The sequence below is a fragment of the Pantherophis guttatus genome, chromosome 9 (genome assembly GCF_059756535.1).
Source record: "Pantherophis guttatus breed Tessera chromosome 9, ASM5975653v1, whole genome shotgun sequence".
Lineage (NCBI taxonomy): Eukaryota > Metazoa > Chordata > Lepidosauria > Squamata > Colubridae > Pantherophis > Pantherophis guttatus.
In genome coordinates this window covers 6603792-6740000 of record NC_142071.1, presented here as the reverse complement: position 1 = coordinate 6740000, position 136209 = coordinate 6603792, and the positions used below count along the sequence as shown (strand labels likewise).

Below are 136209 nucleotides of genomic sequence, written 5' to 3'. Positions count from 1 at the left end.
TGAACAGCCAAAATTTAAAAAACGTGCAATATAAACATTAAAATAGTCTAAAACAAAATTAAATTTATCTTTGGCTTATTTTAAATTGCTTTTAAATTTTGTATTTTGTGTTTTTTACCTGGGCTGTTCACCGCCCTGACTCCTTCGGGAGAAAACCAAATAAAAAGATGATCCTAAAAGATTTGAAACAAATCGTGTACCAAAGAAATACAATAGAGTTACAACAAAACTTCAAAAAATATCGTTATATAAGGTGAGATGTGGGAATATATACTGAGAGATACAAGTTACCGATGTATTTTCTTAAGAAATAAGATATTATGTTTAAGTTTGTTTATTTGTTTATATATATATATATTTCTTTGGTACACGATTTGTTTCAAATCTTTTAGGATCATCTTTTTATTTGGTTTTCCTTTTCTCTAGTCATTGATACCACTTTTGCCAAACTCAGTGGCTCCCTTAAAGCCACTGAGATTTTAAAACCTTTTTTTAAAATTTTTTTATTGAATTAAAAACTCACACACACAGAAAACAAAAAGAAAAAAGAACACAAACGAGTACAAAATAAAACAATACACAACATATACAACATTCAGCCTAATTTTTTCAATTTTTAAACTGTTTAATTTTAATCCGAATTTTAATGGGGTATTTAAACTGTTGGGCCAAATTATTTAATTTATTTAAATGGCTTTTAAAAGTTTGTATTTTGTGTATTTTACCTTGGCTGTTTACTGCCCTGAGTCCTTCGGGAGAAGGGCAGTATATAAATTTAAAAATAAATAAACAAACATTTAAACATTTAAACGTAATATCTTATTTCTTAAGAAAATACATCGGTAATTTGTATCTCTCAGTATATATTCCCACATCTCACCTTAATATAACGATATTTTTTGAAGTTTTGTTGTAACTCTATTGTATTTCTTTGGTACACGATTTGTTTCAAATCTGTTAGGATCATCTTTTTATTTGGTTTTCCTTTTCTCTAGCCATTGATACCACTTTTGCCAAACTCAGTGGCTCCCTTAAAGCCACTGAGATTTTAAAATCTTGAGCGCGCCCAGGGGCTACACAGATCCTGGCTTTTTCCAGGTGGTCCTTGACTTAACAACTGTAAGCAAGAAAGGTCGTAAAATGGGGGCAAAACTCACTTCCCAACTGCCTTTCTTGGCTACAGAAATTGTGAAGCCACAGGTGTCAATGACTCCAGTTATTCAGTTAGTGACATGGTTGTTAATTGAATCTGGCTTCCGCATTTATTTATTTATTTATTTATTATTTAAATTTCTATACCGCCCTTCTCCTTTCGGACTCAGGGCGGTGAACAGTCAAAAATAAAACATTTGTACACAAAAGTTAAAATAATTTTAAAATAATTAAATAAAGTTTGGCCCATAATTTAAAACATTTCAATTAAAATCAGTATCAATTTTAATTTTAAATCAATTTTAAAAACCAATATCAAATCTTGACTTTACTTTCTTGGAAGGTCGCAAATCAGTGGCCACATTTACAGATATTTACAGATGAACAGAGTTGGAAGGGACCTTGTAGGTCATCTAGTCCAACCCCCCACCCTCACCCCCCGAGCAGGAGACCCTACACCAGGGTTGAAATGCTCCCAGTTCGGACCGGATCACCTGATCCGGTAGCGATGGTGGCGGGTGGTTCGGAGAACCGGTAGCAAAAATCCCTGCGCTCCCCCACCATGCCCAGCCGAGCCGCGCGATCATCAGAGGCTTTTTTTTTTTTTAATTTTAAAAGCATTTTTTCTACAACCTCTTCCGAAGAAAAAATGCTTTTAAAAGTAAAAAAAAAAAAAAAAGCCTCTGATGATCGCGCGGCTCAAGTGGGATCGTCAGAGGCTTTTCAAAGCATTTTTTCTGCAACCTCTTTGGCCGAAGAGGTGGTAAAAAAAAATGCTTTGAAAAGTCTCTGACGATCCCAGCTGAGTTGCCTGATCGGCAGAGGCTTTTCAAAGCATTAGAAAAAATGCTTTGAAAAGTTAAAAAAAAAAAAGTTAGCCACGCCCACCCAGTCACATTTAACCCCCCCCACCACCAAACCACGCCAACAGAACCGGTAGTAACAAATTTTACATTTCACCCCTGCCCTACACCCGTGATGGTGAACCTATGGCACGTGTGCCACAGATGGCACATAGAGCCCTTTCTGCAGGCACGCCACTCATTTCCCCAGCCCAGCTCCACTGCGCATGTGTGCATGCCTCCCACCGGCCAGCTTATCTTTGGGTCTCTAATGCACATGCACGGGGGGCAGGAGTAGGACGCATATGCCGGGGACACTCACATTGCATTTGTGGACTCCTTACGCACGGTCACTCATGCCCTTGTCACCTCCCGCCTGGACTATTGTAATGCTCTCTACATGGGGCTCCCCTTGAGGAGCATCTGGAGGCTCCAACTGGCGCAGAGTGCAGCCGCGTGGGTGGTAATGGGAACAACATGGCGTTCCCATGTAACACCCCTCCTACGCGAGCTGCACTGGCTCCCGGTGGTCTTCCGGGTGCGCTTCAAGGTTTTGGTTACCACCTTTAGAGCGCTCCATGGCTCAGGACCTGGGTACTTGCGGGACTGCCTACTACCACCAATAGCCTCCCACCGGCCGGTACACTCTCATAGAGAGGGGCTCCTCCGGGTGCCGTCGGCCAAACAATGTCGGCGGCCCCCAGGGGGAGAGCCTTCTCTGTGGGGGCACCTACTATCTGGAACGAGCTCCCCCCAGAGATACGGAGGATCCCGGATCTGCGCACCTTCCGCCACGCTCTAAAGACCTTTTTATTTCACCAGGCGGGCCTGGCCTAACTTTCTCCCTCTTTTTAAACAATTTTAATATTTTAATATTTTTAATATCTTTTAATTTTCAAAGTTTAAATCTGTTTTAAATTGATTGGGGCTTTAATCTGTCTGGGCCAAATTATTTAATTCGATTTTATTTCTGTTTTTAAAATTTTGTATGTATGTATTTTATTGTTGGCTGTTCACTGCCCTGAGTCCTTCGGGGGAAGGGCGGTAAACAAATGAAATAAAAGTAAAGTAAAAGTAAAGTTTGCGCATCCCCCATGCCCCGTTTTGGGCCTGAAAGACCTCCTGCACCAAGCTGGATGCCAAAATGGGGCACAGCGGGATGTGTACGCATTTGTGGGGCGGGGCGCATGTATGTGGGGGCACACACATTGCATTTTGGGGGTTCGGGCACGTGCGAGTGCATTCGTGCACGCATGCACATGCTTCGGGCATCAAAAAGGTTAACCATCATTGCCCCTACGCCATTTCTGACAAATAGCAGTCCATCCTCTTGAAAAGAGTGATGAAGCTCCCACAACTTCCTCTCCCACATGACCCCAGCACATTGCAGCCATCACAAAATTACATTCCAGTTGCTAAGCGTCTGAATTTTGATCGTGGGATCGCCGGGCGTAAGTGTGAAAAACAGGCCTAAGTTGGGGTTTGGTTTTTTTCCCAGTGCCATTGGAGCTTTAAACAGTCCCAAAAACAAATGGTTATAAGTCGAGGACTATATCTGTAACATGCAGTGCCAGCGTGTGGCTTTTTTTATTTATTTATTTATTTATTTATATGCCGCCCTTCTCCGGAGACTCAGGGCGGCTTACAATGCGTTAAGCAATAGCCTTCATCCTTTTGTATATTCTTACAAAGTCAGCTTATTGCCCCCACAATCTGGGTCCTCAATTTACCTACCTTAGAAAGGATGGAAGGCTGAGTCAACCTTGAGCCTGGCGAGATTCGAACCTGCAGTAATTGCAGGCAGCTGGTCTTAATAACAGGGTGCTTTAGACCACTGTACTACCAAGGCTTAATGAGATGATCCAGTTTAGACAACAAACTGAGACTCAATTAGGTTTGTTTTGTTTTCACTGAGCTGTTGTGACTTGTAAAATGTTTTTTTTTAATAGGATGGGAGTTGTGTAAACATTGCTTTTGACTTAAGAGCCTGTGAGGTCCCGATATTGGGGTGTAGGACTAAGCCTGCAGAGACCTAGTTCAAGTTCCCTTTTAGAAAGTTTCCTATCCCCATAAATGCTTGGAAAATTTGCCCAGAATTTCCCGACACGTCATATTTCTTAACATAGAATTTCCAGGAAGTATTTGCTGGAAAAACTAAAATCTATAGGTACTTTTGCATTGTGGGGATATGTAAAAATGGGATGACTATGCTGTTAAAAGCAATATTTATGTACTTGCTTACTTATTTACTACTTTGTAAATCTACACAGTGACAGAAGTATCTTGGGCAGATTGTGCCTTGAATCTACTAATTCGTAGTGGTCTTTGGCAGTAGGTGACCTCTTTTCAATAGCAATCTGACAGATAGCTAAGTAAGTAAACTCGATAGGAAATTAAAAAGCTGGCAGGAAAATGGAGACGCCCCTTGAAATATATTAAGGTAGAAGAACTAATGCTTTATTTAAGTTTGAATTATGCCATCAATGCAAACCACCCTTCCTAGCATTAAAAGTCTCCGTGTGCCTTGTATACGGTGAGATTTATGTCACTTGTTGCAATGAGATGGCAATACGTGTGACGTCATTGTGACTTGAACTGAATGCCTATGGAATTTATATGAATTCCATAGGCATTCAGTTCAAGTCACAATGATGTCACACGTATTGCCATCTCATTGCAATATATATACATATATATGAGAAATTTTTGGAACACATTAAGGTCCATTCAGTTTTTGTTTTTTGTTGTTTTTTTTTTTGCTTTAATTTATATGCCGCCCTTCTCCGGAGACTCAGGCGGCTTACAATGCGTTAAGCAATAGCCTTCATACTTTTGTATATTTATACAAAGTCAGCTTACTGCCCCCACAATCTGGGTCCTCATTTCCCCCAACTTTGAAAGGATGGAAGGCTGAGTCAACCTTGAGCCTGGTGAGATTTGAACTTGCAGTAATTGCAAGTAGCAGATGTTAATCTGTTAATAACAGTGCTTTAGTCCACTGTACTACAGGCTCTTCCTGTAGTTTTATTTGTCAATACATCTTTCCTGCCAGGCATTATTTATTTATCAAAATCAATGGCATAACATTATGCATCTAGCTAGCTCGACCCATTGTGGCTATTAGCAAATTTAGTTTTGAATTGAGATGCTGGAAGAGTCATCCCTAGGCAAAGTTTGGCCTCTGAAGCTATCCAGCAGGAGACTGTCTTCCTGATGGCACGTCCCAAACAGGGCAATATGCCATGAAGACTCAGCAAAATTAAGAAGAAAAAAGGCCTGGAAAATCTATTTTTCCTGCTGGAGGATGATAACTTCCAGGGCAAACAAATATGCATGAAAAATATATCCCGCTTCTTGGAATCTTTGCCTTTAGAGACAGATTGCAAAAATGAGTTCATTCTCTGCACACACACCCAAAAATGTACAGAATGTGAGCCCTGAGTGACAACTATTGTACCTCTGGATTTTGGCAGTCGGTCCCAATAACTCCTAGGCAACCAACAGAAGAAATTACGCTGTTGGTGGAGGTTGGTATTATCAACACTCTGAAAACTTATCATTTGTGTTGCGTTGTTCATTATTTTTTTGCAATAGCGTTGAAATGTACGCCTGCATATCTTGGGACAGGATAGATGGATCATAAGCTACATGGGTGAGATAACTTAGGCCGTAAGTTGCAAGTACTACTTGTTGTAAGAACTATTTTGGATGCTGCTCTATTTCCCTGCCGATCTCTGGTTCTTAGGTGGTTTACATTAGTTTATATCCTAGTTTTCTTTCAAGATCAGTTTCTTAGCTGACTGAGTATTAGCTAATGGCAGTGAATAGGGATTCCATTCAGGACGCCGGAATTTCAGCCTGGATTCACGCATCAGTGAATCGGTTATTAAACCATGGTTTTATTAAATGAACTAAAAAACCTTTTATGTTTGTGAAACTGCAATGTCAGAACTTGCAGGGACTTTTTTTCCCCTCTTTTGTTTCTTCTGGTAAAGAACCGCCCTCCCCTTTCGGAGAAGACGCAGCTTCCTCACTTAAGTTTTAGTTCTTTAGGATTCTCTTTTGAATTTCTTTTCTTTCTTTCTTTTTTTCCTTTTTCAGAAATCACTTCCTGCTTCCTCCCTAGCAACCGTCATGTTCCATACTTTCAAAATCTAAAGGCGGGGGCTGCCTTTTGCAGATCTTGTGACTGCCTGAGATCTACATTTAAAAAGATATATTTTTTTTTTACTTGCAAACATCACACATTATGCTGCAGAACTATTTATAGAGCTTGGAAAGTTAGTTGCTCCTTACCACATGCAGCCTCTTTGCTTGAAGCGCCGCTCGCCACCTTTCCGTTGTGCCAGAGTTTGGCGCATCGAACGCCTGCCTGTGAAGACGGCTGAAAAAAAAAAAATATGAAAAGAAGAAAAGAAGGCTGTGCGGGTTTGGGGATTTTGACTATTCATGCTTCTGAACACAGCACTTTCTGCTCATCTTTGCATAAGTCTCTTTTGTGGCTTGAGCATGTGATCCAATTTGCTAAGTTGCTATGCAACCATCAGTCCTCTTTGGCTTGGATCTAACAGAATTGGTCAGGCAGAAGTCAAGGTCATTCATGCCTAGAAGATTTGAAGTGGGACTGGAATTCCGGAAGAGGAAGGAAGGAAGGAAGGAAGGAAGGAAAGATTATTGTGATTTTTTTCAGCCGGTTGGACTGAAGGAAGAAGGGAAGGGAGGGAGGAAGATAGGAAGGAAGGAAGGAAGGAAAGTATCATGATTTTTTTCAGCAGGTTGGACTGAAGGAAGAAGGGAAGGGAGGGAGGGAGGGAGGGAGGGAGGAAGGAAGGAAGGAAGGAAAGATTATTATGATTTTTTTCAGCAGGTTGGACTGAAGGAAGAAGGGAAGGGAGGGAGGAAGATAGGAAGGAAGGAAGGAAGGAAGGAAAGTATCATGATTTTTTTCAACAGGTTGGACTGAAGGAAGAAGGGAAAGGAGGGAGGAATATAGGAAGGAAAGGAAAGATTATCATGATTTTTTTTTCAGCAGGTTGGACTGAAGGAAGAAGGGAAGGGAGGGAGGGAGGAAGGAAGGAAAGGAAAGATTATCATGATTTTTTTCAGCAGGTTGAACTGAAGGAAGAAGGGAAGGGAGGGAGGAAGATAGGAAGGAAGGAAAGGAAAGATTATCATGATTTTTTTCAGCAGGTTGGACTGAAGGAAGAAGGGAAGGGAGGAAGGAAGGAAGGAAAGGAAAGATCATGATTTTTTTCAGCAGGTTGGACTGAAGGAAGAAGGGGAGGGAGGGAGGGCGGAAGATAGGAAGGAAGGAAGGAAAGATTATCATTATTTTTTTCAGCAGGTTGGACTGAAGGAAGAAGGGAAGGGAGGGAGGGAGGAAAGAAGGAAAGGAAAGATTATCATTATTTTTTTCAGCAGGTTGGACTGAAGGAAGAAGGGAAGGGAGGGAGGGAGGGAGGAAGGAAAGGAAAGATTATCATGATTTTTTTTCAGCAGGTTGGACTGAAGGAAGAAGGGGAGGGAGGGACGGAGGAAGATAGGAAGGAAGGAAGGAAAGATTATCATGATTTTTTTCAGCAGGTTGGACTGAAGGAAGAAGGGAAGGGAGGGAGGGAGGAAGGAAGGAAGGAAAGATTATTATGATTTTTTTCAGCAGGTTGGACTGAAGGAAGAAGGGGAGGGAGGGAGGAAGGAGAGAATCATTGTGATTTTTATCAGCATGATTCTAAAGATCTAAGTGGATGGATTTCCACAACATAGTTTCTTACTAACTTAATATTCTATGTATTTTAAAGACATAGGATTGTTCTTTAGGCCCCCGTCAACATTTTTTTTTTAAAAAAAAGACACTTTATTGTAAACATAGTCACTTTAGTTCTTCAAAATAATAGTAAAAGCCAGAATATAAATCAGAGTGCTGGGAATCCACATAACTGAAAGCTGTTAAATTTGCAAACCCATGGTACAGATACAGAAAAGTGAAATATTGAAACACAGCATGTGTACGCACAAACACACACTCACCATAAAGAGGAACTTTTAGTAGCTCATTTCCCGTCCCCTTTCTTTTTTCCCTAGCTAGTAAGCTCTGATCAACTTTACTGTTAGGTCAAGCTTTTCTCCCCGAGCTATAACTGCAGAAAAAACAATTACTACCAACCTGCCTTCCATGGAGGACCTGTCTAATGCACGAGTCAAAAAGAGGGCTGTGAAAATATTTGTTTCAGCAGGTTCTGACCAGTTCTGGAGAACCGTTAGCAGAAATTTTGAGTAGTTCGGAGAACCAGTAGTAAAAATTCTGACTGGCCCCGCCCCCATCTATTCTCTGCTTCCCGAGTCCCAGCTGATCGGGAGGAAATGGGGATTTTGCAGTAACCTTCCCCTGGATTGGGGAGGGAATGGAGATTTTGCAGTATTCCTTCCCCTGGAGTGGAGTGGGAATGGAGATTTTGCAGTAGCCTTCCCCTGCCCCACCCACCATGCCCCGCCCACAGAACCGGTAGTAAACGTTTTTGAAACCCACCACTATTACAGACCCCTCGCATTCTGGACGTAAATTGTTTCAACTCCTACCATCAAAACGATGCTATAGAGCACTGCACACCAGTGGAGGTGGTGGGTCTGTGACTTTGGGCCAGTCGCTCTCAGTCCAAGTCACTTCACAGGGTTATTTGTGAGGAAGAGCAGGAGAAAAGCGTAGTAGGTATATTTGCCACCTTGAGTTATTTATAAAAATAATATTGCTTAACGCATTGTAAGCCGCCCTGAGTCTCCGGAGAAGGGCAGCATATAAATCAAATTAAATATATATATATATATATATATATATATATATATATATATATATATATATATATATATATATATATATATATAAAGACGGGATATAAATTAAATAAATAGATGCGTATCTCAGCAGCTGGTGCTAGGATTTTAACCCATTCAGTTGTGGTCGTAACAGCTCTATTTTAACTTCAACAAGCCATGGATCAAAGTCAGAGTGGAGGAACAGGCCATTGGTATCAGATCATCTAGGCCAGGGTGTTATGATGCACATTAACATAATGGACATTATTTGACGTGATGTCCTATGATGTCACTTGCTGCTTCTCTGAGCTTTATTGCTCATTTTACGTGTCGCCCCCTAGAGAAGGGGTCTGCACTCAAAAGAGCCATTTCGACCTGTTTCCCACCCAAAAGAAAACACCGGGAGCCACAAAACCCTTCTGACTATTTCTTGAGCAGCCGCAAAACTGGCATATGTAAATTTAATTTTAATTTAATTAATAAAATTTATATTTATATTTATTTATTTATTTACGTATTAAATTTCTATACCGCCCTACTCCCGAAGGACTCAGGGCGGTGAACAGCCACAGGATAAAACACATAAATTTAAAATAGAATAAAAACGAATTAAATAATTTGGCTGAACAAATTTAAAATACCCCATAATTTAAAAACAAATTAAAATTTACATTTAAAAAGGGGAGAAGATTTAGGCCCGGCCAGCTTGATGAAATAAAAAAGTCTTAAGCGCGCGACGGAAGGTGCGCAGATCCGGGATCCTCCGTATCTCCGGGGGGGAGCTCATTCCAGATCGTAGGTGCCCCCACAGAGAAGGCTCTCCCCCTAGAGGCTGCCAGTCGACATTGTTAAACCGACGGCACCCGGAGGAGCCCCTCTCTATGGGAGCGTACTGGCCGGTGGGAGGCTATTGGTGGTAGCAGGCGGTCCCGTAGATAACCAGGTCCTAAGCCATATGAATTAAATGTTCTGTTTTCTTCTGAAACTTTTCTTTTTTTGGATTGATCCATGGTTGGCCTACCGGGGGTTGAAAAGCTCAATAAATTGCGTGCCGGCGGGTGTCGCACATTGGCGGTTGTGACGCATATTTTGAGTGACAGGGAGCTGCAGCAGAGAGGTGAAAGAGCCACATGCGGCTCCAGAGCTGCAGGTTGCTGACTCCTGACCTAGAACCATGTTGGGGTTGGAAATGGGACAAGAAAAATGGAGAAGGGATGGTAGGAAGTAAGGAGGTAGATCCGGATGAGAGAGAGGGTGCAGTCCAGAGGCAACTCAGCCCATTCCTCCGGAGAGGAATGCTAGATGGGTCTCCAAGGTACCTTAAATCGAACACTTCAACAAGAGCTGTGGTGGCGCAGTGGTTAGAATGCAGTATTGCAGGCTAGTTCTGCTGACTGTCAACAGTTTGAATCTCACCCGGCTCAAGGTTGACTCAGCCTTCCATTCTTTTGAGGTTGGTAAAACGAGGACTCAGAGTGTTGGGGGCAAGAGGCTGACTCTGTAAACTGCTTAGAGTAAAGGACTGTGAAGTGGCATATAAATCTAAGTGCTAGGAAGGAAGGAAGGAAGGAAGGAAGGAAGGAAGGAAGGAAGGAAGGAAGGAAGGAAGGAAGGAAGGGAAGGAAGGAAGGGAAGGAAGGAAAGGAAGGAAGGAAGGAAGGAGAAAGAAGGAAATAAGGAAAACAAGGAGGAAGGAAGGAAGGAAGCCGTGTTGATGCAGTTGTTAAAGTGCTGTATTGCAGGCTAACTCTGCCCACAGCCAGGAAGTTTGATCCTGACTGGCTCAAGGTTGACTCAGCCTTCCATCCTTCCGAGGTTGGTAAAATGAGGACCCAAGTTGTTGGGGGCAATTGGCTGACTCTGTAAACCGCTTAGAGAGGGCTGTAAAAACCCTGTGAAGCGGTATCTAAGTCTAAGTGCTATGTCCCACAGTATACTTCTATTAGCCTCCCTACCTAGTAATCTTTCAAAGCCAGAGAAGTCTTGAAATCTTGCAAAATATTGGGAATGCTGTATAGGAGAGCTGTGTCCAGCCTATGGAGTTGGTAGCCTCAGGGCCATCTGGCAACACTTTCTCCAGGCTGCAGCTCACAACAACTTTTAATAAAATGTGTGAATTGGAAAATGGCACCAGACTCCCTGTTTTATATGAGTAACCATAAATGGGACCTGGATAATGACATCCTTCTGCCTGGGTTTTGCTGCTGAGAGATTAACAAACTGATGGCATCTCTTTATCCTACAAAGAGAGATGGGATTTTTTTTTTTTTAAATTTGATTTATATGCCGCCCTTCTCCGGAGACTCAGGGCGGCTTACAATGCGCTAAGCAATCGCCTTCATCCTTTTGTATATTTATACAAAGTCAGCTTATTGCCCCCACAAACTGGGTCCTCAATTTACCTACCTTAGAAAGGATGGAAGGCTGAGTCAACCTTGAGCCTGGCGAGATTCGAACCTGCAGTAATTGCAGGCAGCTGGTCTTAATAACAGGGTGCTTTAGACCACTGTACTACCAAGGCTCCAAGGATTGGAGCCTGACAGCCAGGTCTGGTTTCCGTATCGTTTCCCCTGCCCTGTGGAATGTGCTTGCCTGTTCTTTCTCGACTAGAGAGAGACCTCACGTGGTTGCTCAGCTGACTCCCTAGTTGGTCTCTCCCTTTCCTTGAAAAGAGCCGCCAGAGATGTTTGGCATCTGCAAATTTATACTTGGCTTACGCCGAGTTACGGAGGGAGGAGGTTAACGTCCCCAGGGAGAAGCGAACATGGCAGAGAGCTTCATAATGGTAAACGTTCTGAATTTTTTTAGACGGGCAAAATGTTTTCCTTGGCACAACGTGTCTTTTTATCCCGAAGATGCGGTACAAGGTAATCCTCGACTTAACAATCGCCATCAAGTCCCAACATGTCCATTGCTATGGAAGGCAGTGGCCATCGTCCCGTTTTACAATCTTTTTTTTGCTACCGGTATTAAGTGGATCATATGGTCACTCAGTGAATTTTACTTCCCCCCCTTCGGAAGTGAGTTGGGAAGGTTACGAATGGAGGTCGCACGACTCCAGGGCAGTGCAATGGTCATAAATCCCTGACAGTGGCCAAGGGCCCGGATTTTGATCATGTGACCAATGGGGAGGCTGCAATGGACGTTGGAAAGCCGGTCATTAACTCGCTTTTTTTCAGTGCCGTTTTGTATCTTCGCGTCACTAAATGAATGGTTGTAAGTCAAGGACTTACCTGTATTTGGCTGATAAGTTTCTTGCCATGTTTTACCATTTTAGTGTCCAACAAGTATAGAATTGTGGAACAAGACCTCTACCCAAAGGGATTGAATTTTTTTATTTATTTTTTAATTTGATTTATATGCCGCCCTTCTCCGAAGACACAGGGCGGCTTACAATTTGTTAAGCAATAGCCTTCATCCTTTTGTATATTTATACAAAGTCAGCTTATTGCCCCCACAACTGGGTCCTCAATTTACCTACCTTAGAAAGGATGGAAGGCTGAGTCGACCTTGAGCCTGGCGAGATTCGAACCTGCAGTATTTGCAGGCAGCTGGTCTTAATAACCAGCTTAATAACAGGGTGCCTTAGACCACTGTACTACCAAGGCTCTTTCAAGAATTTCAAGAATCAGCAGAGACGGAGAGTTAAGTTTTGCGCAGATCTTGTATCATTTGCAGTCCTTAAAACTTATGCCGCTTGAAAATTCACCCTTCGATTTTAAATGGAGGATGCCATACCCTGGTCATTATTCTTAATGCTTAAACGGGGGAGGGGGTTTCATTCATCATTTATTTATTTATTATTCGTATTTCTATGCCGCCCACTCTCCGAGGACTCTGGGCGGCTTACACCAAAGACAGTATACTAAATAGCATATTGCCCCCTAACAATCTGGGTCCTCATTTTACCCACCTTGGAAGGATGGAAGGCTGAGTCAACCTTGAGCCGGTGAGATTTGATCCGCTGATCTGCTGATCTAGCAGTCAGCTGAAGTAGCTGCAGTGCTGCACTGTAACCACTGCGCCACCTCGGCTCTTTCAATGCTTAATGGTGACTAGAAAGGTGATTGGGCTTGGGTAACACCCTAAGTCTGTGATGGCAAACCTATGGCATGCGTGCCAGAGGTGGCACACATAGCTCTCTCTGTGGGCATGTATGCCGTCGCCAGCTTCTCTTCTGGTTTCCAGCGCCAGCCAGCTGGTTTTCGGGGGTGCCGGAGCACCAGAAAGCAGCCCCAAAACATTGGGCCATTTTCAGGCCATTTTTGGCCCAAAAAGCAGCCTGAAAATGGCCCCAAAACAGCCAGAAAATGGCCTCAAATGGCCAAAAAACAGGCATGTACATGCCAGCCAGCCGGTCCTCAGGTTTCTGGTGCTCCAGCAAGCACACATGCATGCATGTTCCGGTTTGGCCACTCGGTGCAGAAAAGGTTCGCCATCACTGCCCTCAGTCATAAATCATGGTTTAGAAAACATAAGAGCCGAATCCATTTTGGCATAGTATAAGAGACCTGCCCAGGATCACTAAAGATCTTCTCCTTTACAAAGACATCTACAGATGGAGCCTATTAATAGGAAGTCAGGATTCTTTTGAAATACTCTTCATAGTTCCCGGATTTGAACATTATTAATCTCTGGAGATCTCAACAATAAAATGTACAAAAGGAGATCCCAGGATATTTTTTGAGCAGAAGAGGTTCTGCAAGGAAGAGTGGGGAAAAGAATTCCAAAAGCAAGAGTAGATAGATTTATAAATGCAAGCACTTAACTCAAAGGATATTCGCATTTCTGCGTCTGCCATATGCACTTTAAACAGCCACACATCAATTTTAAGTACGCATTCAACCTTGCGGAGAGGTGTACTATAATGTTTTAAGCTTGTTTCATGTAGATGTTGTTGTTATGCTTTTGCAGTTTTAAGTTAGTTATATACCGGTATCAAAATCTGCACTACTATTAATCTTCTCATCGTTCCTATCACCCATCTCCTCCCACTTATGATTGTATGACTGTAACCTTGTTGCTGGTATCCTTACGGTTTATATTGACTGTTTCCTAATATGATTTGATTGCTTATTTGTACCCTATGACTATCATTCAGTGTTGACGAATGTATCTTTTCTTTTATGTACATTGAGAGCATATGCACCAAAGACAAATTCCTTGTATGTCCAATCACACTTGGCCAATAAAGAATTCAATTCAATTCCATTATTCTATTCTATTCTATTATTCTATTCTATTCCATTCCATTATTCTATTCTATTCTATTCCATTCCATTATTCCATTCCATTATTCTATTCTATTCCATTCCATTATTCCATTCCATTATTCTATTCTATTCTATTCTATTCTATTCTATTCTATTCTATTCTATTCTATTCTATTCTATTCCATTCCATTATTCTATTCTATTCTATTCTATTCTATTCTATTCTATTCTATTCTATTCTATTCTATTCCATTCCATTCCATTCCATTCCATTCGTAGATGTCTGTCTGGATTAGAAATAAGCAACAGACAAATTATATATCGTAGCCAAGTTGAAAGAACATTGGTTTTATTCAGGCAGTGGGGAGGATGGGGAAAAATATATTAACAATCAATTTATCTTATTGGAGGGAGTATAACTCTTACAAATATTTACTTGACTTAGAAAAGGGATATTATCATATACTGTATATATATATTTATATATCAAATATGTAAAGCTGGCAAGTCAGGTATGCCTTCTGTACAAAGGACCTCCCACCTCCCTCCATGAAAGTTTGCAGAGTGCCTTAGATCAGATACTAGAGAGCTTTTTGCTAGATGATAATATGGAAACCAAAGAAATCTTTGGGCACAGGTAACGCTCTCAGCGTCTTTACCCAGGCGGATAGCAGTCACTTGCTTCATAGGGGTAGGCAAACTCCTTTGTGCAAAAGGGGATTGCAAGAAAAAAGAGAGAAAGGAAGAGATGCTTAGAGCCAGAAAGAAATAGACCTCAATTCACTGTGATCTGAAATTAAAGTGGACCCCCTAACCACAATCAGCTGTCAAGAAATAATACATGAAATTTGTTTTTGTTTTTTTTTCTTCTTCCCTAAGCTAGGGTTGATCCTTGATATATGACTGATTCGGTAATGTCATTGACTCACATATCCTTGTGATACCACCTGCCCTGTAGGTTTATGGTGGATTATTTTGGGGAATGTTCTACCTTCCGCAAATTCTTTTCCATGTAGAAACAGATTTTAACACTTGCCTTCGGTCAATACCAACAACCCTTCAGAAATGCTGGGCTGCAAAACTTAGAAGGCTTAGAACAGGGGTCTCCAACCTCGGCAACTTTAAGACTTGTGGACTTCAACTCCCAGAGTTCCTCAGGTTGAGGAACTCTGGGAGTTGAAGTCCACAAGTCTTAAAAGTTGCCGAGGTTGGAGATCCCTGCTTTAGAAGGCTGTGTAATTCTGGGAGTCCCAAGAAACATAGAAGAAGCCAAGTTGGCAAAAACAAGCCATCAAAACTTCTCCCTTTCACATCTGAACTTTAGAGTTCCAGGTAGACATAAGCAACCTCTTCTATCAGCACTTTCACTGAGGAGATAATCTTAAACCTATAATCTCTCTTGCAAGTTACGGGGCTGCAGCTGTGTGCTTTTAAGTGGCCGAAGCTCTTTAAAGGTGTTTTGAGACAGCTCAAAAACAAGAACAGGGTAAGGTGGGGTGACTCCAGTCAAGGTGAACGATTATGGGACGAATTGAGTGTTCGCTTGCACAAACCCTGCAGCTTCTTTCTGGCTGAGAAGTGATCGTGTGGGACACCTACGTGGGACGAGCGATCAAACCGAGAGCTCTTCTTTCAAACGGTTTTGGAAACGTTACAGATTGGTGGAAGGTACAGCTGTAGACGGAGGGGATTTGACAGAATTAGCACCCGGTCCGAGTAGCATTTCGAGTAGCACACAATGCTATATGAGGTGCAACAGTTCTACAGACTTCAATCACACACCCACACCCCAGCACTATATAGAACTATATCATTATATATATATATATATTATACACATACACACCCCATGCACGCGCACACAATTTTCATATCCGAACAAACTATAATAACCATATTATAGTTAATAATATCATTCCTTAGGAATCTTCTTTACCCACCCTTTTTAGTGGCATGCTTGAGGCACAAAACAAGAGAGCATTTGGCACAGGGTGCATGTGAAGACACATGCCCCCCCCCTGCACAAAACACACCAGAGACAAAAGTGCAACCACTGGACATCCAGCCAACAGCTGGAGGATGGCGTTAAAACCACAGAGCTCTGGAAGAAGACACAGGATTTTGCTTGCAGGACAAACTTTGCGTTTTCTACTTCCTCCTTTTCTTTAGTCAAAGGTGGACAAACTGCAGCCAAGAAGTGCATGCAGTTCCCAGACCAGTTGAGGTTGATGCCAACTCCATTGAAGCTCTTGAAGGCCACAAGATCTCCATCCCTGACTCAGCTGAAGGAGGCCGCTAATACAGCTGCTATAAAGCGAGCAACACCATAAAACAATGATCACTTGCAAGATCATCGTTTTATCGACACTGAAAAACAAGCCTTCCCAAAATTAGCGCAAAAGAGCTCTTCCAAATGCTATTCCACAGGCCAGAATCTATTGCTTGGCGATGCCAACAAAAGCTCCTAGATCCAGATCCGAAATGCAATTTAAGCCCATGCTGTCCCCGGTAGCGCCAGATTCCATAACACTCCGTAGCATGATTTTCCACCAGATGCCGTGAGCTCAAGAGCTCTGGATCTAAGGAATTTGGCCTGGCATAAACCTTTGATGGTATCTCAGCTCTGTTCAATGATAGCATCTCAGTGGACCAATGATGTGGCAAAGGGCAGAGGGTGAGTTTCAGTGGAAAGATAACCTCATGAGACATCGTAAGAGAGAAAGGTTTCGGGCAAGCTTGAAAGTGGAGTTCCTACTCAAAATGGCACCACTTCTTCAGAAATAGAGGGGTTTATATTATTGGTCAAATGTATTTCATTCTTTATCTCTGAAGACTAGAAGCTTCTTACTGGGTGCTCTGTAGATGTGCTGGACTACAATTCCAAATATTTCCAGCCAGTACTAGAAATTGTGGAAATTGTCACACAACACTAGGGAAGAGTAACAGCTGGGCAAAAGTAGCCCGAAGCTCTCGCAACATGTTTGGGAGTTGCAAGATGGAGATATGGACCGTTTTGGTAAGACCCCAGAAATGGAGCTCTTCTCCCCGGCTTTGGATAGCTCCCTAGTGCGGCTTGTCTCCGTGTGTGACTAAGACAACAACCCACAAATGGGCTGATCTCTGGAACTCCCTTTCTACAGCAAAACTCCATGCAGAATTTGGATGGAGGATCTGTGTGCTACGAATTTCAGCATCTGGTCACCTTTGAACCCGCAGGCAGAGAAAAAAAAAAACAACTCCACTGTTTACTTGAGTATGTAAGAAGCCAACACCAACGTGAAACAACTAAATGTTCACACCAGCCATTCCCGAACAGCACCTTGCAGATGTATTGCAATCCTGGGACTGATGGCTCCAACATCTGGACTGGGACAACTCGGGGCCTATTTGAGTATCGATTTTGCGAGTTCCTTAATGCACTTGTCACTGTGGCTTCCACCCAAAAAACGAAGAACGTGAAAAGATCTCAAGCCTGAAGGCAAGAACCCAGCTGATAAAACGTTTGTGGTCATCGCAAAACTTGCAGGGCAATTGCAGTTCCTGGACAGATCTCCATTTTAATGACCTCAACTGAGAGGAGTGGGGGGATGTTCTTTGCAAATCATTTTAGATTTTGAAATGGTATCAAATTCTCAGGGAACCTTGGGGAGGCTCGGGAAGGAGTTTAATCATCAGCAGTTGGCACAAAGAGGTTGGACTTGTATTTCTTCAGTTGCTCTCCATCGTGTTCCTATTCCTTGCCCTTTGTCTGGACAGAGAAAAACTGCTAGCGCAAGGAATGGTTGGCGGGTGTTCGTGCTGCGTCTGTGTGTGGATCTCTGTGTGTGTTTGTGTGTGTGTATTTAGGGATTTCTAACAGTTGCTCTTCTTCACTCAAGTTCACTCTGTGCGTGTTCTCTTCGGGTGAGTTGTGGACCACTACACTCGTGCTATTGCCTTAAAGTGCATTAAGACAGGGGCCTCCAACCTTGGCAACTTTTTAAGACTTGTGGGCTTCAACTCCCAGAATTCCTCAGCCAGCTTAAAGCTGCCCAAGGTTAGAGACCCCTGCATTAAGACAAATCCCAATCCAGCTGGCTATACCTCTTTAAGAGACTTATGGCACCTTATATTAATTTCCCCGTCCCAAGTGCTTTTCCGATTGGCAGATTCCAGCCTCCCAAACACCCGAAGCTGGTGGCACCACATCTGGAATAACCGCTAAACTCAAAATCCTCACATCTTGTGGCCCCGCAGGGCTATGAAGGCTGCCTTTAGGGCTTATGGATTTCTCGTGGCCCGTATTTTCAGATCTACAAAAGCTCACAACGCTTTTGTAGAATCAAGGGGCCTTCAAGCTCCTTGCCGTTGACGAGTTCCTTCTTCTACGTAGCTGACTAAAAATTTGCAAAGACGCCACGCTGCCAGGAATGCCAATCCATTTTCATCTGGGCATTTTCCCTTGACGAACAGTGGCACCTGCCTTGTGATTGCCCCCTTGTGCTTTTAGAGGCCGTCGTACTCCACTTGTGTCCTTGCCGGGATGGTATTAATGCATGCAGGGGAACATGTATTCAATTAAGCTGCATTCTTGGCCTTCAGACTGAAGCATCTGCAAAAAAACCCTCTCTTCCATAAGTAGCTGTCCTTGAGGCACTGATACAGCAGCTTCTGTGGGCCAAAGCCTCAACCCAAGTGCAGAAACCCTTTCGTGCAAAGATATCGCCATCTCTAATGCGTGTCCCTGCTTCTATTCATTGGCTTCGTGCAGTCAGGAGAGCTTGCAAAATACTCAATAGGCAAGAGAGGTCTACAAGGGCAGGAAATGAGTACGAACAGGGCAATCATCGCTCCTCTTGCAGATGGCAGACCTTTGATACAAAAGCATGTGCTTTTTTCTTGCTGCCGTGAAACGGGAAAAAGATTATTTCTGGGACAAAAAAAAAATAAGGCAAGATGCTTGCTGGAAGATAACAGACGGATAGCAGGGAGAAAACCCGAGAATGGTGCTCCAGATGATAAGAACGTCATCAATCGGTCTTTCCTAACTTGGCAATCAGCTCATCACAAATCTTGGTCAACTCTTCAATTTCCTGGTTCTGGAAAATAAAATGAATGGATAAATAAAGCCCAGAAGTGAAATGCTGATTACCCACAATTTTCTCTGATAATACTGTGTTTCCCTGAAAATAAGATCCTGTCTTATATTTTTTTGAACCCCGAAATAAGCTCTTGGCCTTATTTTCGAGGAGGTCTTATTATTTTGGGGTGCATGGAGCAAGATGGGGCTCCTCTTTTTTTAAAATTTGATTTATATGCCGCCCTTCTCCGGAGACTCAGGGCGGTTTACAATGCGTTAAGCAATAGCCTTCATACTTTTGTATATTTATACAAAGTCAGCTTATTGCCCCCACAAACTGGGTCCTCAATTTATCTACCTTAGAAAGGATGGAAGGCTGAGTCGACCTTGAGCCTGGTGAGATTCGAACCTGCAGTAATTGCAGGCAGCTGGTCTTAATAACAGGGTGCTTTAGACCACTGTACTACCAAGGCTCTTGCCATCTTACCTTATTTCCAGCTCTGTCTTCCTAACCCTAACCCTAACCCTAACCAGAGGAATTGGAGGGAATATTTAACTGCTGTGCATGCAGTTAAATATTTTTGGAGGGGAGCTTATTTTAGCACATGCGCTCAAAAGCCCGATTGGGCTTATTATCCGGGGAGGTCTTATTTTCAGGGAAACAGGATAGCAATAACACTTATAGACTTATATACTGCTTCACAGTGCTTTACAGCTCTCTCTAAGCAGTTTACAGAGTCAGCCTCTTGCCCCCAACAATCTGGGTCCTCATTTTACCCACCTCGGAAGGATGGAAGGCTGAGTCAACCTTGAGCCTGGTGAGATTTGATCTGCCAAACGGCTGGCAGCCGGTGATCAGGAGAAGTAGCCTGCGGTACTGCAGTCTAACCACTGCCCCACCGCGGCTCTTTGATGCTGCAAAATTAGTAACCTCCCCATAACGCACGGACATCCCCAACCTATTCTCCTGATGTTAAGAGTTCTCCTTCATGTACAAAATGCAACCAGATTATACACGTCCGAAGGTTAGCGCTATTATACATGGTGGGAGTGTTCTCAAAGCTCAGAACTGGTTCTTCAACCTGCCATCACCTTTGAATGAGACAGAAAGAAGAACCTTGTAAGATAAAGCCTGGCAAGGTGGCTCAGTGGCTAAGACACTGAGCTTGTCAATCAGAAAGGTCGGCAGTTCGAATGCCTAGTACAGGTCTCTTGCCTGAGCAAGGGGTTGGACTAGATGACCTCCAAGATCCCTTCCAACTCTGTTACTGTTATAAAAATCTATGACGGTCCAGTCCCTGCCCCCCCCTTTGAGAATTGGGTGGTGGAGTGGGGAGAGGGGTTAGTCTAATTTGCAAAAAAAAAAAAAAAAAAATGGAGTTCAGTCTTCAGTATGAATTGACATAGCTGCCAGGATGAGAACAATCTCCTGTTTTTGAATTTAAATTTCATTTCTGTTTGATATAAATATTTTCTTTAAAGCCTTCCTTTAGGCAGACGGTTGTGTGACTTCTGCAGCTCAGTTCCAGGAATATGACTTTTTCAAATGCCTCTTTTGCTGCCGTTAGTAAGACTGTGCACTGATGTAGGTTGGTTGCAGTTGAAAGACGGCTTGTCGTTGCTCTGTATTTACCGTATTTTTTGGAGTATAAGACGCACTTTTTTCCCTCCTAAAAGAGGCTGAAAATTTGGGTGTGTCTTATAATCCGAATGTAACCCCGCGCGGTGCCCAAAATGGCTACCTGGAACAGCTGCTGCCTTCTCTTACCCCTTCCACGCTTTGCCTGCTTTAGTCACTGGAGCGCCCTCCAAGGATCAGCTGTGCTTTTGAAGCTGTTTTTCAGCCCAACGCGAGTGCAGTGATCTTCCGTGCTTTGCCTGCTTTTCTAATTGCTGCTCCCTCTGACAATCAGCTGTGCTTTAGAAGCACAGCCCCAACCTCAAAACCAGTGAGTGAACTTAACGTGCTGCGACTAGCCAGATGAATACCTGGTAGGCAGAATTCCCGCCCCCCCATTTTCCTCCCCAAAAACTAAGGTGCATCTTATACTCCGAATAATACGGTATTCATGTGATACATTAAAACAGGAAGTGTAGATGAAAAATCCAGCAATCCAGCAGTGATTTAGAAACTAAAGCAGCTCCCATCTAAAGTTTCAAATGAATGCAACTGCATTCCTCAGTAAGTGAGTTATAGGGCAAGTTTCTTAATCTTTAAGTAAATAATGATAACCTATGCCTCCTTAGGTCACTGTTTCAGAGATATTTCCTTAGTTAAATAGAGAAATTGACTGATCGAGAGTAGCCAAAAATCAGTGTTTCTGATTCTGAATCTGATTCAGATTCAGTGAAAGCAGGAACAACTTTTGACTTCCTGCTGGCTTCCCCATTGAGTTTCTTCATGGGAATCTGCCGGGAAGCAATGGAAATCTCCCTCTTTTGAGCGTCAATTTGTTTAACGGACACAACAATGCACATGCACATACACAAAAGCTAACAAGAAGAAAAAATGTAAGCGATTCAACCCTTTTAGGTGTGTGTGAGGTGGTCCTGTCCCGTCAAGGCTAAATGTTCTGAACTACAATAGTTATTGGAACAGAAGTTGCCTTCGGAAGTTGTGGGAGCTTCATCATTGGAGGGTTTCAAGAAGAGACTGGACTGCCATTTGTCAGAAATGGTGTAGGGTCTCCTGCTTGGGGAGGGAGTTGGACTAGATGACCTACAAGGTTCCTTCCAACTCTGTTAATCTGTTTTCACTCAATTCCTGGAGAAACGTAGAGTGAATTTCAAACAATCTTCTCCAGGGGGAAAAGCAAGTGAAAGGGATGAAAAGGGATTGTTGTGGTCCACCAGCAGCCTGCGGAGCTGGCAGCAGAGTCGGACAGTGAGGCGGCTGGGAAGGACCATGGGCCAGTCCTAGAGTCAGGGGAAGGCCCAGACGAGGGCTCTGTGTCGGAGGCAGAGATGAGGCCAGGGCATCTGGGAGCGATGCACGGACTCAGGAGCCTCCAGAGGCGGATAGCAAAGAGGCAGAGGAACAGGAGGAGCCTGTTCCTAGTGCACGCATGCAAAGAGCTGCCAGAAGGCAAGAGCAGCTAAAGCAAAAAGGACGACTCGGGAGTAAGGCCAGGAGATGATTGGCCCCTCCCAGAAGGCTTAAAAGAGCAGCAACAGCTCTTGGGCTCTTTGTAGGAAAGCAATGTTGCTACATTTGTTTCTTGTCAGTGTTTCTTTCTTCTGAACTTTTGCCAAGAAAAACCTTTGGCAGGGTGTCAAAGAAGACAAAGGTTGGTGATCAGGCTGAAGGACTGTTTATGAAGAATTTGTTTTGGACTTAATTTGGACTAAGCGGAGAATGAAATAATTCTCAGCTGTTCTAATAAAATATGTTTAAGACTGATTGTGTCTGGTAATAACTACTTGGGCCTAGGTCAAAACAGGGATGGGGAAAAATCACCTTCTGCTGGAGGGTCCTTTCAAGAGATTCGACCTTCATTTGTTCTTTTCGAAGTCCGGCATGGAGAGCTGCACTCTCAGCTTTGGCCTTAGTACGGACCTGAGCAATTTCTTCATTGGCTCTGGAACAAAGAAGAAGGGGCACAGGAGTACAAAAAAGAAAGAGACAGAGAGAGAGACACACACACACACACAGAGAATGGGTATAAAAATAAATTCCATAATTTAGCAGACAGAAAAGCTCTACAGAGAATTATTAAAACTGCCCAGAATACATCGGGCTCCAGCTACCAGCCATGGACGACATCTTTGAATCTCACTGTTTGAGGAAGTTGCATAACATTCTCAGAGACTCTTCCCATCCTGCTTACAATCTTTTTGGACTGTTGCCTTCCGCCAGAAGATACAAAACAATTAAAACTCGGACGCCACGTTTTCTGAATAGTTTTTATCCCAGAGATATAATTGCACTCAACAATGAACTAAAGGGCCACCATCAGTGAGCTGTTGGACAGCATTACTTGGTCTGTTGTGTGGATGTTTGGGTGGTTTAGGGGCGGGGAATTTGTGGTGGGTGGGAGTGTGTTTGGGGATTGTTATGTGTGTTGGACCTGGTCTTTGGGTGTTAAGTGAATTGAGTTGTATGGGTATAGTGTGTATACCCATACAATGACAATAAAGTTGTTGTTGTTGTTATTATTATTGTTGTTGTTGTTGTTGTTGAATGCAGTGGTACCTTAGTACTCAACTGCTTTGAAATTCCTTGAATTTGGTACTCAACATATTTTGATATCAACATTTTTGTCTTGGTACTCATTGTTTGTTTGGTACTCAATGCACAAGCTAGAATTTGTGTCGGCTGCTTGTGACTCAGTGCATTATTCCTTATGGGAAAATTTGTTTGATACTCATTGTTTTTGGTACTCATCGTGCCTCCTGAAATCAATTAACGATAAGTACCAAGGTGCCATGGTACAGGAAATCCTCAACTTACGACCATTTGTTTGGAAATGTTTGAAGTTACAACAGTGTTGAAAAAAGTGACTTAAAACTGGTTCTCGCGCCTACAACTTTTGCAGTGTTTCCATGGTCAAGTGGCTAAAATTTGGGCCCTTGCCAACCAGTATGGACTTACAAAAACTGCAGCATCCTGAAGATCACCTGATCACCATTTATGACCTTACCAGTTGGCTTCCAACAAGCAAAGTCAATGGGGGAAGTCAAATTCATTTACTGACCACAGTAAAAAAGGTTGTAAAATTGGGTGCGACTCACTTAAGGACAGCAACAGAAGTTCTGATTCCAATTATGGTCTTAAGTCAAGGATTACTTGTATCCCATCCCCAGTTCACATGTAACATCAAGCCACTGGCCTTCTTTGGGTCATGGGAGAGGAATTAAGGGGAAAGCATGCAAACCTGAAATTACTAATAAAGGAGAATAGAGTCGGAGTCAAAAAGAGGGCTGTGAAAATATCTACAGACCCCTCGCATATTGGACATAAACTGTTTCAACTCCTACCCTCAAAACGACGTTATAGAGCACTGCACACCAGAACAACTAGACACAAGGACAGTTTTTTCCTGAACGCCATCACTCTGCTAAACAACTAATTCCCTCAACACTGTCAAACTATTTACTAAATCTGCACTACTATTAATCTTCTCATCATTCCTATCACCCATCTCCTCCCACTTATGACTGTATGACTATAACCTTGTTGCTGGTATCCTTACAATTTATATTGATATTGTTTCCCTAGGACTATCATTAAGTGTTGTACCTTATGATTCTTGACTAATGTATCTTATCTTTTTATGTATGTTTTATGGAGCGTATGTACCAAAGACAAATTCCTTGTGTGTCCAATCACACTTGGCTAATAAAAAATTCTATTCTATTCTATTCTATTCTATTCTATTCTATTCTATTCTATTCTATTCTATTCTATTCTATTCTATTCTATTCTATTATCTTTATTCTATTCTATTCTTTATTGTTCTATTCTATTCTTTATTCTGTTCTATTCTTTGTTTTAGTATATATTAGTCTTTTAGTATATAAGAATACAGTTTTTTCCCCAAACGCCATCACTCTGCTAAACAAATAATTCCCTCAACACTGTCAAACTAGTTACTAAGTCTGCACTACTATTAATCTTCTCATCGTTCCTATCACCCATCTCCTCCCACTTATGACTGTATGACTGTAACCTTGTTGCTGGTAGCCTTAATATTTATATTGACTGTTTCCCTAGGACTATCATTAAGTGTTGTACCTTATGATTCTTGACGAATGTATCTTGTCTTTTTATGTACACTGAGAGCGTATCCACCAAAGACAAATTCCTTGTGTGTCCAATCACACTTGGCCAATAAAGAATTCTATTCTATTCTATTCTATTCTATTCTATTCTATTCTATTCTATTCTATTCTATTCTATTCTATTCTATTCCATTCCATTCCATTCCATTCCATTCCATTCCATTCCATTCCATTCCATTCCATTCCATTCCTATCCTATCCTATATAGTTCAGGGTTGACATGAGGGCTCCTTGGTGCTCTCTGAACTTGCTCATTTTCTTGCAAACGTTTCCTTACCCAGCTAGGTAACGTCATCCGTGCTATGCCACAGCTCCTTTTCTTTTGTATGAGGCATTCAATTACAGGGAAAGTGCCTTTATTGGCCTTACTTGTCTAATTTCTCCTCCGCATGGATTTTCAAGGCCTGATAGCGCTGCTCCTCTTGCTTGACTCGGTTGAGATAATCCTGAGCACACTTCTTCAAGGCCTCTTCATTCTGGAAGAAAAAACAAAAGAAAAGCTCAACTTGGCTATGAAACGTGCAGTGGTGGTATTCAGCAGGTTCGGTCTGGTTCGGGCGAATTGGTAGCGGCGACCACGGTTAGGCCCGCTCACCCTTTCTGGCTCTATGCCATCCTATTTAGCTACATTTTCGAGGCTGGGCACATGCGCGGAAGGTGTGCACACGAGCAAAATGCATTCGCGGAAGGCCGGGCACCGGTGTGGAAGGCGCGTGCGCGCACGAAGCATGTGCTTGCGTGGCGAACCGGTGGTAAAAATATGTGAAACCCACCTTTGGAAGCGTGGCTTAGAAACCACAGTGTTTACGTTCACCCACTACAAAAAGCCATCAAATCACATTCTGGAGTTGGGACAGAATTGCCCCTTGCAAGTTCTACTTCAAGACCTTCAACCTTCAATTCAGGAAACAGAAAATCCAGTGGTGGGTTTCAGCAGGTTCTGACCAGTTCTGGAGAACCGGCAGCGGAAATTTTTGAGTAATTCGGAGAACCGGTAGTAAAAATTCTGACTGGCCCCAGCCCCACCTATTCTCTGCCTCCTGAGTCCCAGCTGATCAGGAGGAAATGGAGATTTTGCAGTATCGTTCTCCTGGAGTGGGGAGGGAATGGAGATTTTACAGTATCCTTCCCTAGGAGTGGGGTGGGAATTGAGATTTTACAATATCCTTCCCTTGGAGTGGGGAGGGAATGGAGATTTTACAGTATTGTTCCACTGGAGTGGGGAGGGAATGGAGATTTTACAATATCCTTTCCTTGGAGTAGGGTGGGAATGGAGATTTTACAGTATCCTTCCCCTGCCACGCCCACCATGCCACGCCCACCGGTTTGCTCTCATATCAAGATTTCCACTACCGGCTCTCCGGGGAGAACCGGTAGCAACCCACAACTGGCATGTACGTGCTGGGAAGGTGATCTTCCGGTTCCTGGAGCGTGCATGTGCACTGGCCACCCGGGCTTCCAGTTTTTGGCACGCATGCATGTGCGAAGACCAGCTGGCCGGTGCACATGCGTGCGCTGGAAACCGGAAAATCATCTTCCTGGTGTGCGCATGTGCACCGGGGCCGCTGCTCTTCTGGTTTCCGGCATCCGTGTGCACACGTGCACTCCCGTTTCGGCACTCGGTGTTGAAAAGGTTTGTCAACACTGTCCTAATAGATAGAAGTTCTGTGGTAGAGTTGTCTCTCATTGCCCATCACCTGGTTGATCCAGCAGAAGAAGCAACGATGCAAAGCTAACTTTTTAGCACTGAGCCACAATTCCTCTCCATCAGCTTGATAACTTTAGACAGCAGTGTTCGTAAGGACAGTCTCCAGAAGGTATAAAAAGACCAGGATAAAACAGGAAGGGGATTGGTACAAAACCCATATTTAACCTCCTGCAATTAAAACTTAGTTCAAATTCAATTAAATTCATCAAGAACGCCTAATGCCTAATCAATTGCCTCCAGAGATAAGGAGAATCCAAGACCTCGATGCCTTCCGCCGTGCCCTTAAAACCTTCCTTTTCCAGCAAGCCGGGCTGGCCTAATTTTTTAAAGTGTTTTAAAGTGTTTTGTTTATTGTTTTTAATTAATGGGGCCAAATTTATATATGTATATTTTAACTGTATTTTAATATTTGTATTTGATGTTTTTACTTGGCTGTTCACCGCCCTGAGTCCTCAGGGAGAAGGGCGGTATACAAATTCAAAATAAAATAAAAAAAATAAAAAATAAATAATGCGACTACTCCCCATATTTTTGTCATTTCAAAAACAATATTTTTGACTGGGGGTTTAGAAGAGTGCGTGGGGGGTTTTAAATTGTGCGTCCCTGGTCTTCCGTGAAGGAAAACCCGTAAGGAAAAAAAAGAGACTTTTTTTCAAATAAAGAAAGGACCTTTTTGAAACCTTCCAGGACTCCTTTGAGGTTCTCATATCTCCTGAACAGATCGGACAGGGATCTCTCCACCGAATTCAGGTCAGACAAGGCTTGCTCCTTCTCCATCGTCAGCTGCTGGAGACTCTTCTGGGACGTCATGTTGCTTCTCTGCTCGTCCTCTGTGAATTCAAAGGCAAAGGGGAATGGTAACTCTGCTTCAACAGGCCTTTAGCCAAGAGACACCAAGCAGAGCAGAAGACGGCAATCTTGGTCATCTGCCGGAGGTGTTTTCCTTTATGGGTTGCAGGGAACATGCTGCCACTAGAAGGGGTAGAATCAATGTTTTTATTTCTATTTCCCTATTGAGAGCTTTTGGGTTTTTTAAGAGGCGAAATATCGGTTTAAAGCTAGCCTTACAAAATGGAGGTATTCTCCAAGAGTGTGAACTTCGACTTCCCGTTTGTAGATGTACAGTATATGGTCATTGCTGAGAATTCTGAAAGGGGAAATCCATCATATCTGGTGGCTGTGCTGGAAAAGAGAAGGGTTTTACCTTCTCCCTTTTAACAACCCTGTAATCCCTTAATTTGAGGTAGAGTCAGGGGTGGATGGATGGAGCGGAGTGTTTACTAGCTGGACACCCTTCCTGACGCCATGCGGAGTTTGCAGTAGATATTTTTTTTTCTTTGTGCCCTAAGAGAGAAATATCTGCCACTACCTAGAATTGAACTCTGGATCTTCCAGGTAGGAGTGGAGCATTTCCGCCATTAGGCCACCACGCTGCTCCACCCATCAAACCACTCTCAAAACAGAATATATATATATATACAGCCAAGCTCCCACCCAATCAGTTCACACCCCCACTGGCAGTTAAAAGGAAGAAACAGCTGCGATCACACACATTGCTCCTAGAAGCACGAAGCCAAAGACACCAGCCTGAAGATGACGAATGAGACTTCGTCAAAACGTTGCCAAGACACCTCCAATTTTACGCGGGAGAAAACTATATATATATATAGTTAAGTCCTGGTTTTGTCCATTAACTAACACACACATATACACACACACATGAGAAAAGGATGCAAAATATTCAGCCCCATCTGGTGCAATGGTGATGCTAGAGGTACAGATTGCCCAGCCGCAAGCTAGGAATTTCTTCCACTTTAATTCCACAATCTGAGAGGAACATATAAAGAGCAGTGGATAAAGATAAGTTTTTTTAAAAAAAAAATATTTATTTTTATATACCGCCCTTCTCCGGAGACTCAGGGCGGCTTACAATGCATTAAGCAATTTTTAATGGAGTTCCTCAAAAACATCTGTCCAAACGATGGGATCTCTTTGGACTCTACGTTTAGTACTTCACCTGTATTACTAGTAACAGACCGACAGAGCACAGGATATGTTTTCTGTTGCAAATATGAGCAATCCAAGAACATACCACCTGAAATATGCGGTTTGAGTCATGCGCTCAAAATCATAGGCAAGGTTCTTAAATGATACTTAAGGGGGAAAAAAACCCTCTATCTTTGATTGGAGCAGATTGTTTTTCTCCACCCCATCATTTGCTGGCTGGGGAATTGTGGGAGTTGAAGTCCGTGCATCTTAAAAAGAAGAGGGAGTCAAGCTATTCTCCAAAGCACCGGAAGGCAGGATAAGAAGCAATGGGTGGAAACGAATCAAGGAGAGAAGCAACTTAGAACAAAGGAGAAATTTCCTGACAGTTAGAACAATGAATCAGTGGAACAACTTGCCTCTAGAAGTTGTGAATGCTCCAACACTGGAAGTTTTTAAGAAGAGATTGGATAACCATTTGTCTGAAATGGTGTAGGGTTTCCTGCCTAAGCAGGAGGTTGGACTAGAAGACCTCCAAGGTCCCTTCCAACTCTGTTATTCTATTCTATTCTATTCTATTCTATTCTATTCTATTCTATTCTATTCTATTCTATTCTATTCTATTCTATTCTATCCTATCCTATCCTATCCTATCCTTATTCTTATTCTATTTGTTACTCTTGGCTCTGTCTTCTATTTATAGTCCACCTATAGAATCTACAGCCAAGGAATCACAAATATAAATAGTTCCTGAACTCTCTCTTTCTGCACATTATGGAAACTAGAGAAGACACTCTACAAGCACAAGAAGAAACTCTAAAAACTACTATTGGGCTGAACGTTTGCAGGCTGGCATGAACTGGAACATGTTGGCCTCTTTATTTGTTCTTTCCAGTAATTTGCAAGTGAATACCTGGCATTGATCAGTGGCTTACCTATCATCTGTGCAATTGTCTTCTCATATTCAGCCACAATCTTCCTAAGGAGGAAACAGAAGGAAAGATATCAGTCACAGAAATGCCATTAATTTTCTCCTCCTATAAACCCAAATGCATTTGATATTCTATCCTTTCTAACCATTTTTTCCAATACATTCCCACTTAGGCAAGCTATTTCACCCTGGTATTAAATCACTGGACATGGCAGTTCAGAATACTAGAAAGTTTTGACCAGGCTGTCAGCTTTTGTAGCCTGAAGTACTGCACTCTAACCACTGTGGCACCGCAGCTCTTAATATGGTGAATAGTCTCTATTAACTCAGTTAATAAATCTGTCTTCCAATCTACATGAGGTTTCCATAGTGATCTGTGGCTGCACACTTGTAAACAATCTGAAACTATATGGAATTATGGTTGTTTCTGTAAAACAAGCTGAGTTGTTTTACCTCATTTCCAAAACTTCCTGTCGACTTCCTTCATATTTTCTCTTCCACTCATTGGCTTCAATTTCCTTAGATATAATCTAAAAAAAAAAATATGAATACAAAATGCAACTATTAGTTTTGAGAAGGCAGCCCTCTCACCGCTGAAAGAAATTGTGGTGAAACTATTGGGAGGAGAGGTGGAGGAAGGAGGAGATATCACACTATGCTGCAGTGATGCTGTGTTATTTCAGTTCTGTCACCTGCAAATACACCTGTGGATTCTGCCTGGTGTTTAGTTGGACGTTCTTAAGAGATGCATTCTTTGCAAAAAAATAAAATAAAATGCCAGGCTACCATTTTTTAAAAATCTTTCCAGAATATCTAGATACGATGTAAGTTATGGGCAGACACACCTGTTTAGGGAAGGTCTGCCAGATGATAAGATGTCTCCTCTGGTTACCAGAGGACCAGTGGTGAAATCCAAATTTTTTTATTACCGGTTCTGTGGGTGTGGCTTGGTGGGCATGGTGTGGTTTGGTGGGCGTGCAGGGGAAGGATACTGCAAAATCCCCATTCCCTCCCTACTCCTGGGGGAAGGATACTGCAAAATCTACATTCCCTCCCTACTCCTGGGGGAAGGATATTGCAAAATCTACATTCCCACCCCACTCCAGGGGAAGGATACTGCAAAATCCCCATTCCCTCCCTCCTATTGTTAATAATTTAACAATATTTAATGAGCTGATTGAAATCGATTAGGTGAAACCCATTTCCATTTTTGTCCCAACCTGCCAATTAAAGGCCACTTGTGATTCTTTGGCCAGTGAAGCAGAGCAAGGATGCTATGCATTCATAGATGCACCCAGAATGCGTGAGACAACCTTCAAAAAAGCCATGTTAGTCTCTGAAAAATGCAGGAGTTTTTCCTTTCTAAAAAGGGAGCACTTTGCTTGTCCCAATGCCTGTTGACCAAGCGCCTCTTAAAACCTTCGCACAATCTAGAGAAGAGCTCCCAAATTTCAAACATCAAATCATCCGGCTGTTACCTCTTCTCTGATCAGAGTCAGAACTGCTGTCTTATCAGATTCACTGAGGCAAATGGCATCCAGGGGACTTTCAGCCCCTCCTTTCGTGTTGCCTGGTGCACTTCCAGGAGCCTTTTCCATAGAACATAGTTCAAGATTACTCTGCGGAAAGAAAGACAGAGTCAGAATACAATCAGCCCTTTCTAACTTCCACCTGGCTTCTCCTGCCAGACCACCAGTTAAACCAGGGGTGCCTGTTTTCCCCCTCGCCTGAGGTATGCAACGGGGGAGAATGGACTTTTCTTTCATGCAAGATATTTGATTTTTACCTGTCTTCTCTTTTGGTAACTGGTAACTGCTATCATGTTGTTTTTTGACTGTATGTGAATTAACCTCACAGGTCCTACCTGAATTAGTGATGCCCAAACCAGGAACCCAAAATAAAAACCTCAGCAGTTTTGAATATTGTGTTGGGTTGGTCCAAATTTGCCACTAGGGCAAATCTAACACTCAGTATTGATCTATCTATTGGGGGTATTTTTTTGCAGGTGTGAAAGGATATGAATGTTATTTGGAATTATACCTGGATAGACATATATGTATATATGTATAAATTAAAAGACGCTTGCTCCTGGGGAGGAAAACTATGGCAAAGTTAGACAGCAAACTAAAAAGCAGAGACATCATCCTGCCAACAAAAGTGCGTATGGTCACGTTTTCCCAGTTGCAATGTATGGCTGTAAAAGTTGGACGATAAGGAAGGCTGAGCGCCAAAGAATTGAGGCCTTTGAACTCTGGTGCTGGAGAAGACTCCTGCGAGTCCCTTGGACTGCAAGGCGATCCAACTGATCAGTCCTAGAGGAGATCAACCCTGACTGCTCTTGAGAAGGCCAGATCCTGAAGATGAAACTCAAATACTTTGGCCACCTAATGAGGAGGAAGGACTCACTGGAGAAGAGCCTAATGCTGGGAACGATGGAGGGCAAAAGAAGAAGGGGACGGTAGAGAACAAAGTGGCTGGATGGAGTCACTGAAGCAGTCGGCATGAGCTTAAATGGACTCCGGGGTATGGTAGAGGACAGGAAGGCCTGGAGGAACATTGTCCATGGGGTCGCGATGGGTCGGACACGACTTCATAACTAACAACAGATATATATGTAACATAATTATCCCAGAGCAGTAACTATATTGAATTCTACTGTATAGTGCAGTATTAATGCAGTATCAGGGGTTTTCAATTCAATTTTATAGAATGTGACGGAAGTGTGTTTTTTTTTGTCTTATTTTTATAGTTTTCTTATGTATGATGTACACTGAATTTAATTTCGTTGTACGAGCTGCAATGGCAATAAAGTAAACGAATTAGTTAATTCCAAATTTAGAATTCTGGATCTGAACAAATTCAGGATCTGAATCTTCGTGCAGGATAAACATCAGGAAGGGCAGCCAAGACTGGGACTGGGAAAGGATTGTTGCTCTTTTGTGAAATGAATGGAACATATCGCTTTACAGGACCATATTATGTGCAAAAATAAAATTCTGTTATTTTTTTTCAAATGATTCTCAAATAGCACGTAAAATAAACACTGTACACCTCACTGTCCATTTATACATAATACAAAATAAAAGCCTACCGTCCTTGTCCTAATGTTTCTTCTATTTGTACCTATTTTATGTATCCAATCCATGCTTATACTTATTGCCAAATACATTCTTGACAAATAAAATAAAATAAATAAAAATAAATAAATAACAGAGTTGGAAGGGACCTTGGAGGTCTTCTAGTCCAACCCCCTGCTTAGGCAGGAAACCTTACACCATTTCAGACAAATGGTTATCCAACATCTTCTTAAAAACTTCCAGTGTTGGAGCATTCACAACTTCTGGAGGCAAGTTGTTCCACTGATTAATTGTTCTTAACTGTCAGGAAATTTCTCCTTAGTTCTAAATTGCTTCTCTTCTGGATTAGTTTCCACCCATTGCTTCTTGTCCTGCCCTCAGGTGCTTTGGAGAATAGCTTGACTCCCTCTTCTTTGGGGCAGCCCCTGAGATATTGGAAGACTGCTATCATGTCTCCCCTAGTCCTTCTTTTCATTAGACTAGACATACCCAGTTCCAGCAAGTTCTTCATATGTTTTAGCCTCCAGTCCCCTAATCATCTTTGTTGCTCTTCTCTGCACTCTTTCTAGAGTCTCAACATCTTTTTTTGTATTTGTATTTAACATTTATCTTAAGAACAAACCTGCAATGTTTTGTTGGATATTTTGGAGAAATGGGCTGGGACAAAAGAAGCAATATTGGGATCAGAGTAATAACGACGCTGCTATTCTGAGATCAATTTTGCTCCATGCTGCTTTCCAGAGGTAGGAATCAGCTAATAAACTATTCTATTCTATTCTAGCTGCAGCGCAGCTCAGCTGTCAGCAGAGGTCTCTGTAAAGGTAGTACATTTTCTCTTTATTTTAGTTCATATCTCGAGCCTTGTTAGTATTTTGCAAATGAAAGCACTTTTGATTTTTAAACATTTTAGGAATATTGGATGTAATTAATACCCCTCTGAAAAGAGTTCCAACTTTCTGCTCTCATTTATTTTATTTTTTTGCAAAATACTGCATTGGTATCATTTTACTATGATATTATAATTTTATTATATAGGGAACTCTTCAGTTTTCCAGAACTCGACTGTTCTCCACCAACTTGGCACGCAGCAGATCAGAGTCTATTGTGATCTACATCATTTTCATAAGGACGAACATTATACAGCTAATATAACTACGTCATTTACACCAGCGGTAAAATCCAGTTCTGTAAGTCTGCTACTGAATATGCGCTTGCGCAGTGCTAAAAATGAACATTTTGAAGCCTTCCAAGTCTGCAAAGGTAAGTAGAACAGTGAGGGGGGAGGGAATCCGCTGTGCCACGTGATTTAGATTAGCTAGAAAGCAGAAAATCCGACGATTCTAGCTAATCTAAATCACGTGTCACAGCCATTCATTGCCCAGCTGATCATCGAAAATACCGGTTCGCCGGAACTGGTAGCAATTTTACTACCGGTTCAGGAGAACCGGTCCGAACCGGTAGCATTTCACCCCTGATTTACACCATTACCACAACATTATTTGATTTAAGGTGAAGGCAATGATTTCAACTACAATATAATCTTCTGTTCCATGCAAAGATAGTAAGTTAGTAGTAAGATAGTAGTAAAAATAGATCTTCGGCATGGAATTTTAGCAGAAAGAGTGGTCCACGATTTTGGACACGGAGGGGTAAGAACAATACTTGCGCTTACTGAGATATCACTGGAGTTATTCTTCTCTTCCAGTCTGCACAAAGATTCTTTCTCGGAGCCTACAACCAAAGGACATGAGGCGATTATACATTATGACAACAAGGTTCTTCCTGGTGAAATAACTGGATTAAGAAAGAGGCATGCAACGCGCAACTCTATGACAGTACTTGAAAGAGAGGAATATGAAACTCAAAGAGGATTTTCACTGAATGACGACCAGGATGCCCTAAAGTGACAATCAGTATAGTTTTGGGCAGATATCTTCTTAAACCATGAGATGCAGGTGGGAGACAGTAGAAAATCACTGTATTTCAGACATCAATCCATTAGAGACGGTCCAGAGATATTTTACTAGAAGAGTACTCAAATCCTTTGCTCGAAATATAATTCCCTATCCCACCAGGCTTGAAATTTTAGGCCTGGATAGCCTCGAACTACACCATCTACGTTCCGACCTATGCTTAGTTCATAAGATTATTGACCAAAATGTTCTACCTGTAAATGAGTACTTTAATTTCAACCGTAATAATACAAGGGCTATCAATAAGATTCCAACTCAATGTAATACGCTCTAATCTTGATTGTAGGAAATATGACTTCTGCAATAGAGTAGTAAATGTCTGGAACACTCTACCTGATCCTGTTGTTAGTCTCTCTAACCCCCACACCTTTTATCTTAAAACTGTCTACCGTGGACCTTTCATGTTTCTTAAGAGGTCCCTAAGGGGGCGTGCATAAGCGCACCAGCGTCCCTACCGTCCCTGTCCTACTGTCCCCATTTATATGTAATCATTTTAATGTGTTTATGGCTATGTTTTGCTTATTTATTTCCTTTTATTTTGTGCCAATTTTTTTTCATGCGTCCATGTCTATGTCTATACCGTTACTTGTCTCCTTGTACTTGTTGACAAATAAATAATTAAACAAACAAACAAACAAACAAACAAACAATAAAATTGTTAGGATATGGTTTGAGCCTAACAGGTTGTCCAGGCAATATATGTGTTCTGTGAGTTTAACATGATATGTATTGTGTGACTTTAAAGTTTTACTGCTGATTCATTGTAATGCTGAGTCATGCTGTAATTAGATAATCACTGGCTGTAAACGTATTTAAGAAAGGTACCGTAACCTATTCAGTTGATGATATGCTACCATTGTGTGCGGAGTTGCTACCATTGTGCTATCATCGGTTGGATGGATCTGCTACCATCGTGGTTTGTTACCAGAGTGAACTTGTTATTCTAACCAACTACTGTTTGTATGGTAAGAAGATTTTTGTATCACTGGACTGATTTAACTGGCAAAGACTTAGATTGTTTAAAGACTATGAGATTGTTTTTTTCACTATAAAGTAAACTTTTGATAAACCAGTTTGCACATCTCTTATTCATTGCTCTCAGCAACGTTTCTCTGTGTTCTACACTCTGCTGGTTGGTAACACAACAATATCATTAACAAAAATGATCCAAATTCTGAGACCTAAGAGACATCCCCGCTACAGAGGTATACCCAGAAAACCTATCTAGACCAGGGGTGTCAAACTCAAGGCCCAGGGCTGGATCCGGCCTGAAGGGTGTTTCGATCTGGCCTGTGGGGCCACCCTGGAAACAGAGAAAGACTGGTACACGGTGCCCCTGCCAGCAAAAACAGAGCTCCATTTTCACTGGCAGAGGGTTGCAGGAGGCCGTCGCAGCCGAAAACGGAGCTTGGGGGCCCGTTTTCACTGGCAGAGCGCTCGGGCCTCCACAAGCGCCCCCGACATGAGTGACGTCGAGCTGGCCACGCCCACCCTGGTCATGCTCACTCTGCCCCACCCCCCGAGGTTAAACACAACCCTCAATGAAATCGAGTTTGACATCCCTGATCTAGACAGATCATTATCATTATGAGCCAAGGTGGCGCAGTGGTTAGAGTGCAGTACTGCAGCTACTTCAGCTGACTGCTAGTTCAGCAGATCAGCGGATCAAATCTCACCGGCTCAAGGTTGACTCAGCCTTCCGTCCTTCCGAGGTGGGTGAAATGAGGACCCAGATTGTTGGGGGCAATATGCTATTTAGTATACTGTCTTTGGTGTAAGCCGCCCAGAGTCCTCGGAGAGTGGGCGGCATAGAAATATGAATAATAAAATAAAATAAATAAATAAATCACAACCGATGGGACAAAAAAACAGCACGACACCACTGTTTGATGCCTGTGCTTCAAGCAACAACAGCAGCTCAATATGAACGTGAATCAGGTTTTCTGCAAATTTCACATGTAGAGGAAAAAAAGAGGAAAGATTGAAAATGAGCATCCTCATCACTCCTTGGCACAACTGAATGCCATCCTGCCAGACTGTTCCTACAGGAAAACTCACTGTCATGTTGTCCGTTCTCCCAGCTGCTCCATCGACCGAGGTGCCCCACCCTGCCGATTTTTGTCCTCCGCAGCTGTTTGCTCCCCTTGATTGACAAGAATGCCAGCCTCACCCTAGGCAAGGTTGACTGAGCAGAGCTGCCCCACATAACTCCTTTTATTCTTATCAGCTGGACAAACAGGGGGAATGCACCCTTTGAAATGCAAGACGGGAAGCTGCCGGGAAGCAGCCAAAGAATGTTCCTCAATTATCTTTGATTGATCTCCTTTTTTCAGAAGTCTTTTACTTCCAAGGAAGCTTGGCCCACAATGTTGACCATTGCTTAGAAATGTGAAACAACTGGGGGAAGAGGAGTGGGGATTATCCCAGTCTTTGAACTGAACTGAACAAAAAACAGGTGATATTCCAATACAATGCAAAACGTTCTCATGTTCCAAAAGGCTACAAACAGAGTACGGGTCATACTCGCACTTACGACCAACACACCACATACCCCCATATTTTTTATCTAGGTTATCCACGCATGCGAGGGGCAAATAGAATTATGGGTATGGGCACGTGTGCGTGCGAACCTCCCCTGCCCCCCCCTTCCTGGCATGTGATGGCAAAAAGCTTAGCCATCACTGCTCTAGACTGACTGCCTTCTCTTGGGAATGCTCAGATAAAGGCTGCGGGGATTTGGGGGGAGACAATCAGAAATCGGGGGATGCGGTGGCTCTGTGGCTATGACGCTGAGCTTGTTGATCAGAAAGGTCGGCAGTTCGGCGGTTCGAATCCCTAGTGCCGCGTAACGGGGTGAGCTCCCGTAACTTGTCCCAGCTTCTGCCAACCTAGCAGTTCGAAAGCACGTAAAAAATGCAAGTAGAAAAATAGGGACCACCTTTGGTGGGAAGGGAACAGCATTCTGTGCGCCTTTAGCATTGAGTCATGCCGGCCACATGACCACGGAGACATCTTCAGACAGCGCTGGCTCTTCGGCTTTGAAACGGAGATGAGCACCGCCCCCTAGAGTCGGGAACGACTAGGACATATGTGCGAGGGGAACTTTTGCCTTTACCTTTAATCAGAAATAAAGCTGAGAAAAATTAAATATTAAACTCTCCTTGACTCATTTTTGAAGTCTCTTTTATCGGTGTCGATGGAGTTTCTCCGTCATCCAGGTCCTGGTTGTCCCAAAGGTGCTTTTTTCAAGAGGCAACTGGACTTTCTGGGTTTTCTTTGAAGACGTTTCTCTTCTCATCCAAGAAGCTTCTTCAGCTCTGACTGGGATGGTGAAGAAAGGGAGGATTTATGTTCCTTGCAGGCAGCTGGCCATTTGCATTCTTTTTAACCAGCTGTCTGCAAGGAGTATAAATCCTCCCTTTCTCCACCATCCAGTCAGAGCCGAAGAAGCTTCTTGGATGAGAAGAGAAACGTCTTCAAAGAATGACAAGAAAGTCCATCTGCCTCTTGGAAAAAGCACCTTTGGGTATTTTTTATAGGTCTTACAGCTATATTCATATTGATGCAGGTTTTCCAGATCTCAAAAAGGTGTATATGCCTGATGCTGAAATGCCAATATCTCACAATTAGGGAATCTATATCAGGGGTGAAATCCAGCAGGTTCTGACAGGTTCTGGAGAACCGGTAGCAGAAATTTTGAGTAGTTCAGAGAACCGGCAAATACCACCTCTGACTGGCCCCAGAGTGGGGAGGGAATGAGGATTTTGCAGTATCCTTCCCCTGGAGTGTGGAGGGAATGAGGATTTTGCAGTATCTTTCCCCTGGAGTGGGGAGGGAATGGGGATTTTGCAGTATCTTTCCCCCAGGAGTGGGGAGGGAATGGGGATTTTGCAGTATCCTTCCCCTGGAGTGGGGAGGGAATGGAGATTTTGCAATATCCTTCCCCCAGGAGTGGGGAGGGAATGGAGATTTTGCAATATCCTTCCCCTGGAGTGGGGAGGGAATGGGGATTTTGCAATATCCTTCCCCCAGGAGTGGGGAGAGAATGGGGATTTTGCAGTATCCTTCCCCTGGAGTGGGGTGAGAATGGAGATTTTGCAATATACTTCCCCTGGAGTGGGGAGAGAATGGGGATTTTGCAGTATCCTTCCCCCTGGAGTGGGGAGGGAATGGGGATTTTGCAGTATCCTTCCCCTGGAGTGGGGAGGGAATGGGGACTTTGCAGTATCCTTCCCCTAGAGTGGGGAGGGAATGGAGATTTTGCAATATCCTTCCTCTGGAGTGGGGAGGGAATGGGGATTTTGCAGTATCCTTCCCCTGCCACGCCCACAGAACCGGTAGTAAATTTGGATTTCACCACTGACCTATACCCACTCAGAGGTATTGGAAATAAACCCATTTAGTAAATCCAACTTGTACATTTGTTTTATTAAAAAAGGCAGATGATGACTCAGGAAAAAAAAAAAAATCACTCAGCAACTGATACCCTTCCCAGAACGCAACCATTATCGAAATACAGTAGCCTCCTGCAGCATCTGTCCTCCAGATGTGCTGGACTAGAATTTGCAGCCTTTCCTTGCTGACAGCTAATGACTCTGCTACCAGCAATGGGAGTCATGGCTCATCAAGACTGGAAGGCAGATAAAGAGGAAAAACTACATTATTAAAGCAAGAGAGAGAGAGAGAGAGATAAAATAAGGAGAGGAGCTTCCGTACCTTCTACCGGGGATGAAAACGTATGATTTATGGTAGACACCGTCACATTGGAACACTCAAAATACTCCAGTTCTTCCTCGGGCTCACCTTTTACCTCCAACTCAGCTGGCTTTTGACCGGTGGAAGCCAACTTCTCTTCATCGGTAGCATGCCCGTCTCGACTGGGAAGATCTGGGATTTTGGAAATAAGAGCTGCCTCCTCTTCACTCTACATAAAGACGAAGGCGGTTAAACTGAGAATGATCAAATCTGAACTATGTACCCATCACCATGACAGCAGTCTTCCAATCTCTCAGGGGCTGCCCCAAAGAAGAGGGAGTCAAGCTATTCTCCAAAGCACCTGAGGGCAGGACAAGAAGCAACGGGTGGAAACTCATCGAGGAGAGAAGCAACCTAGAACTAAGAAGTTTCCTGACAGTTAGAACAAGGAATCCGTGCTTCAGATGTTTTCAATGCTCCAACACTGGAAGTTTTAAAGAAGAGGTGGTCCAATTGGTGGTCCATAGTCCACTGGTGGTCCGCGAGAAAATTTTGGTGGTCCGCAGAAAAATTATTTCCATTTTTAACATTGCACTAAATCAGGGGTCCTCAAACTACAGCTCCTGGGATGGATATGTGCAATGAACGTTTATGTTGCTGCAGAGAGTCTTCCTCTTTGAGGTCTTTTTCTGTGGGTCGGAGGGGGGGCAGAAATTCCGACTTGGGGGCTGCTTCAGCCTCCTGGTGTGGGGCTTTGGGGAAGGCTGGAGGGAAGTGCTGCTGGTGGCGAAGAGCCGGAGGATCTTGTTCCAGTGGGACTGCATCACGGCCTGGAACTGGCTGACCATCTCAGCCCGCTGAGCCTCCAGGCGCCGGTACCTGGCCTTGCACTCCCGCAGGTCTTCCCTCTGTTTGGAAAGCCTATGCTCCTAGTCCTCAGTGAGGTGCTTCTGCTGAGCCTCCTTCTCGGTCAGATCCAATTTGAACTGAGCTGTTTTGCCAACTCTTTCTCGTGGTGGCTGCTTAGCTCCAACAACTGCTTTCTGTTGGGGCCCTAAGGAGCCCAGGCGGGGAGGTGAGGAGCTGGCCACACCCACCCAGTCACATGATCACCTAGCCACACCCACCCAGCTGGTCATCAGACAGATCATGTTAGTGGTCCACGGGATTTAAAATTATGAATTTAGTGGTCCCTGAGGTCCGAAAGGTTGGTGACCCCTGTTGTTTTTTTTTAAATTCGATTTATATGCCGCCCTTCTCCGGAGACTCAGGGTGGCTTACAATGCATTAAGCAATAACCTTCATATTTTTTTATATTTATACAAAGTCAGCTTATTGCCCCCACAAACTGGGTCCTCAATTTACCCACCTTAGAAAGGATGGAAGGCTGAGTCAACCTTGAGCCTGGCGAGATTCGAACCTGCAGTAATTGCAGGCAGCTGAATGTTAATAACAGGTTATTAGTCTGCTGCACCACCAGGATCTTGACTGGAGTCGTGTAGGGTTTCCTGCCTAAGCAGGGGGTTGGACTAGAAGACCTCCAAGGTCCCGTCCAACTCTGTTATTCTATTCTGTAAGTTAATAAGAACCTAATAACATAGACCAGGGGTGTCACCCGCAAGGCCTGGGGGCCGGAACCGGCCCATGGGGTGCTTAGATCTGGTCCGTGAGGCTGGCCTGGAAACAGCCAAGGACTGCCCTGCGGCGCCTCTGCCAGTGAAAAAGGAGTTTCCGTTTTGACTGGCAAAAGAGGGCAAGCAAAACAAACTGAAAACAAAACAAAAGGAGAAATGTTTCCCCTTTTGCATTTCTGCATGCAAGAAGGGACAGGAAAGGAGAAAGGGAAAAAGGAAAGACAAAGATGGGAAGAGAGGAAGGAAGGAAGGAAGGAAGGAAGGAAGGAAGGAAGGAAGGAAGGAAGGAAGGAAGGTTATAATGAGAGTGAGGGAGGGTCTCACTCAGGGAAGTCCTTCTGTCAAGTTTCCGAAAGATGCTCTAATTAATTCATGAGCCATGCTCCAAACTTCAAAGGAAATATATTCATTTATTAGGAGCACCATTCCGGCAATACTCGGATGCAGTTAGGACTGATCCCACGTAGATTTACGTTCCCCTATGATCCTGTCTCTCCCCTCCTCTCTGGCCATGTCACAAATCACATTCTCCAATTAACCACTTTGGCTGGCTGTGAAACCTAACACCCTCCTTCTGATTGCGGTCAGGAAGAATGTATGGAATTCACTTCAGTTCTCCCTCCCTCCTGCTCATGGCAACTTGAAAGCTTTGCAAGTTGACACCTGCCTTAGTACCACAAGTGCCCCCGACACGAGTTCCATTCCATGTCACACCCACCATGGCCATGTCCCCAACCACCATACCCACAACCAGCCACCATTGGTTCTTCGCCTCTGAGACAAGGGCAACCAACTCTTTACCTGAGAGCAACCATCCAGCGCCATGGAATGAGTTTCATACTTCCTCACTTTGCAGCCACTCCTGTAAAAAAAAAAAAAGAACGGGTATAGTGGTTAGGGTCAGATTTTCTGGTTTTCCCATGGAAAGAGGAGAGCAAGCAAGGGAGAAGAGACGCACACATACACAGCCAGAGAGGGAGGAACTGAAGCAAAACAAGGGGCAAATCCTGAATTTGCTGACGTTCAGCAGGGAAGGAAAGTCACCAGCCATTTCCCCCCCAATGTTTCCTGAATGTTATTTCTTGACCTGAAATAACCAACAAGGCTTTTGAGCAGGGGTGAAATGCTCCCGGTTCAGACCGGATCGCCTGATCCGGTAGCGATGGAGGCGGGTGGTTCAGAGAACCGGTAGCAAAAATCCCTGCCCCCCTCCCATGCCCAGCTGAGCTGCACAATCATCAGAGCCCCCACCCCTTTTTTTTGCTTTTAAAAGCATTTTTTCTACAACCTCTTCGGCCAAAAAAATGCTTTTAAAAGTAAAAAAAAAAGCCTCTGATGATCACATGGCTCAGCTGGGATCATCAGAGGCATTTAAAAGAAAAAAACCCTTTTTTTCTTTTAAATGCCTCTGATGATCCAAGCTGAGTTGTCTGATCGGCAGAGGCTTTTTTAAAAACTCACTTGGATCGTCAGAGGCATTTAAAAGAAAAAAACCCTTTTTTTCTTTTAAATGCCTCTGATGATCCAAGCTGAGTTGTCTGATCGGCAGAGGCTTTTTAAAAAACTCACTTGGATCGTCAGAGGCATTTAAAAGAAAAAAACCCCTTTTTTTCTTTTAAATGCCTCTGATGATCCAAGCTGAGTTGTCTGATCGGCAGAGGCTTTTTTAAAAACTCACTTGGATCGTCAGAGGCATTTAAAAGAAAAAAACCCTTTTTTTCTTTTAAATGCCTCTGATGATCCAAGCTGAGTTGTCTGATCGGCAGAGGCTTTTTTAAAAACTCACTTGGATCGTCAGAGGCATTTAAAAGAAAAAAAACCCTTTTTTTTCTTTTAAATGCCTCTGACGATCCCAGCTGAGTTGCCTGATCGGCAGAGGCTTTTTAAAAAAGCCTCTGCCGATCAGGCAACTCAGCTGGGATCGTCAGAGTCTTTTGAAAGTATTTTTTAACAACCTCTTCACCGAAGAGGTTGTAGAAAAAATGGTTTTAAAAGTAAAAAAATAAATAAATTGGCCATGCCCACCCAGTCACATTACACCCCTCCCCGCCACCAAGCCATGCCCACAGAACCGATAGTAACAAATTTTAGATTTCACCACTGCTTTTGAGCAAGGCAAAAGACACAACGCCGATAGAGGTGATCCAGACCCGTTTCCCACACAGAATAGATGTGGGTGCAAGTGCTGAATAGAGACATGCACAATTCTCATTTTTGAAAGAAGAATGAATGTACGTTCAGGATAAACGTGAAGAGGGAACCTACTTGGGTGCAACACTAAGCCAGATTCTTCCTTCATCCCCTCTTGAAAAGAAGAACCAAAACATCTGCTTCCTGTTTCAAACTAATCACCGTGTGCTTCAACCCGTCCCAGAGGTGGTATCCAGCAGGTTCTGACCAGTTCTGGAGAACTGGTAGCAGAAATTTTGAGTAGTTCGGAGAACCGGTAGTAAAAATTCTCACTGGTTCCACCCCCATCTATTCTCTGCCTCCCAAGTCCCAGCTGATCGGGAGGAAATGGGGATTTTGCAGTAACCTTCCCCTGGATTGGAGAGGGAATGGAGATTTCTTAGTATCCTTCCCCTGGTGTGGGGTGGGAATGGAGATTTTACAGTATCCTTCCCCTGCCACTCCCACCAAGCCACACCACGCCACGTCCAGAGAACCGGTAGTAAAAAAAATTCGAAATTCACCACTGACCTGCCCCTATTTTAAAATAAGGATTTTGGAAAGATCAAGCCGTGATTTATATACCATTTAGGTTTTGTTCCTAAATGGTGGTTCAAACTAAACAGACTTTCCCCTGTTTGGGACACAGCCCACCTAGGTTTAAAAGAAGAACGACATTGTCCATCCCCAGTGGACAAATACATGTTTAGGCAGAAAAGGGGAATCGTTTTTGTTCCCTGCACTATCTCTTTTCCTACTAAATGCCAGACGGGTTGATGGATCCTACAGGAGAGGGATCTAGAATGGGTGGCAGTTAGCAAACTATAAATATTCCTCGAATTACAACACTTTATTTAATGACCAAAGTTGCAAGAGCATTGAAAAAAGTGACTTATGACCATTTTTTTTTACACTTACAACTAGAATAGAATAGAATAACAGAGTTGGAAGGGACCTTGGAGGTCATCTAGTCCAACCCCCTGCCCAGGCAGGAAACCTTACACCACTTCAGACAAATAGTTATCCAGCATCTTCTTAAAAACTTCCAGTGTTGGAGCATTCACAACTTCTGGTGGCAGGTTGTTCCACTGATTAAAATTAGTATCCCCAAGATCATTTGATCAAAATTCAGACGGTTGGCATCTGACTCATATTTATGACGGTTACAGTGTCCTAGGGACATGCAATCCCTTTTTTTTTTAACCTTCTGACAAGCCAAGTCAATGGGACAGCCAGATTCATTTAACAACTGTGTTGCTAACCTAACAACGGCAGTGATTCACTTAACAACGGTGGTAAAATGGAGCAAAAAGTCACTTAACAAAGGTCTCACTTAGCAACAGAAATGTTGGGCTTTTCAATTGTGGCCGTAAGCCGAGGACCACCTGTGATAAGTTGATGGTTTGCAACTGGTTGTATTCCCTTACAACAGCCCTGTTGTCAACGGACTATCCCAGCAGCCATTTTGAGCCTGTGCCCACATCCTCCAAATTCACAATTTGCCAAAGCTCCGGACTGGCATAGTCCAATTATTCCATCTCTTTCACCTAAACAAAGAAAAGTACTAAGATTTGCAAGACTCAGCCTGCCTCCAGCCCTACTTTCTTCCCCCACTGCCACTGCAGATCAAAGACCAGCAAACTCTGAATAAATAGAACAATTATTCCAGCTGCCATCCTTCGTCTCCCATCAAATTAATTGGCAGGGATGAAAGTAGTTAAAAGCAAAATGAAGCCTTTAGCTGCTGGCTAGCTTTTATCCTGATAGCCTGCGCTGGTTTGGGTTATTGTCATCTATAGTTAAGTAGTACTTACTTACTTACTACGGTCATCTAAGGAACGCAGCCTGTGCAGGTACAGAGTGCAAGCAAAACGACCTTGTAATCACAATTCCATCTGCAAAGGGGCCCTTAAGGATTAATCGCTTGTGTGATTCCTTGCAATCCAAGCACTGCATCCTAGACTCACTAATAAAGCCATCACACCCCCTTTGAGCTGAATGGGAATCCTTTCACAAGCAAATGTGCTCTGGACTCCACGGGAGAAGCAGCCAATTAAGACGAAGCAGTGAATAAACTGCCAAAACAAGAGTTGATCCTTCGGCCACACATTTCGAGGGTCTTTAAAGAGAAACAAGTTCCTGGCTTCCCTCTGATAATGCCTCTGAGCAACAAAATGATGGTTAACTTAATTAAAAAGCAGGGGGCAAAGCAGGCATGGAAATTGGAATTCTTGCTTACACGGCAAAGTCTAAACCCAAGAAAATAACAACCTGGAGTTTAGGATGATTTTACACACGCGTGCATCCAGACATGCGTCGCCAAAAGGAAAATTAAGGCAAATGTGTTTGCTTCTATTGCCATGTTCTCAGAAAACCTAAGACAGCCTACTTATTTTAAAAAAGAATGAGAGCGAGAGAGAGAAACAGAGAGAAACAGAAAGAGAGAAACAGAGAGAGAAAGAAAGAGAGAGAGAGAAAAAGAGAAAGAAAGAAAGAAAAAGAGAAAGGGAGAAAGAGAAAAAGAAAGAAACAGAAAGGGAGCGAAAGAAAGAGGGTGAGAGAGAAAAAAAGAAAAAGAGAGGAAGAGAGTGAAAGAGTGAAAGAGAAAGAAAAAAGAGATAGAGAGAAAAAAGAAAGAAAAACAGAGAAAGAAAGAAAGAGAGAGGGGGAGAGACAGAAAGAAAAAGAGAGGAAGAAAAAGTGAAAGAGAAAGAAAAAAGAGATAGAGAGAAAGAGAAAGAGAGAGAAAGAGAAAGAAAGAAAGAGGGAGAAAGAGAAAGAAAAAGAGAGTGAAAGGGTGAAAGAGAAAGAGAAAAGAGATAGAAAGAGAAAAAGAAAGAAAAAGAGAAAGAAAGAAAGAGAAGGAAAGAGAAACAGAAAAAGAGAGAAACTGAAAGAGGGAGAAACAAAGAGCGAAACAGAGAGAGAGAGAGGGAGAGAAAGAGAGAAAGAAAAACAGAGAGAGAGAAAGAAAAAGAGAGTGAAAGAGTGATAGAGAAAGAAAAAAGAGATAGAAAGAGAAAAAGAAAGAGAAAGAAAGAGAAAGAAAGAAAGAGAAACAGAAAAAGAGAGAAACTGAAAGAGAGAAACAAAGAGCGAGAGAAACAGAGAGAGAGAGAGGGGGGGGAGGGAAAGAGAGAAAGAGAAACAGAGAGAGAGAGAGGGAGAGAAAGAGAGAAAGAGAAACAGAGAGAGAGAAAGAAAAAGAGAGTGAAAGAGTGATAGAGAAAGAAAAAAGAGAGAGAAAGAGAAAAAGAAAGAGAAAGAAAGAGAAAAAAAGAAAGAGAAACAGAAAAAGAGAGAAACTGAAAGAGGAAAAAGAGCGAGAGAAACAGAGAGAGAGAGAGAGGGAGGGAAAGAGAGAAAGAGAAACAGAGAGAGAGAGGGATGGAAAGAGAAAGAGAGAGAGAGAGAGAGAGAGAGAGAGAGAGATCTTTTAATTTAGCAATCCCTCCCCCACAACATACACAGTTCCCGTTTAAGCCCACAGCATTGTTCTCATTTCAGTTGTCACAATTTGCAGAGGCTGCTTTTTCTCACCAGCCCTGCATTTTCAATTTCTTTTTTTTTATTATTATTATTATTATTTTTAACATTTTATATTTTAAATTACTGCATTTTCAATTTCAAGACCAGCAGCAGCCCTCCCCTTGCCCTGCCCTGATGCAACGAGATGCTATAAAAGCAAGAAGCCCGAAAGGCAGTTTTTATCCTGGCTCTAAAAAAAAAACCAAAAACCTGCTCTCTGTTTCTCACAACACAAGTACATTAAGCCAACCAGCTTGATTTATTTATTTAAAACATTTAGACAGCTGCCCGTCTTTTTAACCAGCTCTGGCCAGCTCTCAATCAAACACGAGAACCCCAAGCTGAATTTCCTCATTCTTCTCTTGGGAGACAAGCCAGACAGTGGTGGGTTTCTATTAGTTCCTCCCGGTTCGGGTGAATTGGTAGCGGCGGTGGGAAGCTCCGCCCACCCGCCCAGACGTCATCAAAAACGCTCTGAGCACGCGCAGAAACGCCATGCGCACACCTGCGTGCTACTGATAGTGAACTGGTAGCGCCGGGATTTGAACCCCGCTACTGAAACCAAAGCAGAAACAGGTAGAGCAGTGACTCTAGAAAAGCCTTTTTATTGTGGTTCTGTGGATGTGTGGAGGTGGCACGCAAGAGCGCACGCACTCCCATTTGCGAACCGGTAGTGAAGGTAAGTCAACACTACCCCTGCTACAGACCCCTCACATCTGGACATAAACTGTTTCAACTTCTACGCTCAGGACAACCCTATAGTATATTGCATGCAGTAACAACTAGGTGGAAAGATAGTTTGTTCCCCCCTGTTCCATCCCTCTGCTGAACACCTAATTCCCACAGCACCGTCTCAGTGCTATTTTACCCATGTAGTAGGCTTTATTGCTATTATCCTTCTCATCTTTCCTACTATCTTCTCCTATTGGTGTCTTATGATTTATCACTTGTCGTTTTGTATCTTATGGTTGAAGATTGTAACTATGATTTATGATCTATGACCCATCACTTTTTTGTGTGTTTTTGTACATTGAGAGTTTATGCACCAGAGACAAATTCCTTGTGTGTCCAATAAAAAAATATTTTCTGTTCTGTTGTGTCCTATTCCATTCCATTCTATTTCCTATTCTATTCTATTCTATTCTATTCTATTCTATTCTATTCTATTCTATTCTATTCTATTCTATTCTATTCTGTTCTTCTTACTTTTATTCTAATACTAATTTTATTCTAATTCTAGTTCATTCTAATTCTAATTCTATTCTATTACTAATTTATCTTAATACTAATTCTATTCTAATTCTAATTTATTCTAATACTAATTCTATTCTAATTAATTCTAATTCTATTCTATTACTAATTTTATTCTAATTCTAATTTATTCTAATACTAATTCTTTTCTAATTCTAATTAATTCTAATTCTAATTCTAATTTATTCTAATACTAATTCTATTCTAATTCTAATTAATTCTAATTCTATTCTAATTCTAATTAATTCTAATTCTTATTCTATTACTAATTTATCCTAATACTAATTCTATTCTAATTTATTCTAATACTAATTTTATTCTAATTCTAATTAATTCTAATTCTATTCTAATTCTAATTTATTCTAATACTAATTCTATTCTAATTCTAATTAATTCTAATTCTAATTAATTCTAATTCTAATTCTATTACTAATTTATCCTAATACTAATTCTATTCTAATTCTAATTTATTCTAATACTAATTCTATTCTAATTTATTCTATTACTAATTCTATTCTAAAATTCTAATTCTATTCTTCTCACCACCCATTCTGAAACAGCTACTGCAAATTCTTTTTGTCAACTGAGCTCGATCTCACCAACGCATCCATATAATTTTCTTGACAGCCATCTGAAATTGGGTTACCAGAGATGAACCCTCATTTGGGAGACTTGCAAGGACACACAAGCCAGGATCATTTTGCAGGCACAGACATCCACTGCAAATAAGCATGCCATCCACAGCGGATCAAATCAGATCAAATCAAACGTTATTACTGCTATCAAAGATCGCAAATGCCATCAACAGCAAGCAGAGTCATCATCTCTCCCTCCTTGTTCCGCTGGGAAGCAAAGCTGCCAGATAAAATCGTGCCTTTTAAATGGAGGCCAAGGACAACACACTCATTTTTTTTTAAAAAAAAAAAGGCAGGAGGGAAAAAAAAAAGCAACATGCAACAGAGAGAAAACCAGAGAAGGAGAAACAGAGAGAACTCCCAAAACCTTCCAGAAAAGGAATAAAATGAAAAGAAAAGAAAAGGAGGGGGAGAGAAGAGTACTTACAACAGAAAACAGAGAAATTTCACTTGTTCTGTAGTCCTGAGGCACCAGAAATAAACAGACAAGAAAGACAAGCAGAAGGAGAGAGATGGAAGGGAAGGAGAAAATATACATGAAAGATCCAGATATATATATTTCCTATTGAATAAATGCAAGATATCCTCTGAAAAGGACCAGTAAGCTAGGAAAAGCTGTAGAACTTGACATATTTAGGACTAAGAGGAGACCTCAAAAGAAGTGTCAGGGTTTATTATAAGAACCGTATCTAAATGTCGCAGTTTCTGCATGAACATCAGATGGAATTAAAATCTCTGAAGAGTCTCAGCTTTCATTGTAAATCGCATAAAGCCACTTGTTAATAGCTTGTGAAACTCTTGGATCAAAGGTTGATGAGATCTCAGAAACTAGAAATGGGGACGAAGGAGACTGCCAGGGCTAGCTGACTGGAAATTTTAGGATTTTGGTATGGTACCTGGGCCCACAAGCTTATTTAAAGGTAAAGGTTCCCTTCGCACATATGTGCTAGTCGTTCCCGACTCTAGGGGGCAGTGCTCATCTCCGTTTCAAAGCCGAAGAGCCAGCGCTGTCCGAAGACGTCTCTGTGGTCATGTGGCTGGCATGACTCAATGCCAAAGGCGCACAGAACGCTGTTACCTTCCCACCAAAGGTGGTCCCTATTTTTCTACTTGCATTTTTTACCTGCTTTCGAACTGCTAGGTTCGCATTTAAGCTGGGACAAGTAACGGGAACTCACCCCGTTATGCGGCACTAGGGATTCGAACCGCCGACCTTTCGATCGACATGCTCAGCGTCTTAGCCACTGAGCCACCGCGTCCCTTACAAGCTGATTAGCAACCCCTAAATTGCAAGCATGCAAAACTGAATGTAGTGTAATCTGCATAATTGATCCAAATCTTAGAATCAGGCTTAGCAGCTGGGGGCATAGAGTTTCAATTATAGAGGCAGGAGATGGGCCTAATCCTACGGCTTTCCATACTCTATATGTAGCAGATATCCAATTGTATCCATAAACTCTTATCCCTGGAAAGCAACAGCCAATGTGGGCCAGGTGAAAGCAAACTGAAACCTTCCAGATGTTCTGAACTGGCCATCAATTCCAGACAGCATAATCAATAAGCAGGGATGTTGGGAACTGTAGTTTAGCCATGCTCGGAGCATTACAGGTTTCCTACTGGATCAGTGATGCAACTCCTTAGACCTTCTCATGACCTTTCAGATGTTAATGTGATGTCATATCTTACAAATGTGTCATGCTAGTATTTGCTCATTTCCAAAGGACCTCAACAATTCCCTGTTGCTTATTAACCTTTCCCCCCACTTCTGGATTCCTGCCGAATATTTATTAGCACATTTAAGAATTACAGTTCCAACCTGCTTATCTTCCATGGGGTACCTTGCTGATTTCAAAAGCTTTTTAATACCAAGAAGTCGATGGCATCATCTCTCTATCCAGATCAATCCAGAATCTGGGAACACATTGACTTTGTATCTTTCATAGATAGTGTTAGGATATGGTTTGAGCCTAACAAGTTGTCCAGGCAATATATGTGTTCTGTGACTTTAATATGAATATGTATTATGTGACTTTAAAGTTTTACTGCTGATTCATTGTAATGCTGAGTCATGCTGTAATTAGATAATCACTAGTTGTAAACGTATTTAAGAAAGGTACTGTAACGTATTCAGTTGATGATATGCTACCATTGTGTGTGGAGTTGCTACCATTGTGCTATAATCGGTGGATGGATCTGCTACCATCGTGGTTTGTTACCAGAGTGAACTTGTTATTCTAACCAACTACTGTTCGTATGGTAAGAAGATTTTTATATCACTGGACTGATTTAACTGGCAAAGACTTGGATTGATTTTTTTTTTTATTTGATTTATATGCCGCCCTTCTCCAGAGACTCAGGGCGGCTTACAATGTGCTCAGCAATAGCCTTCATCCTTTTGTATATTTATACAAAGTCAGCTTATTGCCCCCACAAACTGGGTCCTCATTTCACCTACCTTAGAAAGGATGGAAGGCTGAGTCAACCTTGAGCCTTGGCGAGATTCGAACCTGCAGTAATTTCAGGCAGCTGGTCTTAATAACCAGCTTAATAACAGAGTGCCTTAGACCACTGTACTACCAAGGCTCTTAAAGACTATGTGATTGTTTTTTCCCTATAAAGTAAAGTTTTGATAAACCAGTTTGCACATCTCTTATTCATTGCTCTCAGCAACGTTTCTCTGTGCTCTACACTCTGCTGGTTGGTAACACAACAACAATATCCTTAACAGATAGGGTTAATAAAGTGGAGCTGCAAAAATCCAGATGACCATTAATCATCTGGCTCGGTGACCTGTCTCATTAAGCCTCATGTTATGCCCACAAAATCTCAATGGAGCAGAAGAGACCATCTTAGGAAGGTTGGCTGATTCAGTCTGCAAATCCTTTGTGAAAAGAACTTCTCCCTAAAATGTCACAGTGCTTTTTCTGTTTCACATGTATTTTGCACACGCAATGAGGCTGCGGCTCATCCTGCTTTCCCACCGATGCATGACTACACTAATGAGTTACGACCGAGATGGAAACCCTTGGCAAGTTATACTTTTGTTAGAACTTGAAATAGCTTTGGAGGCAGCTACACAAATTGTCCTCCTGTTGTGGCTCTGTTGCCTGAGCCTGGGCTATCAACAGATGCAGACTCTGAGAGTGAGGGAGAGGAGCTGGCACGGCCTCCCTCTCCAGGACCCTCCTCTCTGGCAATGCCTCTGGAGGACACCGAAGGCGAAACGATAGGCTCAGAGCCAAGCACGTCCCCACAGCCACAGGTGGACAGCGATGAAGAAGATAAGTGCTGGCTGGACCCGCGACAGAGGCGCAGGGAGAAGCGTGCACAGCAGAGGGGAAGGCGTGCCAGAGATTAGCTGAGTCACTGGACCACACCCCACAGGGTATAAATGTGGGTGTGGTGGCCGGTTCAGTTTGTGACAAGCAAAAACTGGAAATACTCCATGATCTCTGCGTTACTGGACTTTGCCTGCTTTATCGGACTGCATTTGGATTAATCCTTGTATTGTTGACATTCTGCCTGTTTTATCGGAATGCTTGCAGTCTAATCTTTGTATTGAGTGAGTAAAGTCTGAATTGGCAGCTAGCCACTGGGTTGCTGCCAGCTTTATCTTCAAAGAGTTTTGTCGTGTGGCTTATTAACTCCGGGCCGTCTGTGGGGGTGCGTGTGGGGTACGGGGACAGAACACCTCCTGACTTGGCGGGCATTAAGGGAGATGGCAACGAATGGGCCACCCCTCAGTTAGGGGACAGTAACATTTCTGTTGACTTTAAGACAAGACACCAGGAAAGCAGGATTGGCCCGCCCCACTCATGCTGACACAGGGGGTGTACTGCAATTCCCATCAGCCAAGGAATTTCGGCTGGTGGGATCCAGGAGAACATTAAATTCTAGAACAGACTTTTCTGCCTCAGCATCTGCTCTTTGGGACATCTTACCACAAGAGGTAAGATCCACCCTCTCTCTTTTAATCTTCGGGAAAGTTCTTAAAACCTGGCATGGGGCCCTGAAGGAGACGTTGTGGCTGGAAGTAGCTGGTGCACCAACAGAAAAGGCACCTCCATCTGTCCCCTCCGAACCTTTCCTTTTTAGTTTGTTTTGATTTTTGCAAATTTAATCTGTTTTTATATTTATAACTGTTGGGTGTTTGCAGGGGTGGGATTCAGCCGGTTCGGATTGGTTTGGGCGAACCGGTAGCTCCGACGATCAGCTGAGAGCAAACTGGTTCGTTCCGATGATCAGCTGGGCCCCTGCACTATACTGACCTATATTTCCTTTGCTTGAAGCCCAGCTGATTGCCGCGCATCAGCTGTTTTACTCACCAGGACTGCAGTAGAAGTTTTAGAGCTGTTTTCAAATGCACTGCGCACACTGGTTGTTACACCAGTTGTATCCCACTACTGGGTGTTTGTGTGTTTTATCTTGGTGTAAGCCGCTCAGAGTCGCCTTGAACCATGAGGTGGGGGGGGCAAATAATTTGGATAAATAAAATATATGAAGCGTGGGTGACAAAAGTAATAAAACTTTTCCAGGTTTTTACTGCTTTCTCTCCCAGACAGGAAGAGTTAAAAAAAAAAAAGCTCAGCATCTCAGGATGAAGGAATTATTGAACCATTTCTTTTCGAACCTGCATATAGATAGGTCTCAATTGGTGCAGGTTTGAATACTTCCAAATTTGATTTGAGTGTGATTTATACGCTGAGACCAAGGCAACGTGAAATTCAGTTATTGCAGGTTTGCCACCTGGGTTTTAGATGATTAATGTGCGCAAAATGAAGAAAAAGGAAGTTACGTTGGAGGAAATCTCAAAAACAAGTAGAGGTGTAGTGGTGTAGTGGTTAAGAGTACAGTACTGCAGGCTGCTTCTACTGACTGCCGGCTGCTGACACCTGCTGATTGGGGAATACACATATACAGTATCTAGCAGGGGATGGATCACAAGGGCACAAAGTGGGCAAGGCTGTTGCCCCACATGTGACTTTGGCCATGTGCACAATAATAATCTTAAACTCAGAGCAAGCCCCATAGGTTGCAACGGTTGAGTTCCTGGCAGCCTGGAGGACATAGAATCCTCCTTAGAACTTCCTCAGCTTTAGACATCCCTCTTTCCTCCCCTGCTGAGACCCCCCCTGTCACTCACGTTATCAGCCGTGATCTGGAGCTCTGTGGGGCCAAGCTTGTCTTCAAATCATCCCCCGTGGCCTCTCGGGCTTGCGACTCCAAGATCTCGTTGAGGCTGTTCTCCGCGGAAGGACAAGAATCGGCTGCTACGCTGGACAAGGTCTTGCTGCTCGGCTTGAAAGGGTCACCCACGTCCAAATGATACGAACGTTTTGTGAGTGTCGGAGAATCCTGCAAAGAGGAGCCGCCCACAAAGGGGTTAAAGGCGGGATCATCCCACTGGTTGGTGTCCAGCGCGTGGGTAACCTTGGATAGAGGTGCCACCGATGCCTCAGGAGCTATCATCTTCTCTCCATCCTCGGGACCTACAACAGGCCGGGTGGTCGGTCCTCTTTGTCTCTTAGGAGACAATTTACTGCTAGGCCTCTTTCCCATTTTTCTTGCCGAAAGCTTCTTGGGCTCGGCATTTTCCGCTCCTTCGGCAAAATCGAACTCTAGTTTCACGGCCCGGGTCTTGCAATCTCCAGCTCCTGCCGAGCTGGGATGCTTGGGGTCACTATTGGGAAGATCAGCACCTGGTTGAGATGCAGGGGGCGAGTTTGAACATTTGGAGCCTCCCATCGTAAATGGGTTCACAGTCTCATTGTATTCCTCTGGATCAAAGCGGTAGGTAGCTTTGGGAATAGGGGGGCTTTCCGTGGCCACTTCAGTCTCAGAGTTCTCTCCCCCCATTTTCTTTTGAAGAGCGATTGGTTTCGCCCTCGGGAGCTTGCTCTTGCTGCTAGCAATGTTCTCAACACTTGGCTTGACTTCTGAAGGTTCTTGAATGGGAATCTCTCGGCTTTCCTTCAAAATGTCCTTTTGCTCTTCTTGGGATAGCGGGCCCGAAGTGTGATCTGGATTGAGCCTCGCTGGAACCGTATTCTCCTCCGTAGCCTCCAATGCAGAAGAAGACACGGACGAACCCTGCTCAATTCCAAGGTGGGCTTTTGATATAAACAGGTCACTGGCTTGCACAATTGCAGGGTCAGTCTGTAATTCATCCTCTGCAGGAGCTGATGTCTCCTCCAACACTTTGGAGACAAATTGGTCTTCCAGAGACGCTGCATGGAGGAGAGAGAAACAGAGAGGTGAATACAGAACATGTTTCCTATAGGAAAAAAAATCAGATTAATAGTATTTATTTATTTGGCATATGATATATAATACATGGATAGCAGCAGTATGGAAAGAACACATCACAATAACTCACACGTAAGATGGAGATGTGTGGTTAACTGTGTAAGGTATAAGAGATTCAAGAATATATTAAGTTAAACATTACTGTTGTGACCTAGGCCCAAGTAGTTATTACCAGACACAATCAGTCCTTAAACAAACATATTTTATTAGAACAGCCGAGAATTACTTCATTCTCAGCTTAGTCCAAATTAATTCCAAAACAAGTCCTTCAGAAAAAGTCCTTTGGCCTTATCACAAACCTTTGTCTTCTTTGGCACCCTGCCAAAAGCTTTTCTTGGCAAAGCCCCACGAAGTTCAGAAACAAGAGATGCTGACAAGAAATAAATGTAGCAATGTTGCTTTCCTACAAAGAGCCCAAGAGCCTTTGCTGCTCTTTTAAGCTTTATGGGAGGGGCCAATCATCTCCTGGCCTTACTCCCGAGTCGTCCTTTTTGCTTTAGCTGCTCTTGCCTTCTGGCAGCTCTGCGCATGCGTGCACTAGGAACAGGCTCCTCCTGTTCCTCTACCTCTCTGCTATCCGCCTCTGGAGGCTCTGGAGTCTGTGCATCACTCCCAGATGACCCTGGTCCCATCTCTCTGCCTCCGACGCAGAGCCTTTGTCTGGGCTTTCCCCTGACTCAAAGACTGGCCCATTGTCCTCCCCAGCCTCCTCACTGTCCAACTCCGCTGCCAGCTCCGCAGGCTGCTGGCGGACCACAACAATTACATTTTAAAATACGTTGGTTCATAAGAAAGAAATAAGTGTTCTGTATATTAATATCTAGACCCAAAAGTACTTTTTTCAAAGGGAAACTGGACTTTGTTTTTCCTTAAAGACACTTCTCATCCAAGAAGCATCTTCAATTTTAAAGAAGTTTCTTCATCCAAGAACTGAAGAAGCTTCTTGGATGAGGAGCAAAACATCTTCAAGGAAAAACAAAGTCCAGTTGCCTTTTGAAAAAGCACCTTTGGGACAACCATGACCTGGATGACAGAAAATCTCCATAGACATTTAATATCTAGGACATTTATCTAATTAAGCATAGTATTTGATAGCTGGAGAAAATTTGCATTTCCTCCTATATCAATTCTCACATAGCAGCTAGCCACTATATATGATCCAATGTCTGACGAGGAGCACAGCAGTCACATTCAGGGGAAGATCCTCTGCCCCATTTAAACAGGATTTCTTGGCAGATGCCACTTAAGGTGCCAATCCTATTCAAAGTTTTTCAACCCTGGCAGGTAACATTGAAACCCACTAATTTTCATATCAGGTCAGTTATGCTTTTTCCAGAGTCTGGACTCTGACACAGAATCCCTTTTCATCCAACTCTGAATTGGAGATGCAGCAATCCGTAATTTTGTTGTCACGCTTTAAAATATAGAGAAAATTTGTGTAGAAAAGATTACCGTATTTTTCGGAGTATAAGACGCACCTACCTTTTTTGGTGAGGAAAAGAAGAAAAAGAAATTTCCCTCTGCCTCTGAGCAATTTTGCCTTGTTGCAGCAAACAGCAAATAGCCTGCTTTACTTTCAGTTTTGTTTTCAGCATAGCTTGATTAGCACAAGGAAAAAAAAAATCTGCTCCAGCAATTTACCTCTTTGCAGCAAGCAGCAGAGCCCTGCGCAAAACAGCTGAGAGCAAATCAGCTGAGAGTCGGGAGGCTGATCCAATCAACTTGTGATAATTAGGCTGTGCTGAAGCTGAAAGGAGCTGTTTTTTCTTGCTTTTTGCTTGCAAGGAGGTAACTGCTGCGAGGCAGAGGCCAAAGGGTGAGGGCCAGGGTAGGGTAGGAAGGGCTACATTCGGTGTATAAGACGCACCTAAATTTTCACCCCCTTTTAGGGGAGAAAAAGGTGCGTTTTATACTCCAAAAAAATATGGTATATAAATCCATCTACTAAGAAAATTACCAAGCCAGAGAGAAAGATACCAGCCCTATCTGCTTCTTGATTCTGCAGATTTTCTATGTCCCTCAAGGGATGGAATAATTTTTTTAAAAAAAGGAATGGAAAATTGGGTTTATATACTTAAGTAAATTGTAGTATTGTATTATTTGGTTAATCTGATCAAAAAAGAAATGGAGAAGAGGGAAGGAAATGGGCTATATATGTATAATTGTGTGAATATTAAATATTTATAATTGGAATAATGGAAATTAGGGAAAATATTTGAAATTATATTATGGTTAAATTGGAAAAATAGAAATGGAAAAGAGGGAAGGAAATGAATTATATATGTAAGTCTATGAAAATTAAGATTCATAATTGGAATAATGGAATCTAGGGAAAATATGTGGAAACTGATAAAAAAAGAAATGGAAAAAAGGGATAATTGTAAAACTGCTGAATAGTAAATATGATTGGAATGATGGAATATAGGGAAAATATTTGAAATTATATTGTATCGTGAAAAGGGAGTAATGGGAGAATATTTGAATAAGATAATTTAGAGTTAGCTTTAGATTTTAGAAAAATGATTGATTTCAATTTAAAGGGTTTCAATTTGAAAAAAGTAAAGAGAGGAGTGGAAAAAGAAAAAAATGATTAAGATTACAGATTAGGGCGAATGATAATATTGTTTATATATTTGAAGAAATAGAAGGAAAATAAAATAAAAAATTAGAGAGAAAGAATTCTATGGAGAGAAGTGAAATATATAAAATGGTGTTTGAGAAACGAAAAGCGGTACAAACTGTGACTCGGCCAATACTCTGTTCAGAAATAATGCATTGTTTGTTTGTTTGTATGTGTGTTTGAAAAAAATAAAAAACTTTCATTAAAAAAAAGAGATGGTTATTATTATGAAGAATTATTAGTCTTTTATAAGAGAGGCATTAAATCGTGGAAGTCAAAGTAGTATAGTTTGTATAGATAGAAAGATGCCATCATAGAAAGTGCGTTTTTCTAACCTACAATAATCTCTTTATATCCACACCTTTCTACTCTTTTACCTCATCCCGAAGATCGCACTTAGCTCCCGAATGGCATGTTGAGAACTTATTTCTTCCTTGTTGATCGTTGGCTGAGATCTCACAGGCGTGGAAAAATAAAACCGCCCTGCCTTACAATTCTCAGAGAGGATGGAAACAGAATTTAGAGCAAAAATCTAGAATGATCTGTGAGACAGAACAATAGTCTCGTAACCAACTGCCAAGCTCTTGCAGTGCCTCATATCCAAGTTAGTGACATCCCCAAAGATTCAAAGTTTACTGCAATGACAAAAGGGTTAGAGCAGTGATGGCTAACCTTTTTGCCGTCGTGTGCCAAAAGTGGGGGGGAGTGGGGGTGGTCGCGCCCACGCATACCCACACCCATAATTCAGTGCGCCCCCCCGCGCATGTATGCGTGACACCCCTGCGCTCCCCCCGCTTTTGGCACATGATGGTATGGTGGGCCCAGTAGGCCCGTTTTTCGCCATCCCCAGGCTCCAGAGGCTTTCTTGGAACCTGGGGAGGGCGAAAACAGCCTTCCCCATTCCCTGGGAGGCCTTCCAGAGGCCGGGAAAGGCCCATTTGCCAACTTCCAGTGGGACTGGAAGGCCCATTCTTTGCTCTCCCCAGGCTCCAGAGCCTTTCTAGGAGCCTGAGGAGAGCGAAAACGGCCTTCTCCACACACACACACACACCGGAGGCCAGAAATAGCCTGTTTCCTGACTTCCGGTAGGCCCAGAAGGCCCCAAAATCAGCTGAGCTAGGGCAACACTCGCGTGCCCACCGATATGGCTCCACGTGTCACCCGTGGCATGCGTGCCATAGGTTTGCCATCACGGGGTTAGAGTATACAATTTTAGAAACAAGGATACCATATGGATACAGATGTTCCTTTGATTTATGGTCCCAACAACTGGGACCATAATTTCCATTGCTAAGCAAAGTAGTTGTTCAGTGAGTTGCGTCTGATTTTATGACCCTTTTGGCCATGGTTGTTAAGCGAATCATTTGCGATTGCTAAATAATCATTGCGGTCATTAAGCGAATGCAGCTTCCCCCATTAACCTTGCTTGTCGGAAGCCAGTTTAGGAAGGTTACGAACGGTGATCATGCATGATCCTGGGATCCTGCAACACTCATAAATACATGGTGGCTCCTGACTACCCAAATTTTGATCCCGTGACCATGGGGATTGTGCAAAGGTCATAAGTTCAAGGATTAGTCATAAGTCACTTTTTCCAGTGCCGCTGTAACCTCGAACAGATGCTAAGCAAATGGTTATAAGTCAAGGACTATCTGTACTTTGGCCCTCATTTGTTGTTGTTAGTTGCAAAGTCGTGTCCGACCCATCGCAACCCCATGGACAACGTTCCTCTAGGCCTTCCTGTCCTCTACCATCCCCTGGAGTCCATTTAAGCTCATGCTTACTGCTTCGGTGACTCCATCCAGCCACCTCGTTCTCTGACGTCCCCTTCTTCTCCTCTTGCCCTCAATCGTTCCCAGCATTCGGCTCTTCTTCAGGGAGTCCTTCCTCCTCATTAGGTGGCCAAAGTATTTGAGTTTCATCTTCAGGATCTGGCCTTCTAAAGAGCAGTCAGGGTTGATCTCTTCTAGGACTGACAGGTTTGATCGCCTTGCAGTCCAAGGGACTCGCAGGAGTCTTCTCCAGCACCAAAGTTCAAAGGCCTCAATTCTTTGGCGCTCAGCCTTTCTTAGGGTCCAACTTTCACAGCCGTACATTGCAACTGGGAAAACCATAGCCTTGACTATATGCACTTTTGTTGGCAGGGTGATGTCTCTGCTTTTTAGAATGCTATCTAGATTTGCCATAGCTTTCCTCCCCAGGAGCAAGCGTCTTTTAATTTCTTGGCTGCAGTCCCCATCTGCGGTGATCTTGGAACCCAGGAAAATAAAATCTGTCACTACCTCCATTTCTTCCCCATCCCCATCTATTGGCCCTCATTTAGCAATGTGTAAGGTGGGGTTTTCCTACTGACTTTGATTTTTTTTTTTAATTGATCCATAGTTTATTGGAGAAGATGCAAATCACACTTATTTGTTACTACAAAAATCTCTGCTCCTGTTCTGCAATATTTTAGAAACAGTGATCCTCGTTCCCAGAAAATTCCATACATTAAATCCCAGGGCTGACACATGCTTCAGATTTACAGGGGGAAATATAGTTCTAGACAAGTGGAAAATTCACATAGCTCCTCTCGACAGTTCTTTAAACCAAGCCAATCTTCCTGGATTTGGGGGCTTGAGGCTAAAACATACGAAGAACGGTTGCAGGAACTGGGTATGTCTAGTTTAATGAAAAGAAGAACTAGGGGAGACATGATAGCAGTCTTCCAATATATGAGGAGCTGCCACAAAGAAGAGGGGGTCAAACTATTTTTCCAAAGCCCCTGAAGGCAGAACGAGAAACAATGGATAGAAACGAATCAAAGAGAGAAGCAACCTAAAACTACGAGAAAGTTCCTAACCGTGAGAACAATTAACCAGTGGAATGCCTTGCCTTCAGAACTTGTAGATCTGCTGCCCTGGGAAACAGCAAAGGACTGGCCCGTGGTGCCACTGCCAGCAAAAATAGAGCTCAGGAGGGCTGCGCGCGGCCCTCGCGAGCTCTATTTTCACTGGAAGAGTGTTGCAGGATGCCGTCCCAGCTGAAAACAGAGCTTGGAAGGGCCACAAATGCCCCTCGCCGAGCTCCGTTTTTGCTGGCAGAGGGTTGTAGGAGGCTGTCGCAGCTGAAAATGGAGCTTGGGAATCTGTTTTCGCTGGCAGAGCACTTGAGATACCACAGGCACCTCCGACATGAGTGACGTCATGTTGTCCACAACCCCCCTGTCCACACTCTCCCTGCCCCCCCTCCCCCGAGATTAAACTGTCAGGTTTCGAGGTCGTCTCAAATAAATTGCATTTCAAACAAAGTCTTTGAAGAAAACTCCCATTTATTAAGCACGACATTCTAAATCGACTCCATCGTAGCCAACACTGACTTCCAGACCCAAAACCTTCCCTTTCCGTTCCCCACTCCCCTGCACTCATTGGCCATCTTCCAAGTCACTCTACCCATAATCTACTGCTCCAGCTCAAATAAATTTCCCCCCTCCCATCCCATCTCCTAGGGGATATTATCTCCAGGGAAAATAAGTAGGTGAAAAGTCAAACGTCCCTTTCCAGACGCCTCCGCTTCTCCTTCTTATGTCAGCACTAGAGGAAATGCAGCTTGAAGTGCTGACATCAACACAACCCTGATGCGGCCCTCAATGAAATCGAGTTTGACATCCCAGGTCTAGGGCAGAGGTCTCCAACCTTGGCAACTTTAAGACTTGTGGACTTCAACTCCCATAATTCCAGGAATTCTGGGAGTTGGAAGTCCACAAGTCTTAAAGTTGCCAAGGTTGGAGACCCTTGGTCTAGGGTATTCTGCTTGAGCAGAGGGCTGGACCAGAAGACCTCTAAGGTTCCTTCCAACTCTTAATATTCTATGTTCTATGGATTCTCTGCTGCCCTATGGGGCTGCAGAGCAATCTCTGGAAAAGCTTTCTGGATTTTAAGATGTTCCTCACGCCTTTTTCCATCTGAATCCAAAAATGCTACACAGTCCCAATCCTATCCACATTCAATCAAAATGTCACAAAGATTTTACATCATCCCTTTACTGAATCTATGCTTCTCCCCTTGTGTGAGGCAGTGACTTCCCTCCTACACAAGGTGCACAAACTCATATGAACACAAAAAGACCGAAAGTGAGACTATAGCATATCATCTAAGGAGTCTCGTGAAAACTGGTGTGGTGAAGAAACTGTGTCGGATAAAAACTTGATTCTTTTTTTTATTATTATTAAAAAGTTTTATCAAGTAAAAACTTAATTCTTACGTGCTTTTCGAATTGTCAATCAGCACTGAGCAACTTATTATAGTACGTAAACAAAATTAAAACAGCAAAAATAGCCAACAATAAATGATATTCATCATAAAATACTCTATTCCTATGTCAAGGAATCATAATCCCATATAATTATATATATTCTGATGCAAGGAAAATCCCTCTCAAAAACCTGTTGAGATAACCGGGTTTTAAGTGCTTTCTTTAATCCCAATAATATTGCAGCAAGTCAAATCTTGAATTCTCCTTGTTTCAATTATCTCTGCATAGCAGGATGTTAAGAAATAGATGCTTAAACCCACAGGTTCAACTTTCATAACATTGAAATGTTATGAAATGTTCTGGATTGTGTCAAGGAAAACCAGTTCAATGTTTCACTGCAGATTTATTTTTTTTTAAAAAAAAATACATTTTAAAATCAACCATTAAAAACAATGTTTTCCTTTTGAAGTTCACCTTCATTTGCTACAGCGTTTCCCTTAACCTCGCTTTCAACTCTTATTTAATTTTAATTTGCTATCAGGGAAAAGAAGATGAGTTTGGTTTCTCAGATTTGGGTTTAAAAAACGTGTGAGAGCATATTAGTACAGCCAATGGAGCTCTTTCAAAGTATCTACAGAAGCAATTCTTCAACCTGGTGAAAATATGAATTATTGTATGACAGTCAAAGTCCATCCTACCTTGAAGGTACCAGATGAAAGAATTCTGAGCCAGAATTCCTAAAATAAAGTAGCAGTTCAAAACTTCTGATAAAAACCTTTTTTGGGGGGGGTTGAAGACTCCATACCAGCGGTCACCAACTGGTTCTCCATGGACCACTGGTGGTCCGTGAGAAACTTTTGGTGGTCCACAGAAAAATTATTTGCGTTTTTTTATATTGCACTAAATCAGGAGGTCCTCAAACTACGGCCCCTGAGACAGATACGTGCAATGAACGTTTGTGTTGCTGCAGAAAGTCTCCCCCTTTGGGGTCTTTTTGTGTGGGTCGGAGGGGGGCAGAAATTCCGACTTGGGTTCTGCTTCAGCCTCCTGGTGTGGGGCTTTGGAGAAGGCTGGAGGGAAGTGCTACTGGTGGCAAAGAGTCGGAGGGCTTTGTTCCAGTGGGACTGCATCATGGCCTGGAATTCTCGGACCATCTCAGCCAGCTGAGCCTCCAAGTGCTGGTACCTGGCCTTGCACTCCCGCAGGTCTTCTCTCTGTTTGGAAAGCCTATGCTCCTAGTCCTCAGCAAGGTGCTTCTACTGAGTCTCCTTCTCAGCCAGCTCCAATTTGAACAACTGTTGTGCCAACTCTTTCTTGTGGTGGCTGCCAACTGCTTCCTGTTGGGCCCCCAAGGAGCCTGGGCGGGGAGGCGAGGAGTGGCTGGGAGGGGAGGGGCGAGGAGAGGCTGGCAAGGGACCCCTTGACGTGAGTGACATTGAGTTGGCCACGCCCACCCAGTCACATGATCACCTAGCCACGCCCACCCAGCCAGTCATAAGGCAGATCATATGAGTAGTCCGTGGGATTTAAAATGATGAATTTAGTGGTCCCTGAAGTCCGAAAGGTTGGGGACCCGTACTCCATACATACTATGTTTAAGATGGATCAGCTTTTATGCTATTGTGATCACAAAGGAGTGGTTTCCTGCACCAAGGAAAGCATGACAACTTCTGGATTACAGCCTGTTTTTAGAACCTGCTTGGACCGCTTCCAATCCTCACTATTTTTTCCCAAGCTTTTTTTTTTTAATTTATTTTTAGATTTAAGGCTGGGGCGAGGAGGCAAAGAAGATGTCCTGTGTGATTATGAAGGGTGTGTCGAAGTTCTGGAATGCTGAGCCCCTTTCAGAGCTACAGGAAAACACCTGTCAACCCCAGCAAGCTGTTCTGCCTCTTCCATTCCTCTCCCGGGGCGTGTAGCATCCAAGCAGGTGCCCAAATAAATCTGTCAAGGGCAAGCTGACAGGCCCTTGGCAACACCCAAAGGCCGAGCAACTCCAACCATCTCGTCTCACAAATGACAAGTAGTTACGTAACCCATTTTAGCGAGGTACCCTGCAGCATGACTATTGCAAGGGTCCACAACAGGATCGTCGCGCCTCCAGGTTCCACGCATCAACTCTGGGATGGAGCTCCCAAAGGCCTTCAGAGGTTCCTAGCAAACTGTGCCATGATTAGACAGCACACAAACATGGATGGGAGCCATCCTAGCTACAACCTTTCAGATTTAACAGATTGACAGTTGGAAAGAACCCTGTAGGTCATTTAGTCCAACTTCCCCGCCCAAGCAGGAGATCCTCACCATTTCTGACAAAAGGCAGTCCAGTCTCTTTCTTGAAAGCCTCCAGGGATGAAGCTCCCACAACTTCTGAAGGCAACTTCTGTTCCATGGGTTGATTGTTCTCACTGTCTGAAAATGTCTCCTTTATTTCTAGGTTGAATCTCTCCTTGATCCGTTTCCATCCATTATTCTTTGTCTGGCCTTCGGGTGCTTTGGAAAATAGCTTGACCCCCTTCCTCCTCTCTGTGGCAGCCCCTCAAATATTGGAAGACTGCGATCATGTCTCCCCTGGTCCTTCTCTTCACTAGAATCATTTTAATGCAATTTAAATAGTAATGGAATCCAATCCCATGTACTTTCCATCTTACTTCACCCATCCCTTTGGAAATATATCTCCAACATGCCATTGAAATGGCAGCTGTGAAGCTCATCTTGGGAAAACTAGCACACTCTTGCCATATTTCTCTTCCTGTTTTGATGGGGTAAGGCAAAACAGGATCCCTTGAGTAAAACTGGAGAAAGGACGACTGTTAGCAGCAGAACTATAGTTCTACTAAGTGCAAGAGAAACTACACAGTCTGTACACACCAATATCTTCAAGGGCATCTCCTCAAGGCCTTCCACACTCCCTGGCCCATCTAACTTTGTAGTTTCTAAGATGGTTCTTCATTGAGTGAAAAGTGAAGCTGACATCAGAGGCAAAGAATCAGACCCATTCGTGCAGATTGCAGCATAAATGATTTATTGAAGCCTACACACAAGAATCTGGCCAACTAACAGTCTGCACAAAATTAGCGCTAGGTGAGGGTCAACGGAATTCAAGGGAGGCTGGATTTGGGTCTCTTGTGGCAATGCAAGGACTCTAAACTGATGACATGTTTAACTCCACCCCACCGGTTCTGCCTGCTCTTCTTCTGCAGATCCCAGCCTGTAAACAATCAACATCTAGTTTCATTCTCATTTCAAAAGATGCCTTATTTATTTATATCCTGCCTTTTTTGACAATTAACTCAAGGTGGTGGACATGCCCAGCACTTCTTCCTCCTACTATGTTCTCCACCACAGCAACTCTGGGAGTAGGGTTGGGCTGAGAGAGAATGACATGAGCCAAGGTTACTCAGCTGACTTTCATGGCTAAAGCAAGACTAGAACTCACAGTCTTTTGCTTTCCAGCCTGGTGCAATAATGTCCTATAACATCACCCTTATGTGAAAGTATTCCTCTGCGCAAAAAGGGATGTGGTGGCACAGTGGCTAAGACGCTGAGCTTCTCGATCAGAAAGGTCGGCAGTTCAGCGGTTCGAATCCCCAGCGCCGCATAACGGGGTAAGCTCCCGTTACTTGTCCCAGCTTCTGCCAACCTAGGAATTCGAAAGCACGTAAGAAATGCAAGTAGAAAAATAGGGATCACCTTTGGTGGGAAGGGAACAGCGTTCCGGGCACCTTTGGCGTTTAGTCATGTTGGCCACATGACCACGGAGACGCCTTCAGACAGCGCTGGCTCTTCGGCTTTGAAACGGAGATGAGCACCGCCCCCTAGAGTCAGGAACGACTAGCACATATCTGCGAGGGGAACCTTTATCTTTACTTTTATTCCTCTGCGCACCACTCTTACGTCCATAGCTGCCGAGAGGATACCACCCGGTAGTTAGAAGGTGAAAGAAATAACAGAAACAGAATTGTAGATATGGAAAAACCCACCATCCAGTTCCACGATGTACTTCTAACTTCTCCAGTATGAAAGACTATTAAACCATTCATGAGGAGCCTCTCTAGAGGCTCAAAAGATGCTCCACAAATGGAAAACCTACAAAATCTGTAGGTAGACAGAGATTGTAGATTCGTGGTTGTGTTCTTTTTCCTTATATTGCACAACATTGGAAAGGTGTGGAGATCTCTACAGATGAGAAGATAATAAAAAAAAAATACTAGAATGTGCAGAAGTGGATAGATTAAACACTTGAAATTAAAGAGAAGGAAGATAATACAGAATATTTTGAAACATGGGATTCGTTTTATCAATGGTTAAATAACAGAAACAGAAATCAGAACATTTATAAGAGAATTTTATCTATGTGGTGGATGTGCCCCAAGATAAAACAATATTGGAGTAAAGTAAGAATATATTTAGAAGAGATAACCATACAACATATAGAGATGAAGCCAGAAATATTTTTGTTAGGAATACTTCCAGGGATATATGACCAAATAAATAAATAAATAAATACAATATTTAATTATACATATTACAACAGTGGCAAGAATAATATATTATTATTTAATAATAATCCTTGGGGTGCCGTCGGTCAAACAATGTCGACTGGCGGCCCCCAGGGGGAGAGCCTTCTCTGTGGGAGCACCTGCCCTCTGGAACGAGCTCCCCCCGGAGATACGGACGATTCCGGATCTACGTACTTTCCGTCGGGCCCCCAAGACTTTTTTATTTCAACAAGCCAAGCTGGCCTAACTTTTCTAACTGTTTAATTTTAATTTTAAATGGGGGTATTTAAATTGTTGGGCCAAATTGTTTAATATATTTTAAATTGCTTTTAAATTTTTGTATTTTTATGTTTTTTACCTTTGGCTGTTCACCGCCCTGAGTCCTTCGGGAGAAGGGCGGTATATAAATTTAAATATAAATAAATAAATAAATATATGCACAAAATTGGAAAAATAATAATCCACCAACGGAAGAAAATCTGATTAGAAAAGTGCACAGAGATGGACAAGCTCACAAAAGAGCCTGGATAGTACAGTGGTCTACGCACCCTGTTATTAACACAGCTGCCTGCAATTTCTGCAAGTTCGAATCTCGCCAAGGCTCAAGGTTGACTCAGCCTTCCATCCTTTCTAAGGTAGGTAAATTGAGGACCCAGTTTGTGGGGGCAATAAGCTGACTTTGTATAAATATACAAAAAGTATGAAGGCTATTGCTTAGCGCATTGTAAGCCGCCCTGAGTCTCCGGAGAAGGGCGGCATATAAATCAAATTAAAAAAAAAAAAAAGAAGTACAAGAAAAGGAGGAAACAGAATACTATATGATATGGTATGAATGGTTAGAGGAGAGGTATAAAAGGCAAGGAAAGAGTAAATGAGGAAGATATAGGAGTTGAAATATAGTAACAAACAAGTGGAAATGGAATGGACACAGAATGTATGATTGAAATTGAGTACATTGTTATCTTTATGTATGTAAATCAATATTAGAATCAAATCATATGTATCCATGGTAAATTGAAGTAAGGGAGAAAAATGGATACGTAAGAAATGTTTACTGATGCAAAAATGTTGAAAAGAAGAAAATTGTAAAAATTTTTGTTTTTTTTTAAAAAAAACTGTTTAATAAAAATTATTTAAAAAAAGAAATTATAAGAGAAGGATTAATTTTACCATAAGGGTTTATTCTATGTTTATTATCAATACGATTTAGTATTAACAATTAAGTATTATTGTTATGTTGAGAAAATGTTATTATATGATCACTACTAATGAACATGATAATGATGACTATTGCTCAAACTAACTGTAACCGGACAACACACTGTTTATATAGACATTGAAACTGTTGCTCTTTCTTTATATAGTAAAAATAAAAATATATATATTTTTTTTTTGAAAAAAAGAAGAAGGAGGGGCAGAAAAGATCCTTGGGGGGCTAGAAAAAAAATCGCAACAAACACCACCACACTGGCTTGCCATCCAGAGTGCACTGATGTGCTGTGACAGCATTTGGAAATGGGCATGTCCAGTATGGATAAATTATTGTCTGGAATTATCTGCAACCAGTGGTGGGTTCCTCCCGGTTTGGTCCGGTTCGGCCGAGCCGGTAGCGGTGACGATATGACGTCACCGAACCGGTCCTCCCCCCCGCCCTCCCACCCCCCCACCGCCCCCATGTTATTCTTACCTTTTATTTGGTCCCACCCCCAATCTATTGCTGCCTCCTGAGTCCCAGCTGATGACTAGAGGGAAAAAAAACTGTTTAAACTCTTGCCGGGGGGCTTCAAAGGGCCGCCCTACAGCGGATCAGTGTTAAAAGCAAACAAATGAGTCGGGTCGTAAGTGCGAGGACTGGTCGTAAGTGTGAGGACCTTCCAGAAATGACTCTGACCAGCTAGCCACGCCCACCTAGTCACATGACCTCCAAGCCACACCCACAAAATAAGCCATGCCCACAGAACCGGCAGTAAAAAAATTTAGAACCCACCCCTGTCTGCAACATATGCTCAGCATCCCAGATCTGTCCTAAAAAGTTGCCCTGTTATTGTTTGAGGACCTATAGAGCTTTGACTTCATGCCTAGCTTTGCCAACCTCCAAAAACTTCATCTCCCTTATTAGAAAAAAGGAAGAGGAAAAAAAAAAAAAACACCTCCTAGGACAGCAGACTCAGAAATGCAGGGAGTTGGCTGCATACTTTAAATTCCCATGCAGTCTTATAACCCTCTCTTCCCCAGAGAGAGAGAGAGAGAAGGAGAGATCTTCTACGGGGAATTAGCAAGGCGCAAGAGGAGGAGGGGCCATTCCTGAAATCTTCTGGCATTTAGCTTTTGAAAGACCAGAAAAACTTGTTCATGACACAGCAATAAAGCAGAAATATTTCGTGCGAGGTTTCCTTAATCCCACTCCTGCAGGCAACAAAAGATTTTGGAATAAAAACAAATGTAAACCTCGACTGACAACAATTCATTCGTGAGTATTCAATGTTATGAAAGCCCTGGACAAAGAGAGACTTCTGGCCATTTTCACACTTATTGCAGCATTCCCTACAGACATGTGAACAAACTTCAGACGCTTGGCAACTGACTCTATTTATGACAGCTGTAATGTCCCAGGGTCATGTGATCCCCGTTTGTAACCTGACGAGCAAAATCAATGAGAAAGCCGGTTTCACTTAACAACCGTGTAACTAACTCCACAACTGCAGTGTTTTGCTTCACAAATGTGGCAAGAAAGGTTATAGAATGGGGCAAAACTCACTTAACAAATGTCTCGCTTAGCAACAGAAATTCTAGGCTCAATTGTGGCCATTAAGAGGACTACCTATACTGTTCTTCCTTCCCAAAATCTAATAGCTGGTTCATGATAATGGCTTCACCCTTAATCCTTGCCTTGCACACCAAAACAAGTGTCCATATTATTTGCTTTTATCTAATGCATGGTTTTCCCAGTTGCAATGTCTGGCTGTAAAAGCTGGACCATAAGGCTGAGCGCCAAAGAATGGAGGCCTTGGTGCTGGAGAAGACTCCTGCGAGTCCCTTGGACTGCAAGGCGATCCAACCGGTCAGTCCTAGAGGAGATCAACCCTGACTGCTCTTTAGAAGGCCAGATCCTGAAGATGAAACTCAAATATTTTGGCCACTTAATGAGAAGGAAGGACTCCCTGGAGAAGAGCCTAATGCTGGGAAAGATTGAGAACAAAAGAAGAAGGGGACGACAGAGAACGAGGTGGCTGGATGGAGTCACCGAAGCAGTAAGCATGAGCTTAAATGGACTCCAGGGGATGGTAGAGGACAGGAAGGCCTAGAGAAAAGTTGTCCATGGGGTTGCGATGGGTCAGACATGACTTTGCAACTAACAACAACAAATGAGGGCCAAAGTACAGATAGTCCTTGACTTATAACCATTTGCTTAGCATGGGTCGGACACGACTTTGCAAACTAGCAACAAAATGCATTTCATCTAATGTTGCATTAATACAGTGTCATCCACCTTCTGTTTCAATCCATCCATAAAAGTCAGTCTGGAAGTATTGAATGGAGTTCTACCGAGAACAGACAAATACAGGACTGTTACTGCAGCAAACTCAATTCTACTGGTCATCTGATACAGAATAATGGATTTGCATTCACGCCAAAAACAAAGGAAGGCAGAAAAAGAGATTTTCTCCCTCCGAATAGGAAAAGTTGGCATTGTATAGCATTTCAGATCATCCAACTTTCAACAGACAGCTCTTCTGGATGCGTGGTATCGCTCTTTATTTTGTTCAAAGCAGAGGAGCAAATTCAAACGTAAAGAACTAGTCTGCGGGCATTCACTATTATGATTTTTAAGGACACCTACGGGGCCATTCTTAGAAATAAAAAGAATGCTTTTTCGCCACTTAGCTGAGCTTGTAAAAAAATAAATAAAAGTAATCTTAAAAACATAGCGAGGTAGGAAGGCTGGTAGCTACCAAGAGAGAGACCAGCAGTCATGATGGCAATGAATTGAATGTTATGTGCAGAGAATAGATTGTGAATGTACACATGGAAATGTATGAAAACAATTGCAAATTGGTTATTAAAAAGTAGAAATCACCTCGGTTGTCCACTTCTGCTACTCCAGTATACACTAGCATCTCACGATCAGTTCCTACCATACCTATGGAATTATTTCAATCTGGAAAATTTGATTTTATGAACTTTTCTTTGTCTCTGGTTCCCTAGATTTGCATGAAGCAATGCCGGAATAGCTGAATCTGGATATACAATTATGAGGCCACTGCCATAATCTGTAGAAATTTTGTACAGTATAATTATGTGGATTGTGTGTATATGTTTACTTCTTTTCTGCTGCGTTCTCACCATACTCTGAATGATAATAATCCAGAAAATAATTCCTGTTCATTTCTAAACCTTTTGCCTTTTCCCACATCAGTTGCTTCCCACCCACCCCCAATGAATGTTTGAGACAGGAAGATTCAATTCAAATCTTTATTGTCAGGGCACAACATATGTACAATGAGATTGGTTGAGCTCCCTCAGTGCACACACACCCCAACACAATACAACTCACCGTGAAGACAGAGAATCCCTAACCCAATAAACCATATTAACAAAACATCCAGTCCTATTGCACCAGTGTGAACACGTTACACATTGCGCCGGCCCTGCAGTCCATCATACTACGTAGTTATGATGTTATTTCTCATTCAGGAGTCTGGCAGCCCACGGATAAAAACTGTCCTTCAGCCTGTTTGTGCGGCTATGCTTCTATATCTCCTTCCCGATGGTAGGAGGGTAAAGAAGTGATGACCAGGCTGAGAATCATCCCTGATAGTGAAAATAGATGAGTTTTCACAATTCCTCCCTTGATGTCTTTTGCAAAAGTCCCTGGTCATCGGTAAGCAAGTCTGAGCAACTGGATAGTAAAACCCACCTCTGGAAAAATTCTTAGTTAAGTGTTTATGCAACCATATCAAGATTATTCTTTTTAATGGCCGAACATCCTTCTTGCATTCAGCACCAGAATCAGCTGCATTCAAATTGCATAACTAATCCATGAAAAAAAAAAAAATTAAAAATCAAAGGGACATGCCACTCTTTAAATGGCTGGTAGGAAACGTTCCTTAAAGGAAATGGCTGTTAGGAAATGGCTACTGTACATATAAATACTGCCAAATAAATAAATAAATAAATAAATAAATAAATAAATAAATAAATAAATAAATAAATAAATAAATAAATAAATAGTCTAACTAGTTGGTCAGACAATATATAAACTATCAATATATGTCTGCAGTCAAAAGGTATTATATTGCTTTAAGACTGTATTGCATCATCCTGTATCCTGATTGGCTCTGTAGCCAATGTACTTAAGGGGAAGCCTAAATCATGGCTTGTGAACACTACACCGTTTTATCTGCTTATTTGCTGTTACTCTCTACCTGTTCTCTCTGCATGACCACTGTTTGATCATTGCTACTTGTTGCTTTCTACTATTTATTGAATGTTTTAATATTGAACTTGTTTCTGTTTGAAACTCAAGAAGCACTGTTTTATTGTGTAATGACTACAACAACTGGTAAGAAGACTTTGTACTTGGAATATCCCTGGATTGATATTTTAACTATCGCCTTATCTGTGTATGACCTGGATTGTTATTGGACTTTGCTTTACTTTTTCCTAAAAGTAAAAGACTACCACAACTCAGTGTGTCTGTATGTTAACTGTGATTATTCATAAACACTCTCAGCTGTTTTCATGTGCATACTCAAGGGGTACTCTGCTCAATAACCCATAACATCGGTTATGAGCCAAGAATATCCTTAACAGATTCAGAGGCAATTTATCAAATCCCTACGGAGTGGCATTTTCTCTTGTTTTATTTGTCTATTTTGTTTTATACAGCCACCTCACCCACCTTACTTTTACGTGGCTCTGCTTGGCTTGCAATCAAATAAACTTCGAGAAAACCTAACCAGCGAGAGGTATTCGTTCAATGAAAGCATGTCCTAGTTAGTGCTTTTGCATTGGCAGCAGGCAACTCGCATAAAATGGTGTGTTTTTGTCTGCACGAAATGCATTCCTTTGCATTCTGGGAACTGAGCAAGTTTGTTTAGAACTGAACTGAACTTCAATCAATCAGAATAGAGCTGATAGGAACCTTGGAGGTCTCTTAATCCAACCTCCTGCTCAAGTAGGTGTCCCTATCTCATTTCAGACCGTCTCTTCTTAAAAACCTCCAGCGATGAAGCACCCACAACTTCTGAAGGCAACACATTCCACTGATTAATTGTTGTCACTGTTAGGAAGTTTCTCCTTAATTCCAGGTTGCTTCTCTCCTTGATTAATTTCCATCCGTTGTTTCTTGTCCTGCCTTCTGGTGCTTTGGAGAATAGCTTGACTCCCTCTTCTTTGTGGCAGCCCCTCAAATCCTGGAACACTGTTATCATGTCATCCCTAGTCCTTCTTTTCTCTAGACTAGCCATACCCAATTCCTGCAACCGTTCTTCATATGTTTTAGTCTCCAGGCCTTTAATCATCTTAATAGTTGTTCTTTGCACTTTGACTTCCAAACTCAAAGTTATTTTTTCCAAACTTCAGTAGGTGCTGGTTCCATTGGTGGCGTTTGCTCACTAATCTTCATAGCTGTGCCACTTGTTTACCGACTTACCATGTTGTATCTGGATACATGCAGAACCCAGGATAAAGCCAAGACGTTTTGATATCCAGGGAGTGGTGGGTTTCAATTTTTTTTTACTACCGGTTCTGTGGGTGTGGCTTGGTGGGTGTGGCATGGCTTGGTGGGCCTGGCAGGGGAAGGATACTGTAAAATCTCCATTCCCAACCCACTCCAGGGGGAGGATACTGCAAAATCCCCATTTCCTCTCAATCAGCTGGGACTCGGGAGGCAGAGAATAGATGGGGGTGGGGCCAGTCAGAATTTTTACTACCGGTTTACTACTGGTTTACTACCGGTCTCCGAACTACTCAAAATTTCCGCTACCGGTTCTCCAGAACGGGTCAGAACCTGCTGAAACCCACCTTTATCATCCAGGGCATGATAATGAGAAATAAGCCACCAGAAAGTTCTCCCACGTAAGCCCCCCCTTGGAATGAGCCATCAGCATCGAATGAGCGAAATAAATACGGATCTCGTTTGGCCTCTTTTAAATAAATGGCTATTTCTCCCGCAGTTGCCAAGAAATTCGAAATTCAAGCAGGTGGTTGCAGCTGCCGAACGTTGAGGGGAAAAAAACCGAGTGAGTCTTCGGCACTTGGCAGCATTTCTGTTCAGCCTCCTGGCTTCCTCTGCAGATCTATCGTCCAATCTATGACTTTCCCAGACTTGCTGCAATAGTGTGAATCAACCTAGCCAAAATTGCTTACACGGTGCAAGCAAATTGCTTTGGCATCATTTTTCTGAGCAGGGACAATTGGGGGAGGAGAGAGAGAGAGAGAGAGAGAGAGAGAGAGAGAGAGAGAGAGAGAGAGAGAGAGAGAGAGAGAGAGAGAGAGAGAGAGAGAAAGAATTTGGAGAGGAGCCCACATCATTATTGGCAGTCCAGCTTGAAAGGCTACCGCATGGAGAGTATGTTCTTGGCACAGGTTGCCCGAGGGAATCTAAAATAATCAATCTTCTGTAATATTCAACCCAGCACGCTTAGTTCACCTCCTGCGGTCAAAGAGGATGCTACAGCCTTTAGCAGTGATGGCTAAGCTTTTCCAGACCGAGTGCCCAAAGCGCGGGCGTGGGGGAATGCACACGCGTGCGCGAAACCCCAAAATGCAATGCATATATGGCCCCTGCGCATGCACTCCCGCATGTGTGCCCCCCGCACACACCCTACTCTCCCATGTGCACACAGCCCCACACACACACCCTGCCCCCCATGCATGCGTACCCCCTGCCCCCCCTGCCCCCCGTACATGTAGTTTTCCGCCAGCAGCCTGCGGAGCTGGCAGCGGAGTCGGACAGTGAGGAGGCTGGGGAGGACAATGGGCCAGTCCTAGAGTCAGGGGAAGGCCCAGACAAGGGCTCTGCGTCGGTGGCAGAGACGGGTCCAGGGCCATCTGGGAGCGATGTGCAGACTCCGGAGCCTCCAGAGGCTGACAGCAAAGAGGAAGAGGAACAGGAGGAGCCTGTTCATATGGTCATGTGCCTTAGAAGCCAAAAATGAAAACAAAGACTACAGAGGAAGTGCCAAATTGTTAAAAACAATCTCATCTGGTTTTCCCGTAAATATTCTGCCTTGAAAATTCTGAGAGTGAGAGAGAAGCTGGAATAATATTCGAATCTCGCCAGGCTCAAGGTTGACTCAGCCTTCCATCCTTTCTAAGGTGGGTAAATTGAGGACCCAGTTTGTGGGGGCAATAAGCTGACTTTGTATAAATATACAAAAGGATGAAGGCTATTGCTTAGCGCATTGTAAGCCGCCCTGAGTCTCCGGAGAAGGGCGGCATATAAATCAAATTAAAAAAAAAAGAAAAAAAGAATAGCACCGTTTGAGAGCAGAACATTCTGGAAAGCTTCCGTCGGTTGAGACAAACTATAGGCCGAATTGATTTAGAGACAACCAAATCTGACTCACCAGAAAACCACTCCAAAGTGTTCCAAAGCTAAACCGAAGCTCCATTTGCAGAAGTTTATTTTTAAACATCAAGTGATCGTGAAAGAGTTAGAAGAGGCCTCCTGTGAATGTCTTCAAAGCTATATTTGATTGATTTTGTCTAAAATTGTAAGAATTCTAGACCTACCTACTATATGCCCGAAAGGGAAAAGCCTGAGTAATACAGATAACTCTGGCTAAAGGCTGCCTTGTTTAGCAACTGTTCACAGTTACAATGTGCTGGGGAAAAAAAATAACTTTATGACTGGTCCTCACACCTACGACCATTGCAGCACCCAGCGGCCACACTTCACAGTCAGCTTTCAACAAGCAGAGTCACTGGAAAAGTCGGCAGTAAGTTTGCAGGTTGTGATGTCTTGCTTAATGACCATGGATGATTTGCTTAACGACTGCAGCGGAAGTGAGGTCCTAAGTCTGCTGCAGTCATGCGATAACTCACTTAACAACCACAGTGCGTAACCACAGAGTTGCTGGTTCCAATTGTTGGTTGTTAGGCAAGGACTACCTATATACGTAGAATTTGTATAAGGCAGGGATCTGCAACCTTAAACACTCAAAGAACCAGTTGGAGCCGTTTCCCACAGAAAAGAAAACACCGGGAGCCACAAAACCCTTCCCGTGCCTGACTATTTCTTGAGTGGTCACAAAACTAGCATATATAGTTTTCTTTTTAATTTTTTAATTTTATTTTAAATTTATATACCGCCCTTCTCCCTGAGGACTCAAGGCGGTGTACAGCCAGAATTAAAAAACATAAAATACAAATATTAAAAACAATTAAAATATATATAAATTTGGCCCAAAATTAAAAATACAAACCAATTAAAACATTTAAAATTTCTTCTTAAGCCAGCCCGGCTTGCTGGAAAAAGTGGGTTTTAAGGGCACGGCGGAAGGCGCTGAGGTCTTGGATTCTCCTTATCTCTGGGGGCAACTGATTCCAGAGGGTAGGTGCCCCCACAGAGAAGGCCCTCCCCCAGGGGGTCACCAGCCTGCATTGATTGGCTGATGGCACCCTGAGGAGGCCCTCTCTGTGGGAGCGCACGGGTCGATGGGAGGCCGTCGGTAGCAGCAGGCGGTCTCGAAGATAGCTAGGCCCGATGCCATGGAGCGCTTTAAAGGTGATAACCAGCACCTTGAAGCGCGCCTGGAAGACCACTTGTTTGTTTGTTTGTTTGTTTGTTTGTTTGTTTGTTATTCATTCATTCATTCATTCTTCATTCATTCATTCATTCATTCATTGGTTCGATTTAAATGCCGCCCTTCTCCGGAGACTCAGGGCGGCTTACAATGCGTTTAGCAATAGCCTTCATACTTTTGTATATACCTGTTTAGTAGGGCTTTCGGGGCCCCCCCCCAAGCGGTGTTCCTTTTTATACAAAGTCAGCTTATTGCCCCCACAAACCGGGTCCTCATTTTACCTGCCTCAAAAGGATGGAAGGCTGAGTCAACCTTGAGCCTGGTGAGATTTGAACTTGCAGTAATTGCAGGCAGCTGGTGTTACTTAACAGTGCTTTAGTCTGCTGCGCCACCAAGGCTCTTGTGTGCACTGGTGTGCAGTGCTCTATAGCGTCATTTTGAGGGTAGGAGTTGAAACAAGTTACATCCAGGATGCGAGGGGTCTGTAAATATTTTCCCAGCCCTCTTTTTCACTCGTGCAGTATACAGGTCCTCCATGGAAGGCAGGTTGGTAGCCATTGTTTTTTCTGCAATTCTAATTATCCTCTGAAGTCCGTGTCTGTCTAAAAGGATGCAATTGTCCAGCTGTCTGCAAGGAGTATAAATCCTTCCATTCCCCACCATCCGGTCCGAGCTGAAGAAGCTTCTTGGATGAGAAGTGAAACGTCTTCAAAAGAAAAAACCAAGAAAGTCCAACTGCCTCTTGAAAAAAAGCACCTTTTGGGTTATTCCTGAATAAACTGTCTTGCAAAATAAAGGACAGATTCGGGAAGCTCCCGTCTCTTCTGACAGTGTCAGCACTTTGTCCCTTCTTTTTTAGCCTCCAACTGCCTGCTGAGATGACAATGAAGCAGAAAAGGAGCCTTTCCTGGGGCTGCCTTCACTGATCAGCCTCTCCCTCAGGCTCAAAGCCTCACCATTAGAATTTCAAGCAAGAGTCAGATTAAATCACCCATTAAACTGCTTTCTCTCAGCGTGAGCCACCTAAAGGTTTATCCCCAAAGCAAGAATGCAATTGAGGCACTCCAGGAAAAGTGCTGCGTTCCCAGGCTTGTAAGGACAAGGTAGTCCTCGACTTACGACCACAACTCATCTTCTTTTAACGACCGCATAATCCCTTGCGGGGTGGAGTCTGGGCAACGGAACGGAGCTGAATGTTTACTGGCCGGATGCCTTTCCTGTTGCCAAGGCGGATTTTTGTTCAGCAGATATATTCTCATCGTGTCCAGAGAGAGAAATATTTGCCTCTACCTAGGATCGAACTCACAGCCTCCTGAAACCCCAAATTTCCATTGCTAAGCGAGACATTTGTTAAGTGAGTTTCGCCCCATTTTACGACCTTTCTTGCCGCAGTTGTTAAATAAATCCGTACAGATGTTCAGCTAGCGGCAACGGTTGTTCAGTGAATCTGTCTTCCCCCTTGACTTTGCTCCTCAGGAGGTCGCAAAAGGGGATCACGTGACCCCGGGACACTGCAACCGTCATAAATATGAGTTGGTTGCCAAGCCTCTGAATTTTGATCCTGTGGCCACGGCGATACCGCAATGGCGGTAAGTGTAAAAAATGATCATAAGTCACTTTTTTTTCAATGCCACTGTAACTTAGGTCACTAAATGAATTGTTGTATCTTGAGGACTACCTGTATTGTTTTTAAGAAGTGGCTGTTTTTCCAGGAAAAATGAACGCTGCGGAGAATCAATCCCAGGCTTGCCATAGAATTCTGCAGGCATCAGATAACAGAAAATAAACAGCTTTTCCAAGAAGCAGCTGCTAGAAATGTGGAAGATTGCAAGCTACAGCATGAAGGATGCCAATTATATATATAAAAAATAATTAACTGAATACCTCCAAGCTGAAAGCTATTTTTCCCCTACATCTTCCATTGAGGACCTGTCTGCTGCACGAGTCAAAACGAGGGCTGTGAAAATATTTACAGACCCCTCGCATCCTGGACGTAAATTGTTTCAACTCCTACCCTCAAAACGACACTATAGAGCACTGCACACCAGAACAACTAGACACAAGAACAGTTTTTTCCCAAATGCCATCACTCTGCTAAACAAATAATTCCCTCAACACTGTCAAACTAGTTACTAAGTCTGCATTACTATTACTATTAGTCTTCTCATCGTTCCCATCACCCATCTTCTCTCACTTATGACTGTATGACTGTAACCTTGTTGCTGGTATCCTTAAGATTTAAATTGACTGTTTCCCTATGACTATCACTAAGTGCTGTACCTTATGATTCTTGATGAACGTATCTTTTATGTATACTCCGACCCACATAAAAAGACCTCAAAGGGGGAGACTCTCTGCAGCGACACAAACGTTCATTGCACGTATCCGTCCCAGGGGCCGTAGTTTGAGGACCCCTGATTTAGTGCAATATAAAAAATGCAAATAATTTTTCTGCGGGCCACCAAAATTTTCTCGCGGACCACCAGTGGTCCACGGACCATCAGTTGGTGACCGCTGGACTAGAAGACCTCCAAGGTCCCTTCCAGCTATAATCTGATTCTTTGGCAAGCTTCTTCTTAATCTTTGCTACTTGCATTGCAAAGCTTTTGTTCAGTCCCTTAGACTGTGACGGATTCACATGGCAGGATTTTGCACTCAAAATGCCCTTGATCTTTTCAGAAGACTGATCAGGAGATGGCCTGGCACACATTAAAAAAGGGGAAGCACCCCCCTCCTTTCCCTTTTTACAAAATACAGAGGTTTACTGCATCTTGTAGTGGCAAAAAAAATAATAAAATAAAATAGGGAAATGGCTTGCCTTTTGATTCTGCCAGAATTTTTTTTTTCAACTCCACAGTCTTAATTTATAGCTCTGCAGAGCCTCAAATTCAGCAGTGAGATCCCCGCTGTTTTTCTCTTTGTAATACAAATTTCACGCTTACAAAGGCAAGAGGACGGAGGAGGGGAGGGGGAGAGAGGAGGATTTAGGGGCGCGAAAGGAGAATTCCATAAGATGCAAAATTGTAGCAGGGCGATACTGGAACCCCCGGCAAGGGCCTGGATGTTGTAACCCTCCTGCAGCAACTGTAGGAGCTAAATAAAGATCTCCCCAGAACCGCCTGGTTGTTTTGCTTAAGCGCGAAAAGCCGCAAAGATCCGCTTCCTCCACAATGACAAAGGGAGCTGTCACGTTCGAGACACGCACAATCCTCTCTCCCCAGCTCGCCTAGACTGCGCGAGGTGTGTTTATCCCGATGAAAACCAGTCTGCCGCACGTGACCTGCATTGAAACGAAGGGCGACTTTGTCGGCAGAATGCAAAGGAATGTCAGTCTTTCCTAGCTCCGTTTTTCTGATCTTATATATACACCCAGAGCAGGGGTGAAATGCTCCCGGCTTGGACCGGATCGCCCGATCCGGTAGCGATGGAGGCGGGTGGTTCAGAGAACTGGTAGCAAAAATTCCTGCCCACCCCCCATGCCCAGCTGAGCTGCACAATCATCAGAGGCTCTTTTTTTATTTCTTTTAAAAGCATTTTTTCTACAACCTCTTCAGCCGAAAAAATGCTTTTAAAAGTAAAAAAAAAAAAGCCTCTGATGATTGCGGGGCTCATCTGGGATCGTCAAAGGCTTTTAAAAGAAAAAAACCCTTTTTTTCTTTTAAATGCCTCTGACGATCCAAGATGAGTTGCCTGATCGGCAGAGGCTTTTTAAAAAACTCAGCTGGGATCGTCAGAGGCATTTAAAAGAAAAAAACCCTTTTTTTCTTTTAAATGCCTCTGACAATCCAAGATGAGTTGCCTGATCGGCAGAGGCTTTTTAAAAAACTCAGCTGGGATCGTCAGAGCCTTTTGAAAGCCTTTTTTTACAACCTCTTCGCCGAAGAGGTTGTAGAAAAAATGCTTTTAAAAGTAAAAAAAAAAAAATTGGCCACACCCACCCAGTCACATTACTCCCCCACCAAGCCACGCCCACAGAACCAGTAGTAACGAATTTTAGATTTCACCACTGACCCAGAGGAATAACATCTGTGTGCACCCCGAAGTTTCCCTAGGAATAAAGCTGGTTGGGGAATTCTGGGAGTTGAAGTCCGCCAGGCTTAAAGTTGCCGAGGTTGGCAACTCCTGCTATAGAAGGGAGAACCCAAAGGCCTGAATATATAAACACAACTCAAACCGCCATTGATCTGGAATCTGAAAATCCAACATAACATAATAAACACTTGAGATTCCAAGCTTTGTAAAAAGCTACGGTCTGTTTATCAAAGGTTTCTAGCTCTGAAGGGCGAGCAATTTGCTTTCGACCTTTCTTGTTTTTATTATTAATAGAAACTGCAATTTTCAGCGAACTGGACTTAACTCCGCCTCCAACGGCATTTCACACTTCTGCAAGGACATTCCCTCAACCTAAGTCCGTCTGGTTACCTAGCTTTCTTTCGCGGAGCACATCCACAGCAAAATATGATAGGAAAGAAAAAAAAAACAGATCTATGCTCCACTCGAATTACCAGAAGGTTGTGCTAAAATATGATGAACACACAGCTTCGTCCCTATTAGACCATGCACAGAGCCAAATGATGAGCCACACACACACAAAAAAAAGTACTAGCAAGAGAAACAGGATGCACTGTGCATTTTCAACGAAGGAAGGAAAAGTAAGCCTCAGCAGTGGCTTTACCTTGGGGCCCAACTTCCAGTTCCAGATCCAGCTCTTCCAATTCTTTCCCCAAGGAGTGGATTGGCGTCTCTGCCTCTGGAGTCCCAAAATTGCCTTCCGAATCCGAACTGCCAAGGGAGGAAGGAGAGGAGAGGGAAGAAAACAAAACAAAACATTATTTCCTTCAACCAATCAAACAACTTTTCAAGCTTGTTATCAAGAACCGTTTTTTGCAAGAGGGGTTTCAAAAAATAAAATGCACCCATACTTGTGATGCATATAAAAAAGGTTTGATTGCACAATGTCCACAATTGTGGACAACTGTTATGCCTTCCTCCAATGACACCGCCTTTCAGGTATTAGCTATCACCTTAACATACCTGTCCCTTTTTTCCCCCGGGCACCCTTTCAAACAGAGCACTGAACTGGAGTGACCCAACTTTAAATATGCCCCTGAGATACCCTGTTTCCCTGAAAATAAGACACCCCCGAGAATAAACCCAATCGGGCTTTTGAGCGCATGCACTAAAATAAGCCTCCCCCCCAAAAGTAAGCCCTCCCCGAAAATATTTAAACGCAGAACTGGAAATCAGGTAAGACTACAAGAGGAGCCTCATCTTGCTCCATGCACTCGAAAATGAGTCTTGATAGTACAGTGGTTTAGTGCACCCTGTCATTAACACAGCTGCCTGCAATTTCTGCTGGTTCGAATCTCTCCAAGGCTCAAGGTTGACTCAGCCTTCCATCCTTTCTAAGGTAGGTGAAATGAGGACCCAGTTTGTGGGGGCAATAAGCTGACTTTGTATAAATATACAAAATAATGAAGGCTATTGCTTAATGCATTGTAAGCCGCCCTGAGTCTCCGGAGAAGGGCGGCATATAAATCAAATTAAAAAAAATAATAATAATAAGACCTCCCCGAAAATAAGGCCAAGCACTTATTTCGGGGTTCAAAAAAATTATTTTCGGGAAAACACGGTATTAACATGGGTTCATTGGCACTTGTAGGAAATTCAGATAATGCCGAAGGTGGGTGTTTTGCTCCAGAATATGCATGCGTCTTTCTATTGGTTTTAATTTTAAATAATCTAATAAATCCAAATGCGGGAAGGTTGGAAACAAGGGAAATATCAGGCACATGATTTCTCACGGGCTCTGTGTTGGAAAACAAGGAATAACCAAGAGCAATCTAAGAGCAACAGAGATGATGAGGGGACTGGAGGCTAAAACATACGATGAACGGTTGCAGGAACTGGGCATGGCTAGCCTAGTGAAGAGAAGGACCAGGGGAGACATGATAGCAGTCTTCCAATATTTTTTTTATATATAAAAAGTTTTTTTTTTAATTTTTTAGACAAACACACATACAAACATACAATGTATTTTCTTTGAACAGAGAGTATTTGGCCGGTTTACAAATTTAAACAATGTTTAGTCATTTCAATTGAGTTTCATCTATTATTTTTAAAAGACCATTAAAGTCAAATACAGTAAGAAATTAAAGGTAACAAATATACACCGTCATTAAGAAATTAAGGTTAATGTATATATATATATATTCATATGTTTAAATATTATAGAGAGATAATCCTGTTTATTAGTTTTAGTATATATGTAATTTAGAAGTGTATTTTCTTTTTTAGAGTTAAGAACATTTTGTATAATTTTTTATCTTTTTATATTGAATAAAGTTTGTTTTTAAAAGCAAAAAAAATAAAAAAATAAAAGACCAGTGAAGGACCAGGGGAGACAGGATAGCAGTCTTCCAATATTTGAGGGGCTGCCACAGAGAGGAAGGGGTCAAGCTATTTTCCAAAGCACCCGAAGGCCAGACAAGGAACAATGGATGGAAACTGAACAAGGAGAGATTCAACCTGGAAATAAGGAGAAATTTTCTGACAGTGAGAACAATCAACCCATGGAACAGAAGTTGCCTTCAGAAGTTGTGGGAACTTCATCCATGGAAGCTTTCGAGAAGAGACTGGACTGCCATCTGTCAGAAATGGTGTAGGGTCTGCTTAGTTGGACTAGATGACCTACAAGGTCCCTTCCAACTCTGTTAATCAATTAAAGGGTGTGAGCAAATTTGTGGCTTTTTGTATTTTGCCTGTTTGAACAGCAGAATTGTAGCAGCATTCACAGCTGTGTGTTTCCTTCGCTGTGGTTGTTCCAAGGAAGTTCTTTTGGCTCCTTCAGAAAGCTAATTTTCTCAGGACCAGAGCAGCAAAAAGCAATTAAATCCCCCCCACCTCCAGTGCATGCTACATCCCATTATTAACCATCGTCCTCCCTGTGGATGCTACTGGAGGCCGTGAACTTCATTTATAATAGCTCACCAGAAGCACATTCCACTGGCTTCTAATTAATTCCCAGGTGCAGTTCAAAAGGCCGCTATGAACCATTACAGCCCAGTCGGACTTGGCACTGAGCTATACACAGAATCACATTCTTCGACTTGAATCAAAGAGGGATGCGGTGGCTCAGTGGCTAAGACGCTGAGCTTGTCGATCGAAAGGTCGGCAGTTCAGCGGTTCGAATCCCTAGTGCCGCGTAACAGAGTGAGCTCCCGTTACTTGTCCCGGCTTCTGCCAACCTAGCAGTTCGAAAGCACGTAAAAAATGCAAGTAGAAAAATAGGGACCACCTTTGGTGGGAAGGTCACAGCGTTCCGTGCGCCTTTGGCATTGAGTCATGCCGGCCACATGACCACGGAGACGTCTTCAGACAGCGCTGGCTCTTCGGCTTTGAAACAGAGATGAGCACCGCCCCCTAGAGTTGGGAACGATTAGCATGTATGTGCAAGGGGAACTTTTACTTTTACCCAGGGTGGATTTGATTTAAATCGAGTTGATTTAAATCACAATTTAAATCATGATTTAAATCACTAGTAAAAAGACTTTATTTAAATCAACTCGATTTATATCATAATTTTTAAAGAGCAACTGTCATCTCTGCTACTCCTTTGACCCACTGTTGACTCACCGATAGTCCCAGTGTTGCAGAATATACAGCCTCATGCTACATAACTAAGCTCCATTTCATGCTGAATAAACTAAATTATTTATGTATCTTAAATAGAAAACTATCTTACGATAGATTTTTACCCCAAAAGTTTTTTATTAAAATAAATGCGATAAAAATCAAAAAAATCCGATTTAAATTTAAAAAAATCCAATTTAAATCAAAAAAATCTGATTTTTTTAAAAAAAATCATTGATTTTTATCCATCCTGCCTTTACCTTTTTACTTGAATCAAGACAACCAACTTAATTGTCCCAGGAGAAACTATCAGACGTATCCCACTGATAGGAGTAAAAGTAACAGTAACGGAGTTGGAAGCGACCTTAGAGGACATCTAGTCCAACCCCCTGCTCACGCAGGAGACCTGTACTAGGGATTCAAACGACCGAACTGCCGACCTTTCTGACCGACAAGCTCAGTGTCTTAGCCACTGAGCCACCTAGTCAGAGTCACTAGTCACTTCCAAAAAGCTAGGAGGTCAAAACAAGGAGGTTGCTTCTTCTCTGGGACAAAATCTGCTCTTTGAAATAACCGTTCAGCCGAGATCAAAATGCCACCCTAAAAAAAAAAAAAGTATTTATTTGGAAAGATGCCGAAGATGGAGTTCTTCACTACTATAGTGATACTATGAGCGCTTGCCATCTGGGTTTCATTTTGACGCTGGTTTGGGGTTTCGGTTTTGAACTTATATTTTACTTATAATATCTACTGTGGACATTCTATATAGTATATTATATTTGCTAGCTATCAGGAGTCCTAGAAGATCCCGCTGAGTTGTAAGCAGTGGTCGGTTTCAAAAACTTTTACTACGGGTTCTGTGGGCGTGGCTTGGTGGGCGTGGCAGGGGAAGGATACTGTAAAATCTCCATTCCCTCCCCACTCCAGGGGAAGTTACTGCAAAATCCCCATTTCCTCCCGATCAGCTGGGACTTGGGAGGCAGAGAATAGATGGGGGCGGGGCCACTCAGAATTTTTACTACCGGTTCTCCGAACTACTCAAAATTTCCGCTACCGGTTCTCCAGAACTGGTCAGAACCTGCTGAAACCCACCTCTGCCTATAAGATAAATAAATCCACCCCCCCTCAAAAAAAACCCCCACATTTGATTCGACTCTGGATTCAGCTTTCCATCTCTCAGGATCTAGTTACGCATGAACACGCTATTCCAATGGACATTAACTAAGCCAGGGCCGTCTTAACAGCATTATGGGCCCTGGGCAAAGCAGTGTACTGGGGCCTCTATGACAACTACTCACAGGAATAAAAACGTAAATGGTCGCTAAAATTAAACACATATTTATTTTATTGGCACTTCCAACAAAATCGGTGAATCAACAATGAATCAACCTGATAAACATTTGAACAATACACGAATCTTGAAACACACAATAATACTAGTAAGCCATACCAGTTGCTGTATTTATATGATACAAGGCGCATTAAAGGGTTAACATACACAGATTAGTAAGTGGCCCCTATGCTCATTTACAAAAAAATTTTTATAAAAAAAATTGCTATTAAAAGCCTCTGACGATCCCAGCTGAGTTGCCTGATCGTCAGAGGCTTTTTTTTTTTTTACTTTTAAAAGCATTTTTTTCGGCAGAAGAGGTTAAAAATTAAAAAAAAGCCTGATGATTGCGCGGCTCAGCTGGGCATGGGGGGGAGGGGAGGGGCAGGGATGTTTGCTACCGGTTCTCCGAACCACCCGCCGCCATCGTTACCGGATCGGGCGATCCGGTCCGAACCGGGAGCATTTCACCCCTGCTCTTGACGCTAATTGCATCGTGTTCTAGATGACCAGAGACGGTTAATGACGGATCGAGGAATCAACTCTCTGGGTCACAATCCCCAAAACGACGATGTCGAAAAGGCAAAAAGTTTGGCTCCGACCCGTTGGCAGATCGAAGGAGCAGAGGGCACGCGGGAGACAAACAGTCACTTCTCTCTAGAATTTACTTCTGGACTCAATTAAAGCCGTTTCGGAGATTACGTGGCAGCCTGGATGCACCAATGTGTGTGTATAGTGTGTGTTTGTGTCCCATCATCTAGAACTGCCGAGGCAGCTGTTCTGGTTAGGGCAAGGAAGGTTGAGGGAAAACACCCACCACCCACCAAGTCCCACTCCGGCTTCAGCCTCTGGGTCAGCTACTGAACCTCAAGATAAAACAGACCAGGAAAATGTCAAGGCTGTAGGAGGGTCCCAGGATGAGGACCCAGATTGTGGGGGACAATAAGCTGACTTTGTATAAAAAAGAACACCGCTTGGGGGGGCCGAAAGCCCTACTAAGCAGGTATATACAAAAGTATGAAGGCTATTGCTTAACCCATTGTAAGCCGCCCTGAGTCTCCGGAGAAGGGCGGCCTATAAATCGAACCAATAAATAAATTAAATAAATAAATTAAATATTTGGGGGATGCCCAGAGCCACATTTGGTAACCCTGATGCGCTTCAATCCCAGCAGAGGGTCATTTGGTGACACGTTCGCGGCCCCAACAAGGCTTGGAGGCCGATATCCAGATGTGGCAAGAGTTAAAATAAAGGCAGTCCCTGAATCAATGGCCAACCCATAAATCATGATTAGCGGCTAAAGCTGGAAACGGCCAACCCCTAAATCATGATTAGCGGCTAAGCGAAAGCAAACACAGACAGCATTCGGGGAGGAACAGGCCATCCTTATTGCGCCATAACCGTGACTTGCTTCTTTTGGGGTTTCCCCCATCCTGATGGCTTATTAAACCACGATTGGTGGTTTAGCCTGTTGTACACCCACAACAACGGCTAGCGTTAGAAAAAGCCAGGCAGGCCAAACGGCCTCTCTCCCCATCTCCCTCTGGAATGAGACAAGAGGCGAGACGCCCCAGACACGCGTGTCATTTGCCCCACGCGTGTCACCCCGCTGCCAGTCGGTTGTTCACCGTTTTTTTTCTCTCTTTTACCGGACACGTAAACTGAACCCCCCTCCCGCTGAAAAAGAGGGGCTTGGCACCGAGGACCCCCCCCCAAAAAATCCCCAGGTGCAGCCCGGAGGTGCAAAACCCGCCTCTCCCCTTGCAAAGCGTCCCCAGCCCCATCCAGCGACCCCCCTCTCGACTGACACGTGTCTGCCTTGGCGGAACGTGTGAAAAGACCCCCCCAAGGGCAGCGCCTCTCCGCTTGCAAAGCGTCCCCAGCCCCATCCAGCGACCCCCCTCTCGACTGACACGTGTCTGCCTTGGCGGAACGTGTGAAAAGACCCCCTCCCCTCCCCAAGGGCAGCTGCTCCGACTTGCCTGAGACTCAGCGACTTGGTCTCCGCCTGCGCCGCCGTGTTGTCTTCGTCCTCCTCCTCCTCTTCTTCTTCCTCGGCCGGGCCCCTCTCCCCGTCGGCGTCCAAGGCATCCCGCTCGGGGTCCGGGGGTCCTCCGCCTCGCACGGCCGACCAGGTCCACTTGGCCCACTGGACGGGCGAGAGCAGCTGCCAGGAGGTGCTGAACGCCATCGGGCGGGGGAAGCGCTTCCAAGATGGAGAGGCCGGGCGGGTGGGCGAGCAAACGAGCTATTCGGAGCCGAGCCGGCGCGGATGCGGTCAGCCGTGAGCCATCGCTTCTCTCCCCGCCTTCCTCCGCCCCGCCTTGCCTTGCCTCGCCTCGCCTGGCCGCTGCCTCCGCCGCTGCTGCTTTCTCCCTCGGAGCTTCACTTGCTGCCTCTCCACGGAGGCGCGCCGGTAGGTTGCTCTCAGCTCGCTCTGCCCCCGGACACGCAAATCACCCCTCCCACGGGTGGTGGTGGGGGGAACTCCGGTTGGCTTGCCTGGTTAAAGGCGTGGGGAGGGGGATGGAGAAGAGGAGGAGGAGGAAGAGGAGGAGGAGGAGATCGTCCCCGCCCGGTCACTCCGTTCCCACGTTCGCGGCTCCTCCGGGCTGATTGCGCAAGGCGTGCGCGCTTCCTTTTCGCGTTTTTGCTGCCTTGCGAGTAGGTTAAACCACCCACCCCCCTCTTCCCCCACCAAACGCAGCTCCTTTTTGGAGTAAACCCGAATTAAGGGCTGACGAGGAGGAGAGGGGAACTGCAGGCAGAGTGGGTTACCCCGAGTTCTGGCGCACGAAGCCCCCCCCTTTTTTTTATTTATATGCCGCCCTTCTCCGGAGACTCAGGGCGGTTTACAGTGCGTTAAGCAATAGCCTTCATACTTTTGTATATTTATACAAAGTCAGTTTATTGCCCCCATAATCTGGGTCCTCATTTTAACTACCTTAGAAAGGATGGAAGGCTGAGTCGACCTTGAAAGGATGGAAGGCTGAGTCAACCCCTTCACATGTTACATTCAGGCGCAGGCTTAAAACGCATCCTTTCCCCACCCCTCCCTCTCCAAAGTACAGTAACCCCTACTGGGTGCCCCTAAAGGATGCCCCACACCAGCCGTCACCAATCGGTAGTCCCTGGACCACTGGTGGCCCTCGAGAAAATTTTGGTGGTCCTCAGAAAAATTCTTTGCATTTTTTTTTTTATATTGCAGCTAAATACTATTTATCTTTTTAAAAAAATTCATATGGTATCCTTACGGTTTATATTGATTGCTTCCTAATACGATTTGATTGCTTATTTGTACCCTATGACTATCATTAAGTGTTGTACCTTATGATTCTTGATGAACATATCTTTTCTTTTATGTACACTGAGACCATATGCACCGAAGACAAATTCCTTGTGTGTCCAATCACACTTGGCCAATAAAGAATTCTATTCTATTCTATTCTATTCTATTCTATTCTATTCTATTCTATTCTATTCTACTCTACTCTACTCTACTCTACTCTACTCTACTCTATTATTCTATTTTACTCTATTCTATCCTATTATTCTGTTTTATTATTCTATTTTATTCTATTTTATTCTATTCTATTCTATTCTACTCTATTATTTTATTCTATTCTGCTCTACTCTACTCTACTCTACTCTACTCTACTCTACTCTATTATTCTATTTTACTCTATTCTATCCTATTATTCTGTTTTATTATTCTATTTTATTCTATTTTATTTATTTTATTCTATTCTATTCTATTCTATTCTATTCTATTCTATTCTATTCTATTCTATTCTATTCTATTCTATTCTATTCTATTCTACTCTATTCTACTCTACTCTATTATTTTATTCTATTCTGCTCTACTCTACTCTACTCTACTCACCTCTACCCTACCCTACCCTACCCTACCCTACCCTACCCTACATTAATGGTGCACGGGATTTAAAATCATGAATTTAGTGGTCCCTGCAGTCCGAAAGATTGGTGACCCCTGCCCCAGACGAATGAAGTTGCTGTCGTCTTAGGGATGGGTGGCGAAATGCCCTTTATAGGAACGCTCTGGGGGGCTTGAAATCTGCCTGGATTTGGGCAATAGGTCAAGTAGTAAAAGTCGCAGGGAAGTAAAAGAGCCTTGGTAGTACAGTGGTCTAAGGCACCCTGTTATTAAGCTGGTTATTAAGACCAGCTGCCTGCAATTACTGCTGGTTCGAATCTCCCCAGGCTCAAGGTCGACTCAGCCTTCCATCCTTTCTAAGGTAGGTAAATTGAGGACCCAGATTGTGGGGGCAATAAACTGACTTTGTATAAATATACAAAAGGATAAAGGCTATTGCTGAGCACACTGTAAGCCGCCCTGAGTTTCCGGAGAAGGGTGGCATATAAATAAATAAATAAAAAAAGTATTGGGAAGACATGAAGGGAACAGCCAACCTACGAAGATTTTGAAATGCCTTTTTCTTCTGCAAATTCTGTTACAAATGGCAACTTTTATTCCAGGCCCGATTCTTGTTTTTTTTTTTAAAGTTGTGGGTAGGTTCCCTCAAACAGGAGGCGTCATCAATCATCTTTGGAGGTGCAGCAGTTGTGCAAAATCTGGCCACTTGGAAACTGCCTTTTTTAAAATCATGGTTCTTGGCCGACGCAGAAAGCAGCAACTGAACAGAAACTGCCTTTCCAACCCATCAAGAGCTTCTTTGGAAACCCTTGATTTTTCTGTATATTTAGTTCGGTTGCTACTTCCGTTGTGTCACTTCCTTCTGACATCACACCGCGTACTTCAGCCTCCTTGAGTAGCGAAGCGGATGCAAAGAACACACTCACCACCAACAGCTTAAAAACTCACAATTCAACTTCATGAGCTGAATTCAGTGTAGTTCAGAGGTCTCCAACCTTGGCAACTTTAAGCCTGGCGGACTTTAACTCCCAGAATTCCCCAGCCAGCTGGCTGGGGAATTCTGGGAGTTAAAGTCCTCTAGGCTTAAAGTTGCCAAGGTTGGAGACCCCTGATCTAGTTCACAAACCCTCATTTGATTCTATGCTGGCAGGATGTGGTTTCCTAACAGGACACACTGATGGATAAGATAACCACAAGGGCTCCGGGCACATCATCCGTTCTATCGAGAGGCATCAAGATTGTTGGTGGGGCTCAAATGTCTTGGGTAAGCTACATATCTCTGGAGCAATGTTGTCGTTGTTGTTGTGTTGTTTAAGTTTTTTTGTGTCCCTTGAAGGCTATCCTTCTAAACTGAACTTGGTGAACCTGAAGCTCTCTTGGCTTCGTTGCATTCAGGGTGGATTTGATTTAAATCGAGTTGATTTAAATCACAATTTAAATCATGATTTAAATCACTAGTAAAAAGGCTCGATTTAAATCAACTCGATTTAAATCATAATTTTTAAAGAGCAACTGTCAACTCTGCTACTCCTTTGACCCACTGTTGACTCACCGATAGTCCCAGTGTTGCAGAATATACAGCTTCATGCTATATAACTAAGCTCCATTTCATGCTGAATAAACTAAATTATTTATGTATCTTAAATAGAAAAACTATCTTACGATAGATTTTTACCCCAAAAGTTTTTTATTAAAATAAATTCGATAAAAATAAAAAAAAATCCGATTTAAATCAAAAAAATCCGATTTAAATCAAAAAAATCTGATTTTTTTGATTTTTTTAAAAAAAACCATTGATTTTTATCCACCCTGGTTGCATTCCAATGTTCAGAGCTTTACGCCTAGCAAGATCAGTTGACGGGAAGTGACAAAAAGAACTATAAAGGAGCCGCCATGATCCAGTGGTTAGAATGCAGTATTGCAGGCTAATTCTGCCGACTGCCAGCAGTTCAATCCTGACTGACTCAAGGTTGACTCAGCCGTCCATCCTTCCGAGGTGGGTAAAATGAGGACCCAGATTGTTGGGGGACAATAGGCTGACTCTGTAAACTGCTTAGAGAGGGCTGTAAAACACTGTGAAGCGGTATATAAGTCTAAGGGCTATTGCTATCCTTCCTTCCTCCCTCCCTCCCTCTCTTATTCCCTTTGTCATTCTTCTTTCTGGTGGCACAGTGGTTAAAATGCAATATTGCAGGCTAACTCTGCCCACTGCCAGGAGTTCGATCCTGACTGGCTCAAGGTTGACTCAGCCTTCCATCCTTCCGAGGTCGGTTAAATGAGGACTCAGATTGTCGGGAGGCAGTAGGCTGACTCTGTAAACCATTTAGAGCAGGGGTTTCAAACTGGCAACCCGCAGGCCAGATGTGTCACGTGTAGGCCACACCCACCCCGAATGGGGAAGACATCATGAAACGTCATGCTATGGTAACGTGACACTGCGACTTTGACACCAGTGATTTAGAGAGTGCTGTAAAGCACTATGAACCAGTATATAAGTGCTATTGCTAAGTTCTATTGCTATAAAGCAAATGAAACTTGAAAACTCTGGCTTACTTTTCTATTTACCCCAGGTTTTCACAATCTTGAAAATTTTAAGTCTAGTGGACCCCGACTCCCAGAATCCCCCAGCCAGATATATTGAAGTCCATGTGTCTTAAGGTTGGGAAACACTGCTCTACATAGCACTTATATACCGCTTCGTAGTGTTTTTACAGCCCTCTCTAAGTGGTTTACAGTCTCTTGCCCCCAACAATCTGGGTCCTCGTTTTACTCACCTCGGAAGAGTGGAAGGCTGAGTCAACCTTGAGCCTGGTGAGATTCGAACTGCCGAACTGCAGCTAGCAGTCAGCTGAAGTAGCCTGCAGTACTGCACTCTAACCACTGTGCCACCTCTACCCCGTTAAAGTACTGCCCGTTCTGTGCTGAAGACTGCCGGGACTGCCATCCTGCTACGCCAGGCTTCGCTTGCTGCCCATCTGCCATTCACAAGGGAGGAGGGGATTGTGGGGTGGGATATAAGGGGGTGTTAGCATGAGGAGAATCAAAAATTAACGCATTGTAAGCCACCCTGAGTCTCCAGAGAAGGGCGGCATATAAATCAATTTTTTTTAAAAAAAAAAGTACTTTCTGTGCCTTCCTGTGGGAGGTGCCAAGGTCACACTGTGGAATGCAGAACCATCCAGCCCTGCCAAGCCAGGGACTGTTGCCAAAACAATTCATTTGAATATAATTGGATGGTTAGAGCTAACCAAGGGAGAAATAGGGGGGAAAGTTAACCACATACTTTGAGCGCGAAAAGCTCAGATCCGTCTTTGCTTCTGTGTAACTGCTTGGCTTTAGCAAAGTGTACTTTTGTTAACAATGTATCCAAGAATCTTTCTTTTCTAACTGACAAAGTTGGGATGGCTGACAAGGGATTTCCTCTGAACAAAGCAAGAACGATGCTTGGCAGGAAGGTTTAGGAGCCAAAACTCTCTGGGTCTTTCAGCCAAGGTTGTCCTTGCTTTTCCAAACCCCCCTATGAGGACCCGCTACTTAAAAAGGATCCAGCATTTTGTGCCAAGAGAAAAGATTCGAACCGGACATTAGAGGGAACATGGATGTGCTTTCTTCTGCAGTGCAAAGGATGAAGGACAGCTCTTTAGCTGTCCTTTAGCTGCATGAAAATGCAGCTGAAATATTCCTACCGCTCTGGCACAAAGCTTGATTTGAGAGCAGAAGCAGGACAACAAATCCACCCAAGCCAAAAAAAAAAAAAAAAAAAGGAATTAAATGGACTGTTATTAATAAAAACACAGGGCAGATTTTTCTGGAGAGCGATGAACGTTGAGGCAAGTTTTGAGGTGGCTTGCAAAAAAAATCTCCGGCCAAATGAAATTAAAACAACAGATTTATCAAATGGACTAACAAGGAAACACAGACACTATCAAGCTGACATGCTGCATTTACCAAACGCAGGAATTGTTTTTCTTAAAAATAATTTAGCATTAAAACAGGAGGTCCATCTTTAGATCTCTGGGCAGTCCTTGACTTAAAACCATTCGCTTAGCGACTGTTCAAAAATCGCGGCGGCACTGAAAAAAGTAACTTATGATCGGTCCTCGCACTTATGACCGTTGGAGCATTCCCGCAGTCACGTGATCAAAAGGCAGGTGCTTGGCAAACAGCGTGCAATTGCTACAATGGAAGCCTCCTGGGATCATGTGATCCCCATTTGAGACATTTTCACCTGGTTTCTGACGAGCAAAGTTAATGGGGGTAGCTGGATTCACTTAGTAACCACATGATTCATTTAACAACTATGGGGATTTATTTAACAACCGTGGCAAAAAGAAAGGGGGGCATATAATTGGTGATGACTCCGTTAGCTTGCTTAGCAACAGAAATTCTAGTCCCAGTGTGGACATAAGTTGAACACTACCCGTTTCCTGAATATGGTAATGAGACAAAGTTTTTTTTTTTCCTGGAATCTTTCTTTTGCAGGAGAGGGGATCATTTTAAATTTAGAATCATCTTCCTTTTGGACAAATGCAGGTAATGTCTGCAAGAAAGAATAGCCTGTATTGAAACCATTTTCCCCCCCTCTTCTGCACCACTATATCTGCTGCGAAATTTCGGGGAATTCTGCGAGAAATGCAGAGCAAAGCATCTGACTTCATTGGGCCCTGAGGCTAGTCAGGTTAATATTTAAATGAAACAGCATCAGGTTGTTCCAGCACTAGAAGCTAGCTGGGGAATTAATGTCCCGATAAAAGAGAATATTTATACCTCAGGGTTGAACTGTAGTGTCCTTGGTGAGGGTTTTTTTTTCCCCCAGACGTTTCATTACCAAACTAGGTAACACCATCAGGGCACTGAAAAACCAAACAGCTCTGAATTAAATGTACAAACACTTTAAAGCAGTGGTGAAATCTAAAATTTGTTACTACCGGTTCTGTGGGCGTGGCTTGGTGGTGGTGGGGTAATGTGACTGGGTGGGCGTGGCCATTTTTTTTTTTTTACTTTTAAAACCATTTTTTCTACAACCTCTTTGGTGAAGAGGTTGTAAAAAAATGCTTTCAAAAGGCTCTGACGATCCCAGCTGAGTTGCCTGATCGTCAGAGGCATTTCAACGAAAAAAAGCCTCTGCAGATAAGGCAACTCAGCTGGGATCGTCAGAGCTTTTTGAAAGCATTTTTTCTACAACCTCTGAAGAGTATATTTACTCTGAAGAATAAACCTTTTCTTTCAGAGGGGCTGCTCCCTCCCACCAGAATAAATAGTGTCCGTTCAAAATTAAGTGCTGGCAATAACGAGATTAATTATTTTAGATACGGCGTTTGTTCAACCAAACTTGCCTCTGGGATAATGATATTGGCCTATTTCAAAGGGCCATGTTGGAATGACTTCAAATATGAGAAGCTACTGAAATATTTCAGCTACACGAAGGCCACAAGGCACTATCTAAGAAGTCCGAGGAAAGCTGCAGGCAAATTTTGGTTGTGGTTCATAGGGAACACAGCTGGGGTGTTTTTTTCCCTGCCGGCCAGCTGTTTAGCTAGCTCTCCACAAGAAAACAGGACATGGGTTTCCTGCTGCTGTGGGAAGTGAGAATCTATACTCCTGAGGGATTTCAGGAAGGAAAGCCTTTCTGCCCTTCCAAGCAACTCTGAAAAATATTTCTGGTTTCCTACAATCCAGGTTGTAGGAAAAGAGAAGAATTGTTGTGTACTTGTTGTGGCCTGTCGGCCACCGGCCCCTCCAGCAGCTGAATCAAATGAGGAGATGATGTGGGAGTCAGGGTCGGCATTAAGGCAACTTGACAGCTCCGAGGGGGAAGTAGGAATGGAGCTGGCAGAGAGAGAGAGACAGAGGTGGAGCCTGGGCCGTCCGTCAGCCCTCAGATGGAGAGTCAACAGCCCCCAAGTCTGAAGGTGGCTGATGAGGAAGGAGGAGGAACAGCTGGCTCCAGTGTCTGACACACGGATGAGCAGAAGGCAGAGGAGAGGAGAGCAGTGGAAATCTATGGGCCGGTCCTTGGGACGGAAGAGCCACCAATGCTAGCGAAGCCCCACCTTAACTCTGGGGATAAAAGGCAGGGGGCGGAGATGAATAGATGTGACAGACAACTATTCATCTTCCTGTTCTGTCCCCATCTCACACACACACACAAACAGACAGCCGGGGGTTAAATAAACTGGCAGACAAGCAATTCTTCTAATAAGATGCTTGGCAGCAACCCAGTAGCTGCTTGCCAAGAACTTTTACTCAATAAACAAAATACACACAGTCAAGAATTGTCCATTTCGTAAAATAAATCCAAGGCCGATAATGTTGTTTCCACAGATGCAATGTGACTCGATAGTAGTTAGTTTTGTCCATCACAGAGTCTGAATGGCCACCTCACCCCCTTTTATACCCTGTGGGGTCTGGTCCAGTGACTCAGCCCAATCTCTGGCACGCCTTTTCTTCTGTTGCGCGCGCTTATCTCTGTGACGCTGCCGAGGATCCAGCCAAGACTCATTACCCTCATCAGTGTCCACCTGTGGCTGCGTGGACGTGCTTGGCCCCGGCCCTATCTCTTGCCCTTCGGCGGACACCAAAGGCATTGCCAGAGAGGAGGGTCCTGGAGAGGGAGGCCTTGCCAACTCCTCTCCTTCACTCTTGGAGTCCTCTCCTGCCGATGACACAGGCTCAGGTAACGGAGCCACAACACTTCCTGCTGGACAGACTTGTTAACCTGCAGTGAGAAACTTTTTGCCAGGGCTGCTGGTGCTCCTAATAAAGGAATCATCAATTTAACTACAGAGTGTTTGTCATTTTCAGGGAGCTGGGTCAGAACATTATTATTCCCTCCATGCAGGAAGGTATCTTAACATTCACACTTGGAATACTGTGTTTAGTTCTGGTCAGCACAATACAAAAAAGATGCTGAGGTTCTAGAAAATGTCCAGAGAAGAACAACAATGATGATTAGAGGTCTGGAAGCTAAACCGCAGGTATGTCTAGCCTATCGAAGAGAAGGTTTAGTGGGGATATGATCATTGTCTTCCAGTACATGATGGGATGTCACAGAGAAAAGGGGATTGACATTCTCTAGGACAGGGGTCCCAAATGCCTGGTCTGTGGACTGGTCCATGTAGCGGTGGGTTTCGGATTATCTTACTACCGTGTTTCCCTGAAAATAAGACTGGGTCCTATATTATTTTTTGCTCCAAAAGATGTATTAGGGCCAGTGGTAAAATCCAAATTTTTTTACTACCGGTTCTGTGGACGTGGCTTGGTGGGCATGGTGTGGCTTGGTGGGTGTGGCAGGGGAAGGATGCTGCAAAATCTCCATTCCTTCCCCACTCCAGGAGAAGGATATTGCAAAATCCCCATTCCCAACCCACTGTGGGGCCAGCCAGAGGTGGCATTTGCCGGTTCTTTGAACTACTCAAAATTTCCGCTACCGGTTCTCCAGAACCTGTCAGAACCTGCTAGATTTCACACCTGATTAGGACTTATTTTCTGGTTATGTCTTATTATTGGGGAAATATGATACTAATTGTGTCTTTCTGGCTGATGATCTTAACTGGGGCTTATTTTTGGGGTAGGCAAAATATTATGAGCATCCTGAAAAGTTATCCTAGGACTTATTTTCTGGTTGGGTCTTATTTTTGGGGAAACAGGGTACCAGTTCACTGCGCACACGCCTGGCCTTCCATGTATTCACTTTGCTCATGTTGTGGTCCGCTGCTCTAGCACACCAGAGAGCAGAGAAAGAAGTAAGGGCTGGAATCTTGTTAAAGAGAGATCCAGCCGAGAAATATGGATAAATTTTCTGACAGTGAGTATAATTACTCAATGCAATAGCTTGCCTCCTGCAGTGTGGGTCCTCCATCACTGGAGGTCTTCAAGAAGAGATTGGACAACCATTTGACCCAGATAGTGTAAGGTCTCCTGCCTTGAGCAGGGAGTTGGACTAGAAGACCTTGGCCTTCTCAAGATACATTCTTCTTCTTCTTCTTGTGCCACATTCATCATCGGATGTTGGCAATCTTATTTTTGTCAACAGCCGCATGAAAAAGTGCTGCTGAGTTTTGTCCAAATTGGTCCCTTAGGTTTTGAAGCCATGATGTTCTTCTTCTGCCTGGACCTCCTTTGCCTTCAATCTTTCCCTGGAGGATTAAGTGAAGGATGCTGCATTTTTCTGGGTGTCGCATCACATGTCCAAAATATTCTAAGTTTCACTTCTTGATGGCTTCGATGGTTTTCCTTGGCTTTCCCAGGTGGTTTATCACTTCCTCATTTGTGATTTTGTTAACCCAATTTATACATAACAACCGCCTGTAAATCCACATTTCAAATGCTTCTAGTCCCTTCAAGTGGCTTTCTGTCCGAGACCAACTCTCCACTCCGTAGAGCAGAATAGAAAACATGTAACATATGACAAGCCTGATTTTCAATCTTAGACTTATGTCGTGACTGCAGAAGACCTTTTTCGTTTTGAAGAATGTTGTTCGAACTTTCTCTATCCTTGTCTTTACTTCACTGATCGTGTCCCAGCTTTCATGTAAATTAAAACCGAGGTATGTGATCCTTTCGACTTTTTCTAGTGGTATTCCTTCTGAATTTATCAGTGGTAAATTAATGGGTTGTTTGCTGATGACCATGATCTTGGTTTTTGAGGTGTTAAGCTTCAAGCCGTTATTTTTCAGATATTTCTGTTGATGAGGAGCTGAAGGTCTTCATGCTTACTGGCAAGCAGATCTGTATCATCAGCATATCCTAAATTGTTGATCTGAACACCGTTTACTTTGAGACCAGTGTTTTCCAATGCTTCGTTGAAAATTGACTCAGAGTAGATATTAAACAAGATACATAAACAACTTCAACTCCCTGAAAGCATGTTGGCTGGGGAATTCTGGGAGTTGAAGTCCATATAAAAGGACCAAGGTTGAGAAACGTTGATGTAGAGTCTTCGTAGAATATTAAAACATTCAAATAAGGCAATCTTGCTTTCAGAAGAAAAAATCTCATTGTGTACAATCAAACTAAAGAGGTTTTTTATCCACAACCAAGGGAAACTTTCTTCTGTGTATCCTTTCTTTATAAATTCTACCCCTATCCCAACTCCCACTGTGAGACTAAATTTTTATTGGATAATCCATTTTACATTCTTCTCCTATTAACCAGTAGGGCTTTGAAAAGTCATTTACATTTTTTTTTTAAAAAAGGACAAATTCTATAACAGAATCCACAGGATTCATTAGCATCAGTATGCATAGCAATTACTGCTATATTTGGAGCGTATCTTGATTTCAACCAACTTCTGAATATTATTACTGCATGCTATTCAACTGAACAGTTTGGAATGTGAAGACAAAGGAGTTCAGAGGCCTTTGTTCATTTTATATCAGATCACATTAGTGTTGTGGTCAACCAGCAGCCTACGGAGCTGGCAGCCGAGTCGGACAGTGAGGAGGCTGGGGAGGAACATGGACCAGTCCTGGAGTCTGGGGAAGGCTCGGACGAGGGTTCTGCGTCAGAGGCAGAGATGGGGCCAGGGCCATCTGGGAGTGATGCACGGACTCCAGATCCTCCAGAGGCGGACAGCAGAGAGGCAGAGGAACAGGAGGAGCCTGTTCCTAGTGTGCACATGCACAGAGCTGCCAGAAGGAAAAAGCAGCTGAAGCAAAAAGGACGACTCAGGAGTAAGGCCAGAAGATGATTGGCCACTCCCATAAGCCTTAAAAGAGCAGCAACGAGCTGTTGGGTTCTTTGTAGAAAAGCAATGTTGATTCCAGTGCTTCTTGTCAGCATCTCTTGAACTTTGTGGGGGTTTTGCCAAGAAAAGCCTTTGGCAGGTTGCCAAAGACATTAAAAGTTGGTGATAAGGCCGACGGACTGGTTATGAAGAATTTGTTTTGGACTAAGCTGAGAATGAATTCATTCTCAGCTGTTTTAATAAAATAAGTTTGTTCAGGACTGTTTGGTAATCACTAGGGCCTCGGTCACAACAATCAGATCACATTAGTATTGAAATGAGTCTTTGCCAGGAGCAATGCAAAGGCCCAACAAGAAAAAAATTATTTAGCAAGAACAAAGAATAAAAGACAGGGAGTGACTCGTGATCAACGGGAACTGTTAGATAAGGTGTAGGCAGCGTTCTGGAAAGTGAGGCAAGAAATCTCTCAAACTATGCTGAATAAAATCTGTACTTTTTCTGTCTCCACTTGATAAAAGAAAATGAGCTTTCAAAGGAGAACTTGGGAGTTCTTATGGGTGAAGAGTGGGTTTCTTGTCTTTATTTAGAAGTGAAGTGTCAGGTTCAAAGAATCAAGACCATCGCTGCAATTCAAAGATTGATGGCTCAAGAATACACAGAATTCTGATACACAGAATCTGGTCAACTAAGGTCCAGTATTAAATTGGCACCAGATAAGAGTCAACGGAATTCAGGAGGAGTTGGACTTGGGAGTTCTTGTGGGAACGCAATGACCCTAAGCTGATGATGCACTTAACTCTATCCCCAGCTCTCCCTCTACATCACCGGTGTCAAACTCGATTGTGTCACGTGACGTTTTGTGAGCTTTTTTGCCTTTGCAGACCCAGGGTGGACATGGCCTGCGTGTGACACATCCGGCCCATGGAGCGCCAGTTTGACACCCCTGTCCTACATGAAATGACCCAAGGGTGATGCATCACTAGCTTGACAGGGAAAGTTTTCTTATGGGACTTCTCAGAATTGGAAGTGCAGATCTCAGAGAACCTTCAAAAATATGTACTAGAACAGGGGTCTCCAACCTTGGCAACTTTAAGACTTGTGGACTTCCTAGCTGGTTGAGAAATTCTGGGAGTTGAAGTCCACAAGTCTTAAGGTTGCCAAGGTTGGAGACCCCTGTACTAGAAAGTACCTTGCTCTACCTTTATTGATAAAATAAGCTAAAAAACAAACAAACACTACTGAGAATTATTATTTTTTTTAGAAAGTCATTCTAATACGTCAGAGAAACAGAAATCTCTTTGATGGGGAAAAGAAACTTCAGGACCTCTGATGACTAATTGTAACAAATGCACATTTTATGAATATACAGAGATGCTATTGTCTTGCTTTCTTTTTTCCATGTGGAAATTGTTGGACGGATCATATCAGTACTATTTGAATCTCATTCATTGGACTTCGTTCTCCAAAAAGAATTGGCATTCTCAGTCAAGTAAGTTTATTACAGTCAAAGACCAGAGACCAGAAAAAAAAGTTAGAAACACCCAAGGAATATCCAATTAAAAATTCTAGAATAATAAATAACAGATAAAATCAGGGGTGGGCTGCTGGGGGTTCGCAGGAGTTAGGGAGAACCTCTAGCTAAGATTCTGTGCAGTTCGGAGAACCCCCAAATCCTACTCCTGACTGGCCCCGCCCACCCTGCCCCTCCCCTCCCAGGAGTCAGGTAAGCGCAGGGCGCACACAGAGGCTCGGGGAGGGCAAAAAATGGGCCTACTGGAAGATTCTGGCCTCCAGAGGGCCTCCAGAGCCTGGGGAGGCTGTTTTTGCCCTCCCGGAGGCTCGAGGAAAGCCTTTGGAGCCTGGGGAGGGCAAAAACGCCCCCCCACTGTGGTGCAGGAAGCCAAATAGGCCACGCCCACCCACCAACCAGGCAGAGAGCCCCTTGCTACAATGAAATCCAAGCCCACCCCTGGATAAAACCTGTGTTAAAATCACAATTTGGCATCCAATCTGTCAGTTATTAGTCACTTGAAGATATGTGGTCTTCAACTTCCAGAATTCTGGGAGTTGAAGCCCACACATCTTCAAGCTGCCAAGCCTGAAAAACATTGCCCCAAATGTCTTCACTGGGAAATAACTGTATTTGCAAAGCCTGCAGTTGATCTCTTGGTGACTTAACTGGAATGGGTCAAAGTGCACTTCTGAAGTTTTTAAGAGATAAGAGGTGAGATATGGGAAGAAAAGATCTTTTGTGGTAGTATCAGAGAAGGTGATAAGTTCTTGAAATTGTACTTGTGATGCAGATGCTGAAGTAAAGAACACACACACAAAAAAAGGCTATCCCGTGTAGAGAATCTCAACTCCCAGAATTCCCTAGGCAGAATGAAGGATTCTGGGCAATGAAGCCCATACCTCTGGTGGGTGTCCAGGTTGGGGAAGAAACATCTGCTGGGACTGCTTTTGTGTCCCATTTTTGGGTCTTTTTCCAGGTCTTTTCCAGCCTTTTTCTGGCCTGTTTTCAGGGCTTTTTCTGGCCTGTTTTTGGAGCTTTTTTGGCCCGTTTCTGAGGCTTTTTTCGGCCTATTTTTTCAGTTTTTAAGCCCATTTTCAAGGCTTTTTTCGGCCTGTTTTCAAGGCTTTTTTCAGCCCTTTTTTCAGAAAAAATGAGCCAAAAAAAGCCTCGAAAACAGGCTGAAAAAAGGCCCGAAACAGCCCCCCCCAAAAAGGCCCGAAAAAAGCCCTGAAAACGGTGCGTGCAGAGGCCAAAAAATGGCCAGTGGGTTGGCAGAGCTTTGACAATATTCGGTCTATAAAATGCACCGACATTTTCACCCCCTTTTGGGAGACAAAAAAGTGCATCTTAACAGTCCGTAAAATACAGTATTTATAAAAACAATAAAGTGGGAATACAAAGAAAATTAAAAAATACAAATTCTACACTAAGCACGGCTCGCAGTAGAGGGAGCTTTGAGGCAGCTTTTCCAAACAAAAGGATGCCAGAGAGGAAAACGGTCTCCTTGCCAAAGCCAGGAGCCAGACTGCAAAACCTTGAGCCTTAAAGAATCAGACTTTTAAGCATCTGCAGCCCTGACGTACCTCCGCTGGCAGGAATATTGCACAGGCAGGGTTTTTTTTTTAAATTTTTTTGAAGGGTGGTTTGCTGTAACCTTGGTTACATAACATTTTTGACCGTTGCTAAGAAACCTGGAGGAGGAAGAGGCCCTGATGTGGCAAGGAATCAAGCAATTCCGTTACCATCAAGGATTTTTCAAGATGTAGTACTAATGATCCAAGAATGGTCCAACTGACAATGCACAAGGCTCAGTAGTCCTGACAATTTATTAAATAGGAAGACGTTTGCACTGTGCAAAAATCCCCGTTGGCTGGTATTTCCCCCTAAACAGGCGAGAGATTTTATTCCTGCTAGCTCAGGGGTTTCAAACTCGATTTCACAGAGGGTCACATCAGGGTTGTGTTTGACCTCGGGGCTGGGGGCCGGGTGGGCATGGCGAGCTCGACGTCACTCGTGTCAGGGGTGCCTGTGATGGGCTGGGGGGGGGATCCATTGTCTCCAGCGGAGGAAGGCAAGACCAGGGAGAGTGCCAAACCCTTGTCCTCCAGAGCAGGGGACTCCAACCTTGGCAACTTTAAGACTTGTGGACTTCAATTCCCAGAATTCCTCAGCCAGCTGGCTGAGGAATTCTGGGAATTGAAGTCCACAAGTCTTAAAGTTGCCAAGGTTGGAGACTCCTACTCCAGAGGAGCCTCCCCATCCTTCTCAGGGCACGCGGAGGACCCCCAGATGGCGACGCAGGCTGTCGAGAGCCCTAGGCAGAGGAGGGCAAACACCCAGCCCAACCCTCAAGCTCCCAGGGCACCGGTACCCCACAGTCCTGAGCTCCGTTTTCAGCTGCGATGGCCTCCTGCAGCGCTCTACCAGCAGGAACGGAGCGCTGCCTTCCCAAGCTCTGTTTTCGCTAGCAGAGCGCTGCAGGAGGCTGTCGTAATAGCAATAGCACTTATTATATGTCCCTTCACAGTGTTTTATAGCCCTCTCTAAGTGGTTTACAGAGTCAGCATATCAACTATCTGGGTCCTCATTTTACCGACCTTGGAAGGATGGAAGGATGAGTCAATCTTGAGCCGGTGAGACCCGAACTGCCAAACTGCTGGCAGCCGGCAGTAAGCAGAAGTAACCTGCAGTACTGCATTCTAACCACTGTGCCACCGCGGCTCTTCACCGCAGTCGAAGCTCCATTTTTGGTGGCAGAGGCATCGCAGGCTGGTCCTTTGATGTTTCCAGGGTGGTCCCACATGCCACATCTAAGCACCCCACAAGCCGGGTCTCGAGTTTGATACCCCTGTGCCAGCTTGAAGTATCACCAGTGTCCGTCCTGCAAATTCTTTTGCAAAAAGCCGCACAAATAACTACCAAAAATCAGAAAACCTTCTGGCTGCTAACTTTCATGCCAGAATTGGCAAAGATGTCAGCAGCTCTGTTAGGAGGACACAGGTTAGTCCAGAGGATAAATGGCACCTGAGTACTTGGTCCTCGATGGACCAAAGTACGAAAACAAACAAGGGGTTTTCTTAGTGAATTTGCCTTCTGATATCAAGGATGAACAGCTTATGTGTCCCAAAGGTTTTTTTTCCCCCTTAATCACACCAGAAACAATTAAACTCTAAATCACAGATCGGTTCAAAAATGGCCCTTCTGATGTTTTAGCTGCCTGGTTTTCCAAACCTATTGCTTAGATAGTCACATCCTACTTAAAGATCTCTAGATTGTTTACATTGGCATCCTTCAGTCTCAAGAGACGATGGTATCGTGCGCTGGAAAGAGGTCCTAAAACAGCATCTGGTGTGCCTAAAAAGGCCAATTGGAGAGTGGCAATCCCTTCCACACGGAGGGCAGATATATTCTGTCCCCTGCCCAGCCCTCAGAGTTCGCTGGTTCCGGGACTGTCTCTTTGCCTCAGCCTGCCGAACAAGTGTCTCTTCGAATTGGAGAAGTCCATGCTGCGTCTTTAGCCTCCAAGCTGAACGATCGGAGGTCAAGGTTTCCCAGTTGTTAATTAATTAATTTTTTTTTAATTTGATTTATATGCCGCCCTTCTCCAGAGACTCAGGGCGGCTTACAATGCGTTAAGCAATAGCCTTCATACTTTTGTATATTTTATACAAAGTCAGCTTATTGCCCCCACAAACTGGGTCCTCATTTCACCTACCTTAGAAAGGATGGAAGGCTGAGTCAACCTTGAGCCTTGGAGAGATTCGAACCAGCAGAAATTGCAGGCAGCTGTGTTAATAACAGGGTGCGTAGACCACTGTGCTATCAAACTTCTATACCGCCCTTCTCCTTTCGGACTCAGGGCGGTGAACAGCCAAAATAAAAACATTTATACATAACGTTACAGTTAAAAATAGATTTAAAATAATTAAATAAATTTGGCCCGTAATTTAAAACTTGTCAATTTAAAAATCCGTATCAAATTTTAAAACCAACCATAAAATCAGGACAGACCGGCTAACTGAAAAAAATAAGTTTTTAGGGCCCGACGAAAAGTCCGGAGGTCGGAGATCACTCGTATCTCTGGGGGTAGATTGTTCCAGAGGGCAGGTGCCACCACAGAGAAGGCTCTCCTCCTGGGGGTCGTCAGCCGGCATTGTCTGGCCGACGGCACCCTGAGGAGGCCCTCTCTGTGGGAGCGAACTGGCCGGTGGGAGGCAATTGGTGGCAGAAGGCGGTCCCGTAAGTACCCCGGCCCTAAGCCATGGAGCTCTTTAAAGGTGGTCACCTTTAATGTTAATGTCCATTCCCAGGGCCTTTAGATCCCTCTTGCAGATATCCTTATATTGCAGCTGTGGTCTCCCTCTGAGACGCTTTCCCGGCACTAATTCTCCATACAGGAGATCTTTCGGAATCCGACCATCGGCCATTCTCACGACATGCCCCAGCCAGCGTAGACGTTGCTTTTTCAATAGTGTATACATGCTAGAAATCCCAGCACGTTCCAAGACTAGATTGTAGATTGTAAAGACACTGATTTAAAGGAAATGGAACTTTCTTTTGCTCTGAAATCATGGCTTGGTTGCCAGGAGACAGCCAAGAAGGAAGGCTAGAAACAAAGGACCAAGCGGAGGCATCTGTTTTGTGAAAGGCAGGATGTGATCCAACCAAAGGCATAAAAAGAGTAGGAAGGAGAAACAGGAAAAAGAGGAAACAGAATATTACTTAGTGTCAGGTTTCAATGCTATCTCAAAATAAATGAATTTCCAAACTGCCGATCTTTGAGGAAATTTTCTCTTTATTGAGCATAGCGATCTGATCCTGGTCAGTCGCGGTCAGTACTGACCTTTACCCCCCAATCCCTCCCTTTCCAATCCCTAATTCTCTGTTTCTCATTGGCTATCTTCCAAGCCACTTTCCTCATCCCTTCTTCGTCAGATCACAGGAATGTCTCCCCCCTCCCATCTCCGAGGAGACAGAATCTTCAAAGGAATTAAGTAGGCAAAAGTTCAAGCTTCTCCTCTCTTTATATATGTCAGTGCTGGGACGCTGACACTTAGTGTGGGAGAAATGGTATGAATGGTTGGGGGAGAGAGATAAAAGGGAGGGAAAAATTAAATAACGGTAGAAATAGGAGTTGAAGTATAATTGTTAATATGAGGAAACAAAAATTGTAGAAATGAAAGTGGGTCCACGGGTATTGTTATGTATATATGGAAATAAACAAAGTTTAGAAGTATATGTATACTTGATATAGTAGAAATAAGGGAGGGGAAAAATGTATAACTATGACATTTTTGTCGGATGCGAAATTGTTGAAACAGAAAAAGTGTTAAAGCTTTCCTTTTGTTTATTTAAAAAAAAATATTTAATAATTAAAAAAAAAAAAAAAAGAGTAGGAAGGAATGCACCCAGCTATCTCCTGTCTACAGAAATGGCTTTCGCTTTGCTGACGTTTAGCAACTGAGTGCAAAAGGAATTCTAACAAGGATTTGCATGGAAAGAACAGAAAGGACTTGTTAAAGTGGATCCATCCCGATTCAAGCTTGTAATCTTGGCAACCATCTTTCTGTAAGGTCCAAAGATGCCTCAGTTACCACTTCAGTTCTACCTATTCTTCAGTTCTTCTATTCAATTCAATACTACCAATTCAATGTAGAGAAAAATAAAGTCCTATGCTTAGTAAGAAAAACCAAAAGTACACATATAGACTGGGTGAAACCAGGCTTAATAGCAGTAACTGTGAAAGGGATCTTGGAGTCTTAGTGGACAACCAGCTAAATATGAGCCAGCAGTGTGTGGCAGCAGCCAAAAAAGCCAATGCAACCCTAAATTGCATTAACAGAGGAATACAATCAAGATCAAGTGAGGTACTAATACTGATCTATAAAACCGTAGTAAGACCACACCTAGAGTACTGCATCCAGTTTTGGTCACCACACTACAAAAAAGATGTGGAGACTCTAGAAAGAGTGCAGAGAAGAGCAACCAGGATGATGAGGGGACTGGAGGCTAAAACATACGAAGAACGGTTGCAGGAACTGGGCATGGCTAGTCTAGGGAAGAGAAGGACCAGGGGAGACAGGATAGCATCTTCCAATATTTGAGGGGCTGCCACGGAGAGGAGGGGGTCAAGCTATTTTCCAAGGCACCAGAAGGCCAGACAAAGAATAATGGATGGAAACTGAACCAGGAGAGATTCAATCTGGAAATAAATTTTTCTGAGAGTGAGAACAATCAACCCATGGAACAGAAGTTGCCTTCGGAAGTTGTGGGAGCTTCATCCCTGGAGACTTTTAAGAAAAGATTGGACTGCCATTTGTCAGAAATTGTGTAGAGTTTCCTGCTTAAGCAGGGGGTCAGACTAGATGACCTATAAGGTCCCTTCCAACTCTGTTAATCTGTTAAAAACCACTTCATTTTAGCAGCTGTGGGAAGTGCTGGTTGTGCAAAGTTTCAGTGAAATTGTGTGCCGGGGGCGGGAGGGGAGGCATCTTGCTTCTCTGGAAAGAGATCCTGGAGCAAATTACAAATAGTGTAGATTCCTCAGGTGCTACTTTATGTCGATGAGGAATTGTTGCATTTCAATGTTTGTTTGTTTTTTTTTTCTTTTCAAGGCAACAGTGCGGCAAGAGTAGAAACAAGGTTTTGCTTCCTGTCACTTTGTTTTGAAAGCCAGATCCTGCCCAATCTTTTTGTCATGCCCCCATCGGAGTCTGAATCTGTGGGGAGAAGATGAGCTGGAACAAGAACTGAGGGGGACTGAGAGGGCAGCTCCGTTGGCCTTGGAGGAAACTGAGGAAGGGCAGAATTGGTCCAGGCAAGGCTTTTCGGAATTAGTAATGCCTGCAGGCAAGGAGGAACAGAGGCAGGATTAACTCGAGAGACTGAGCTCAGACGAGGAGCAAGAAATCCCCCCCCTCCTGATCCAAGGGATTGGAGAGCGCAGAGAAGGCGTGATTAGCACAGACTGAGCAGGCTACTCGGGAGGAGAGTGCCCCGCCCATCTTCACCTGGTACACCTGAGGAATGAGACTTAAGGACAGGGGTGAAATCCAGCAGGTTCTGACAGGTTCTGTAGAACCGGTAACGGAAATTTTGAGCAGTTCGGAGAACCGGTAGCGGAAATTTTGAGTAGTTCAGAGAGCCAACAAATACCACCTCTGGCTGGCCCCAGAGTAGGGTGGGAATGGAGATTTTGCAATATCCTTCTCCCAGAAGTCGGGAGGGAATGGGGATTTTGCAGTATCCTTCCCCTGGAGTGGGGTGGGAATGGAAATTTTGAATATCCTTCTCCCAGAAGTCGGGAGGGAATGGGGATTTTGCAGTATCCTTCCCCTGGAGTGGGGTGGGAATGGAGATTTTGCAGTATCCTTCCCCTGCCACGCCCACCAAGCCACACCACACCCACCAAGCCACGCCCACAGAACCAGTAATAAAAAAAATTCGAAATTCATCACTGCTTAAGGAGACTCTGTGGGGAGAGGCTTTTGTCGGGAACAAACTCTGAGTTCCTGAAGTGTTGTGTGCCGACATTTTAACTTGCCAAGATTCCTTGCATTCCTTTAGTTCCTTCTGGACCAATTACCTGGATCTTTTGCTCCCTGAACTCCTTGATTTGCCTTTGATTTGCCAAATACATTTGGATTTACTGCCGTGCAGCCTTGGTGCAGACAGCGCTGGGCTGGACTAATTGCAGCCAGAGGCTGCTTGAGGTTTGTGTGGGGGTTTGTTATCACTCTGCTCTGGAACTTGCCAGAAACATGGGAGCGTTTGGGGAGATTTGAAGTGATAAAAGGGCGGTTTGAACTGCCAGGTGTTTGTGTTATCTCTGTGCCATGCCCTGGGTCATCACACTTTTGCAATTATTGCAAAATCTTCTACTATATCTGAATCCAATTTTAAGTATTTATTTTGAAGATTTAAATGAATATTGAGAACCTACAAGCTTAAGCTAAAACTCACGTGGTGAAAGCCATATGACTAAACAATGTGGGTTCATCCCTTTCTTCCTCCAACATCTAAATTTGGCTTCTTTTAGTAATAGACGCCTCTGGACACAGACAGCTTCTGATGAAAGCGGGAGAAATTTAGAGAAATACAGGCAGTCGTTGACTTACAACCCCTTCATTTGGTGGCCAAAGTTACAACAGCACTGAAAAAGTGACTTATGACCGTTTTTCACACATACAACCTGTCAATTCACAAAGCATTCCTGACCTGCTCTCGAGTTGCCATAGACAGAGGGATGGGGAATCAAGCCTGGCAGCTGCAGTGAGGAAATTGCATGCACTTCAGACAAAACAAAAGCATATTCCAGCCATATCTATGTCAAGGCCATTTCCACAGTGACCCACAGTGGCTGGAGAGAGGGACCCACGAAATTGCTTCGTTGGGGACTGTGACTGATGACACACCTTGGGGGGAGGGGGGACAGGGTCAGAACCGGGGCGTGAATTAAGTGAGGTCAGAATTGGCTTCACTTGGAACATGCTGACATGAAGCTCCTAATAAATAACTGGATTTCTTATGAAGATTGGCTCAAAGCTCATGATTTAAATAGGGCATCAGTCGGAGCCCTGACATGACCGTGATTTATTGCAGCATCTCCATGATCATGTGATCAGAATTCAGATGCTTGGCAAGTGGCTCATATTTATGACAGTTGCAATATCCTGGGGTCATGTGATCATAAAGCTGGGCCAAAAAAGTTGCAAAATGGGGCAAAACTCATCTAACAACTGTTTTACTTAACAACTGAAATTTTGGGATCCACTGCATCAAGGACTACCTATATTCTTCTAAGCGCCCAATGCCATCCAATATTCTCCTTGCAGAGGAAAGCTGGAGGTGGTATTATTTCCCTTCCTTACCAGGAACATTCCAAATTAGCAGATTACAACTTCCATAATTCCCAACCTATTGCCCATCACAGTTGTAGGTGAGAGGGCACCCAGTTTAGAAAAGAAGAATTTTTAAGACTGATTTACTGGCATTACAGGGTTGAAATCCTCAAGCCTTAAAGTCGCCAAGTTGGGAGACCCCCTAAAATAGTCTTTGGAAAGTCAAAAAGAAGAAGGGAATGGAAAATCTGCAACGCTGCCAAGAAAACTGCATGGATAAAGCTAGACTTGAGGGCATTCTTACTTTTTAAAGAAGGTGACGAAAGCGCGTGAGAAATGGCCTTTCAACAGCAGATTACGTTGCATAATATTATTTATACTACGTACTGGTAATTTATCACCCATGAAATATTTCTTCTTCTAAACCCTGTAGCAGCAATGGTCAGTTATGATGGGAGTTGTAGTTCCGAAACCTATAGGACAGTGATAGCTAACCTTTCCTGGACCGAGTGCCCAAAGCATGCATGCCTGTTTGCATTTGCGCGTGCTTGAATGCCCCCCAAGCAATGCACCCCCGTGCATGTGCACGCTCCCCTCCGCACGCCCCCACCCCATGCACATGCACATGTAGCCCCTCATATGTGCCCCTCCCCCATGCATGCAATTCCCCCCCCCGCACATGCCTTCCCCCCACACATGTGCGGCAGAGACCTGAAGACCAGCTGGCTGGCGGGAGGCGGGCACGCATGTGCAGTGGAGCTGAACTGGGGTGATGGCTCATGTGCCATCAGAGAGAGCTTGTCGATCGAAAGGTCGGCACTTCAGCGGTTCGAATCCCTAGCGCCGCATAACGGGGTGAGCTCCCGTTACTTGTCCCAGCTTCTGCCAACCTAGCAGTTCGAAAGCACGTAAAAAATGCAAGTAGAAAAATAGGGACCACCTTTAGTGGGAAGGGAACAGCGTTCTGTGCTCCTTTGGAGTTGAGTCATGCCAACCACATGACCACGGAGACGTCTTTGGACAGCGCTGGCTCTTCGGCTTTGAAACGGAGATGAGCACCACCCCCTAGAGTCAGGAACGACTAGCACATATGTCCAAGGGGGAACCTTTACTTTCACCTTTGTAATAGCTCCAAGGTTTTAAGCAGACATTTTCCCCAGGTCTACCATATGAAAGTTCAGAAAAGGAAACCACAAGGAAAATAAGGACCTCCATCAGAGTCACCCTTAATCCTTCTAAAGCTAGCATGAAGACATCCAAAGCTATGATACCTTTCAATGTTTCTAGCAACTGCTGCTTCACATTTTACTACCCCGCTCCAGAATGTCATGCTGGAACAAAACCAGCATCATTCGCATTTAAGTGTTATGTCAACTAAACTTAATGTAAGCACTAGCTTAATATAATGCAGTGTTTTCTCAACTTTGGCAGCTTGAAGACACATCTTCAAACTGCCAAGATTGAGGAACACTGCTAGCAGTGATAGGATTCAAATAAACAACCGGTTCTCTGCCCTAATAAGTAAGTATAAGTCTAACTTTATTGTCATTGTATATATATACACAATATACCCATACAACGAAATTCACTTAACACCCAAAGACCAGGCCCAACACACATAATCCCCAAACACACTCCCACCCATCACAATTCCCCACCCGTAAACCACCCAAACATCCACACAACAGACCAAGTAATGCTGTCCAACAGCTCACTGATGGTGGCCCTTTAGTTCCTTGTTGAGTGCAATTATAGCTCTGGGATAAAAACTATTCAGAAAACGTGCGGTCCGAGTTCTAATTGTTCTGTATCTTCTGCCAGAAGGCAACAGTCCAAAATAATTGTAAGCAGGATGGGAAGAGTCTCTAATGACCAGCTTGGTGGGCGTGGCCATGGTAGGCGTGGCTAGGGACTGTGACAGGCAGCAGTCGGCCTCCTGCACCCCCCTGGGAGCAAAAACGGGCCACGGGGGAGCGGGGGTGCCACACACATCCCCGCACCCTGTTTTGGGCTTAGTAGGCCCCCACTGCAGCCTCCTGGGAGCAAAAAAACAGGCTGTGGAGGGCTCATTTTCAACCTCCCCGGGCTCCAGAGGCTCTCTGGAGCGTGGAAATAGGCCCATTTTCACACTCCACGGGCCTTTGGGAGGCCCGTTTTCCACCTCCCCTGACTCCAGAAGCTCTCTAGAGGCAGGAAATAGGCCAGTCAGTCATTGGAACTACTGTTTTGCTGAACCGGATGTAAAATTAACATCTGGTTCACCTGAAATGGTCCAAACTGGCCGAATCCCACCTCTGACTGTTATAGGCAGGGGTGAAATGCTCCCAGTTCGGACTGGATCGCCCGAATCGGTAGCGATAGCGGCTGGTGGTTCGGAGAACCAGTAGCAAAAATCCCTCCCCCCACCCCGCCCATGCCCAGCTGAGCCGTGAGATCATCAGAGGCTTTTTTTTTTTTACTTTTAAAAGCATTTTTTCTACAACCTCTTCGGCCAAAGAGGTTGTAGAAAAAATGTTTTTAAAAGTAAATTAAAAAGCCTCTGATGATCGCTCGGCTCAGCTGGGATCGTCAGAGCCTTTTAAAAGCATTTTGTTCACAACCTCTTCGGCTGAACCCCCCTCACGCGCTGTTCTACTTACCACATGCCTCCTTTTGGTGTGCACTGCGTGTGCGCACCTCACATTTGGTGCGTGGTGCGCACTGCGTATGCGCAGCCAGCGAACCGATAGTAAACCGGTTCAGATTTCACCACTGGTTATAGGCCCTGGTCTAGAACTCAAGAGACCACAAGTTTCTCAGGTCTAAAAAGAAGCCAACGGAAACCACTTCTGAAAAATGTTGCCGAGAAAAAATGTTGCAAGGGTTTGTTCATCAGGAGTCAAGGCTAACTCACAGGATAACAACAACTACCATGTACAATTACCCTGCAGTCATGTGTTTAACACACTCCCCTTTTCATCACTTTTAATTTGACAATAACTCTAGGGACTACACTTAAGGCTTTTGGGAACCAAATTGTGTATTTTTGTTTTATAGCTGAAGATGTCAGGACAGGATTGTAGTTGCCCTGTAATAAAATTAACAGCGGCCTCAGCTCAATCTCCAAGGTGGAAACAAACAGTTGGGTTAAGATGACTGAATCAAGATGACTCAAAAAGACAGCTGTCAACATGTGTCAGAGGACATTAAGGTGACGTGTCATTGTTCGCGCATAGAGGACTTCTGTTTTTCACAATGTGGGCTATTTTGTGTATAATTGCCCTCTGCAGGAAAATGGAAGGCTAGAATCTACAATATTCATGCCTTGTTTTATCTTAGCAACATCTAAAGATTTTTTATAAAGAGCAAAATCAGGATCTATCTTAAATGAAGACTCCGGGAGATTTTATTGTCATGCCCAGTGCAATAATAAGGTAAAGGTAAAAGTTCCCCCTCGCACATATGTGCTAGTCGTTCCCGACTCTAGGGGGCAGTGCTCATCTCTGTTTCAAAGCCAAAGAGCCAGCGCTGTCCAAAGATGTCTCCATGGTCATGTGGCTGGCATAACTAAACGCCAAAGGCGCACGGAATGCTGTTCCCTTCCCACCAAAGGTGGTCCCTATTTTTCTATTTTCATTTTTTACGTGCTTTCGAACTGCTAGGTTGGCAGAAGTTGGGACAAGTCACGGGAGCTCACTCTGTTACGCAGCACTAGGGATTCGAACTGCTGAACTGCCAACCTTTCGATCGACAAGCTTAGCGTCTTAGCCACTGAGCCACCGCGTCCCCAGTGCAATAATAGGGAAGAATAATTGTGAATTATTACAATATGGAAATATTGCTTTTGTTTTCTCCTTGCTGGTTTCCCATCCAAGTGCTAAGCACAGCCACACCTGGTTTAGCCATGTTCTTAAAAGCAAGAAGAAATTTGAGGTGAGTTGCAGGATCATATGAATTCCCTTGCCAGGTTCAACCATGACATCAACGTAAACATTAACTAGGGTTAAAATGCAATAATTTCTACCGTTCTAAGAAACCCATTGAAGTGAAAAAAGAGTTCTATATAATCTTGGTGCTCTTTGAGTTGATTGCTTGCAGGCATTTCATTACCCAACTAGGTAAGATCATCAGTGTGAGCGAATGTGGGGTTTACTCTCTATTTTTATACTGTATAAGGGATTGTCCTACCAGTGTTGGTGGGAGTGTGGTTTTTTTTCCCTTGCTAATTCCTTGATGTGGGTTCTGCTTGAATGTTTGGCTGGTGCTAATCTCTGTTTATATGGGTGTTGGTTTTTGAAAAAAGATTTGTTCTGCTGTTTTTGTTTCCTTCTTTGCTTATTTCCTGTCTCTTTGGAATGGCATGTAAATGTAGTTTATTTCTATGCGTCCATGAATGTACATCAACATAATTTGCATTCACATCACGAGATGCAACACAACAGGCATCTATATCAACACACATTTGCATTCGGTTCAAATACAAAAATAAAGTTTCAAGCGTATAGGCCATCCATAATTAAAATGCCATAGAAGTCATAAGCTGGAGAATGCGGAAGCTTAGCGCTTTTATGTCGGTTTACGCCTCACCAAATTTATTAGACGCTTGCAGGATCACAAGTCAAATTTCAAAGGTTAAAGTCCACAAGACTCTTTCCAGAAAATAAATAGCACTGGATTTCATATTTACAGATTAAGAGAGTTGGAAGGGACCTTGTAGAGGTCATCTAGTCCAACCCCAGGCCCAAGCAGACCTGAATAGATCTGCAATTTCTTCCAAAAAGCCCCCACCAGAGTCTGTGTTCTCTGTTTGTGGGGACACAAGTCCCAATGCCCCAGAATACGCAAAATAACTGCAAAAAAGTGTCACAAAAGCTAATAAGAGCGGAACAATTTTACAATCACTGGGTTGCAAAGGGTGCTAAAAAACATTTGTAGATTGAGAAAGCTGCCCTGGCAATTTAAGTTTAACTAACATGAATTTAAGCCCCAGAAATCTCTGTAGGGATTTTCCCCCCAGGTACCCAACAGTTAAATTTGCAGCAAACAGTTAAATTTGCAGCTGAGCTCCTGTCTGGAGCAAGGATCCAAAGCCAGGCTGAACAGGGCAAACTACAATCAGTCCAGATGTACAAGATGTTGCAAGTTTTGAACCACAGGTGAAATCCAGCAGGTTGTGACACGTTCTGGAGAACCAGTAGAGGAAATTTTGAGTAGTTAGGAGAACCGGAAAATACCACCTCTGGCTGGCCCCAGAGTGGGGTGGGAATGGAGATTTTGCAATATCCTTCCTCTGGAGTGGGATGGGAATGGAGATTTTGCAATATCCTTCCCCTGGAGTGGGCTGGGAATGGAGAATTTGCAGTATCCTTCCCCCAGGAGTGGGGAGGGAATGGGGATTTTGCAGTATCCTTCCCCTGCCACGCCCAGCAAGCCACGCCCACAGGACCGGTAGTAAAAAAAAAAATTGGATTTCACCACTGTTTTGAACCCCAAACTTCACACAACACCCAAGCCCAAAGATATCAGCTTTTGCTTGGCAGGCTGTAACAAACCGAATTCACCATTTCAGAATGTTCCCAGAAGCTGGCTTAGTTAAGCCCAAGCAACCAATAAACCACAGCTAAGCAAACCATGGTTTCTTTGGGAGTGGTGCAGGAGGCTTGGCAAACCCTATTTCACCTGGCTGCCCTGGACCGATGGGGGTTTTAATAGAAGTTTAACTGAGGTTTTATTGAATTTTTGTTAATTTTAACCTGGATTTTTGTCTTAATAGTTTGTTTTCTTTTAATCGTGAGCCGCTCCGAGTCCATTGGAGATAGGGCGGCATACAAGTTCCAATAATAATAATAATAATAATAATAATAATAATAATAATAATAATAATAATAATAATAATAATAATAATAATAATAATAACAACAACAACAACAACAAACAACAAACAACAACAACAACAACAACAACAACAACAACAACAATAATAATAATAATAATAATAATAATAATAATAATAATAATAATGTGTTGTCCCGATTGTAATTGGAGCCCTCGGAGCAATACCCAAAGGGCTACCCCGCTATTTAGAAATTCTAAATTTGCCAGACTTGAACATTTTGACTCTACAAAAAACCACCTTACTTGGAACAGCTTACATCCTCCGACGATACCTTAACAGTTGCTAGGTCCTTGGTTAGGACTCGAGCAGCTGAGCTATTAACCAGCCTCAAAGGCTGTGAATCTCACTAAAGATTAAATAATAATAATATTATTCTTATTAATAATAACAACAACAACAACAACAACAGGTAGGCTGGTGACCCCCAGGGGGAGGGCCTTCTCTGTGGGGGCACCTACCCTCTGGAATCAGCTGCCCCCAGAGATAAGGAGAATCCAAGACCTGGGTGCTTTCCGCCGTGCCCTTAAAACCTTTTTTTTCCAGCAAGCCGGGCTGGCCTAACACTTTTTTAAAATGTTTTTATTTATTTTTTATTTTTTATTTATTTTATTTTTATTTGATTTATATGCCGCCCTTCTCCGGAGACTCAGGGCAGCTTACAATGCGTTAAGCAATAGCCTTCATACTTTTGTATATATTTATACAAAGTCAGCTTATTGCCCCCACAAACTGGGTCCTCAATTTACCTACCTTAGAAAGGATGGAAGGCTGAAGTCAACCTTGAGCCTGGTAAGATTCGAACCTGCAGAAATTGCAGGCAGCTGTGTTAATTACAGGGTGCATTAAACCACTGTACTACCAAGGCTCCTTTTAATTGTTTGTTATTGTTTTTTAATCATGGGCCCAAATTTATATATTATCTTTTTCATTGTATTTTAATGTTTGCAGTTTATGCTTTTACTTGGCTGTTTACCGCCCTGAGTCCTCGGGGAGAAGGGCGGTATACAAATTTAAAAATAAATAATAAATAAATAAATAAATAAATAAATAAATAAATAAATAATGATGATGATGATGATGATAATAATAATAATAATAATAATAGTAATAATAGTAATAATAATAATAATATAACAACAACAACAACCACTACCACCCCAGTCCTGGGAAAAGTCCTTAGCCATGAAAACCACCCAAGCCCCACCCCGTAAGATGCCCTTGGGAGGATAAAAGAAAGCACCCCCTTCCTAAACAGATGCCAGGGTGAATGACTACCCCCATTGCGCTTGGCACTTTTGGGTTAGATTTGATAAGGACTTGCCAGCTGTGCCTCTCCAAGCCTTCGTTTGTGCCATCCTGGGGGACCATTCCCCTCTTGCCAAACTTCCTTCCCGCAAGAGCGGAGGGATGGAGGGAGATGGGCCACCCTCCCCTTCCCCACCACCACCAAGCCCGCTGCCCCTCCCTCACTTACCGGGGGACCCCCTCCAACCTGCCGGGGGGGTTCTGCTCAGCCTGAACCCCAGAAGGAAGAAGCGCAGGAGGGGCGCGCGGCTCGGCTCGGCTTTGGAGGCCCCCCATGATCTCCCACTCCCCAGGGACCAGCGCAGCCCAAGGACGGGGCTTGGCTGGGGCGGGATCGGTTCCCCTCCTGCTGTTACTCGGAGGATTTGACGCGCCCAGCTCCGGGAAGGGAGGGCCAGGCGAGCGCGGGAGGCCGAAGTTCAGCCTCCGCGCTCAGCTATAAGGAGCAGGCAGCCCGGGGCCCGGGAGAGGAAGTTGGCAAGCGGAGTTGGTCAACTTCTTCGCCCTGGTTTTTTGCAAGAATTGTGGGGGTGGGGGGGATTCTTGGTGGCCTTTTGGAGACGGTAAAGGAGAGGTTGGATGCTTGCTGTTGGAAGGTGCGCTTGGGCACTGGGGAGGATCGTATTGATTGTTTCCCTATGACTGTCGTTAAGTGTTGTACCTTAGGATTCTTGAGGAATGTATCTTTTCTTTTATGTACTCGGAGAGCGTATGCACCAAAGACAACTTCCTTGTGTGTCCAATCACACTTGGCTAATAAAGAATTCCTATTCTATTCTATTCTATTCTATTCTATTCTATTCTATTCTATTCTATTCTATTCTATTCTATTTCTACTCTACTCTACTCTACTCTACTCTATTCTTTCCCGTCTTGTCTTGTCTTGTCTTGTCTTGTCTTGTCTTGTCTTGTCTTGTCTTGTCTTCTATTCTATTCTATTCTATTCTATTCTATTCTATTCTATTCTATTCTATTCTATTTCTACTCTACTCTACTCTACTCTACTCTACTCTACTCTATTCTTTCCCGTCTTGTCTTGTCTTGTCTTGTCTTGTCTTGTCTTGTCTTGTCTTGTCTTCTATTCTATTCTATTCTATTCTATTCTATTCTATTCTATTCTATTCTATTCTTTGTTTTAGTATATATTAGTCTTTTGGTATATAAGAATACAGTTTTTTCTCAAACGCCATCACTCTGCTAAACAAATAATTCTCTCAACACTGTCAAACTAGTTACTAAGTCTTCACAACTATTAATCTTCTCATCGTTCCTATCACCCATCTCCTCCCACTTATGACTGTATGACTGTAACCTTGTTGCTGGTATCCTTATGATTTAAATTAACTGTTTCCCTATGACTATCATTAAGTGTTGTATCTTAGGATTCTTGATGAATGTATCTTGTCTTTTTATGTATACTGAGAGCGTATGCACCAAGACAAATTTCTTGTGTGTCCAATCATACTTGGCCAATAAAGAATTCTATTCTATTCTATTCTATTCTATTCTATTCTATTCTATTCTATTCTATTCTATTCTATTCTATTCTATTCTTCGTTTTAGTATATATTAGTCTTTTAGTATATAAGAATACAGTTTTTTCTCAAACACCATCACTCTGTTAAACAAATAATTCCCTCAACACTGTCAAACTATTTACTAAATCTGCACTACTATTAATCTTCTCATCGTTCCTATCACCCATCTCCTCCCACTTATGACTGCATGACTGTAACTTTGTTGCTTGTATCCTTACGATTTATATTGATATTGTTTCCTGATTGCTTATTTGTACCGTATGACTATCATTAAGTGTTGTACCTTAGGATTCTTGATGAATGCATCTTTTCTTTTATGTACTCCGAGAGCGTATGCACCAAGACAAATTCCTTGTATGTCCAATCACACTTGGCCAATAAAGAATTCTATTCTATTCTATTCTATTCTATTCTATTCTATTCTATTCTATTCTATTCTACTCTACTCTACTCTACTCTACTCTACTCTACTCTACTCTACTCTATTCTATTCTATTCTTATATTTGTAGTTCTGGGTTGAAATGAGGGGTCCTTGGTGCTCTCCCTCCTTGCCTGTTTTCATGCAGATATTTCTAAATGTTTAGATTTCTAAATTTAGATTTCCGGATGTTACCAAAGTAGGTAACATCATCAGTGCTAGCTGGGTTACCTAGTTTGGGTAAGGAAACGTCTGCGAGAAAACAAGCAAGCTCAGAGAGCACCAAGGAGCCCTCATTTCAACCCTGAGTTACAAATGTCCTCCTTTATTTTCTGAACTCTCACAAACCTTCTTAATGCCTAAAATACAAGCAGCGTGCTAAATAGCAAAGCCGATAACTGAAAAGTCGGTGGAGGCATTTCAAATCATTCTTCCTTCAGATCTCCTGCAGGGGAGCAGCCCAATCACGTGAGAATCTGAGAAGCATCCCAGGATTCCATTGTATTCTCTCTCTCTCTCTCTCCAGGAAGTGCTTTCTGGATCTTTTGAATAACAAGGAAGTCTGCCAAGTGGCAGGAACTCATTTCCCCCCCCCCTCGCCCCCCCTTGCAACAAATCAGCTCTCTCAACTTTCAAGAGAAGCACCTGGACGGCTGGTTCCTTTTGATCTTAAAAGATTCATAGTAAATCGGTAGTGGAAAAATTACTATGGGAAGCACTCAGTCGTGGGTTTCAAATATTTTTACGACCGGTTCTGTGGGTGTGGCTTGGTGGGCGTGGTGTGGCTTGGTGGGCGTGGCAGGGGAAGGATATTGTAAAATCTCCATTCCCTCTCCAATCCAGGGGAAGGATATTGCAAAATCCCCATTTCCTCCCGATCAGTTGGGACTCGGGAGGCAGAGAATAGATGGGGGCGGGGCCAGTCAGAATTTTTACTACCGGTTCTCCGAACTACTCAAAATTTCCGCTACCGGTTCTCCAGAACTGATCAGAACCTGCTGAAATCCACCTCTGGAAGCACTGGATATTTTTGAGGAAGCGTAGTTTAGAAGTGACTGAATTAGTTTATTTTCTGAGAATGGGTTTGTCTCAGTGGTGAAATCCAAATTTTTTTACTACTGGTTCTGTGGGCGTGGCTTGGTGGGCAGGGCAGGGGAAGGATACTGCAAAATCCCCATTCCTACCTCACTCTAGGGGAAAGGATATTGCAAAATCCCCATTCCCTCCCCACTCCAGGGGAAGGATACTGCAAAATCCCCATTCCTACCCCACTCTAGGGGAAAGGATACTGCAAAATCCCCATTCCCACCCCACTCTGGGGCCAGCCAGAGGTGGTATTTGCCGGTTCTCCGAACTACTCAAAATTTCCACTACTGGTTCTCCAGAACATGTCAGAACCTGCTGGATTTCACCCTGGTTTGCCTTAATGCACTGAGTGACGAAAAAATTAACCAAGGTGCTGTAATTTCCCCCCCCCCAAGATATGTAAAACGTGCTTCTAAACTTGTTTCAATGGAGTCTATGGTTGTTTGCTGTATCTTTATAGTTGTTTCTATGGTATGGATCTTATCAGATGTGGCAATTAAGTTGTCAAATTTTGGCAAACAAGAGGGATCTAGATGGAGAAATGTAGGATATGCTTGTAGGAAATTGGCTACCTGTTTTGTTTATTTTCAGGCGGGTGTGGTGGGAATATTTGGTACATAAATGGCATTTCTTGAATTCCTCATATTTGGGTTTTTTTTTTTAATTTGATTTATATGCCGCCCTTCTCCGGAGACTCAGGGCAGCTTACAATGCGTTAAGCAATAGCCTTCATACTTTTGTATATTTATACAAAGTCAGCTTATTGCCCCCACAAACTGGGTCCTCAATTTACCTACCTTAGAAAGGATGGAAGGCTGAGTCAACCTTGAGCCTGGCGAGATTCGAACCTGCAGTAATTGCAGGCAGCTGGTCTTAATAACAGGGTGCTTTAAACCACTGTACTACCAAGGCTCTGTTATTGTACTACCAAGGCTTGTTGATAGATTCATAACATTTATAGTATGGTTACAGGTAACCATGTATATCTTGGGCAGAGGTCAGTGACAAGATCTTCAAATAACCTTATTAAAGGACAGAGAGATAGAAAGAGAGAGAGAGAGAGAGACTAAAAGGGACAGCTCCGTTGTGAATGGAGGGAGAAAAGTTAGCATTCTCTCTGCTGCATTTAACATTGAATTTTGAGGCAGAGAGAATGCTAACTTTTCTCCCTCCATTCACAAAGGAGCTGCTGCTCACTTTATGGTTCCCTCCCGGCCCCCTCCCTCCTGGGGACTACCTTAAAGGGACAGCCTGCAGCAGCTCCGTTGTTAATAGAGGAAGAAAAGTTAGCATTCTCTCTGCTGCATTTAACATTGAATTCTGTGGAATATCGAGCGGCCGGAAGAGGTGACCGGCCAGGCATGGATGGGGCCAAGGAGGGGTAATTACTACCAGTTCGGCGAACTGATGCCCATAATCCCTAGTGGTTCTCCCAAACCGGTCCGAACCGGTAGGATTTCACTCCTGCTCTGAGTTGAGTTGGGCTGGGCTGGGAGAGAGAGAGTGACCAGCCCAAGGTCATCTAGCTAGCTTTCATGGGTAAAGCGGGATTCGAACTCACAACCTCCTGCTTTGTAGCCCAGTGCTTTAACCACTAGACCAAATTCTGTGCAAAAGGCAATCGATATAGTCTAACAATAAATCAATGTACTTTTTGTGCCGTATACTTTTTTAAACAAACTTTTTGATACTGTATACTTTTAATAAACAACCTACTACCGTATAGTTTTTAATAAATAAGAGCCTTGGTAGTATAGTGGTTTAATGCACCCTGTTATTAACACAGCTGCCTGCAATTTCTGCAGGTTCGAATCTTACCAGGCTCAAGGTTGACTCAGCCTTCCATCCTTTCTAAGGTAGGTAAATTGAGGACCCAGTTTGTGGGGGCAATAAGCTGACTTTGTATAAATATACAAAAGTATGAAGGCTATTGCTTAGCGCATTGTAAGCCGCCCTGAGTCTCCGGAGAAGGGCGGCATATAAATCAAATTTTTTAAAAAATGCATTTTTGATGCTACATACCTTGTCTTTCAACACACAGCCTTTCGTTGCCAAACAGCATTGGAAAAAACCTAGGCAGAACTGAAGATGGTTTCTTTGTGGGTTAAAAAAAACAGAACACGGATGTTTAGCGGGTTTTCACACGGCGGTGAATCGCGTTTCCCATCTCTACTTGCAGAATCGCAACCGCTCAGAAAACTGGACACAGACTCCCTGGCTGCAAAAGCAGATTTAGGATATGTCCCACCCAGGCAACCCCTTTCACACAAAGCTTCACACATACACACACACACACTTTTAAAAACTATTAAGCCATTTAAGGCAAGGGGTCTCCAAACCTTGGCAATTTTAAGACTTGTGGAGCTGGCTGAGGAACTCTGGGAGTTGAAGTCCACAAGTCTTAAAATTGCCAAGGTTTGGAGACCCCCTGACTTAAGAGACAGATATCCTAGCTTACCTTCCTTCCTGCGATCTGGGGCTGCCTCAACCGATGGGCCAATCTTCTCTCAGGTTTTTCTTCTGCTTAAGCCCTTTTCTTGCAGATTCTCCGGGGCGATTCAAGTGCTGCCGTCCCTGTAGCCCCAGCCTGTCGGCGAAGAAGCAGATGGAAACGATTAGCCACAAAAAGCCAAAAGCTGGAAAGTTCCAGTTTTCCCAAAACTGGAAAATGAAACTCCGAGTTTTTCCGTTGCTCTCGTGCCTCGGGGCAGCCTTTCCGGATAGTCCTCAGAGTCTGACTAAGCGACTTACGTTGTTTCATCTGAAAGGATGCTTGGCAACTCTTAATCACATTTTCTGGAGAGCCTCCCCAGAACCATTAGTAAGGCTGAGAGGAAAATCTCTTCGGCTGGGGTTGGGGGGGGGGAAGCGCCATTAACCGCTTTAATGTCACCATTGAACCGTATCCTCATCTTGTTCTTTTATTGTTTCATCCTTGAGGAGCATCGAGGGAAGTCAGGAAGCTTCTGCCAACCTCCGAAATATTACGCAGAGCCGGTTTGGCGTAGTGCTTAAAGTTCTGGCCTAGAAGCCAGGTGACTGCGAGTTGTAGTACTGCCTCATGCATGAAAGCTGGCTGGGTGGTCTTGAGCCAGTCACTCTCTTGGAGCCCATCTGAAAATATCTACAGACCCCTCGCATCCTGGACATAAACTGTTTCAACTCCTACCCTCAAAACTATGATTTAGAGACGACCTCGGAACTTGACACATTGCACACCAGAACAACTAGACACAAGGACAGTTTTTTTCCTCTCCCTCTGTCTTCCTCCCTCTCTGTCCCTCCCTCCCTCTCCCTCTCTGTCTCTCCCTCCATCTTCCTCTGTCTCTCCCTCCCTCCTTCCCCCCTCTCTCTCCCTCTCCCTTTCCCTCCCTCCCTCTCCCTCTGTCTTCCTCCCTCTCGCTTTCTCTCCCTCCCCCTCTCCCTCTCCCTCCCCCTCTCTCCCTTTCCCTTTCCCTCTCTCTCCCTTCCTCTCTCCCTCCCTCCCTCCCCCTGTCTTCCTCTGTCTCCCTCCCTTTCCCTCCCTCTCCCTCTCTGTCTCTCCCTCCATCTTCTCTGTCTCTCCCTCCCTCCTTCTCCCTCTCTCTCTCTCCCTCTCTCCCTCTCCCTCTGTCTTCCTCCCTCTTGCTTTCTTTCCCTGTCTCTCCCTCCCCCCTCTCCCTCTCTCTCCCTCTCCCTCTCTCTCCCTTCCTCTCTCCCTCCCTCCCTCTCCCTCCCTCTCTCTGTCTCTCCCTCCCTCTCCCTCTGTCTTCCTCCCTCTCTGTCTCTCCCTCCCTCTTCCTCTGTCTCTCTGTCCCTCTCCCTCCCTCTCTGTCTGTCTCTCCCCCTCCCTCCTTCCCTCTGTCTCTCTCTTCCTCTCCCTCCCTCTCCCTTCCTCTCTCCCTCTCCCTCCTTCCCTCCCTCCTTCTGTCTCTCTGTGTTTATGAAATCAGACTGGTGCTCCCTTCTTTTCTGAAACTTGTAGTAAGGAGGAAGTGTGGTAATAACAGTAGAAGTTACACCAGAGAGTACAGAAGAAAGTATCTCATGTCTGTGACACTTGTGATAAATGTCTAATATATGGAAGGCATTGGAAAAACACACAAAAAATGAAAAACATTTGGCCTGGATGTGATCGTCCTCAATTTATGACCACAACTGAACCAAAGATTTTCTGTTGCTAAGTGAGACAGAAGCTTCTTGGATGAGAAGCGAAAGGTCTTCAAAAGAAAAAAAGAAGAAAGTCCAGCTGCCTCCTGAAAAAAGCACTTTTGGGACAACTGTGACCTGGATGGATGACTGAGAATCTCTACGGACGGTCATAAATCAATTTTTTTCAGTGCCGTTTTAACGTCAAACGGTCACTAAATGAATGGTGGTAAATCAAGGCCTATCTGTACACTGAAACGTCTCCTCCCACAGGGATGGATGTTCCCTTCAGGATGGATTTTGGATCGCTGCTCCTTGTCATAAAATGAGACAAGAAGCAGGTTGATTGGCAGACGGGAATGCATGCAAGCTTTTCCTGAGGGAGGTGGGCCAAACTTGAGGCGAGACTACAGTTCCCAGAATTCCTTGTAACAGAGTTCACATTTTCTTCTGAAGGAGGCTGCTGCCACCTTATGGTTATTCCCGTAACTGCAGCAAAAGGGAATCGGATTATATGCAATTATCCAGAGGTGAGAGGTGAAGTAGGACCTGCTTCTGTTGTATTCAAGCTATTCTCTCTTCTCTTCTTAAGGATAGAGGTTGGGGAAATCAATTTTGGAAGCTTCCAGAAAAAAAAAAACCCCTATGTTTCATAGTGATGGTCCATTTGGAATATCTACAAGATCAAATGTCGGGAGCACTTTTGCATTTAAAAACAATCTTCTCTTTAAATCAGTTACGTCAATTACATAATTAACATTCATTTCTGATCTCTTAGCGTGGATAATATGCCTTCTCAAAAATCCTGATCTTGATCCAGCTGGTAAAGTAAAGCAGGTGTGTGAGATGTTGCTGAGTTTCTCAAGTGGAACAGCAGAGGGCGCCCTAGACCAAATTATCACTTATGTTATTCCTACTTCCTGGATTCAGACGGTTTGTGCGAGTTTGGTGGCAGATACCATAGCACCACAGCATCTGCCTCCTTCCTTCCTTCCTTCCTTCCTTCCTTCCTTCCTTCCTTCCTTCCTTCCTTCCTTCCTTCCTTCCTTCCTTCCTTCCTTCCTTCCCTTCCCTTCCCTTCCCTTCCCTTCCCTTCCCTTCCCTTCCCTTCTCTTCTCTTCTCCCTCCTTCCTCTCTCCCTCCCTCCTTCCCTACCATATTTTTCATTTTATTCCAAAAATTAAAGTACAAAGACAAAAACATTTCAAAAGATGCAATTTAAAAGGACAAAAACACCTATTATTCCCCCTAGTTGAACACTGACACATATATTGCAACAATAAATAACTGCCAACTGCATTTCCGATCTCTGTTGAGTTGATTGACTGCCCAGGAATAGAGTACAACCACCACTGCCAATTTCTAAGTGAGCTTGTAATAGGATTGTCCTCAGGGGTGGGTTCTACTTACCTTTACTACCGGTTCGCATTGTGTACTTTTCTGCACATGTGCAGATCACTTATGATGACGTCAGGGTTGTTGGGCGGAGCCTCCCGCCAGTTTTACTACTGGTTCTATAGAATTGGTCCGAACCGGGGGCAACTCATCACTGAATGTCCTGATAGTAGGCTATCTCATATTCAGTTACGAAGGTAATAGGGACCAGGTTTGTGGCTGCTAAGAGATGCAGTTGTAAAATATGACATCACTTGACTGCATTGCTTAGCGATACCAATCCAGGCAGTCCCAGTTTTCTTTATAACCCCAAGATGTGCAGGTTGTTAGCAATAGGACTTAGACTTATATACCGCTTCACAGTGCTTTATCGCTCTCTCTAAGTGGTTTACAGAGTCAGCATATTGCCCCCAACAATCTGGGTCCTCAGTTTACCCATCTCGGAAGGATGGAAGGCTGAGTCGACCTGAGATGATAGATAGATAGATAGATAGATAGATAGATAGATAGATAGATAGATGATAGATAGATGGATAGATAGATAGATAGATAGATAGATAGATAGATAGATGTTGGATAGATAGATGTTGGATAGATAGATGATGGATGATAGAGATAGATAGATAGATAGATAGATAGATAGATGATAGATAGATAGATAGATAGATAGATAGATAGATAGATGATAGATAGATAGATAGATAGATAGATAGATAGATAGATAGATAGATGTTGGATAGATAGATGATGGATGATAGAGATAGATAGATAGATAGATAGATGGATGGATAGATAGATAGATAGATAGATAGATAGATAGATAGATGATAGATAGATAGATAGATAGATAGATAGATAGATAGATAGATAGATGATGGATGATTGATAGATAGATAGATAGATAGATAGATAGATAGATAGATAGATAGAGTGGTGGGATTCAGCCAGTTTGCATCACTTCGGGAGAACTGGTTGTTAACTTTCTGAGCAGTTTGGCAAACTGGTTGTTGGAAGAAATCATTAGGGCAGAGAACCGGTTGTTAAATTACTTGAATCCCACCACTGGATAGATAGATAGATAGATAGATAGATAGATAGATAGATAGATAGATAGATAGATAGATAGATAGATAGATAGATATGATAGATAGATAGATAGATAGAGATGATAGATAGATAGATAGATAGATAGATAGATAGATAGATAGATAGATAGATAGATAGATAGATAGATGGATGATGGATAGATGAAAGAGAGATATGAGAGGGAGGGACAGAGGAAAGGGAGGAAGGGGGAAGGAGAGAGAGAGAGAGAGAGAGAGAGAGAGAGTGCAATAGCAATAGCATTTAGATTTATATACCGCTTCACAGTGCTTTATCACTCTCTCTAAGCAGTTTATTGAGTCAGCCTATTGCCCCCAACAACTTAAGTCTTCATTTTAGCAACCTCGGAAGGATGGAAGCTGAGTCAACCTTGAGCTGGTGAAAATCGAACTGCTGTCAGTTGGCAGTCAGCAGTAGTAGCCTGTAGTACTTCATTCTAACCACTGCACCACAGACGCTCTTAATGATAGTGATTCCTGCAATAGTGTGGAAGAAATGAGGAAACAGCAACAGAAGAGGTGAAATCACTCCCACTTCCTTCTCTCCACATATTCGGGATAAGCCAAGCATTGTCCATACAAGTCCACAAAACTTGCAAAAAAATAAAAATCAGACCAGAGATTATGGGATGCACAGTTCACTCTTGGTATAAGCATATATAAGTCGTCCTCGACGTACAACAGTTTGTTTAGTGACCCTTCGAAGCTATAACAGCACTGAAAAAAGAGACTTATGGACATTTTTCACACTTGTGATGATTGAGGCGTTCCCATGTCATGAGATCAAAATTCAGACGCTTGGCCGCGGGTTCATATTTACGACGGTTTGTGGTGTCCCGGGGTCATACGATCTCTTTTTGCGACCTTCTGACAAGCACAGTCAATGAGGAAGCCAGATTCACTTAACAACCATGTCACTGCCTGAACCAACTGCAGGCACTTCACTTACTGTAACACCTGTGGTAAGAAAGGTCATAAGATGGGGTTAAACCAGGGGTGAAATGCTCCCGGTTCGGACCGGATCGCCCGATCCAGTAGCGATAGAGGCGGGTGGTTCAGAGAACCGGTAGCAAAAATCCCTGCCCTCCCCCATGCCCAGCTGAGCCGCACAATCATCAGAGGCTTTTTCTTTTAATTTTTAAAAGCATTTTTTCTACAACCTCTTCTGCCGAAAAAATGCTTTTAAAAGTAAAAAAAAAAAGCCTCTGATGATCGCGCAGCTCAGCTGGGATCGTCAAAGGGATCGTCAGCTGATGATCCCAGCTGAGTTGCCTAATCAGCAGAGGCTTTTTTTCTTTTAAATGCCTCTGACGATCCAAGCTGAGTTGCCTAATCAGCAGAGGCTTTTTTTCTTTTAAATGCCTCTGACGATCCAAGCAGAGTTGCCTAATCAGCAGAGGCTTTTTTTCTTTTAAATGCCTGTGACGATCCAAGCTGAGTTGCCTAATCAGCAGAGGCTTTTTTTCTTTTAAATGCCTCTGACGATCCAAGCGGAGTTGCCTAATCAGCAGAGGCTTTTTTTCTTTTAAATGCCTCTGACGATCCAAGTTGAGTTGCCTAATCAGCAGAGGCTTTTTTTCTTTTAAATGCCTCTGACGATCCAAGCTGAGTTGCCTAATCAGCAGAGGCTTTTTTTCTTTTAAATGCCTCTGACGATCCAAGCGGAGTTGCCTAATCAGTAGAGGCTTTTTTTCTTTTAAATGCCTCTGACGATCCAAGTTGAGTTGCCTAATCAGCAGAGGCTTTTTTTCTTTTAAATGCCTGTGACGATCCAAGCGGAGTTGCCTAATCAGCAGAGGCTTTTTTTCTTTTAAATGCCTCTGACGATCCAAGCTGAGTTGCCTAATCAGTAGAGGCTTTTTTTCTTTTAAATGCCTCTGACGATCCAAGTTGAGTTGCCTGATCGTCAGAGGCATTTAAAAGAAAAAAAAGCCTCTCCCGATCAGGCAACTCAGCTGGGATCGTCAGAGCCTTTTGAAAGCATTTTTTTACAACCTCTTCGCCGAAGAGGTTGTAGAAAAAATGGTTTTAAAAGAAAAAAAAATTGGCCACACCCACCCAGTCACATTACCCCTCCCCCTCCACCAAGCCATGCCCACAGAACCGGTAGTAACAAATTTTAGATTTCACCACTGGGTTAAACTCATTGAACAAACGTCTCATTCAGCAGGATGAATTTTGGGCTCAATTGTGGTTGTTGTCAAGGATTACCTGTACTCACCTCACTCACGTAGGTGCAGAATAGAACACGTTAGACTGACATTTTTTCAACTTCGGTGACTTTAAGATGTGTGGATTTCAACTCTTTAAAGCGCTCCATGGCTTAGGGCCTGGGTACTTACGGGACCACCTTCTGCCGCCGATAGCCTCCCACCGGCCAGTTCGCTCCCACAGAGAGGGACTCCTCAGGGTGCCGTCAGCCAGGCAATGTCGGCTGGCGACCCCCGGGGGAGAGCCTTCTCTGTGGCAGCATCTGTCCTTTGGAACAACCTGCCCCCGGAGATCCGTAGGATCCCAGATCTCCGTGCCTTTCGCCGTGCCCTTAAAACTTTTTTATTTCATCAAGCCGGGCTGGCTTAACCACACACCCCCTTAGATATTTTTAATTGTTAATTGATTTTAGTTGGAGTGTTTTAAATTTTATATTGGGCCAAAGCTTGTTTAATTCTTTTAAAATTAATCTTAAATTTTGTATGTGATGTTTTTATTCTTGGCTGTTCACCGCCCTGAGTCCAGTAGGAGAAGGGCGGTATAAAAATCTAATAAAATAAATAAATAAAATAAACTCCCAGAATTCCCCAGCTATCTGAAAGTCACTGAGATTGAGAAGCACTTCATGAGATGAACCAACCTGCTAAGGAGAGCGGCTAACAGAAGACAGAGGTCTTCAAACTTGGCAGACTTTAAGACTTGTGGACTTCAACTCCCGGAATCTCAGCTATGCTGTCTGCAGAATTCTGTGAGTTGAAGTCCGCAAGTCTTAAAGCTGCCAAGTTTGAAGACCTCTGGAATAGAAGGGAAAGGTGTAGCTGCAAGAGAGGGGAAGGGACTAAATTGCTGGCTAATCTCCGGAGGTTGAGAAATATCTCTATAGGCTTCACTGCTCTACTACTCTTCTTCTCCTCCTCTGAAAGTTGCTGTTATTTATCAACTTTAATCTTTACTCTTCAGCAGTGCGGAAAATTGGGACTTAATTTGCTTTGGGAGGGAAAGCATTGGGGGATTAATTGCTGCTCCTTTTCTCTCCCCCCCCCCATTTAAACTCTTGTATTGCTTCAGTTGAGGTGCTCCAGCTTGTGACTCATTCATTTCCTGGTTCCCTCTTTTCCCCCCCTTCCTCTTGGGTGTCTTCAGCTGAGGATGAATGCATTTTTTTTGAGCAATGGGGCTGGGATCAAAGATGCTGGAGGGTGAAAAATAAAGAGTAACAGTGAACTGCAGAATAGGACAATTTTCTTCAGTTGGCCCAAGGACATGTATGTGAAATTCTCCTCCATTGTTCTGTTATCCATAGTTTCTTTTTTTTTCTTTTTTTTAATTGAAAAGTTTTAAAAAGTTTTACAGACATTTCCCCTTCCCCCACCCTCCTCCCCTTCCAACCCTCCCCTTCCCCTCCCTCCCCCCCCACACTTCCCAGAGCAAAATACAGGGTATAACATTTGACAATCATACACTAACATAAGCTAATTATCTATAGCCTCCTATCCCCCTCTTGAACTTTTAACTCCCCTTTTACTAAACTAAATTTAAGTACTTTATAAAATCTCTTTGATCATTCATAAGCTATTTGAAATTTTTTAGTCCGATATTTGCCTTGAATATAATCAATCCATCTTCTCCATTCTAACATATATTTCTCATTTGAATGGTCCTTTAGATATGCTGAAATTTTCGCCATTTCTGCTAAATTTACTACTTTTAATGTCCATTCTTGAATAGTAGGTAAATCTTCCTTCTTCCAGTGCTGCACCACCAAGAGTCTTGCTGCAGTTATTAGGTTCAGAATCAAATTAGTCTCTATAGCCATACAATCTGTAATTATACCTAACAAAAACAACTGTGGAGTAAACTTTATCCTTTTTTTAAAAATATTTTGAATAATCCACCATATTTTTATCCAAACTTTTTTACAAGTCCACCAAACATGAAAATAGGTAGCATCAACACAATCACATCTCCAACATTTGGGTTGTAGGTTTGGGTACATACAAGCTAACTTTTTGGGATCCAAATGCCATCTATAAAACATTTTATAAAAAATTTTCTCTCAGATTTTGAGCTTGTGTAAATTTTACATTTCTTACCCAGATCCTTTCCCACGTTTCCATCATTATTGGTTCCTCGAAATTTTGTGCCCATTTTATCATACAATCTTTAACTAACTCTGTCGCCGAGTCTATTTCTATCAATATATTATACAACCTTTTTATGTGCATTTGACTCTGGTCCCTAATTTGTTTTATCAAATGAGAAATTTCCATTTCTTCTTTTTGATTTATATTCATGTTATGCATAGTTTCAAAGACTTGTTTTCCAAGATTCTGGTAGCAGGAGGCCTACACCTCAAATGTTGGAGATAGAGAAGCAGATGGAGATGCTTACTAAGCAGATAGTAAAAGAGCCATGTGCACAAGTACAACTGATGGGTATCTTCTCCATGCAAAAGTCATTGAGGATCAGAAGTGGGTTTCAGCAGGTTCTGACCAATTCTGGAGAACCGGTAGCGGAAATTTTGAGTAGTTCGGAGAACCGGTAGTAAAAATTCTGACTGGCCCTGCCGCCATCTATTCTCTGCCTCCCAGTTGATCGGGAGGAAATGGGGATTTTGCAGTAACCTTCCCCTAGAGTGGGGTGGGAATGGAGATTTTACAGTATCCTTCCCCTGCCACACCCACCAAGCCACGCCCACCAAGCCATGCCACACCCACCAAGCCACACCCACAGAACTTCAAAAGCTTTGAGCACACTGACGATGACTCCTCGAATGGTGACAAAATGCTTGCAACTAAAATTGCCAAGCTCGGAGCTCAGACGAGCATACTTCCCCCTTTTTCCTTCTTCGTTCTTGGAACTAAGTTTATGGATGGAGGAGAAACCTCCAGGCATTGGCTGATTGGCTGGCTGTTAGTCCCAGCTTTTGCCAAGCCAAGGGTGGGGTAACTAATGATGCAGCAGGATTGCCTTTCAGCACAAAGTGCACAGCTGACACCACAAAAGGCTTACACAGCCGTAGCCATCGGTGAAGTCTCTTAGTCTCTGTTCTCTTGGCACCGGGTGTAGCCCACCGCACTCGGTTTTGCAGTGAGGATGATCAGACCCCAAGTTAAGCAAAACCAGATTCTCCAAGCATCTATTTTGGTCCTCAGTTTTCCATAGGTTTTGCTTTTTGGCATTTCTGTTTCCTCTAAAAGGAGCTTTTTTGTTCAGCCCCCTTGGAGTCTTCTTGTTTGATATATCGGGGCATTACATAGACCAGTGATGGGAAACCTTTTCGGCACCGAGTGCCCAAACCGGAACGTGCATGCATGCACATGTGCCAGAGTGCCAGAAACCCGACGACCAGCTGGCTGGCACGTGCCTGCCTGTTTTTTGCCTGTTTTCAGGGCCATTTTCAGTCCGTTTTTTGGGGCATTTTTTGGCTGTTTTCAGGCAAAAAATGGCTCAGAAAATGGCCCCAAAACGCCCCCCAAAACGCCTGGAAATGGCCCGGAAAACAGCCTGGTTTTTGACTATTTTTCGGGTCCTTTTCTGGCGCTCTGGTGCCTGCAAAGACCAGCTGGCTGGTGGGCCCTGGAAACCAGAAGAGTAGCTGACGACAGCGCATGTGCCCACAGAGGGTGCCATAGGTTCGCCATCACGGACATAGACAGATCCTCATGTTGGAAGAAATATCCATCTGGTTCAGTTCCAAGCCGGGAGAAAGGCACTGGAGACAAAATGGAGGCTGGAGGCTGATTGGAAAGAGGCTCCATTTACTGATGAAAAGAACCACATGATTTGTAGTTCTGCTGACCACATGGAGTTGAGAGTGGGTTTTTTTTAATACCTTCTCTTGGGCTTTGCACTTGAGCTTCCTGTTCCTGTGCAGGAACATGTATTCTATTGGCTGCGCTGGCTGGGGGATTCTGGGAGCTGAAGTCCCCCCATCTTCAAGCTTCCAAGGTTGAGAAACACTGTGCAAAACGGTAAAAGCCAAAAAAACATTGTCCTGCACGAAAGAGGGAGGTTGCCAAAGGGAAATGCCTGGAATTAGGGAACAAGAAGTCCAGTGAAAGAAGCAGATGGGGTCTTCTCCTCGCCCTGAACGATCCCCCAGCTGCGCTCTGAATAGGATGAAATCTGAAACCTTCCCACCGGTCCGTTTTGTTGCTACTGTATTTGATGGAAACAAATGAGGCAGCCTTTCTCAGGTACCTACGTTATATACACAGTGCTTGGGGCAGGGGTGGGAGTGGGGGTGGGGGTGAAGGGGGAAATGATCTGATCCTGAATGCCGATTTTCACAGAAACACGATTTTCCTCATTCCTGTTTTGCTCTTTAACATGAATGACCCCCCCCACACACACCCCGAAGCAAACTTTAAAATGTTAATTTTTTTCCATGCAGATACTTCAGAAAAGTATTTGAGTAGGCAACACTTCAGATGCTTGCCTTCCTTCCTTCCTGTTTTTGTCTTCTTTCCTTCCTTCCTTCCCTCCTCTTCCCTCGTCTTCCTTCCTTCCTCCCACCCTCCCTTCCTCTTATCTTTCCTTCTATCCTTCCTTCTTCCTTCCTCTTCCTTCCTTCCTACCTTCCCTCCTTTTCCTTTCTTCCTCCCACCCCCTCCTCTTATCTCTCCTTCCTTCCTTCCTTCCTCTACCCTCATCTTCCTTCCTCCCACCCTCCCTTCCTCTTATCTCTCCTTCCTTCCTTCCTCTTCCTTCCTACCTTCCCTCCTCCTCCTTCCTTCCTCCCACCCCCTTCCTCTTATCTCTCCTTCCTTCCTTCCTCTTCCTTCCTTCCTACCTTCCCTCCTCCTTCTTCCTTCCTCCCACCCCCTCCCTCTTATCTCTCCTTTCTTCCTTCCTCCCTCCCTCTTATCTCTCCTTCCTTCCTTCCTTCCTTCCTTCCTCCCACCTCCCCTTCCTTCCTTCCTTCCTTTCTCTTCCTGCCTTCTTCTTTCCTTCCTTCCTCTTCCTTCCTTCCTTCCCTCCTCTTCCTTCCTCCCCTCCTCCCTCTTATCTCTTCCTCCCTCCCTCCCGCTCTTGCAGTACTGCTGTCCACTCCACAATCTGTTTTAATCAGGGGTGGGTTCTAAAATTTTTTACTACCAGTTCTTGGGCGTGGCTTATTTTATGGGCGTGGCTTGATGGTCATGTGACAATTCTTTAGGATTTAGCAGAGTACTGGTCTACCAGGCTTTTAACTGCTTGCAGAGCTGTACCAGTCTCCCAATTTATTTTTGCAGGCACCGGTCTACTCATGTATTTTTGCAGGCAGTAGTCTACCCATTTATTTTTGCAGGCACTGGTCTACTCATTTGTTTTTGGAGGCACCGGTCTACTCATGTATTTTTGCAGGCACTGGTCTACCCATTTATTTTTGCAGGCACTGGTCTACCCATTTATTTTTGCAGGCACTGGTCTACCCATTTATTTTTGCAGGCACTGGTCTACCCATTTATTTTTGCAGGCACTGGTCTACCCATTTATTTTTGCAGGCACTGGTCTACTCATTTGTTTTTGGAGGCACCGGTCTACTCATGTATTTTTGCAGGCACTAGTCTACCCATTTATTTTTGCAGGCACTGGTCTACCCATTTATTTTTGCAGGCACTGGTCTACTCATTTGTTTTTGGAGGCACCGGTCTACTCATGTATTTTTGCAGGCACTAGTCTACCCATTTATTTTTGCAGGCACTGGTCTACCCATTTATTTTTGCAGGCACTGGTCTACTCATTTGTTTTTGGAGGCACCGGTCTACCACCAAACTACCTTTTACCACTGATCAGCTGTAGGGCGGCCCTTTGAAGCCCCACGACAAGAGTTTAAACAGTTTTTTTCCTTATAGCCCATCAGCTGGGACTCAGGAGGCAGCAATAGATTGGGGGTGGGGCCAAATAAAAGGTAAAAATAATGCGGGGCGGGGGGGCAGAACCAGTTTGGTGACATCATATCGTCACCGCTACCGGCTCGGCGGAATGGGCCGAACCGGGAGGAACCCACTACTGGTTTTAATGGCTCTTGTGAATGTAACTCCATAGATTCTGTGGCAAATATCCTTTATATATCTACTCTACTTCTGGAAGCTTTTCAGATTGGACAACTGTGACGTAGGGCTCCCCTTTCTCTATTTCAGAAAGGTAACTATAGGAAAAGAAGTGGTTATGCATATGCATGCACATCTCTCTGTGTGTGTGTGAGCAAGACCATTAAATGCACCAGCAGCTGAATCAGAATCTTCTTCCTCTCTTTGAAATCTACTCATCCCTTCTTCGAGGCCTGAAGGATTGTCTAGCAAAGGAAAGGAAGCCTCTGGTGATCCAAGGGGGTCTCGATGACAGCGCTTCCAAGAGGAGCAAATGGGCCACAGGCAGTGGTGGGATTCAGCCAGTTCGCACCTATTCGGGAGAACCGGTTGTTAACTTTCAAAGCAATTCAGTTGTTGGGAGAAATCTTATTTTGTTTTTTTCCACTTGACAGGGCTAATCCTGTAAGGAAGGCAGGAAGGAAACATTCTGGTGGTGTTTCTAGCCTAACCTTTATTGTCCTGCTCACAGAAACTGCCTCTCTGGTTAACCCTTATTACATTGTAACAGCTAAGGCAAAGCGCCCATCGACGTGAGTGACGTTGAGTTCGCCACACCCACATAGTCACATGGCCATCGAGCCACGCCTACCCAGCTGGTCATTAGGGCAGAGAACCGGTTGTTAAATTATTTGAATCCCACCACAGGCCACAGGGATGGATTATGCATTGCCCAGATACCCCAGTTCTCTCTTGTGACTTAAGACCTTATCCTTCTTCAGAAAATGCCTCTTCTGGATCTTAAATGCAAACTGCAGGAATATCAGCCGGCTTCCTCAACAGCTCACCAGGCAGCGTTGTCCCCAAACCACCTTAAATCTCCTTCTGGATCGCAATACATACATCCCCCATCAGAACGAGAATTGCCGAGCAAAGCAATTTTAGGGGTGGCCTGGAAAAAGCTGTCGGGCGTGGACTGTGACGGCCTTCTATTTAGCAAGATCAGTCCCCAAATATATAAGTGTACTTTGGAGCGGATGCCTACGACAGAATCAGCTCTGGAAGGAAGCCAAGCATCCTTTATATGGACCTCTCTCTGTCTCTCTCCAACTGGGTAATCTTAAGGACCACTCCAGGTGCCTGACAAGACCCAGATGTGCACCTGCGTTGCATATATACAAGCACATGTGCATCCACAGAACTACCCTCCCTCCTTTCTCATGTTAATGTCATTTAAGCAGAGAGAATCTTACCAATGGCCAGCAAACTATCTGAACCTTTGGCTCGGTTCCTGCCTAATTAGATTGGCTTCCCTGCCTATACGTTTTCCAAAAGTCTTGGGCCTCCCTTCCCCCACTTTCCTAAAGTCTCAGGCTGCACTGTGCAAAATTAATTAAGGCAACTGCTAACTTGGCAGCGGCAAGGAAAGGGAGGAGGGTCACCGAGAGCAAGATGGAATGGCGGTCTTGGTAAACCAAGGACAAATGCGGGCAGAAGGGCTCCTGAAGGAAAAGGAGATGAGCATTTCAGCCTGGAGAGCTCTAGAAGAAAGTGTGGTTCGGTAGGGAGCAGATAGATATTCAGATACACAATCCCTAGGATGCAGTGGATTTTCAGATGCAGACTCCCTAGGATGCAGCCGTCCGTCCCCTAAAATACACACAATCTTCATTTTGTAGCTCTTGGGCAGTGGTGGAAGTAAAAAAATATATATGCTACCAGTTCTGTGGGTGTGGCTTGGTGGGCGTGGTGTGGCTTGGTGGGCTTGGCTTGGCTTGGTGGGCGTGGCAGGGGAAGGATACAGCAAAATCTCCATTCCCTCCCTACTCCAGGGGAAGGATACTGCAAAATCCCCATTCCCTCCCCAACCCAGGAAAAGGTTACTGCAAAATCCTCATTCCCTCCCAACTCCAGGGGAAGGCTCCTGCAAAATCCCCATTCTCTCCCCACTCCTGGGGGAAGGATACTGCAAAATCCCCATTCCCTCCCCACTCCTGGGGGAAGGATACTGCAAAATCCCCATTCCCTCCCCACTCCTGGGGCGAGGATACTGCAAAATCCCCATTCCCTCCCCAGTCCTGGGGGAAGGATACTGCAAAATCCCCATTTCCTCCTGATCAGCTGGGACTCGGGAGGCAGAGAATAGATGGGGGTGGAGCCAGTCAAGAATTTTTACTACCGGTTCTCCGAACTACTCAAAATTTCCGCTACCGGTTCTCCAGAACTGGTCAGAACCTGCTGAAACCCACCTCTGATCAGTGGTTCTCTACCTATGGTCTATGGGACCATGATGCCATCACAGGGGTCTGTGAAGGCTGGAAGAAATGTTATGCTTTAAATCTTGAGTTAAGTCTTGGTGGTCCATGGTTATGGCTCATGG

At 43.6% G+C, this 136209-nt stretch overlaps 2 protein-coding genes across 8 annotated transcripts in view; both read right to left on the bottom strand.

The window, feature by feature from the left end:
* The window catches only part of PLEKHA2 (pleckstrin homology domain containing A2), a 114487-nt gene extending 108020 nt beyond the window's left edge, over positions 1–6467 (bottom strand). The window contains exon 1 of the mRNA XM_087875904.1: positions 6291–6467. The gene's annotated coding sequence lies outside the window, so the exon portion shown is untranslated. The remainder of the gene's footprint in view (positions 1–6290) is intronic.
* An 11087-nt stretch (positions 6468–17554) lies between these two features.
* TACC1 (transforming acidic coiled-coil containing protein 1) lies at positions 17555–116395 on the bottom strand. Of its 7 annotated transcripts, none has more exons than XM_034432940.3 (14): positions 116102–116395; positions 80530–80636; positions 53588–54671; positions 48872–48907; positions 41663–41723; positions 39249–39456; positions 34232–34290; positions 30961–31101; positions 29936–30012; positions 29487–29530; positions 27235–27395; positions 25227–25333; positions 22534–22654; positions 17555–19095 (listed from the first exon to the last, which is right to left on the bottom strand). In XM_034432940.3, the coding sequence occupies exons 1-14, from the start codon at positions 116206–116208 to the stop codon at positions 19027–19029; spliced, it is 2382 nt and encodes a 793-aa protein (XP_034288831.2). In that variant the 5' UTR covers positions 116209–116395; the 3' UTR covers positions 17555–19026. The 7 variants fall into 7 exon arrangements, with proteins under 7 accessions (XP_034288831.2, XP_034288828.2, XP_034288830.2 ...); XM_034432937.3 differs by lacking the exon at positions 116102–116395 and adding an exon at positions 86799–87622; XM_034432939.3 differs by lacking the exon at positions 116102–116395 and adding an exon at positions 86799–87622 and having other exon boundaries at positions 39336–39456.
* Between the last annotated feature and the right edge of the window lie 19814 nt (positions 116396–136209).

Excerpts from the sequence above, each read along its gene's own strand:
- TACC1 (XM_034432937.3), bottom strand. The coding sequence starts at position 87,007 with ATGGCGTTCAGCACCTCCTGGCAGCTGCTCTCGCCCGTCCAGTGGGCC. Across the intron at positions 80,637-86,798 it reads ACCAAGTCGCTGAGTCTCAG|TTCGGATTCGGAAGGCAATT; the intron begins GCAAGTCGGAGC and ends CTCCCTTGGCAG. Across the intron at positions 34,291-39,248 it reads GTTTTCATCCCCGGTAGAAG|GCTCCGAGAAAGAATCTTTG; the intron begins GTACGGAAGCTC and ends CTTTGGTTGTAG.